Source organism: Trichomycterus rosablanca, chromosome 19 (assembly GCF_030014385.1).
Source record: "Trichomycterus rosablanca isolate fTriRos1 chromosome 19, fTriRos1.hap1, whole genome shotgun sequence".
Lineage (NCBI taxonomy): Eukaryota > Metazoa > Chordata > Actinopteri > Siluriformes > Trichomycteridae > Trichomycterus > Trichomycterus rosablanca.
In genome coordinates, this window is record NC_086006.1 from 8,052,501 (window position 1) to 8,182,810 (window position 130,310).

Here is a 130,310-nt window from a genome sequence, read left to right on the forward strand (position 1 = left end):
TCAGAACGTCAAAAATTGCTTATCCTATCTGATCTACGTATAATAAATATTTCACGCATAAGTGTAAATGCGTCTCTTTATATATTTTTTTTATTTCTGCGCAGTTCTTATTGGCTGTAATCCACCCATTCAGCTTGGCATCAGTAGAAGGAATCAGTCAGTCATAATAAGAGCTGCTTATTGTCGAAATTTAAAACCCGAAAACACTTTTAATATCGCGGAGAGCGAGCGAGACACACACACACACACACACACACAGAGAGAGAGAGAGAGAGAGACGTAACCGAGCTACAGAGAGAACATACAGAAAACGAGCACAATTAACTAAGAAATAAACTTGTTTAATTATGTTAAATCTGATTATTTCATGGTGCGTATGTTTTAAAGCAGAAATAAACACAGGCACATCTCTGCACAAAAGAGGATTGTTCTGAAACGTAATGCGATGCAACCACAGTATGTCTCTTCCCTGTAGTTTTTCTCTTCTTTTAAAATAAATCTTTTTTTCTCATTTAAGTGTTGTTTGAATTAGGCCTACATTTAAGGCAAGGTAGCAAAATGTTCATGATTGTTCATCATTGATATTAATATCGGGGCTGACTTATAGTTTACCCAGTAGCGCTTCCCGAGGAACGAAGAGTCATTTTTTTGAACGGCTCTTTAAAAGGAATCGAGCCAAAAGATCCGGCTCCCTTCAAGGAGCCATAATTCCCATCACTACAACCAATCAGTGAGCTCCAACCTCCCATGCGCGAATGTCTTAAAGTCTCAGTTTTCAAGGTAAACCTGAAGCAGAAATTTGGCGCTTCACATTTACCATCACCATTTTTAAATACCGTCAACATTTTTAGATACCGCGGTATACCGTAATACCGTCATACCGCCCAACCCTAGCACCCACCCATTTCTAACAGGTGCATGAAATAAGTGTACAAATATGTGCAGTACATTTTGTTAAGATGAAATCATTTACTGTGACAGTGAATCAGACATTGACCTTTTACAGCACAGTACATGTATTAAAGTTCAGCTTTGATAGAGCCAGAGACATTATTAACACAAAAAATGTGCATTATAATACACGATTTATTCCTTTTTTTTTTTTATAAACAAAGTGACTCAGTGTAAAATAAGTACCATTAACATTAAGTACCAAACCAAAATCCTTTGCACTTGTTCACATTCTAAACAAATGAAGAGTAAAAAAATGCAACAGAAATAAAAAGACTGGAAAGCTTTGACATTTACCTCTGTGTTTCCTGTACAGCTACTGTAAACATCTATAGCAGCGCTACATTCAAATATACACTTTTATAATGTGTGTCTAGATGAGTCACAATCTTTTTTTTAAATGTTCACAAGGACAGCTTTCAGCCTTCAATCTAGAAGAACAACTTCATGCAGCTTGGAAATGTAATTAACTGTAATCATTGTGACATTTCAAAATGTTTTTTTCTTTTAAGTATCTGTATGAGCTCTTTAAGGACTATGGTATAGCATTAAAATGGTACAGATAATATTTTACTGCTCACTGCTGAGACTGAATCAAAGAGCTACAGTAAGGATGAAAAGTCTACACACGCCTGTTTAATTGGCAGGTTTTTTGTGACGTAAAAAACTGGAGCAATATAAATAATTTCAGATTTATTTCCACCTATTTCTCCACCTGTGTGTGCAAATCAATTGAAAATAATAATATGATTGCATCTCAATCATAACGTATGTTAAATAGTAGTCAATACACACCAACCATCAATTAAAGTGACCCTGATTAACCCCATATAAAGTTCACCTCTTCTAGCAGTCCTGACATTTACTTAGTTGTAAAGGTACAAAAAAAATCCCAAGGCATTACAGATACACCCAGAAACACAGTGAAGACATCATCAAAATAAATAAAAAGATAAAAAGAAAACTGGTCCCGGAGGCTGCCAAGAGGCCTGGAGCAACATTAAAGGAGCTGCAGGAATTTCTTGCAAGTACTGGTTGTGTACTACACATGACAAAAATCTCCTGTATAGTTCATATATCTGGGCTGTGGGGTAGGGTGGCAAGAAAAACATCCAAGCATGGGTACAGTTTGCATAAAAAACTATATCATGTCTGCCAAAAGAATGTGGAAAGTGTGTTCTGGTCTGATGAGACCAAGGTGGAATTTTTTGGCCATAATTCCAATAGGTATGTCTGTTGTAAAAGCAATACTGTGTATCATATGCACTGTGAAGTTTGGTGGTGGCAGTATTATGCTTGGGTCTGTTTTTCTATTGCTTGAACTGAGACTTTAGTCAAGGTGGATGGAATGATAAACCATTCCAAATATCAGTCATTTTTGGCAAAAAAAAAATGCAGGCCTTCACTAAAAAAAAAAGTCGAAGAGGAATTTCATCTTTCAGCATGATAATGACCCAAAGCATAGCTCCACATCAACAAAAAAATGGCTTCACTAGAAGAAGATTGAAGTTTTGGAATCCCATAAATGTCAGTTAGGTCACATTAAAGGTGGAAAAATGGGTGTTTTGGTGTTGTTGTTTTTTTACATCACAAAAACCTGGAATTGTAACGGGTGTGTAGACTTTTTATATCCATTGATTGAAGAAATTCAAAAACAAAGCTTATACTCCAGTCTGTTTCTAACTACAGAAACTATAGCTTATGTAAGCTACACTTCATGTTTTACCACACTTCACCCTGGTCAGTTTGCTTGGAATCACTGGGCCTTATGTCTTCCATTAATATGTCAACATATTGTCCAGTACTAAGAAAATCTATGGTTACTCATACATACTGTACTTCTAACAGTGATGCCAGGGTGCTACCCAGAGTCCAGAGAAATAACCAATATGGACAGATCAATCCTAATCTTGAAGAACTTGACACGTTTATGTTGCTGTGTGGCACCCACTCTACCAGCTTACATTTACATGTATTGCATTTGGTAGGTGCTTTCATCCAACTGTGGCAGAAAACAATGATCAGAGGCCTAACAGTGGCAATCTGATGGTGGTGGGTCTTCAACCAGCAACCTTCTGAATACTAGTCCAGTACCTTAGATACTGAGCTACCATTGCCATCTAAGCCACAGTGCTGCTCAATTTTATCATCTGACACATTGTGTAACATAGTAATACTGTTAGTGGTATACATATTTACCATACTATTAAGTAATAATAGCGTGTTGCACTTTGCTGCCCACTTTTGAACTGTTTGTCCTGGCAACCAGGGGTTGTGTAGGCTGTGGTCATTTATTGAAACAGAAATAGTCTGATGATGAGGGCAATTTAGCCATAGCGACCTTACAATTAAAACATAGCCCTATTTGTTAGGACTGAATTTATTTAAGGAACAGAATACAGTCCTACACGTACACACTTTTTGAACATACCAGCTCTTAATGGGTCAGCTTGGCAAAGCAGTTCTGTCAAAGATTTGCTTGTTTTTTAGTACGATTTACAGTAGTGAGTGGCTTAACCATCCTAAATCTGATGTAAATATTGAACTGATGTTGCTGAGGCTGTAGGTTTTGAACAGTAAGCTCAATTTTGATTAATCATACAGGAAAACCTGTATAAATTCTTCTCAATGGTAATCGCACATGCACCAAAGATATGCAAGATAGACATTAGTATTTCTTTAAGTAGTTAAGTAATTTAAATACAACCGGATGGCCTGAAGTGTCTATTCAATGTTTTGTTTTGATGAAGAGTCATTGAGTGTGTATAGATGCACAATAATATTCCTATATATTACACTATCCTCTTTGTCAGTGCATTAGCTGGCATCTTCTCTCCTGAAGCTGTGATGCTGGACTGCGAGGTTCGCAGCAGTTTTTGCTGACGATGGATGTCAGCACGCTCTGGTTTTGGTGGTTTGAGCCTCCTCTCATGTCTGTCTTGGGAGAGCGGAATGCCTCAAGCCGTGGCACGATGTCCCGAGGTGAGACTTGCCCTGTAAATGCACTACAGTGGCGCGAGGGAAGCGCGGGTGGTCGGGGGGCTGACCCAGGGCTGAACCAAGAAGCGCAAAAAGTTCTGCTGTCCTACTTTCCAAGATTTTGGTTTGGGCATGTTGACAGACATCAGAAGATCGCGACCTCCATCTTTCCTCGCTTATCTGCAGTTTCTCTGCAGCAGGTTACGGACCTTGTATTTTGGATTGTTATTATCTTCGGGCGTATTCCAAATCATCGCCCTTTAGTTTGTGGTTATTCAGCTACAGCCACATTATTCTACCTAGACTTGAGATTCAGCATTTTGGGTTCAATTTCTTTTTAACTAGGCTCTCTCTTTAACGAGGAGCGCTCTTCCACAGTACATGTAGTGAACCAAGTATCTCTGATAAGAAAATTTTGTTTTAATATCAGATAACAGCCAACGTTACTCATAATCCAAATATGATCTTAATCAGATCTAGATAATGCTGTCTACATGACACTGGAATAATCAGATTACTGTCAGAACCTGAGTATAATCAGATCGTTAGTACACATGTTAACGCACTCATTGCTTTAAACTGTAAGAGGAAGCTGCCAGAACATAAGCGTGGTCTCGTTAGACGATGAGGAGACAGAGGAAGAGCCAAGTCTGCGGAATCCTCTTCCTCCAGATATCACAGCCACTGACATCACCCTCTCTCTTCGTGATCCGTCCTTATTTGAGGGTCCTGGCCCCCTCACCCAAACCTCAGGGTCGTCACTTATTTCGTAGATGGATCCATCCTCCAGAGTGTGCTCCAGAGCGTCCTCTGAGAAACTGATCGTGTCCTCGGGTTGGGCGGTGAGAAGTTTGCCAGGCAGCTGGCAGGTGGAGCGAATGTGATACTGCAGCAGAACCCCTTTGGATTTGCCGTCCCTTTGAGACAATCCCTCTGCCTGCTGTTTTAAAGACTCCTGGGAGGAGTGGCTCCTGTCCTCCTCTCCGCTGCCCGAGTCTGTCCCATCCACCAGGGAGTTCCGCTTCAGCAGGTCAGGAGACAAAGTGCTAGACGTGGCCACTAGGAAGTCGACCGGGCCACTGTGTGCGTTGAGGGAGATCATGGCTTTACCTGCAACAGGTAACATGACGGATCTGTTGAGTTTGGTTTAAGACCAGATAAAGCTGGGGTAAAGATGTAGGTTCTTACCTGTTATTTTGGGGATTCCTTCTAGCTTAGGCACTGGCAGAGTGACGATGATGCCCTGAGCAGTGCCCACCCATAACAGGCCCCGGAAGATAAGCAGACTGGTGACCCATGCTGTCTTTTGACCTGAGAGAAAGAAAACGGTATCAGTGAGGAACAGGTTGTCATTGGATGTAAGGAATTGGCTAACTCATGCTTCCACTAAGAAGCTCTGGATCACTGCTCTACAATTACTGCTTTATCCTGGTCAGGGTTACAGTGGATTTGGAGCCTATCCTGGAAACACTGGGCGCAAGGTAGAAATACACCCCGCACAGAGTGTCCGTCCATCGTAAAGCATTCCCCATTCGGTAACTCACGAACCCATTCAAACATAAAGGGTTACCCGGCAAGATAGCAGGTTGCGCCACCTCAGTCCATTGGTTTGAATAGCCTGAGGCTAACTGTGTTAGCTTAGTAAGCTGAAACTATGGTGGCATAATCACTGTCTAAGTAATGCATCTGAATAACCTGCCTTATAAGTTCGATGTCTTATTAGAATCCTCTTTATTTAGGCAGCTGCCTAGGTAGGCAGTAGGCAGCTCACTATGTTTTCGAACAGATCCAGGGACAATGTAAAGTAGACAATTCACCATTGGCATGTTTTGGAAAGTGGGCTGGCACATAGAGAACTCCACATATGCCGTAACCGGAGTAGAACGATCAAACCCAAGACTCCGGGGCTATGTGCCCATTTAGTCAAACAACATGTGTGAGCTAGGCATCTTTCCTGTTCATCCCAGAGGTGTTTTCGTGCTCTAAAAGCCAAAACGGAGAGGATGAGAAGAAGCTTTTTCCCACAAGCTATTCGTGTCCTCAACGAAAACAGCATTTAGGACCATTTACACAATGTGCACAATCTAATTTATATGTGTACGTATGTGTATATATGTGGACATATGTATGTGTATATAAGTATATGCGTGTATACTGTTTTATGTGTATATGTATGTATATGTATAGATTAGTATTGTGTATTTATTATTTATCACATCTGTATAGCATTATGTAGCATCATGTTGCACAGTTTCTGCACTACTTGTCACTTTACACACTTGTTCACTTTAAACTGCCCTTTGTAATTATATTGTAATTCTTCTGATGTTCACTTTACTTTAAATTGCTCTTTTTAATTATATTGTTAATTTTTCTAATGTCTTAACTCTTACTTTTAAAAACTTTTTATATTTTGTTGTATAATATATTTTTTTAACTATTTTGTAATTTTGTCATTACTGTGGCGGAGCAGTCACTAAAGCATTTCACTGCCAGTTGTACTGTGTATGACCATGTATGTGACAAATAAACCTTGATTTGATTTGATTTGATTTTGTTTAGTGGGGTTGAGGTCAGGGCTCTGTTTATTCCACTGAAGTTCCTCCTCACTAAATTTGTTAAACCATTTTTTTTCTTTATGGCATCCTTCACCATCATTAGACATTGTTGCATTGAAGGAACCCTTACAGGGAGTTTTGTAAAACGCATTTAAGGAGAGGTACTGTGCATGGAGTCATTATAGAGCAGGGGTCATCAAACTACGGCCCGATGCTTTAATTTGACCGGCCCCTTTAACCACAGCAGCAATACATGTTGTCTGGCCCCTGTTCATCTTCGAACTCACAGTATTATAACGGGGAAAAAAATAACAGAGGAAACAAAAATTGGCCACCCGGAGTCTCAGTAGATTATACGGCAGCGATCCAACGGGTGGCGCTTCAAGCATGAGGGGAGTGATTGGCGCATCAATAGAGAGATGAGTGACCGCAGCCACTGAACTGTGTTGCAAAGCAGTTAAGTGGGATTTCATTAAAGCTAATGCTCTTAACTACAGGCAGTTTCAGGAATTCTTGTCTGAGCTGAAGATGTGCTTTACTGTGATCCGCTGGCTGAGTCGGGGAGAGTTTTGAAATGTTTTAACGACCTGCTCCCGGAGATCAACGCATTTATGCATCCAAAATCAAAACTCAAGCACATTGTTTAATTTTTATGCTTCTCATTCCATTGCTCCCCGATCTCAATAAAACATGCACTCAAAGTAACTACCGTTTTCGGGAGCATCTACTTCTGTGTGCAGACTTATTCGAATTGAAACACCTTAAATCTCCAACCAGATCCAGACTCACTGATCAACATTTATTAGCTATTATGACTGGCAGTAACAAATATGGAACCTGACGCTTACTGTCATCAGGCAAAAGCAGGCTCACAGTTCACACTGATTTTTTAAGGAAACACTGTATAAGGTAGGATAATGGATATTATTAAAATAAATAAAATTTCTGCATTATCATTATGAACTACAATTATACAAAGCACAGACAATACATCCAGTATACATAGTAAATAGCTTTTTTGGGTGTGTTTACTATTTCACCCGTGGTCCGGCCCCCCGAAACACTGAAGAACAGTAATCTGGCCCTTTGGTTAAAAAGTTTGAGGTTTTTAGTAATTGTTACAAGGTAAACTACAGCAGCAGGTGATACTTTTTAACCATATAGTACCAAAAGACCAGAAATTGGAGTTCACTTTCTTATGAAATTGAAATCTTATCCAATCTTATCATCTTCAATTTTCAAATGCAACCCCTCTGCTGGATGCACCAACCTCGTTCTGTCTAAGGAGAGCCTCAGATTCACATTGGCCGCTCATTATTAAATTATTAAAGGTTGTTAAAGGTTATTTTGTAATGAGACATTATTAAAATGGTTAGATAATCTGGTAAAATCTTACCAGTAACAGATAAGACAGAAAAGCTGAATTAAAAACTGAACGCCCACTATCTTTAATTCCTCAATGCGTTGATGACACTGCTTTAAAAACTGTCATGCTGGTGTCCTTGGTGTAAATTTTTAGTTTCCAAAGAGTTACACAAAGAGTTGGTAAAAGTAAAGATGATTTAAAACAGTGGGACACATGCTCCTGTTCCCTCCCCCCCTGCCCCTCCTCATCTTTCTGGCTTTCTTGAAATCAATAGGCTCAATGGAGCAACACACCTCGGACAGGATGCCAATACATGGTGGGGCCTAGGCCACCCCTCAGACATGGCCAATCATGTCTCCATGTAGATGCACAACTGACCAATACCCCTAGCGCAGTGGTCCCCAACCACCGGGCAGTGGACCGGTACGGGTCTGAGGGCCATTTATTACCAGGCAATTAGAGATCACTACAAAAACAGTTTTAACTGCTTCCATTTCCAACACACTTTGGGTATTATTGTCTTCTATCACCCCTAGGTGGGTGCAGCGTCTCCTTGCAGCTCATTTCCCATTATTTGTGACTAGTATTTGTAAATCCTCCTGCCCTCGTTGGTCCGTGAAATGATATCTCATAAGAAACCGGTCTGTGGTGCAAAACAGGTTTGGGATCGCTGCCCTAGCGTACCTTTCTGAGCTAGCGTTAAATTACAGGGTTACATTTCTGTATTTGTACTGCTTTTAATTATCTACAGGTACCTGGGTTTGTATATGTACTGCTTGATTTTTATTTTTTTTATTTGAATAGAGAGCATTGTACAGTAGAGCATTGTACAGTAACATCTCAGACTTGCCTGGACTCAGATATGCAGAACGTGTTGAGATGTTGATCTCCTGCAGAGCCTCTAAAGTCTCGGTGTGGAAGAGCCGAAGGGTGGAGCCCTCTGAAAACGCCATCCACACTCCTCCACCAGCACGAACCATGTGTGTCACGCTCACCTTGTCATCTGGGTGAGCCTGGAAGCTCTGTGAACAACAAAAAATCGTATATTACAGGATGCATTTAGGTACTCAGTATTAAGTGGGTCAAGTTTATCCATTAATAAGTCAAAACATTATGACCACTCACCCATGATGCTGTCATTTACATTTTTAGCATTTAGCAGACGCTTTTATCTTTCTTATTTTGTTCATTGAGATGGATTGTACTACGGTGCATCCTAGTGCCATCTCTTCCCAGGGTAACAGTGCCCACATGCTTGGATGTTCACATGATTTATGAGAAAAAGGGTTTCATCTGACCTGGTAAAATTCTATTTTATTTATGCATTTTCTCTTTTATCCCAATTCGCTGCTGGAGAACTCAGATGCGTGGCCAGTCCACAACCCCTTCTTATTCACCCACACCTTCAATGAATTTGCGTGTAGAGGGCCATGCCCTGATCTCCAGGCACCATGGGCTACTAACCAGGGTCCTTGAACAGCAAAGAACACCTAACCCACTTTTTCGGTCCGTTCTTTTTCCCAGGCAGGACTTAATGGCCAATTTTTTGTCTGCTGCAGGGATCGAGGAGTTCAAAATCCCAGCACTGTTGTGCTAGAGGATTATCCCACTGTGCCACCTGGGCACCCAGGCAATCTTTTTCTATTGTTCTGACATCTAGTACAGAAGCCTGTATGCCCATTGTAGACCCTTTCGATGGTTTGTTTGTTTATTAGGATTTTAACGTCGTGTTTTACACTCTGGTTACATTCATGACAGGAACGGTAGGTACTCATTACACAAGATTCATCAGTTCACAAGGTTATATCCAACACGGTCATGGACAATTTTGTATCTCCAATTCACCTCACTTGTACGTCTTTGGACTGTGGGAGGAAACCGGAGCTCCCGGAATAAACCCACGCAGACACGGTGAGAACATGCAAACTCCACACAGAAAGGACCCGGACCACCCCACCTGGGGATCGAACCCAGGACCTTCCCCTTTCGATGGTAACAAGAGTGAGCATGGGCTGCGACTACGCAGTCCAAACCCCAGAACTTTATCTTGCATTTTATTTGTTGTATATTAACAAAAGAAATTAAGCTGACCAGACAAAACATGAAATCTCTTGGGTAAAACTGTCTGCGGTGAAATAAAATCATAGTAAATGTTAGAAACACTGCATTTCTTTTATTTGCAATTTCCATACCGTCCCAACTTTCTTATTCAGGGTTGTAAAATAAATACCCAGACTGCTCATACATATATAATTACAATATATACTTGAGTTATAATTAAATTTTATTCCTAAAATGCTTGAAATCATAAAACATTTAAAACCCCTTCCATGTCTGGTTCATTATTCATCACTGGGTGACAACGTAAAGAGAGATACTCATCTTCAGCAGAGTTCAATTTCTAGCTTCTGGAACCAAATATACTCCTGCGATTAAGCGTCGGGAAGGGGGGAGGAGGGAGCTGCTTGCGGCGAATGCTGAGGAAGACTCAGCTGTCAGAAGTGATCAAAGGCTCGCATTTAAACATGCAGTCGGACTTGTACGAAAGTATACCTTTTATCTACAGCTTAGGATGCTCAGTTTTATTATAGCTCACCGGAAGAGAGGAGAACTATATACTATTATCTGCTTTAAAAAAAAATCTTTTTTAGGCCTGTTTTACCGCAGTGAAAGTGCTGCCTTTAAACTATACAGGCAGTCGACTCGCCTTGTTGTCAACCTGTCAACAAAAGGTCTTTGCTGCGGTAAGGGAAGTTCAGAAAAGGTGAGGATCTATGAATAATATTTTCATCGCAGAGACGATGGCATCCAAACAAAGTCAGATACAGCAGGTTTGGCCGTCTACAAACAGATTTCTGTTTAAAAAGGAAGTGAACCTCATTAACGTGTTAATGGTGTTTACCTGTGTGCTTAGATTACAGCCATCAATCACGGTGACTTGGTTTGCACAACTGGCCCAAACACTCTCGTCTATATTGAGGAGTTTAAACACTGGTGCGTTTCCGATCACCACCAGTCTGCTGGAGTCTGGATCCCACAGTGCATCTGAAAGACATTTTCCATACAGATAGTCATATAATAAAAGTTATATTTTTAACCATTTTATCAGCTCCTCTTACCATATAGAAGCATTTTGTAATTCTACAATTACTGACGGTAGTCCATCTGTTTCTGTGCATGCTTTGTTCATGCTGTTCTTCAATGGTCAGGACTCTCCCAGGACCACCACAGAGCAGGTATTATTTAGGTGGTGGATCATTCTTAACACTGCGGTGACACTGACATGGTGGTGGTGTGTTAGTGTGTGTTGTGCTGGTATGAGTGGATCAGACACAGCAATGCAGATTGAGATTTTAAACACCTCACTGTCACTGCTGGACTGAGAATAGTCCACCAACCAAAAACATCCAGCCAACAGTGCCCCGTGGGTAGCGTCCTGTGACCACTGATGAAAGGCTAGACCAACTCAAACAGCAGCAATAGATGAGCGATCATCTCTGACTTTACATCTACAAGGTGAACCAACTAGGTGGGAGTGTCTAATAGAGTAGACAGTGAGTGGACACGGTACTTAAAAACTCCAGCAGTGCTGCTGTGTCTGATTCACTCATACCAGCACAACACACACTAACACACCACCACCATGTCAGTGTCACCGCAGTGTTAAGAATGAGCACCTAAATAATACCTGCTCTGTGATGGTCCTGTGAGAGTCCTGACCATTAAAGAACAGGGTGAAAGCAGGCTAAAAAGATATGTAGAGAAATAGATGGGCTAACAATTAGCCCAGAAAAACTTGCAACATTATAAAACAACTTGAACCAGGTGCCAATTGATTGCAGTAAATCCTACATTAATCCTCTAACCTAGCATGGCACTTAACCCTCTATTGCTTGCATTGTATTCACTCACAATGAAACTCATGCACAATGTGGTGTGACGTATGTCAGCATTCTAAACTTCTAAACACGTCTGTTTACTTTTGTCTAGCGCCTGCTCCACATCGAGACATCTGATCTCCTCACCTGTTTCAGTACTTTCTATCAATTTTGTACACAGTGTTATAGTTGTAGTTTTAGTCATTCGTTTGTTCAGTTTTATTCTGAGAGTAAAAGCTCACTCAGTATAGCACCAGCACTAACAAATGAACTTCAATCATGTTTTTTTTATATCCAGTGCTTGGATGAGTTGCCAGGAATTAAATTTAGCGATGTTCACATCTAGCAACAGCGTGCAGTAAAGCTCCAACGTCTAAAATCCATCCATCCATCCATCCATCCATCTACCTACCTATCTCTCATCTACAGTATCCATCCATCCATCTATGTCTCATCTACAGTATCCATCCATCCATCCATCTATGTCTCATCTACAGTATCCATCCATCCATCCATCCATCTCTCATCTACAGTATCCATCCATCCATCCATCTATGTCTCATCTACAGTATCCATCCATCCATCTCTCATCTACAGTATCCATCCGTCCATCACATCTACAGTATCCATCCATCCATCCATCTATGTCTCATCTACAGTATCCATCCATCCATCCATCCATCCATCTCATATACAGTATCCATCCATCCATCTCATCTACAGTATCCATCCATCCATCTCATCTACAGTATCCATCCATCCATCCATCCATCCATCACATCTACAGTATCCATCCATTCATCTCATCTACAGTATCCATCCATCCATCCATCCATCACATCTACAGTATCCATCCATTCATCTCATCTACAGTATCCATCTATCCATCCATCCATCTCATCTACAGTATTCATCCATCCATTCATCCATCCATCTCTCATCTACAGTATCCATCCATCCATCTCATCTACAGTATCCATCCATCCATCTAGCACATCTACAGTATTCATCCATCCATCCATCCATCACATCTACAGTATTCATCCATCCATCCATCCATCCATCTATCTACCACATCTACAGTATCCATCCAACCATCTATCACATCTACAGTATCCATCCATCCATCCATCCATCCCATCTACAGTATCCATCCATCCATCCATCTATCACATCTACAGTATCCATCCATCACATCTACAGTATCCATCCATCCATCCATCACATCTACAGTATTCATCCATCCATCCATCCCATCTACAGTATCCATCCATCTATCTATCACATCTACAGTATCCATCCATCCATCCATCACATCTACAGTATCCATCCATCCATCCATTCATCTCATCTACAGTATCCATCCATCCATCCATCCATCCATCTCATCTACAGTATCCATCCATCTCATCTACAGTATCCATCCATCTCATCTACAGTATCCATCCATCTCATCTACAGTATCCATCCATCTCATCTACAGTATCCATCCATCCATCCATCCATCCATCCATCCATCATCCATCCATCCATCTCATCTACAGTATCCATCCATCCATCTATCTATCTGTCTGTCTGTCTGTCTAGCTATCTCATCTATCCATCCATCCATCCATTCATTCATCTATAAGGTAACACAAGGTCATTAATTGATAACAGGTGGCAAATCTCATAATCTCATATCATAATTGATAATAAACATTGTTTACCACATAGTTTTAGAGTTTTTATTAAAAATATTAACCTCTCAAATCTCACTGTGCCTTTTTCCATCTTCCTGTAGCCAACTTGGGCTAGCTAGCATGATTGGCTAACGTCGCTAAGTGAATAGAAACAACACTTGAACAATTGAACAACTTAAACACTATATACAACAACAAATGCTATGAAATACACTGAAATAACACTAAATATAAATAACACTGTGTACAAAATTGATAGAAAGTACTGAAACAGGTGAGGAGATGAGATGTTTAGATGGGTAGCAGGTAGAAGTTTGGAAAGCTGATATACTTCACGCTACATTGTGCAAGAGATAAGGAAAGGATTTTTAAATCAATACATTTTAATTTAAATGTAAAATTTAGAGCAGCTGGAGAAATTGCACAACAACATGACACCAAGTACAATGTCACCAATTTTTATAAAGCCTTAAGTCACAGTTTGACATTACTAATTGTATTACTTATTTTAAAGATGAACTTCATTTTTTAGGTTTAACACATTAAAATCATAATTAAAATAATAATGAATTTAATGTGGCATTCTAAAAAAACCTGCTCTTGCAAACAGTCCAGCCTGCTAGAGCTGCAGCAAGGGCTGTTAGTACTGTTATTGTGGATCCGACTAAGAGCCACATCAGCTCAGCCATAAAGTTGTGCATGGTTGATACGTATAGGTCATAATTAGGCACGTAAAATGTTTAAACTTTCTGTCCTTACTACAGAGTTTCAAACTTGCTTCATAAAGCAACATCAGCACAAGAACACAAGAGGTGCTGTGAGGTACTTGATTTAATGTGAATACCTGCAGGTATGTTTTAAATTTAAAGAGAGGAGGGTGTTTCAGCAGTAACAGATGAGCCAGCAAATTCATTTTCATTAAGATTGTGGTTTTTTTTTTTTTAGCACTGCCCTTACAGAACGGAATATTAAACTCTGCACACAGACGATGAGTCAAGGACAGTAAACTGGACACATTTTCACAAATGCAAACTGGCATGCTGCCCAAAATCATGATTAATTTAATGAAAATCATTCATTTATTTTTATTAATCATTAAATTCCGGTCAGAGTGGGTTCAAAGCTACCTGTAAACAAAAGACACAGGGCAGGAATACAATCTGAAACACAGTGCCAATGCATTGTGGGTTTTTTGTTTGTTTGTTTGTTTATGCATGTTCTCCCCTTTTTCTACCTTTTTAGCATGTCCAATTGACCGATTGCATCATGCTTCCTCTCCACCAATGCTGATCCCTGCTCTGAATGAGGAGAATAAAGCTAACCCACGCCCCCTCCGACACGTGGGCAGCATGCCGTATAAATTTTATCACCTGCACTCGTCAGCTCAGCGTTGTGTACGGAGAGACACACCCTACGAGCACTCTTCTCATCTCTGTGCAGGCGCCATCAATCAGCCAGCAGAGGTCGTAATTGCAAACCCAGGCAACACAAACAATGCATCAAAACAAATGAAATATACTTAATTAATAAACATGGTGGCAATCTGGTCCCACAAGATGTGGTTTACAAGATGCAACGTAAAACCTCCACAAGGGGGCGTTGGTGTACAACTTTATTTAGTTTTTATGTGCTTGTTAAAATTTGTTTACTCACTCACTCACTGTCTTGACCACTTATCCAATCAGGGTCGCCGTGGGGGGGGGGGGGGGTTGTTTGCTGGAGCCTATCCCAGCTTTTCAATGGGCGCAAGGCACACAGTAACACCCTGTACGGGGCGCCAGTCCATCGCAGGGCAGACACAAATACATATACACACCCATTCACCTATAGTGTTTCAGTGTTTCCAGTTCCACACAGAAAGAACCCGCTCCGCCCCACCTGCGGATCGAACCCAGGACCTTCTTGCTGTGAGGCGAGAAAAACCCTGTACTAGTACCTTGTACCACCAACATTTAAATCTCGAGCTCTTAAGGTCGAATCTCTGTGGCTGGCATGTCAATATGACTTTCTGTGATTGACTTTCAGGTTAAAAGAGACAATCTGTGACTGTGTGTGTATCTGATGGGACATGGGATGCAGCCTTGGATGAAGTTACAATCTGGGAATTGGTTACAAGTACACTGGAAAGAAAAAAAAAATTACAATAATCTTAAAAATATGACCTTACCTCCAGTTTTTCGGCTGTAAACTGCAACTTTGCCATTAGACAGTCCAGCAAAAAGAAAGCTAGTTGTGTGTGTTAGGCACAGAACAGGACAAGCCTCTGGGTTTTGGAAGGTCTGGAGGCACTGGACAGCAGTGTCCACACTGCCGTAAACGAGGATGCTGTAATTAAACACACACACATATCAAAACACAGATTTTTATTTTTAAATTAATTCATTAAACTGATATTTCAGTGATTCAGATATTTAATCAGGCTGGACTCACTTTCCATTTTGTAACCCCACACAAATGGTGCTGCCGATTTTAGCAGGCCTCTCAGACGCCTCACCCTCGCCATCCTCGACACTTGGGTCAGTCACGTATTCGAGGCTCAGAGCTGGGGAGGCCAACGAGAAACTCTTCACTGCGCGTGGAGTGGGTCTGTTCAGGGAGAAGATCTCCACGTGCCCATAGGACTCGTCTCCTCCACTGGCCACCTGTGTAGACCAGAGCAAAGGGTAAGTATTCACCCTACCTGAGCTACTACTGCTCTAGTGGTAAAACCCCTCGGTTATGTCAACTCTGATACAATTACATGGTTAATTTTACCAGTTACCCAGGTTACAAGTCTGGGCAAAAAATGGGTGACCACATGTCCTCTTTTTTCCCCCAAACATTCAAAATTCAAGATTAAGTTTATTGTAATTTCACTGTACACCAAGGTGCATAAAAAATGAAATTACAAGCGTTGGGTTCATCCTAAAAACACTGCAGATTTAAAATAGAGAGCATATACACCGATCAGCCATAACATTAAAACCACCTTCTTGTTTCTACACTCATTTTATCAGCTTCACTTACCATATAGAAGCACTTTGTAGTTCTACAATCACTGACTACAGTCCATCTGTTTCTCTACATACTGTTTTAGCCTGCTTTCACCCTGTTCTTTAATGGTCTTTTCTCAGCACTGCAGTGACACTGACATGGTTGTGGTGTGTTAGTGTGTGTTGTGCTGGTATGAGTGGATCAGACACAGCAGCGCTGCTGGAGTTTTTAAATACCGTGTCTACTCACTGTCCACTCTATTAGACACTCCTACCTAGTTGGTCCACTTTGTAGATGTAAAGTCAGAGACGATCGCTCATCTATTGCTGCTGTTTGTGTTGGTCATCTTCTAGACCTTCATCAGTGGTCACAGGACGCTGCCCACAGGGCGCTGTTGGCTGGATATTTTTGGTTGGTGGACTATTCTTAGTCCAGCAGTGACAGTGAGGTGTTTAAAAACTCCATCAGCGTTGCTGTGTCTAATCCACTCATACCAGCACAACACACTGTCACTGCAGTGCTAAGAATGAACCACCACCAAAATAATACCTGCTCTGTAGTGGTCTTGGGAGAGTCCTGACCATTGAAGAACAGCATGAAAGGGGGATAACAAAGCATGCAGAAAAACAGATGGACTACAGTCAGTAATTGTAGAACTACAAAGTGCTTCTATATGGTAAGTGGAGCTGATAAAATGGACAGTGAGTGTAGAAACAAGGAGGTGGTTTTAATGTTATGGCTGATCATTTACATGCAAAAAATGACTGGTGACGTTTCTGAATCTTCAATTAACTTGGGATTTAAAAGCCAGTGACACATTTTTGCTTATAATAACCCCAATCTTTCATGGGTCTCCACACTTCATTTTTCTTTTTTCTATATGACATTTCGACTGACGAAGTGAATCATGAAAATGGCTAATTGTCTGATATCGACTGCATCACAGATGTGCAAGTTTTTTTTTTTTAAATAGCACAGATCATTTTCTAAATGAAAATCACGCCTGAAGGACTTTCATTGTTCAGTACATGCCGGTACACGTTCTTCAGCAGCTGTGCCGCACTGCAGCAGTGTGAGAGGATTTGTGTTAATGAATACAGAACGGTGTGAAGAAGTCATGCTCACCCAAAGATAGCCCTGAGGCAACGAGGTGCTGGCAGCAGAGAAACCCAGCAGAGCGCACTGGACCGGGTTATGAAGGGCCGTCTGGAGCTGCGGAGGAAGTTCAGAGTTACATCATTACGCTCACAGCAAGGCTGGTCGATAACAGGGCTGCACGGCGGGAAGCGCAGCCCACCTGTTGGGTATCGAGACATACAATCCTGTATTTTGGATTTAAACTGAATAGTTTAAACAGGTGTGACTGGAATAACTAAATACTTTTGGCCATAGCGTGTATCTACAACCCTGAATCAGAAAAAGTTGGGACGGTATGGAAAATGCAAATAATAAAAAAACATTTACTTTGACTTTATTTGATTGCAGATAGGATGTTTTATCTGCTCAACTTCATTTAATTTATTAATAAACATCCATTCCTGCATTTCAGGCCTGCAACACATTCCAAAAAAAGTTGGGACAGTAAAGCATTTACCACTTTGTAATGTTGCCATTCCTTTTCACCACACTTAAAAGACGTTTTGGCACCGAGGATACCAAGTGATTTAGTGTTTAAGCTTTAATTTTGTCCCATTCTTCCTGCAAACACGTTTTAAGATGTGCAACAGTATGGGGTCTCTCCACACGTTCTCTATTGGGGACAGGTCAGGACTGCAGGCAGGCCAGTCCAGTACCTGTACCCTCTTCTTCCGCAGTCATGCCTTGTATGTGTGCAGCATGTGGTTTTGAATCGTCTTGTTGAAAAATGCATGAATGTCCCTGGAAAAGATGACGTCATAAAGGCAGCACATGTTCGATCTAAGATCTCAATGTACTTTTCTGCATTAATGCTGCCACCACAGAAGTGTAAATGACCTCTGCCAAGGGCACTGACACAAACCCATACCATGACAGACCCTGGCTTTTGGACTTGTAGCTGATAACAGTCTTTGGTCCGTTTCGTCTTTGGTCTGGAGCACACGGCATCCTGAAATGCTGATTCATCTGACCACAATACACGTTTCCACTGTGTGATGGTCCATCCTAGATGCCTCAGAGCCCAGAGAAGTCAACACCAGTACAATGTTTTCAAACATTTCAGTAATTTTCTTACACATTTGTTGACAAACTGGAGATCCTCTGTTCATCTTTACTTATCAAAAGCTCAGCCTTTCCTGGATGCTGCTTTTGTACCAAACCATGATTACAATCACCTGTTGACATCACCTGTTTGAAATCACATCATTTCTTAGTTTTTCACCTCATTACTAGCCCTAAATTGCCCCCATCCCAACTTTTCCTGGAATGTGTTGCAGGCCTAAAATGCAGGAATGAAGATTTATTAATAAATGAAATGAAGTTGAGCAGATAAAAAGTCAAAGTAAATGTAATGAACACTGCATTTTTTTTTTATTTGCATTTTCCATACTGTCCCAACTTTTTCTGATTTAGGGTTGTAAAAATCATCTTTATTTTTTTAAGTAACGAACAAAAACTCAGCAAAAATGTTCACAGTACAGGTTAACAGTTCAGATACACTTGTAACGGACATGGCCAAAAGAATGTGGACACTTCCACAACCACGAGCTGTTGAACTTATAATTTCAGAATCATATACTGTATATTAACATCCACTGTATGGCCCAAGTATTAGGAGCTGGTTGAATACCAAAATATAGTGACCTCTATGTGATCTTTTTAGCCATAACAACAGTATGTCAATGGGAATTTGTGCCCATTTGTATGGCTGGGCACTGCTGGTGGTCAAGAAAGTCTTAAGTTTTAGTTGAAGTTCCAGTTCATTCCAAAGCTGTTCAGTGTGGTTGAGGTCAGGGCTCTGTGCAGACCACTGGTGTTTTTTTAAGCTTTGTGCACAGGGGCACAGTCATGTCAGAACAGGAATTGGAAGTATATAATTTATTTTATACAGTATAATTGATTTATAAAATCAATATTTAGAAAGGGTGTCCCAATACTTTTGTCCATATAGCATAGATACAGTAACAGTCCCAATCTCAGAAAGAAGCTGTTTTTATTCAAGCAAATGGGGCAAATTAATATTAATGCCTATTGTTTTGGAATAGAATGTCTTACAAGCTTATGATCAGATGTCCACATAGATTTGACCATACAGCATAACACGACAGCATTTGCACAGCTGGAATTTGTCATGTGATCTGGCTATGTAGTAGATTATATGGTCGATTTTATTCAGTTTAAAAGTGAGCTAACATCTCGAGGTCAGAAACTAACCACGCATAAGTTTTGTAGTTGCATGAGATGTACACACTGATACACACACCGATCTCCTGCTGAGTATCTTCCGACGTGTCTTTATCATCTAGGAATACCTATAAAGTTCAAGCCTGTTCTTATTCCCCTCTTTATGAAAACGCCTGGCAGGATGATTTATTATGTGCATTTATTAACTCAGAATTATTTAAATGCGTCTCGGTTGCAGACAATTCGACTTTCTGTCTGAATGCCATGAATTGCATGTTTCTTTCGTGACTCGCTTTACTTTTCCAACCACAAAAGTTAGCAAGGAGGGTTTAGAAGATTAAATTACCTGTCAACGAGAAGCATCCGCCACCCCAGGCCATATTTCTAACCTATTTTAGGTTTCTACCTTACTGCTGGCTTTCATCCTAATTGCTTTCTATGGAAGTGGGCGTAAAGGTTATGTTACAAAAGCAGAGTACAGAGACATTTAACTTTCAAGTTTTCATTACATCGTTCTCACATCCACCTGTTGAGGAGCCAAGCCCAAATAAACTTTAATTTCCTCTCATTTCTATATACACCGATAATGCATAACATTAAAACCACCTCCTTGTTTCTACACTCATTGTCCATTTTATCAGCTCCACTTACCATATAGAAGCACTTTGTAGCTCTACAAGTACTGACTGTAGTCCATCTGTTTCTCTGCATGCTTTGTTAGCCTCCTTTCATGCTGTTCTTCAATGGTCAGGACCCCCAGAGGACCACTACAGAGTAGGTATTATTTAGGTGGTGGATCATTCTCAGCACTGCAGTGACACTGACATGGTGGTGGTGTGTTAGTGTGTGTTGTGCCGGTTTTTAAACACCTCACTGTCACTGCTGGACTGAGAATAGTCCACCAACCTAAAATATACAGCCAACAGCGCCCCGTGGGCAGCATCCTGTGACCACTGATGAAGGTCTAGAAGATGACCAACTCAAACAGCAGCAATAGATGAGCGATCGTCTCTGACTTTACATCTACAAAGTGGCCCAATTAGGTAGGAGTGTCTAATTGAGTGGACAGTGAGTGGACACAGTATTTAAAAACTCCAGCAGCGCTGCTGTGTCTGATCCACTCATACCAACACAACACACACTAACACACCACCACCATGTCAGTGTCACTGCAGTACTGAGAATGATCCACCACCTAAATAATACCTGCTCTGTAGTGGTCCTGTGGGGGTCCTGACCACTGAAGAACAGGGTAAAAGGGGGCTAAAAAGTATGCAGAGAAAAAGATAGACTACAGTCAGTAATTGTAGAACTACAAAGTGCCCCTATATGGTCGGTGGAGCTGATAAAATTGACAGTGAGTGTAGAAACAAGGAGGTGGTCATAATGTTATGCCTAATCAGTGTATATATACAGTATATATATATATATATTAGGGCTGTCGAAGTTAACGCGATAATAACGCATTAACGCAATCTCAATTTAACGCGATTAAAAAAAATAGTGCCATTAACGCAAGTTCTATTTGACCCTGCGAGTCATCCGTAGTTCATGTTGAGCAGACCTGGGCATTGTACGGCCCGCGGGCCACATCCGGCTTCGCGAGACATCCCCAACCGGCCCGCATGAGATTCGTGGCAATTAAAAATTTGATGTGAATAAATGTACATCACACATGCAATATAACGTGACTGTTTTGACGGGAGCGCTGTGTCTTTAAATATCCGCAAGTTTGGATTGACGTGTGTGAGAGTGTATCAGCTTCACTGTAATGCAAACACAACTGAGTGTGACTGACGGTCGAGTTTTTAACAAGACGTGAACTTCTGAAGTATTTATTTACTGAAGTCAGGTGTAAAGCTGTTTAACGATCACAATTTAGGCTCTAACTCGCTGTTATGGTACTAAACAGAGAAATACAAGAACATGAACGATGCAGAGCGTCACACCTGAAGCTTCTCTAACTAAACTGCACAAGCATCAAGAACTTTTTATAAAGTTTAACACATCCAGAACTGAAGCAGTCAGGACCAGCTTTGTGATTTTAATAAGAATATCCAACAATAACAAAGGACTGAAAAACAAATGAGGTAATTAGACTCAAAACAAAATAGTGTAAAGTTTAAAAACCTGCACATTTTGTTCACATTTGTTTTTGTTTTTTTGCATTTGTTTGTTTAAATAGTGAAATAATGTTGATGTTTTACTCTGCCTACTTCTAATTTTCTAATTGTAACATCTAAACATTAACAGCTTATTAGAACTGTACAATTTACTGCTTTTCATAAAGAGTGGGCAGTTGTAGCCTAGTGATTAAGGTACTGGACTAGTAACCAGAAGGTCGCTGGTTCAAGCCCCGCCACTGCCAGGTTGCTGCTGTTGGGCCCTTAAGCAAGTCCCTTAACCCTCAATTGCTCAGACTGTAAACTGTAACTGTAATGTAAATTGCTGTGGATAAAGCCGTCTGCTAAATGCTGAAAATGTAATGTAAATGTAAATAAAGAGATAAAATTAATATTGAGCAGAATTAAGTTCACCTTATTGGTCCGGCCCTCCACAACAGTCCCAGTTTCTTATGTGGCCCCTTTGGAAAATTCAATTGCCCACCCCTGTATTACTGCCTAGTATGTGAGTGAATAAAACTCCCTTACAGTTTTCTCTTGTCCCAGCAGTTTTTAACATAAGTACATTTAGCATAAAATGTGTTCACCATTTTAATGGTAAAATTTCACTTTAAAATCCTTGTTTTCTTCTTTTAAAAAAAAATGCGATTAATCGCGATTAACTATAGGAAATTCTGAGATTAATCGCGATTAAAATTTTTAATCGTTTGACAGCCCTAATATATATATATTTCTCTGATTTCCCCCCCAACTTTCTCCCCTAATCTAGTCGTATCCAATTACCCTGATTGCGTTACGCTTCACCTCTACCAATACAACCCACAACTGCTGACTGAGGAGATTCACAACTGACACACGCCCCCTCCAACACGTGAGCAGTACCGCCTGCCTCTTTTCACCTGCACGAGGCGAGTTCATATGCGAATCAGCCTTGTGCACGGACAGCCACACCCTGATCAGCATTATTCCCCAACTCTGCGCAGGTGCCATCGGTCAGCCAGCAGAGGTCGTAATTGCACCAGTTATGAGGAACCCTGGTCCGGCTTTCCCATCCCCGAACAACAGCCAATCATTGTTCATGTGGCCACCCAGCCCAGCCGGATGACAGAGCTGAGACTCGATACAATGTATTAGAAATCCCAGCTCTGGTGTGCTAGCGTATTTTACCGCTGCGCCACCTGAGCGGCCATCATTTATATTTCTGTGCATTATTCCCCAATATTCCTCTGAGCCTAGTTGTATCCAGATACCAGATCACATTGTCTTATTGTGCAGGCACCATCAATTGCAGCAGTTATGAGGAATCCCCTTCAACAGTCACACCCAGATTCAAACTTGCGAGTTCGAAATGTCAGCTCTGGTGTGCTAGCGAGCACCCCTCATCCTTTCCTTTCTAATCAGTCCAGTACACTCTGAACACATGATGCAGATTTGCACTCATTTCATTCAATTTAATTCTTCTTCACTCACTCTCTCAACCAGGGATACATACTGCAAAAGATTCCAGCATCACATGGTGCTTGTGTCTGTAAATCCCCACAGTGAGCCTCATCATTTCTATTTTTTGTGAAGGATTTTTTTTAGTCTAGACGCCTTCATCGTCTCTATTTTATTCTATCTCTATTCTTAGCGCGTGCTCCATGTTTCCACGCTGAGCTGCCAGACATGGGGAAAAAAAGATGTGAAGGAGTTTGACCGAGGTGAAATAAGAAGCAAATTGAAGGCTGCTACACAAAACGGACTGCTGAGGCATACAAATTCGTTTCATTGTGCAGATGATGTAGCCAAAAGTATGTGGACATTCCAAATTACTGAGCGTATACTGGTGTATAAAATCAAATAACTATCAAATAATCTTCCATTTTGAAGCAACAATTTAAGTGAGGTCCATTAAAAGTCTGGTGGCCTGTACAGAGCTCAGACTTTAACCTCATTAAATAAATATGGGGTGAATTGAAATGTCAACTGAGAGTATAGACTTTTCATCCAACATCAATGCCTAACCATACGAATGCTCTTTGAACTAACCGGACACAAAGTCCAACGAAGTCCTCTCCAAATTATTGTGTCCTACTTAGGGATGTAACGATGCACCACAAGACAGTTAAAAATCGATTCACATGTGTAACGATTCAAATCGGTTTACATGTATAATGAATCAATATTCACTTTAAACAGCAGAGGGCACTGGCGCTAGTCACCTCGCCTGGTTTACGTCACTACAGGGTTGCCAGGTTCGGAATTTTCCAGCCAAATTTATTTATGTGAGGATACTTTTATTTGTATTGTTCATTTATTTATTTAATGTGAGATTAAATGTAGGTTTTAAAATTTCATTTCAGTTTTATTTTTACACAAACAGGGAAATGTGCAGCATTGTTTTGCATAGTTTGTACCTACCTCAAAAATAAAAGGGTATTCATTATTTAGATAAATAAAATATTATTACAAATAGTTTTTTTTATTTTATAAAGAGAAATAATAAAATGAAACTTTGTCATAATTTGTCTTCAATTTCATTTTGTTTTGAACCCAGTATCGTGAATCACATCGCATCGTGGGTAGAGTGTATCATTACATCCCTAGTCCTACTGCATGTTGTAATGAAACTAACAAAAGGGCTGGTACTAATCTAATCTGATTTTTGCATCAGAAATGCTGTTCCAAAATGGTTTCTGCTGCAAGTACTGACTGAGTTTAGGCTGGGTGGCTTTTCTAACTACGACAATACATACCCAGTTCCAAAAAAGTTGGGACAGCAGGCAATAAATAAAATGAACCCAAAGCCTGATATGTTCTAAACGTTCAACAGACAATTCTTCACGTTCAGGTACTTAAAGCTCAGCGATTAGCTAAACGGCACCGGCACTATAATCCTTATTTAAAAACCAACTATCCGGAGAATGCTTTCTGCTTCCGTAATGACTTTAAAATGCAAATTGTTCCATTGAAAACCGGATTAAGGAAAACAAAGAGCTTCATGCTGGGTCTAACCTTCAGATCTTGTGCTTTTGGAGAGAATACAGGCCCACGGCACGCCAATAACGGGCACCAGAATGGAGGCTTTGTCTTCTCGTCATCCTCTGCACATATCCAGCCGGGCACGTTCTCTTCCCCTATACAAAAAAAAACAGATGCACAGTCGGTGGGCGCAGCACATTTAACGGGACTTTTAATAATAGAAAAGGCAAATCTGTGGTTAGAATGCAAAAAAGGATTTTACAGCAATTTATAAATACAAACGGTTTGTGAACTCTTTAGCTGTACATGGATTTAGCATTAATTTTTCATACAGTCTAATTAATTATTCACATTATTCATTCAGCATAAACTAATAGCATACCAATTACTGATGTTTTATGGACATAATGAACGAACTGATAAATCATTAATGGTCCAGACAAGAAATGAATGTGACCTCATGTATTAATGTATTTTGTGTATCTGCTGATCAAATTTGTAATTTCGTTTAACTTCTGGCAAGTCTAAATACTGAACACCAAAAACACATTTTGGCAGTATTGTTCTTGCAGTGGTGGGTGCTGTCCAGGCCCTAAAGCAGCAAAGCAGCCTCAAAGTATGAAGCTTCCTCCACCATGCTTTACAGTTGTAATATGGTTTCGACAATAATATTGTGCAAGCAACACACCATTGCAGATTACTGCCTCAGCTATTTACAAAACATCAACAGTGGTACCTTGACACTCAGCGTCAATTGGTTCTAAGACTGGTGTTGAGTTTAAAAGGCGTTGAGTTTACAGGTATTTTTTTCCCATAAGGATGTATGCAAAATCTGTTAATGCATTCCATGGTCCCGTGGACTTGCATATATTTTAGGCTTATGTAAAACGATGCGGTTGCTTTTGACACTTATACACAAGGGCAAGCCATAGCCTAGTGGTTAAGGTACTGGACTAGTAATCAGAAGGTCGCTGGTTCAAACCCCACCACTGCCAGGTTGCTGCTGTTGGGCTCTTGAGCAAGGCCCTTAACCCTTAATTGCTCAGACTGTATACTGTAACTGTAAGTCGCTTTGGATAAAGGCGTCTGCTAAATGCTGAAAATGTAAAATGTAAATACACTGAAAATAACACATATAATATAAACACAAATACAATTTCTCAGAACCTCGAGCTGTAACACAAGTTTAAAAGTGAAACAGTGAGGAAATCCAGCTAAACACAGATACATGTGGACGGTTATTCTACACAAATGCAGATTCGTCTCATATTCGCACTTTGATGACGTTTTACCGCACCGCTCAAGCAGAGCGCTGAACAAAACGACTGTTCACTGTTAATTTGAAATAAAATAAATACATTTTTTAAAAACAAACTGAACACGTTGAGTTTAATGGAAACATTGAGTTTAAGGGGACAAATTTCTCAACAAAGGGCGTTGTGTTTCAAAGATTTTGAGTTGAGGCGACGTTGAGTTACAAGGTACCACTGTAGCAGAATGTATTTGTCTATGTACTTAATGGAAATCAGAGTAATGACTGCTTTGTTTTAAAACTGTATCTATGATACTGTGAGATTACTTACGTTGGGCGATTTTTGTAAGATGCAATCGATTGACCCATGAGATTTTACTGATGGGACTGGGAGTGTTAAAAACCACTGTAAAACTGACTGGTCGACCAGACCTGTCACATAAAAACACAGGAATAGAAATAAGCACACATACATGCATTCACAATTACAATTCATTCAACGATTCAACAGAACAAGTCATCAAGTAAAATGTCAGATTATATAAAAGGCTGCAGGGACAACATGGTTTTTTATCAGCTGCGCCAGAATGTGCCACAATAGTGGACCACAGGCCAGAGGTAAAGAACTCCTGATGCATAAAAACACAGAACTGTTGGGTATTACAAACTAGGCACTGCTTAAACTACTAGATGACTATTGGTAACTAGCAAATTATAATCATCATATCAGGTTCTACTGACTCAGTTCGGTTGTTTATTGCCTGTATGAACATGAAAAATCAACAGCAGCTGCAGTTTTTGCCACTAAATGTTAAAACAATGCTTATGTGCAATAATAACTAGTTAATATACAGTAGAATGATCAGGCATAACATTAAAACCACATCCTTGTTTCTACACTCGCTGTCCATTTTATTAGCTCCACTAACCATATAGAAGCACTTTGTAGTTCTACAATTACTGACCGTAGTCCGTCCGTTTCTCTGCATGCTTTGTTAGCTTCCTTTATGCTGTTCTTCAATAGTCAGGACTCTCCTAGGACCACTACAGAGCAGGTATTATTTGGGTGGTGGATCATTCTCAGCACTGCAGCGACACTGACACGGTGGTGGTGTGTTAGTGTGTGTTGTGCTGGTATGAGTAGATACGACACAGCAGTGCTGCTGGAGTTTTTAAACACATCACTGTCACTGGAATGAGAATAGTCCACCAACCAAAAATATCCACCCAACGGCGTCCCGTGGCGGGCAGCGTCCTGTGACCACTGATGAAGGTTCAGAAGATGACCAACTCAAACAGCAGCCATAGATGAGCGATCGTCTCTGACTTTACATCTACAAGGTGGACCAACTAGGTAGGAGTGTCTAGTAGAGTGAACAGTGAGTGGACACGGTATAGAAACTCCAGCAGCGCTGCTGTGTCTGATCCACTCATACCAGCACAACACACACTAACACACCTCAAACATGTCAGTGTCACATCAGTGCTGAGAATGATCCACCACCCAAATAATACCTGCTCTGTGGTGGTCCTGTGGGGGTCCTGACCATTGAAGAACAGGGTGAAAGCAGGCTAAAACAGTATGTAGAGAAACAGATGGACTACAGTCAGTAATTGTAGAACTAGAAAGTGCTTCTAAAATGAACAGTAAGTGTAGAGACAGGGAGGTGGTTTTAATGTTATGGCTGATCAGTATGTATATATATATATATATATATATATATATATATATATATATATATATATATATATATATATATATATAAATAAATAACACTAATATTCTTAATATTATTCTTATTAGGAGTTTTATTATTATGATTGTTAGTAGTGCTACTATACATGTATTAAATTAAGCCTCTGTTTTAAATATAAAAATGCTTCTTCTTTACTGTGGCAATTAATCTGAAAAAAAAACAAAACACTACCCAGGAGATTTTACACTTTTTAAAATCCTAGGTTTGAGTAAAGGAACACATTAATTATTGAACAGGATGAATGTGTTTCCTGCAGCAAATCTGCCCACGTTTATAGGCAAAAAGCCAACAGCTTCTTTTCACCACTCACTTGTCAGGCTTGCCGGGCACCATGAGCCGGAGACGACACTTGTTGGCACACTGGATTTCATCCTCTTTAATGCGAATGAGCCTCTGTAGAGCCAGGCACCAGTCCTGCCCCACCGTGGTGTTAAGATTCTGCACGCACACACACACACATACACAATCAGAAATGCACATTTCTGGCAAGACTGGGTTATTACTAAATGCTTTGATACTAAATCTGTCAATGCACTGTGAGTTATACCTGATAGGAACCCTGTAGTGTGCCCACCAGAAGCGTTATGTCCTCTACCACCGACAGGTCATGCTGCAGCTCCTGTAGTTCCTGGTACAGTTTAGGTGGACCCAGAAACAGCTTGCCTAAAACAAACATTCACATTATTATTCACTTTATATCCGCACTCTGCTTAAATTTTCAGCCTATGCTTTTATGTAGTCACTATTACAGAGCTCCATGACTAAGCCCCTCCTAAATTCACAGGAAAATGTGCTTAATATCATGGACCTTGTTTTTTTTTTTTTTTGTAATCACAAGATACAATAATACATTGAATAATAGAATAAATAGAAGCTACAATACACCGCACAACCTACCTTAACATATTGCTAGTGTAACCAAGTGTCTTTACAGTTTGCTGAGTTTATAAAGTAAGAAATAAACTGTACATAGACAAATTATCGGGAGCATAATACTTTACTGGCTTGTACTTGAGGCGCAGCACAGAGATGATCACATGTGTAGAGAGGCACACTTTTCCATTGATTATGGAATCCCCAAAGGGACAAAATGCACTCAATATATAAACACACACATCAAACATTGTCAGCACACTACACCACAGAAATCTGTTACACTAACTTAATTGCCGTATATTGCCTCATATTTCATACGCTACATGAATAAAAAATTTTTAATGGGTAAATTTTTACGCCCGTGAATTGGCAAGGGCCTTATCTATTACTATCCTAAAATATTTTTTTGATGAAAGCATGCCCTGGGGTACTTTATTTTGCATCAGTAAGGTAGCTTACCAATGATTACACTGTTTGTTTGACGACAACATTCACATTTTCTTTATCCATTTACGCCAGTTTAATTTTGTGGAATAGTTAGTAGGATGTTCTAAACAATTTTCATATCCAATGCTGATCCAGAATTAACAAGCCCACAGAGACTGAGCAGATGTTGCTTACGTAACACACAAGAGTGAAATACTCAGTATTAGACTAATGTCTCCCAGCAATTTAAATCCTTCTTTCTCTTTCGTTACAGCAGCTACAAACAATCAAATATTTCTAAAAAGTCTCTTTTCATGTTGAGAAATACAACCCCAAATCAGAAAAAGTTGGGACAGTATGGAAAATGCAAATAAAATAATAATGCAGTGTTTCTTACATTAATTTTGATTGCAGACAGTTTGAACCAAAGATATTTCATGTCTTATCTGTTCAACTTCATATCATTTATTAATAAACCTCCATTCCTGCATTTTAGGTCTGCAACACATTCCAAAAAAAGTTGGGACGGGGGCAATTTAGGGCTAGTAATGAGGTGAAAGAACTAAATAATGATGTGATTCCAAACAGGTGATTGTAATCATGGTTTGGTTCAAAAGCAGCATCCAAGAAAGGCCTCAAAGTACCTCAAAGTAAGATTTGCATATTTGTCCCACTACTGTGCATAATATCATTAAATAATTCAAAGAATCAGGAGGCATTTCAGTGCGTAAAGGCCAAGGGTGCAAGCTTAAGCTGAACGCCTGTGATCTTCGATCCCTCAGACGCCACTGCATCAAGAACCTCCACTCAACAATAGCTGATATAACCACATGGGCAAGAGATTACTTTGGTGCCTAAACGTCTTTTAAGTGTGGTGAAAAGGAATGGCAACATTACAAAGTGGTAAATGCTTTACTGACAAAGAAGATACACTTCAAGTGTTTAAAGAAATGTAAAGTATACATTTAAAAACACTTGTCCAGACTGCCATCAACATTTTAAAAAAATGCACACACAAGAAATTTCAGCATTAAATATGTTTTCTGATATGAAATTCAGATCATTTACACCTGACTTTCATGCCAAATGTTTTAGCTAAAACATACTGCTGTGCAAATAAATCATGCCGAACTGTCCAACCCCTGCCTCAGGCTAGAGAGAAAAATCTCAGCTCCTAATACATATTTGCACAATTTTAGCATTAAGTTGACACAACTCATGCAAGATTTCAAGGTTTGTGTTTAGTGATTTACATTTACTGGTTAATTTGCACTATGAGGCGTTCCTAGCAATCCTACGGCAATTCAGTTAGCAATCTCAGTGAAGTGTAATGCCAAGTTCACACTACACGACTTTCCAAGTCGTCAGGTCGCTGTACAGTTCTCACTATACAACTGGATCTCTTGTAATCGGGAGTCTTTCAAGTCGGTGTGTATTTCACACTACACGACTGATCGGCGATAGGGGGTTTCACATTACACCATCTATCACCAACTGGAATCGCAGGCGAGTTTCTCTGGTCTCCCAAACTATGTTTTGTCACGAAAATGAACGCGAGAAGTGATGATACCATGTCCAAAAATACATGTTAACAAGTAGCGAGCAATCAAAGTTTGTGTGCTGATGTGCAGCTTAAAAACAAATAGGAAAAATAAATGAATCTGAGTGGATTTGGCTACGCGAACAGCATGGATTGTTCTATAGTGAGTTGGAGGTTAATAAATATTTTTTGCAATGCAACGTTAATGTTATGTTTTGTAGAGAACGATAAGGTCAGAAATACTGTAAAACTTTTTAGGTGTACATTCAACCATTAAGGTAGTTGTGCTGTGTATTGTAGCTTCCATTTATTCTATCATTTAATTCATGCGTGTAATTTGATTTTCCCATCAGTTTAGTAGGGCCCTAGTTATAAGCGTTTTTCTGTGAACTCGTTCTGACCTTGCGAGTTGGTGGAGCTGAGACGTCTGGTCTTGACTGGTTGGCAGACACTGTTGTTGTTCTGTGGGGTCTCCTGACCCACTTCCACTACTTGCACCTGTTGCAGAGGAGCGGTCCATATCACCGTGTACTTTGGACCAGTAGGAACCAGGCTGCTGATATCTGGATGCCCCCTTAATATAGAAACAAAAAAGCACAATTTAAAAACCATGGTACAACAAACCCTAATCACAAAATCTCTAGATTGTTTTTCCTCGTAATCAACTGGATTCTTGGAATTATAGTAGACAGAATCATTTCCCCCAGATTCTCATGACATTGTTTCCTGTGCTTGATCCACACCAAGATTAGATTTGTGGAAAAATCACACGCTGTGGAATCACAGATATTGATTTTCATGCTGGTTAGCAGGAATACCTTGTTTCATTGATGATGCTTTCAATACCTCTTTCAACATATCTAGACCAACATTTAATACAAGACAAGAAGGATATAGCCATTTAAAACAACAAAAGTGAAGGATACAAACAACACCCATTACATTATTGTGCTATTGTAACAGTATATTAGCATCTCTGTTAAGGTTTTTCTGTTTTCAGATTGCAGTTACATGCATAACGTGGATTGTTACTGAAATTGCACATACTGTCTTAATGTAAGTACCACTCAGACATTTACATACATGTTTAATTTGCCTATGAGCAGCATTACAGGTGAATGTTTGGCTAATGTTCTGCTCTGTCATGTTCGGCTAGTGTTTAATATCAGAAAATGGCTATTTAATGTTTAATTTTTTTAATGTGTTGTATTATATTCAACTGCTTGCAAGAAAATGCCAGATAAACCAAGACCTATAACAGTCTGTGACTTAAGAGGTAATATAGTAAGAAAAAGTAGCAAGGATGTATCCAGACAAAAATGGTGTGTGGAATATAGTTAGGCTACCTTGTTTAATATATAGATAGATTAGATGGATGGACAGATGGATGGACGGATGGATGGATGGATAGATAGATAGATGTGGGTCGCTTGAAAAGAAGTTTGAAGAACCCTGATTTAAAGTTGCTCAGTTTTTAATAGTAGTTATTATTAAACGTGACTTACTTAAGATTAATGTTTGCACAGACTAGCATGTCGTTAAGGAGAAAGACCTTGCGTTCCTTTGATTTGATAACCTGGCCCTTCTCACCGTACACCGTCTCAACCAGAGTTTCACACAGAATCAGGTTCTTCTGATCTGAGTTCAGCTGCTGTGGACACAATCAGTTCAAACTTTTGTTAACATTTAAGTCATACAGCATTTTCTATACCACAACATTCAAGCACAGCAGATAATTTGATCTATCTATCTACCTATCTACGTAGATCATCCATCCATCCATTTACCCATCCATCCATTTACCCATCCATCCATCTACCTATCCATCCATCCATCCATCCATCCATCCATCCATCCATCCATCCATCCATCCATCATCTCCACTTCTTCCTTATTTGTACTGAATAACACATTGTTCTTTCCCAGCAGAGAACACAAATCTTGGTATACGACCTTGCTGAGGGCGCGATCGCTGTTGCTTCGTGCCAGTTGCTGGATCTCAGAGATCTGCTCCGCTAGCCGCTTCTGCTCGTTCAGCTTCTCGGCTAACGTCTCCAGTTCAGTCAAAGCCAGCTGCAGTGGGAGCCTGTCACAATGTCCCGGCGGAGTGTTCTTCAGCATGTCCTAAACAAACACACATGCAGAGTTTTATTCATTCAATCATTCATTGTCTGCTTGTACCACTGCTGTTGTTATTTAGGGTAGCGGTGGGTTCTATTCACTGGGCGAAAGTCAGAGGGCAATCACAGGGCAAACACACCGACATACACACTCATACATAGGGTAATTTTGTATCTCCAATTAACCTGACTGCATGTTTTTGGACTGTGGGAGTAAACCGGAGCACCTGGAGGAAACCCACACAGACACAGAGAGAACATGCACAAAGAAAAATATTCCATTAATTTATGTTTTTTATAATGGTGATTTTTCACAGGGTTGAGATCTAATAGCTAACAAGGCTAAAGTATATGATTTACTTTACTGCTGTAATTAACAGGGCAAATTAGCATCCACTCATGCCATATGTATGAAGCATTTGTCAATATAAAAGTGACATTTATTAGCGTGGGAATGTTCCGTGATACTGATGAGGTGAGCAATAAATTCATACTGATTTGTACTGGCAGTGATCTGTTCCTGTTAGTGGACCAACCAAGGCAGAAAAACGCCTCTCACGGCATAGCAGAGCCACCCGGCCTTTAGAGCTGCCTTCACCATAGGGGTCAAGCACATGGTGCACTGCTAGTGCAGTTCTCTTGGTGTACTCAATACACACACTTGCCCACTTGTTGATAATATGGTAAAAATGACTTGTGACCGTTTTCTTTATTTGTGTAATAATTCTGGAGCTGAATATAACTGGTAATAATAAATTAAAGCATATTAAAATAAACAGTTTTAGTCAAATTAAAAGTGTGTTAGAAGCAACCAATTAGTGAGGAAAAGCACTCCTTGGCTGCTTCCCCTGCTCAGGGAATTTGGAAGAAGAACGCCCACGATAGCCATCTGTAGGGTCGCTCCAACATGATGTGATTTAAAGGGCGCCCTCAAATCGGTGTTCGGGGGGAGTGGAAGTGTTACAATTCCAAACTTCTGTGCTGAGTTTAGTTTTAAATAAAAATATATCGTCAACTTAACAACATTTTTTCCCTTTACATCTAGGTCAACTTTAATAACAAAACAAACCTTTATTACATTAAATAAAGGGCTCTGAGGGGCTAAAATCGAGGGGCCTGGAGGTTGTTGTGTGAAAAATAGATTGTGGCTAGCACAACACAACAAACATTATGTTTTGCTTTGGTATTTTATGACTACAAAGGAGTTATATATCTATATATACAGACATAACTAATTGAGGAGATTTTCATTCATTAATTTATTCATTCATTCACTTTCCCTAACTTTATCCTGGTCAGGATTGCGGTGGGTCTGACACTACCCGGAAACAATGGGCACAAGGCAGAAATACATGAACAAGAACCCTGAACCCATTACCAATGCACCATCTAACTATCTAACTTAATAGATCTAACTTAGTTGTGCCACCTGAGCGCCCAAATTAGTGCTATGAAACAAATGTCAATATAGACGTTAATATATGAACAAAAGTATTGGAACACCTATTCTAATTTTTTAGTTGATGTATTTTAGCCAGAACAGTTTAGTGCAATAAATTAATTATCTTAATTATACTTTGCAGCAACAGTTTAGAGAAGACCCTTTCTGTTCCATCATGACTGTGGCCCTGTGCACAAAGCAAGCTCTATAAAGCCATGAAGAAAAGCTTGGTGTAAAGAAACTCCAGAGCCTGCACAGAGCCCTGACCTCAGCCCAACCGAACAGCTCTGGGATGCACTAGAACATCAATTGAGACTTTGTTGGCGTGGAGTAAATGTGTGGCGTGGCTTTGTTGTTTAGTGGAGTAAATGTGCACAGATTCCAGCAGACATACTTCAGGTCTTGTGGGAAACCTGGCTGTTGTTACAACTGAAAAGATCACATAGTGGTCACTCTATTTAATACAAACCTCATGGTCAGGTGTCCAAATACTTTTGTCTTTATAGTGAACATCAAATGTATTGTTGCAAATCTCAAAAAAATGCAAATTAATTATTTCAGTAAATGTATACCATTACTATTTGATTTGCCATTGCCATGCCACATAGCAGCTATATAAGCTGCAGGATTACACACCCTCCTTTTTTTTTTTTTTTTACAGTTATGGTGCAGTCAGCAAAAGTCACGAGGTTTGATGAGAGAATTTGCTTATGCTTAACCCTGAATTTTGCATGGACAGACAGAGCAGATTAAAGTGAATATGATGAAAAGATGATTAGATAATGTCCAGTATGCTGAGAAGTATAAAAGACAGTCAGAAGGTACACTGGTAACTGCAGCCACCCAATCAGTTGGCACTGTGCAGATTATTCAGTATGTGTGTAACATTGTGTTTTCCCTTTCTCAATTCTGCTTCCTCTATGCCACATCTACATCTCTCTGTTCCACTAAAGTCTAAAGCGTTGGTTCTTAATTTTTATATCAGCTGGGTGTCATTATTGGTCAGTGCATTCATGTACAGTAATAATAGACCTACAGTATAGAAGTCTGGGCCAAAAGTGTTTACAAAGTCATGACCTTAAAGACCATCTAGGGAAGAAACCACTGATCTTGTTTTCTTTTAATCTTCTATTTCTATGGGAATATACAACCAGCTTTTTTGTATGACATTTGTAATAAGTGTAATCAAACTAACCCTTTAATATGGACAAAGAGACAACCCCCACAGCACCACTACAGAGCAGGTATTATTTAGGTGGTGGATCATTCTCAGCACTGCAGTGACACTGACATGGTGGTGGTGTGTTAGTGTGTGTTGTGCTGGCAGTGTCCACTCACAGTCCACTTGATTAGACACTCCTACCTAGTTGGTCCACTTTGTAGATGTAAAGTCGCTCATCTATTGCTGCTGTTTGAGTTGGTCATCTTCTAGATCTTCATCAGTGGTCACAGGACGCTGTCCATGGGGCGCTGTTGGCTGGATATTTTGGTTGGTGGACTAATCTCAGTCCAACATTGACAGTAAGGTGTTTAAAAACTCCATCAGCGCTGCTGTGTCTTATCCACTCATACCAGCACAACACACACTAACACACCACCACCATGTCAGTGTTACTGCAGTGCTGAGAATCATCCACCACCCAAATAATACCTGCTCTGTAGTGGTCCTACAGGTGTAGGCAGTTGTAGCCTAGCAGTTAGGGTACTGGGCTAGTAATCTAGAGGTTGCTGGTTCAAGCCCCACCACTGCCAGGTTTCCACTGTTGGGCCCCTAAACGAGGCCCTTAACCCTCAATTGCTTAGATAATATACTGTCACAGTACTGTAAGTTACTTTGGATAAAAGCGTCTGCTAAATGCCTAAAATGTAAATGTAAATGGTCATGGGAGAGTACTGACCATTGAAGAACAGCATGAAAGGGGGCTAACAAAGCATGCAGAGAAACAGATGGACTACAGTCAGTATTTGTAGAACTACAAAGTGCTTCTATATGGTAAGTGGAGTTGATAAAATGACAGTGAGTGTAGAAACAAGGAGGTGGTTTTAATGTTATGGCTGATCGGTGTATGTCCACACTTCTAATGTTTTTTTTTTTTATTTCTCATAGTCTTATTCTCACCATGTGTACTAATGTCCTGGTGCAACCTGCACATCAGATTAACACTTGCCTTTCATTATAAATTTTCTGAAGTTAAAAAATAGCCCACATTACATACCCATCAAAAAAGAAGTAGGAGCAGAAGTATGAGCACTAACCTGCAGGAGGAGTATAAACTGTGGGAAACGTTGGATTGGTTTTACCATCAGCCCATAAAGAGTGATCCTGTCTGTACTGGCAGCCTGCCTCTTCTAAAATGCAAACACAAAAACAACACATCAATCATTTGGCTTGTGTATATTTTTTCTGATTTAATACAGTCCAAAAATGATTGGACCTTAGAAAGTAGGACAAATCAAGCAGCTGTTAGCAGATACTCGATTACTTAGGGATATATAGATGTTAAAAAAATCACCTTGAGAAATTCCAGGAATGCTGGTTTAGACATGCAGGCTTTTTTGATGAGCGCCATGGCATTGGTGAAGTTGTTGACGTATTCGCTGTATACGTCTAGCACCATCGACTTTGAAAACTGCAAAAGATGAAGAAGAGATTTATAACATCTGCATACACATAAAGACACTCAAAATATGCTGGGGGGTGCGGCGACACTGTTTTGTCAGCAAAATGTGAACTGGAGCTGCATAGCATACAGTTTTCATTTATTCATTGTCTGTTTTACCATCATTTTATCCTGGTCAGGGTTGTTGTGGGTCTGATTTATTGGGCAAAAGACAGGAAACACCCAGACACCCCAGAGTTTATTACAGGTCAAATACACTCACACACATTTATATTTAATACACACACAGTTCCAAATAGTCTGACTGGATGTATTGGACTGTGTGAGGAAACCAGAGCACCTGGAGGAAACCCACATGGACATGGAGAACATGCAAACTTCACACTCCCTGACTACCTGGCCAGGGAATCAAACCCAGGCCCTTCCTGCGCTACACACTGCTTTACTGTTCTGTACTCTAATTACATTTTACATTTACATTACAGTTTTATCCAAAGTTTATCCACACTGTCTAAGCAATCAAGGGTTAAGGGCCTTGCTTAAGGGCCCAACAGTGACAACCTGGCAGTAGTGAGGCTTGAACCAGCGATTTCGATTACTAGTCCAGTACCTTAACCGCTAGGCTACAACTGCACAACTCATCTGCTCAAAACTCACTCACTCAGTCACTTTTTTAACTGCTTATTCAATCAGGGTCGCAGGGAAGGGGGGGTGCTGGAGCCTATCCCAGGTTTTCAATGGGCGCAAGGCACACAGTAACACCCTGGACGGGGTGCCAGTCCGTTTCAGGGCAGACACACATACACACACACCCATTCACCTATAGGGCAATTCAGTGTCCCCAATTAACCTGACTGCATGTTTTTGGACTGTGGGAGTAAACCGGAGCTCCCGGAGGAAACCCACGCAGACACGGGGAGAACATGCAAACTCCACACAGAAAGAACCTGCATTAGCAACCTGAGAACTTAACAATCTAAACCCTGAGTGGACAGACTTGTTTAATGACACTTGACACTCACAGAGGCTGCAAAGAGGTCCCCGATGGTCTCTGTTTGGTCCCACTCAGCCACACGTGAGGCCAGGGCGATCCGGAACATGACATGGCACTGTAGGATCTCCTTTACACGATAGAATATGGGCTGGATCTTTCTCGTGCTCAGGATACGCGGTTCAGCTTCCAGTAAAGGCTGCTGGTAATCCTGAGAAGAAATCATAATATACGATTATGATGGGCACCACTGAACACCTGGTGCATATTTTATTACAATAATAATGATAATAATAAAGTGTAAAACAAGTGCATCTACCTGCAGGATCCTTTTAAGAGAGTCCAAGTAGCTTATCTCACTCTGGATAATAGATCCAAGAATATGACGCCTTACAGTCTGAAAAAAAATTGCTACAATAAGAACACAAACTGTACACGTTCAATATGGTTTGGCACAGAAGCTTAGACACAAACACATACACATACACACCTGGTGGCTGCTGAGGCCCTCTGGCATGGGACCAAGCTGAGGTGGTGGGTGCTTCACTTCACAAACATTCACATCCAGGTAACCAAACTCATCTCCTGTGTCATCTGCATCAAAATACATTTTAATTCAATAATGAATCTCTACCATTAATCTCCTTTCTGTCCAATTCTACTAACTGTTCATTTTATTTTACCAACAGAGTCTCTCCATCACACACCAGCTACCATCAGCTTCTTTTTTTGTCTCTTCTTTATTTCCTGTTTTTTCTTCCAATTTAGTCGTTTCCTGTTCCGTTGCAAATTTTGAACTGCAAAACCACAGACTAGCACACACCCCCCTTTAATAAGTGTGAAGTCACTATTAAGCAGAATTAAAACATCCACCAAGGCAGATTCTTACAAAGAGCTCTGACATATACAGTATGAAGGATAACACTGTGCACACTGTATTCCTTTACCAGTCAGAAGGAGTCACTGGTGCAGTGCTGTTGCAGCAGTATCTGGTTATCCCTGTTTTATAGATGACCTATTGTGTCTATTAAGCATCTATTACAAAATTGAAGATAACACAGTAACACATGAAACAATTGTAAGAATGAAATGAATGAATATCAAACTGAGCAATGAAGCTCAGATGTTATACCTAAGGGACTACCTAATTCACAGCCGTGAAAATTATGTCACTGAGCCTGTAATATTCAAATTGCAGTGAACTTCAAAATTTAAGGTGTGTGTTTAGCGATTTAACATTTTTAATTCGTGTAGCATTCAAGTGCCTCGTGTTTACTGGTTAATTTGCAGTATGAGGTTAGCAATCGCTTAGTCAAAATGTCAAAGATGTCGAAGTCTAAAGCAGCTAAAAACACGACTCTGTGGACACGACTCTGTTGGGAGGGTTGTGCGTCAAAACACAGGCAGGTATTTTTGTCATTGAGACAGAGCATGACGTGTTGCACCGTTGCTGGATGTTCTAGATTTACATTCAACTATTAAAGTAGGCTGTGCTGTGTATTGAAGTTACACCACAAACTGTGACATCAGCAGTCCATGACTATCTTTTAAGTCCACTTTACAGCAAAGCTTCTCATATGGTACCCAGTCAATGAAAAATCTGTTCACTTTTTTTTTAGCATATAATATCCAAAATAATCAAAATAATTGTAATGATCATTTAATTACACGTGATGGACTGGCTAATACGACCTGCCCATAGTGTTTCCTGTATTTTGCCCAATTAATCAGACCCACAGAATGAATGAATAAATGAATGAATAAATTTAGTTACATTCAGTAGGCAATGCTGTTGGTCAGGACAACACAGCTGGAGGGGGAAAACTGCCTTAATTAATTACATAAGCTCATGGGCACCAGAGATTGTCTAGTGTAGCTTTAATTAATAAAAGATGAGACATGCCGTCTCTATTAATAATTATTTAACTTACGTTTGGAGTATTTTAATCAAATAATTAATTCATACCACTAACTGATTAAAATGCTTAATATAAGTAAAACATGCCTGTTTATCTAGAAAATGCATGGGCAGTCGTAGCCTAGTGGTTAAAATCACTGGACTAGTAATTGAAAGGTCACAGGTTGCCACTGTTGGGTTCTTGAGCAAGGCCACTAACCCTCAATTGCTTAGACTGTATATTATCACAGTACTGTAAGTCGCTTTGGATTAAGACGTCTGCTAAATGGTGAGAATGTAAATGTAAATCACACAAAAATATGAATTAGAATTTTATCAACAATGCTGTATATCATAGAATATGAAATATCAAATTAATGCTGCAATATTTAAATAATACTTGTAGCTACAAACTGTCCAACATTTAATGTTATTTCATGGCTAAAGTTCAAGTAAAAATAGAAAACAGACAAATGCCCAAGCAACTTCCACTTTCCTGCTCTATTACTGAATCATCAAAAAAGCACAAAAATCTGCAAACCTGTGCTTTCTTTTTTATTCAGATAGGACACTTTCCGCATCATGGCTATTTTAGTCTTTTCCAGTCCATCTTTAGTGCCAATCCGGGCAGCTTTCATGAGTCGTTGAACCTGTAAGAGAGGAAATGTACATCTGCACTTCAGAGGAGAAGCATAAAAAAGTTTGATCCTTTATAAAGAACAGCGTGTACAGCCGCCGGGGCAAAGTCACTCTGTAGGTCCCTCATGTTTGATTCGGTTTGTGCTTGGGGCATTTCTACGGTTTCATTTTCACTGGGAAGTAAACTTAAAAAAGAAACCTGATCATTGTGCAAGAGGAAAGATGACTGAGCCTGATTCCCTTTTTCACTGATTTTATTTAACCAATACAGTTGCAACCTATTGCAATTATTGGATTTTTTAATTACACATGGCTGAGAGAGGTAATAGAAAAACCTTTAGATTTATTAACCGCTAGCAGCAATAGTTGCTGATCAACTTGCAAAACTTGCCCTTGGATTCTATTTATTCTATTTGTACTTTGTGCTCTTGGTGTAATCTTTGCAGGATGCTGACTTTTACAGAGTACAGCAACAGTACTAATTAGATTACAGGGTATTTCATATAGTCAACACTAAAGAGGAGACTTTTGCTCTTGGATTCTCACTCACTTTCTTAAGCGCTTATCCAATCAGAGTTGCCGGGGGGTGTTAATTGGGGTCTCCAATTAACCTGACTGCATGTTTTTGGACTGTGGGAGGAAACCGGAGCTCCTGGAGGAAACCCGCTCAGACACGGGGAGAACATGCAAACTCCACACAGAAAGGACCCGGACCGCCCGTCTGGAGATCAATCCCAGACTGTGCTACCCACCGAGCCACCGTGCCATCCGCTTATTATGTTAATTTCATGTTAATTTAGTAACATTCTAAATATATTTACATTTACGGCATTTAGCAGCATACAGTTTGAGCAATTGATGGTTAAATGCCTTGCTCAAGGGCCCAACAGCAGCAACCTGGCAGTGGTGGGGCTTAAACCAGCAACCTTATGATTACTAGTCAAGTACCTTAATTTCAATGTGTATAATGGCACAGTCATACCATACTGTTTCCACAAAGCTGGAGGCATGTAATTTTTTTTATAGAATTAATTTTATACACCTGTTAGCAGTGGGTGTGCACATACTTTTAGCCATATAGTGTAATTACAAACAGTTCAACCACACCTGCATTACAGACTTAAATAAATGCAACAATAAACAATTCCCTGAAAAAAAAGCATACCTTGATGTCATAGGCCTGTTTGAACTGGCTGACGTCCCGAGCCCCTAACCGCATGGCCAGTTCGCGCTTGGTCCGGGCACAACGCTCCTTTAGCCGCCGAACATCAGGGGAAAGCTAGTCATTGCCATTGCCATTGCCACATGCCCAATAGGGTTGGTGATTGCAATCAACATGTAGACAGAGACGAAGGTACGACACAGAGGAGGGCAAATGAGGAAACTGAGATCATTCAAGTGAAAGCAAGACATGCAGACAATCACATGCTTAAGATCAATCAATCAAAGTGTGATCAATTAAATACAGTATTAGCAACATTAGGTGGTGATTTTTTTTTATTCCATTGTCATCTCATTAAGATACAAATTACACACAGAAGCAACAGAGTATGAATCAGTTCTGGATCCACTGACTGGGTTAGTAAGGGGTTTCTGTGCCTGTTTTCAGTCAAGATCATGCATGACAAAGAATCTGTGAAGAAAACGCTAATCTGCAATGCTGACACAGGAGCAAAGGAAAGACTATAACGAACAACAGCAGGAGAGGAACAGGGGAAACTCAGGAAGGAAGAACTGAAAGAGGTTGCTGAGTGGGAAAAAATCCACTGATACAGTACAATAACACCCCTTCCTCATTTAAAAATTATAATAGAACCACACACTTCCAAGTGATGTGTGCAGACCATGTAGTAATACACCTTAAGTCCTGGAATCTGTTGGACAGCAGGGCTATATTGCCCTCTTGTGTCCAAGATCAGAAATGATCAGAATGTAGTGTTAAACGAGGCTGTATTAAGAGCTAATAAGGAGGTAATACTTTTGTGTGGGTGGCATATGGTATAGGGTTTTCCAAACCACAGGTGTGCCCCCATACTTTAGGATTAACCAATAACACCTAATCAAAGAGCAAATCCAGCACAACTTCAGATTCATCTACAATGTCCAAATCATATCTTTTTACCCCATACTTTTTTGCCCCATCTAGTCATTTCCAATTCCAACTCCACTGCTGCTTGCACTGCCTCTGTTCTGGCCAAGGAGCGACAGACTCACTCACCCTTTCCCAGGAGACACCAAATCAACAGCCACTTCTTATCACCTGCCAGCCTTGGGTTCCCTTACTCAGCGGCACCCTCAATGGGGGGCGGGGGTTATGGGGGATTTTGCCACTGCCAGCCTTATAAGATTGCTGCCCCCCCTTCCCCTCGGAGAATTGATTCGCATATGCATAATATGCTTATTTCTCTTATTTCATTAGGTGCTGTCCATTTCAGTCAATGATGTATATTTTTACAACAGTTCATGTAAAAATAAAAATGCAGGCCGCCACCCGCCATCGCTGTATCACATTCCGAACACCATGCTGCACGGTGTACTGTGCAGGTGAGTTTGCCTCACAGAAAGCATCAGCTAATCGTGGTCTCGTTTCTCTGGTGCAGGATTGTTGTTGTACAGTAAAATGTTATTTGTACCGTATTAGTCTATACACCTCAGATAATTAGTTATCAGCTAATCTGTATACTCCAATAATAGACTTCCTGAAATAGAGTTATGACTTTTCGTTTTGGTGGGCCACCCCAAGATTTTCAGTGGATCCATCTGGCCACCCCTATGAAAAATTTCTGGGGGCGCCACTGCCCTCACTGAGCCATATTATGTTTGGAGAGCCACGTTATTCTCTATGTGACTCCCCCACCCACTCCTACAGACCCCCGGACCAGTCCAGAAGATCGAGTATTGCGGCGGAAGCAGGAAGAGACCCTGTCCAACATTCCCTCCCATCCACTGACCTCTGCACTTTTGTGGTGGGCAAATCAAATATGTGTCCATTCCCGAAGACCCAACATAGGCTACAAGCAGCTTAAAATAGATCTTCATGACATCGCTAACTCTATCTATTTCCCCGGCTGCTCCAGTTAGGGGTCGCCGGGGGATCGTGATCCGCATTATTGATTTGGTACAGTTTTTACGCCTTATTTACAGTGTATCACAAAAGTGAGTACACCCCTCACATTTCTGCAAATATTTCATTATATCTTTTCATGGGACAACACTATAGACATGAAACTTGGATATAACTTAGAGTAGTCAGTGTACAACTTGTATAGCAGTGTAGATTTACTGTCTTCTGAAAATAACTCAACACACAGCCATTAATGTCTAAATGGCTGGCAACATAAGTGAGTACACCCCACAGTGAACATGTCCAAATTGTGCCCAAAGTGTCAATATTTTGTGTGACCACCATTATTATCCAGCACTGCCTTAACCCTCCTGGGCATGGAATTCACCAGAGCTGCACAGGTTGCTACTGGAATCCTCTTCCACTCCTCCATGATGACATCACGGAGCTGGTGGATGTTAGACACCTTGAACTCCTCCACCTTCCACTTGAGGATGCGCCACAGGTGCTCAATTGGGTTTAGTCCATCACCTTTACCTTCAGCTTCCTCAGCAAGGCAGTTGTCATCTTGGAGGTTGTGTTTGGGGTCGTTATCTTGTTGGAAAACTGCCATGAGGCCCAGTTTTCGAAGGGAGGGGATCATGCTCTGTTTCAGAATGTCACAGTACATGTTGAAATTCATGTTTCCCTCAATGAACTGCAGCTCCCCAGTGCCAGCAACACTCATGCAGCCCAAGACCATGATGCTACCACCACCATGCTTGACTGTAGGCAAGATACAGTTGTCTTGGTACTTCTCACCAGGGCGCCGCCACACATGCTGGACACCATCTGAGCCAAACAAGTTTATCTTGGTCTCGTCAGACCACAGGGCATTCCAGTAATCCATGTTCTTGGACTGCTTGTTTTCAGCAAACTGTTTGCTGGCTTTCTTGTGCGTCAGCTTCCTTCTGGGATGACGACCATTCAGACTGAGTTGATGCAGTGTGCGGCGTATGGTCTGAGCACTGACAGGCTGACCTCCCACGTCTTCAACCTCTGCAGCAATGCTGGCAGCACTCATGTGTCTATTTTTTAAAGCCAACCTCTGGATATGACGCCGAACACGCGGACTCAACTTCTTTGGTCGACCCTGGCGAAGCCTGTTCCGAGTGGAACCTGTCCTGGAAAATTGCTGTATGACCTTGGCCACCATGCTGTAGCTCAGTTTCAGGGTGTTAGCAATCTTCTTATAGCCCAGGCCATCTTTGTGGAGAGCAACAATTCTATTTCTCACATCCTCAGAGAGTTCTTTGCCATGAGGTGCCATGTTGAATATCCAGTGGCCAGTATGAGAGAATTGTACCCAAAACACCAAATTTAACAGCCCTGCTCCCCATTTACACCTGGGACCTTGACACATGACACCAGGGAGGGACTACGACACATTTGGGCACAATTTGGACATGTTCACTGTGGGGTGTACTCACTTATGTTGCCAGCTATTTAGACATTAATGGCTGTGTGTTGAGTTATTTTCAGAAGACAGTAAATCTACACTGCTATACAAGTTGTACACTGACTACTCTAAGTTATATCCAAGTTTCATGTCTATAGTGTTGTCCCATGAAAATATATAATGAAATATTTGCAAAAATTTGAGGGGTGTACTCACTTTTGTGATACACTGTATCCGGGCTTGTGACCGGCACTACAATGCACTGGTTTATGCATCCTAGCGGTTAGGTACCTATAGGACAATTAGCCTGGCTGAATGTTTTAGGACCCGGACCGGCCCACCTGGGAATCGAACCCAGGACCGTCTTGCTGGGCTCACTGAGGCCCTCTTAGCCCCCTGGTTGAGAACCACTGTTCAAGTGTATTATATTAATATTAAAAAGTCTGAAAAAGACACTCTAAGCAGCACCCCCATCAGCAAGTCATTGACATGTCACCATCCCTAAAATGCCCCAGAGTAACAAAGACATCAGCCATTAGAATGTTTCTCATGCATGTTCTTACCTTGCTGCGGGTCGACTGCTTGGTCTCGGTGTCAGAGTGCTCGTCATAACTCTCGAACTCACTGGAGCTCCACCCGTTATCATGCATCCCTGCCGAGTCGTCGGTCCTGTGCACATCCTCGTAGATTGTTTCATTATCTGCATGCAAAACAGGAAATACAGCTATGAAACGGCTCTTCTGACGCAGGGCGGTTCTTAGGCCAGGCATAGCCAGTGCTTTAAATACCATAGTGCATGATCAGCGACTTTCCTTCCTGGACAGACAGAGACCTGCAGTTTGGGGATTTAGCAAGGTCTAGAAAGCATGTTTACATGCATACCGCAGGTCTCTGTCTGTCCAGGAATTAACACAAAGTATCCAAACACTTTACTGTTGTGAACATTTCAATATACTGTACTTGGAACTCAGGAAAAGGATCATCTCTGACAGGAAACAGTGCAACAAACAGACCTCTAGCTCAGAATTTCCAGTCTTAATCGAGCCAACATAAACAATCCTCTTGGTACTAAAACGTATTTATTTAGTCTCTCTTACTCATACATCGAACATCCAAATAAAAAAGGATTTGGATGTTGCCAGATGTTAAAAACTGCTGATGATCTATTATTTTTTACAGAATTACATTTTGTAAGCTGCCGTTCTGTGCATAGAAACACCTTGATGATGAGGTGTTCATGCTGACAGAAGGGCTATGTTGACTTAAACAAACACTCTTTAGCAATAATGAGCATAAAAGTGCGTTTTGACTTCATCCTTATGAGTAATTATGTTTAGATTGATGGGTAAAAAGGACAAATTTAAATATCTAATAGGTATAAAATCCAATAAACCCAAGAAAGTGTAAAAATTCAGGTCTGAATACTTTTTGAATCCAGTGTTTATGGTAGGTGAAGCTCATAAAATGCCCAATGATTGTACAGACATAATAGCTAAACCTAACTGTTATACACTGACCAGGCATAACATTATGACCACTGACAGGTGAAGTGAATAACACTGATTATCTCTTCATATGGGAAGAAGGCAAGCCGACGGAAGCAGAGTGATGCTTTGGGCAATATTCTCCTGGGAAACCTTGGGTCCTGCCATCCATCTGGATGTTACTTTGACACGTACCACCTACCTAAGCGTTGATACAGACCATATACACCCTTTCATGGAAACGGTATTCCCTGATGGCTGTGGCCTCTTTCAGCAGGATAACGCACCCTGCCACAAAGCAAAAATGCTTCAGGAATGGTTTGAGGAGCACAACAATGAGTTTGAGGTGTTGACTTGGCCTCCAAATTCCCCAGATCTCAATCCAACCGAGCATCTGTGGGATGTGCCGGACAAACAAGTCCGATCCATGGAGGCCCCACCTCGCAACTTACAGAAGTTAAAGGATCTGCTGCTAACATCTTGGTGCCATATAACACAGCACACCTTCCGGGGTCTAGTGGAGTCCATGCCTCGAAGGGGTCAGAGCTGTTTTGGCAGCAAAAAAGGGGCCGACACAATATTAGGAAGGTGGTCATGATGTTATGCCTGATCAGTGTATATTTGGCATGACACAATTTCATCATTTGTTTTCTTTAAAACACACGATAACTCAGTCCTTGATTGATATAAGTAGTCTTATATCGTAGAGCATCAATTAAGGTTTGTATTTCAGGTAATATTAATTAAGATAAGGGCAGCTGTAGCCTAGTGATTAGGGTACTGGTCCAGTTATCAGAAGGTTGCCAGATCAAGCCTCACCACTGCCAGGTTGCCACTGCCCTTGAGCAAGGCCCTTAACCCTCAGTTGCTTGATTGTATACTGTCTCAACTGTAAGTCGCTTTGGATAAAAGTACAGTGTATCACAAAAGTGAGTACACCCCTCACATTTCTGCAAATATTTCATTATATCTTTTCATGGGACAACACTATAGACATGAAACTTGGATATAACTTAAGAGTAGTCAGTGTACAACTTGTATAGCAGTGTAGATTTACTGTCTTCTGAAAATAACTCAACACAGCCATTAATGTCTAAATGGCTGGCAACATAAGTGAGTACACCCCACAGTGAACATGTCCAAATTGTGCCCAAATGTGTCGTTGTCCCGCCCTGGTGTCATGTGTCAAGGTCCCAGGTGTAAATGGGGAGCAGGGCTGTTAAATTTGGTGTTTTGGGTACAATTCTCTCATACTGGCCACTGGATATTCAACATGGCACCTCATGGCAAAGAACTCTCTGAGGATGTGAGAAATAGAATTGTTGCTCTCCACAAAGATGGCCTGGGCTATAAGATGATTGCTAACACCCTGAAACTGAGCTACAGCATGGTGGCCAAGGTCATACAGCGGTTTTCCAGGACAGGTTCCACTCGGAACAGGCTTCGCCAGGGTCGACCAAAGAAGTTGAGTCCACGTGTTCGGCGTCATATCCAGAGGTTGGCTTTAAAAAATAGACACATGAGTGCTGCCAGCATTGCTGCAGAGGTTGAAGACGTGGGAGGTCAGCCTGTCAGTGCTCAGACCATACGCCGCACACTGCATCAACTCGGTCTGCATGGTCGTCATCCCAGAAGGAAGCTGACGCACAAGAAAGCCCGCAAACAGTTTGCTGAAAACAAGCAGTCCAAGAACATGGATTACGGGAATGCCCTGTGGTCTGACGAGACCAAGATAAACTTGTTTGGCTCAGATGGTGTCCAGCATGTGTGGCGGCGCCCTGGTGAGAAGTACCAAGACAACTGTATCTTGCCTACAGTCAAGCATGGTGGTGGTAGCATCATGGTCTTGGGCTGCATGAGTGTGGCACTGGGGAGCTGTGGTTCATTGAGGGAAACATGAATTCCAACATGTACTGTGACATTCTGAAACAGAGCATGATCCCCTCCCTTCGAAAACTGGGCCTCATGGCAGTTTTCCAACAGGATAACGACCCCAAACACAACCTCCAAGATGACAACTGCCTTGCTGAGGAAGCTGAAGGTAAAGGTGATGGACTAAACCCAATTGAGCACCTGTGGCGCATCCTCAAGTGGAAGGTGGAGGAGTTCAAGGTGTCTAACATCCACCAGCTCCGTGATGTCATCATGGAGGAGTGGAAGAGGATTCCAGTAGCAACCTGTGCAGCTCTGGTGAATTCCATGCCCAGGAGGGTTAAGGCAGTGCTGGATAATAATGGTGGTCACACAAAATATTGACACTTTGGGCACAATTTGGACACTGTGGGGTGTACTCACTTATGTTGCCAGCCATTTAGACATTAATGGCTGTGTGTTGAGTTATTTTCAGAAGACAGTAAATCTACACTGCTATACAAGTTGTACACTGACTACTCTATAGAAATAAAACTTGGATATAACTTAGTGTTGTCCCATGAAAAGATATAATAAAATATTTGCAGAAATGTGAGGGGTGTACTCACTTTTGTGATACACTATCTGCTAAACGCCGTAAATGTAGGCTAATATTACAAGGGTTCTTCAAAAAGCACTTTTTAAACTCTATTAAGAAATTCCACAAAACTAAATCCATCATTATCCAACTAGTCTACATGGTCACCTTCTAATGCATTTTTCCAGCATTGTACCAACTTTTTAATGCCATCAGCAAAAAATTTTTTTTGGTTGAGCATGTAGCCACCGCTGCTTTCACCTTATCACATGAAAATCTTTGTCCCCCTAAAGCTTCTTTGAGTGGTCCAAAAAAGTGAAAATCGGTGGCACTAAACCCGAACTGTAAGCTCTCTCGCTCATGTCCAACAAAAATATAAAAGTGAGAAACTTTTTGCAGATATTAGTATTTAATGTAATATGAGTAATCGAGGCAAAAAGAAGTCTATAGAAATATGTGAAACAAGTTTATTTGAAAGTACAGACACTGAGATGATGTTGCCTGACTGTGTAAACATTTCATGTGGGATATATTTGGAATGGTGTGTAGGAAGTTTGAAGCTGGGCCCTGACCTTCACCAGGAGAGAGAATGTTCTCACAAGGAACGTCATCGTAAATCACTTCAGAATCAGAAGGAGGAGTTTGGTTCATTTCTGATAAGGATGAAGGTGGGTCAGTCTCAGTTTCAGATAAAAGCTTTCCTGTAAAAGGAGAGACAGTCGAATTAGTACATGGTCTTAAATCAGAGCAGGTCTTCATTTTTAATTAGCATCCGTTTGGTGTACAGGTGGTTGACATAATAAAAATGGGGTTTAATAGTAAAGTACATAAATCACAGCTACAAACACACATTTTAAATTTTAAAAGTGTACACACACACACACACACACACAGGTATCAGCTATAAATGAGCTTAAACTAAGCAACATAAGGCATCTAACAGGGTTTCAACAAGGCCAAACACCTAAAGTCTAAGATTTAAGTGAAACTTTAAGCTATGTGTTACGCGGGGCTAAGGCTGAGACAAAGAGGGCAGACACAATCGCAGAGATGTAAACTGAAGCAAGATTTATTAGAAACAAAAGACAAACAAGAACAAACAACGCCAAACCAAACTAAACAAAACACAGCTGACTAAGGCTAAACCTACTAACTAAGGCTAAACGGGAAAACTAAGGCTAAACAAACACACACAACATGGCTAGGAGCAAGAGCTAAACAATCAAGGCCAGAAACATGACTATGAACAAGAACTAGTAACAGGACTATGAACAAGAACTAGGAACATGACTATGAACAAGAGCTAGGAACATGACTATGAACAAGAACTAGGAACATGACTATGAACAAGAGCTAGGAACATGACTATGAACTAGAGCATTAACAGAGCTTACATATACCAACAGAGAGCTGTTAAGAAGTCCAACAAAGCCAAAATAGTTCCTCAAGTGTATTTTCCTGCTGTCCTCTTTAATAGAGGGCAGCTGGAGCTAATTAGTCCAGCGGAACCAATCAGATGAGCTGGGGCAGAGAGTGTGCTCATGGAGAGGGGGTGTGGCACATCAGAGCACACAGAGGCTTAGTGTTACAATAAGAAGGGTTGTTCTGGTCTGATAAGTCAAGTTTTATCATATTTATCATATACACTTTGGTTTGAAGGAAGCCAGAATATGTTTTCAACCCACAATGTTGGTGGCCAGTTCAGTACAGTGAAGGATCAATAGTGGTATGGGCAACAATGAGTCAACTAATTCCTATTGGAATGACAATGCCCCCATTCACACTGCCAAATTCCCTTTATCTTCTATTTAAACGGCTGTTAAAGATATTAAACCTTTATGGGAAGTTCTGGGGTGGAGACTATAAAATAATGGGCCCTTTCTGTGGCACAGTACTCTTTGGTACAGCACTTTTTTTTAAATTAGGGCTTGTTTCCATTGTCATGTGAGCCATAGTTTATTTAAGTACCAGTGCCAAATTTGGTTACCTTTCTTAACCTGGGACCCATCGTCAGACTAGACACTGGGAGGTATGGAGGGAATGAGAAACCACTGATTTGTCAAAACAATCGTCACAGAATCATCACTGTACTGAGACAATACAAGCGGCATATTTAAAGCCCAGTTGCAATAGATTTTATTAAAGCAGTGCCATGGAAAAACAAAAAATGCTACTGCAGCCATGATTGTGTTTTTGCTCTCTGTGTCTCGTGGAGAATAGATAGATTACTTTATTAATCCCATAGGGAAAGTCAGTAATACTGTCACATCCTCATCTTTAACGAACTCCAACTACTTCTTATAGGTACCCATAAATGGTGCAAATGGAACCATCAGGTATAGCATTGGATAGCTCTGAATTTGGAAAATGAAGTCACATCCTCCCTCATCCATCAAAGAACTGATAGATTTTTGTCTTAAAGAATAGTCCAACAAACCATTCAGGACTTTGGATCCCAGCATTCCAGGAGGTAAATCAGACAGTAGCCCACACTCCAATCATGTACTGTTATCCATTTCTGAAATCTGGCCCAGTTCTTGTAGCTCTCAATCTTTAATGAACTCCAACTACTTTGATAGGTACCCATGTGCAAATGGAGCCTAATATTAACACTTTAACCTATTGGGTAGGGCACGGATAGTTCTGGATTAGGATACATAATGTATCATGCAGTGAAAAGGGAGTCACATCCTCCCTCATCCATACATCAAAGAACTGATGGATATTCGTCATAAAGAATAGTCCAACAAACCATTCAGGACTTTGGATCCCAGCATTCCAGGATGTAAAGCAAACACTGGCTCACACTGTCAGTTTCTAAAATTTTGTCCACCTCTTGCAGCTCTCAATGGACAGTCTGTGCTTTTGTTTTAACATTCCAGGATGTTAAGTCAGATAAAGAGTGTGTGGTCCAAACCACTGAACAATATTGATTTCATAGTTAAAAGCAGTAGCTATTAAACTGACCGAGGTATTCATTAAACCAACATGACATTGTATGTATCGATCTCAGTGTGAGAAGAAGCTGCAAAGCTGCTTATTGCTAAAAGCTTCTTCAGTGTCAGCGGCAAATTGAATCAATTGGCATCAACACAAGCTGCACTTTCATCTTTAGAGAGGGTGGCAGGAGACCACTGTTCTGTGTAATTGAATAGGTTAAACCAGCCCTATTTATATGGATATAAGTATATTCACAAGGTGTGGCGCAGCGGGATTCGAGTCTCAGCTCTGCTACTGGTCGGTTGGGCGCCCCTAGCAGGCACAATTGGCAGTGCCTGCAGCAGACAACATTGACCAATAGTCTGCTGTGTGGGAAAAGACTGAACTATAAAGTGGGTGCGGTCTTCGGCGCTGTGTAAGGACTCTGCTTTGTAGCCTGAGGTGCCTGTACAGAAGGGGAGGAAAGCGGAAATCAGTGTGTGACTCTCTGTGCCCGAGACTGGCCTTATATACAAATCTACCAAGGTATGGTCAAATAGAAGGGGGTCAGTGTACTGAGTACAGAAGCGTGTGTGAGGCGAATATACCGTCCACAGCAACGGAAGACTAATTGGCTACACTAAATTAGGAGAAAAAGGGAGAAAATGCATTAATAAAATAGATAAGCATATTTACAAGGTATGGCCAAACGAGCACTAACACAAGCTAATCAATATTATAGTTTTTACACCCCCAAATTAATAATCTAAACTCAGATTACAGGTGTCAGCAGATGGAATTATGGTCTGACCATTTGGTACTCTTAAAACTCAAGGATCATTCCAGAAACACTAAACAAAGGCTTCAAAACCACTGCATCAGCATAGTTGTGTTAAGCACCGAAGATACTTAGGTTAACATCTGCTTCTGCTGCAAAAGAGTAAGGAAGCGTTGCAATTAAAAATACACCTAGGGCAGTGGTTCTCAACTACTGGCAACAGTGGACACATACATGCATAAACGTATGGAAATCATAGGCCCAAAGAACTGCAAGTGGCACATGGCCCACAGGTTGAGAACCCCTGACCTAGATCTGTGGCTACAATAGTGAAACACAGGAAGCACATTTCCTAGTTTTGGAAGACATGTACCTTTGTGTAGTCGCAGTGTGAGCTCTGAAACCACACTGACCCATTCCTGTGAGAGAGCTGTTGCATGAACTGAACACACACACACTTCACTCAGAACACTGCTTCATATTAGGAGCGGGTAATATGATGAAAATTTAGCATTTAGCAGGGGCGACACGGTGGCTTGGTGGGTAGCACTGTCACCTCACAGCAAGAAGGTCCTGGGTTCGATCCCCAGGCAGGGCGGTCCGGGTCCTATCTGTGCAGAGTTTGGATGTTCTCCCCATGTCTGCATGGGTTTTCTCCGGGAGCTCCGGTTTCCTCCCACAGTCCAAAAACATGCAGTCAGGTTAATTGGAGACACTGAATTGCCCTCTAGGTGATTGGGTGTGTGTATGTGTGTGCGTGTGTGTGTATGTGTGTCTGCCCTGCAATGGACTGGCGCCCCGTCCAGGATGTTACTGTGTGCCTTGCGGCCATTGAAAAGCTGGGATTGGCTCCAGCACCCGCCTGCGACACACCCTTCACCGGCTGTTTCTTATCACCTGCCTCTTACTGACTCTCACAGAGGGTTACACTGTGCCTTCCATTTATCCATTTAAGGTCTTAAGTGACATCTATTGGAGCAAAGGTAATTGATTACCTTTAATATAAACATATAAATGTATTATTATTATATTACTATATAGTAGTGCTCGGGTGGTGCAGTCGGGTGGTGAGTCTATTACACTAGCCCTTTACTGCAGGGTTCGTAACTCAGTTGTACTGTTAACCGGCTGGGTGTCTACACAGACAGCTATGTCTGAGGGAGGGATGGCCGAAATCATGCAATGGATTGGTGCCCTGTCCAGGGTTTCCCTTTCCATTAAAACAGACCCACAGCGACCAGGATAAAGTGGTTAATAAAAATGAAATGAAATTATTATTTTGCAGTTTAAGAATTCTATCATCATATTGCCCAACCCTAATTTGACAGAGCTGTTATGTATTAAGCTCAATCAATAGCTTAATACTAAATGCAGCCCTAATTAAATTAATTTTTTAAGGATAATACGAGGGTTCTTCAAAACGTTTCTGCACTTTTTTAAACTCTATTTATTAAGAATTTTAAAAACAAATGAACAAATAATTTTTCCCAGCGTTGTACCAACTATTTGATGCCATCAGCAAAAAATGTTTATGGTTGAGCCCATAGCTACTGATGTACTGCTGCTTTCACATCATCATCACATGAAAATCTTCTTCCCCTTAAAGCTTTTTGAGCATCCAAAAAGGTGGAAATTAGATGGCACTAAATCCAGACTATAAGCTCTCTCTCAGTGACTCAGACACAACCCATTACTACTCCCTCCCACCCTCACTGTTTCCAATGGAAATATACAATTGAGGAAACTTTTTGAAGATCCCTTGTATATAGTTGAACGTAAAGGTACATACACTTATGAGATATTAGAGTTTTGGGATAAGTTTTTCAGTGACTTAAAAATTGACCCCATTTATCTAAGACGAGCAAATTTAATTGCTGTGTTTATGAAATTGTCAGGGTTTAAAAACTGAATTTTGGGGGTTTCTGAGACCTCAAGCACCCAAGTTCAAATCCCAGATGGTATTATCGACATGGCTGGGTGTCCCAACCAGCACAATTGGCAATTATTAGATTGGGAAAAAATACAAGTGTATGTAAACTTTGACTTCAACCTTATTATTTATTTAGGATTATTTATGAGTTACATGCATAATTTGTCAGATCAGGTATCAATCAACACACAGTAAATTCTCAGTGCCAGTTTTCCCCATTTTACTGACACTGACATTGAAGGTAGATGAAAAAAAAAACAATCGACTGGTGCAAAAAAAAAATTAGGAAGCATATTGTTTTATTTAATGATGTGAAATCATTTAGTGCCATTTATGCAACAAAATGCAATCAGAAGGGGGAGTAACTTTTTAAAGTACTGAACATCTGAGCAAACAAGAAAAAATCGGACTGGATTTTCAGTAAGCAAAAACATGTATAAACACAAGTTTAAACATTCTGAAGAAATTCGATCTCTGTATTATGAATAGTGATGCTGAAGTTGAATGGTTTTGGAATGAGCTCATGCAGCATCTGGTTTTGATTAGTTTAGGATATTCGTTTTGATTTGAATCTGCTGGATCATTTAAGTGGATTTGATTTCGGACTTCAGTGACAAAACCACAGACCTGTTTTACCAGACATGTGCATCTGAGAACCTTTCTTTCTGACAGGTGTATAGTAGCATTCAGGTAAACCTGGAGATTAAAGACACAGAGCTGAACACAGACTGAAAGGATTTGAAGGTGCTGGATCATTCAGGTGGATTTGATTTTGGATTTTTTTTGTGACAGAACCACAGACCTGTTTTACCAGACATGTGCATGTCAGCACCTTTCTTTCTGACCGGCGTATAGTAGCATTCAGGTAAACCTGGAGGTCAAAGACACAGAGCTGAACACAGACTGGAAGAGGGTGATAGATATATTTCCCTTTAAATACTCAGAAAATAAAGCAAGATTGTTAGTTGTAAAACAGGAAATAGCAATACCTTCATGTGTGGGTGTGTTTTTCTTCCATGTCGCTTGAGTAACTTCAAATTCAGCAGATTCCAAATTCCTGAAATATTTCAAACAATGGTCATTAATTAAAAAAAGTAACACTACTGAGTTTTTCCAAACTGATCTGTTTTAACATGGCACAGCTAACTAAATTATCCAATCTGACTGGTCAGAAGATTTTATCTTTACCACTTGGTCATGTTACATCTTGGTCATGGTCATAGTGGATTTGGTTTCCCAGAATCACTTGGCGGGATGCAGTTCCCAGGACAGGACGGCAATCCATTTAGTGGCCTTGGCCATCTTTCTCGATAAGACTTTCATATCTGTATGTAGACACCTGACCGACTGGGAGATTTGAACCACTAAGAGATTTAAAACCTAAATTCCAGTGGTAGTGGGCGAGAGCAGTTTACTGCATCACCACCCACACTTTTGATGTTATTTCTATTATTTAAAAATAAGGACTTTGACAAATACAAATAGTTTACAGGTCAATGACAAAAAGATCTTTAAAAGAGTTTGAGTTGGCTACAATATGAATAATAAAATATACACTCATGGGTCACTTTATTAGAAACATTGTGCTTATGACATTGTGTTTATTTCATGAGGTGTGACATTCACTGATGCTGGTCCGTGTAATAACTACAGTATTATCAGCTGCATGTTCATGCTTTTCATTTCTTGTTTATCGCAAAGGTGCTCTATTAGATCCAGATCAGGTGACTAGGTGACTAGTCAGGCTGGTTTTTGAAATGGCATTGAATTAGCCATTATAAGATGGGAAAATTGGCCATAGAGGGATGCACAAGGTCAGCAAAAGCCATCAGAGAGTCAATGTCATTCAAATATTGTGGTGTATTATGGGGTGCCAGAAAGACATTCTGCACACAATTTTACCAATGAACTGACTGAACTGTTGACACAAGTAAGGACAGGGTCATAGATTTTTGCAGAAATTGGGACTCTTTGGACCAGGTAACATTTTTTTCCCCAAAATTTAACCCTCCAGTGCCGACTGTAGTCTTGGACTTATATTTTTGGATGAGTGTGATGCGCATTCACTTACTTAGGGACGGGAGGGGTTTGATAGTATGTAAAGACAGAAAAGTTTCGATGGATATGGGTTCGGTGAACAAACGATATAAGGACAGGTTGGGAAGCACAAGAACAGGTTAGGGACCAGGTTGCTATACATAAGTATGGTATAGGGACAAAATAAAGGCACACATTATAATCTTTTGTCAGCTACGGGAACTAAAAGTAGGAACACAGCTGATAGTGAAAAGTCAATAATAAACCTTTATGAGTTATAATATATAAATTATGGCTGTAGCAGTAGCTATCTTTGCAGTCACATGACATAAGCCATAAATCAAGACATTTACCCAGCTGTAAATCAAGACACTTACCCATCAGGAGACTGCCTGGTTACCATGTCTAAATTAAAAAAAATAAAACACAACATGATATTTGAATGTTTATTCTCCTGCAGACATCTCACAATGACATCCAAAACACAATGGTTAAATAATGGAATCACTTACCTGGTATTGTTATATGTGGATTTTGAGGAACGCTTGGGCACTCCTGACCAGCAGAGGTCCCCACATTCGTTTTCTGCTTCTGACTAACATGATTCACTGCTTGACTATAAAGTGCTTCTGAGTCTGTGGGAATCTCCTGAAGTTCCTTCTCAGGACGACTTGTAGACTTTTTTACTTCACCAGAGTTTGTGGGTGTTTTGTTTTCTTCATCGCTATCATCAAACTGAAACTCCTCCCCCTGATCCTCTTCATCATCTTCTTCCTTTTGATCCTGTTGGTGGGCCTGAGCCCCTCCAGTGGGCATCGACTCTAATAGCAAGACATCAAGATTAGATAGCGTGATTAAACTGGGATTGGACTAATGGCAGGGATTAAACCCATCTGCATAGAGCTGAGCTCTATTAGCTGTATTTATTACAGAACCAAAAGCTTGATTTTATAAATAATAACATCATTCTCATCATCATTATAGCATTAAAAATAACAATAATAATAATAGCAGCAACATGGTTAGTGACAACCTGGGTTCCATATTCATACCATATTCTTTGTAGCCCCTTTTTGTTAGGAGCCAGAGACTGCCACGACAAGGACTGTCTATTGTGTTTCTTTTTTTTAATGCACTTTAATCCCTTTTTGTCCCAATTTAGCGTAGCCAATCTGCTGCTGGAGACCCGACTGCATCCTAGGAGGGTGTATATTCACCCACTACAGCTGGGATCCAGGTTTCTAATCCCCAGTGGTGCTATCAGCCAGTCAGGCATCTACAAACAGATATGAGCGGCTATGTCTGAGGGGTAATGGCCGAGACCCCATGATGGATTGGCGTCCTGCCTGGGGTGTGGTACTGCATTGCGCCCAGTGATTCAGAGGAAGCTGGACCTACCATGACCCCTACCATGACAAGTGAAATAAAAGTAAAATGAAGTTATTACGGAAGCATACTGGTACAGTGGGTGGTGCACAGAAACAGGTCCTGAAACCCTGAGTTTGATCCTTGGTTGCTGTCTGTATGTATTATTCTCCAGGTGACAAAGAACCCACCTCCATGACCAAGATGAAAGGGGTTGTGAAAATGAATTAAGTAGTAATTTTAATAAGTAAATAATAATAATAATATTCAATTTAACACTTGGCCAGTGATAGCTCAGTGGTTAAGGTACTGGACTAGTAAACAGAAAGTTGCCGGTTCAAGCCCCGCCACCACCGAGTTGCCACTGTTGGGTCCCTGAGCAAGACCCTTAACCCTCAATTACTCATCGTGTTCCGCTCATTGTGTAAGTCGCTTTGGATAAAAGCGTCTGCTAAATGCTGAAAATGTAAATGTAAATGTAACACTTTGTCTTTAGTTTAGTGTGTCTTTATCACTAATAGAAATACAATAGAAATATAATAAATACAATAATAAAATAATAATAATAAAATGTAACACTTTGTCTTTAGATCAGTGTGTCCATCACTAATAGAAATAAAATAAATATAACAATAATAATAATAATAATAATAAATGTAACACTTTGTCTGTAGTTCGGTGTGTCTTCATCACTAATAGAAATACAATAAATATAACAATAATAATAATAATAATAATAAATGTAACACTTTGTCTGTAGTTCGGTGTGTCTTCATCACTAATAGAAATACAATAGAAATATAATCAATACAATATAATAATAATAAATGTAACACTTTGTCTTTGGTTCAGTGTGTCCAGCACTAATAGAAATACAACAGAAATATAATAAATACAATAATATAATAATAAATGTAACACTTTGTCTGTAGTTCGGTGTGTCTTCATCACTAATAGAAATACAATAGAAATATAATCAATACAATAATATAATAATAATAATAAATGTAACACTTTGTCTTTAGATCAGTGTGTCCATCACTAATAGAAATAAAATAAATATAACAATAATAATAATAATAATAATAATAATAAATGTAACACTTTGTCTGTAGTTCGGTGTGTCCATCACTAATAGAAATACAATAGAAATATAATCAATACAATAATATAATAATAATAATAAATGTAACACTTTGTCTTTAGTTCGGTGTGTCCATCACTAATAGAAATACAATAGAAATATAATCAATACAATAATATAATAATAATAATAAATGTAACACTTTGTCTTTAGTTCGGTGTGTTCATCACTAACAGAAATACATTTCAGAAAACATTTAGACTGGGTAACAGAAAAACAACAAGCTCTATAATTTCACATCTGGAAAACAGACACTTCACTGAATGCGCAATTGACCTTGTAACAAACCATTACAAGGTAAACACATCCCATCTCGGAACAAATAGCAAATAGCTGTCCTTAATAACTACTGGCAGAGACCTGTGGACATTCCAGCTCAGAATAAGCACTGGCTTTCTTCCCAACAAATGTCATCCTTCCAAACCCAGGGATAATTATTACCTACAGCCTTTAAAATACACACACATACACACACTATACCACCCGACTGACATAAAAACATACGTCATTTACAGAGAAAAAGGTGTGTAAAGGGAAGCGCTCTGTCAGAGACGCAGTGTTGTGTTAACGCTACATAAGCCACATCGTGACTCACTTAGAAGTGCTGGGTGGAACAACTGAACAAGTTGTAAAACGTTCAGACTTTTTTCCTCCCAAGGGTTGGGAAATAAACTACAGCCCAGTCAGTAAACTCTAAACCCTGAATTCAGGTCAGACTACGATGATTAGAATTCTTGTGACCTGAATTTTTTGGAGCATGACTAATGATTTCTAATTTGTTGTGTGCAATTAAATGCAATAGGTGTAATCACAGAGCATCTTGTAGGTGATGACTAGTGAACGACAACACCTGACTAAATGGTGTAAAAAAAAACAGCATTGAAATACTGTCTTCATTCATTTATTCATATTCATGAGTACTTGTTGCCCTGATACGGATTCACACCCTGTCCAGGGCGGGGATACGAACACTCACACTCACACCAAGGGTAATTAGATCAACCATTCCACCTACTGTATGTTCTCAGAGGTAGGCAGACACCAGGAAGACATGTAAAACTCAAGAAGACAAGGATCAAACCCAGGTCATGACACAATATGGTTTTTTTTATAGCAAGAGTGGAGATTAAGAGTGGATGTTATTAAAAAAAAGACACTACATGTCCAAAAGTATACAGACACCCCTCATAATTACTGAGATCAAGTGGTTCAGCCAAACCCACTGCTGACAGGTGTAAAAAAAAACATGTGTATTTATATAAAATATATACACTGATCACCCATAACATTAAAACCACCTCCTTGCTGTCCATTTTATCAGCTCCACTTACCATATAGAAGCACTTTGTAGTTCTACAATTACTGACTGTAGTCCATCTGTTTCTCTGCATGCTTTGTTAACCCCCTTTCATGCTGTTCTGATGGTCAGGACTCTCCCAGGACCACTACAGAGCAGGTATTATTTGGGTGGTGGGTAAAGACATGGTGGTGGTGTGTTAGTGTGTGTTGTGCTGGTATGAGTGGATCATAATTGTAGTTCTACAATTACTGACTGCAGTCCATCTGTTTCTCTCTCTCCTTTTTTTAGCCTGCTTTTACCCTGTTCTTCAATGGTCAGGACCACCACAGAGCAGGTATTATTTGGGTGATGGATCATTCTCAGCCCTGCAGTGACACTGACATGGTGATGGTGTGTTAGTGTGTGTTGTGCTGGTATGAGTGGATCAGACACAGCAGTGCTGCTGAAGTTTTTAAACACCTCACTGTCACTGCTGGACTGAGAATAGTCCACCAACCAAAAATATCCAGCCAGCGTCCTGTGACCACTGATGAAGGTCTAAAAGATGACCAACTCAAACAGCAGCAATAGATGAGCGACCATCTCTGACTTTACATCTACAAGGTGGACCAACTAGGTAGGAGTGTCTAACAGAGTGGACAGTGAGTGGACACGGTATTTAAAAACTCCAGCAGCATTGCTGTGTCTGATCCACTCATACCAGCACAACACACACTAACACATCACCACCATGTCATTGTCACTGCAGTGCAGAGAATCATCCACCACCTAAGTAATACCTGCTCTGTAGTGGTCCTGTGGGGGTCCTGACCATTGAAAAACAGGGTGAAAGCAGGCTAAAACAGTATGTAGAGAAACAGATGGACTACAGTCAGTAATTGTAGAACTACAAAGTGCTTCTATATGGTAAGTGGAGCTGATAAAATGGACAGTAAGTGTAGAAACAAGGAGGTGGTTTTAATGTTATGGCTGATAAGTGTATATTTTGCATTACCCATGTAAAAATACCCCACAGTGTATACACATTAAGGCAAACATGCAATAAAAAAATCTCTTACAGACACGGTTAGTAAAATATTCTAACATTTCCAGAACCGCCTGTGTGTTTCTATTTTAAATGTGTCACCATCACAGATCATTTACCTTCTGTCCTGTCCTCCCCAGTGTCACTCCAGCAAAAATAAAACAAACTCCTTGAATTTACCAACTCGACTTTTGGAAAATGCAAAAATCTGAGTGACTGGGTCATGCTCGCTGTCTCCATGATTGCCCGCTGGATGTCTGTCAGAGCCAGGTGTCACATGACACACTGGCAGGATTTGTTTGTTACAGCATATGGTCAGCTGGCCTTAGAACACCACTGTGCTCTTTCTTACTTCAACAAGCTGCCTGGAGATTAAAATGGTCAGACTTCATAGCTCGAGCCAAATAGGAAAAAAAACTGACTGGCTGGACCACGTGGCACTACGGACCAAGTTTTTATACAGGACACTATAATTACACTGTAGCAACACTATATGGTCAAAAGTATGTGTACAGCCATCCTAATGATTAAGTCTTTCAGCAACACCCATGACTAACAGTTGTAGAAAATCAATTATATAAAACACAGACCTTTTGGCAACTGTTTGGGGAAGACTTTGTTCTGGCATATACATTGATCAGCCATAACATTAAAACCACCTCCTTGTTTCTACACTCACTGTCCATTTTATCAGCTCCACTTACCATATAGAAGCACTTTGTAGTTCTACAATTACTGACTGTAGTCCATCTGTTTCTCTGCTGTTCTTCAATGGTCAGGACCCCCACAGGACCACTACAGAGCAGGTATTATTTAGGTGGTGGATCATTCTCAGCACTGCAGTGACACTGACATGGTGGTGGTGTGTTGGTGTGTGTCGTGCTGGTATGAGTGGATCAGACACAGCAGTGCTGCTGGAGTTTTTAAATACCGTGTCCACTCACTGTCCACTGTATTAGACACTCCTACCTAGTTGGTCCACCTTGTAGATGTAAAGTCAGAGACGATCGCTCATCTATTGCAGCTGTTTGAGTTGGTCATCTTCTAGACCTTCATCAGTGGTCACAGGACGCTGCCCACGGGGTGCCGTTGGATGGATATTTTTGGTTGGTGGACTATTCTCAGTCCAGCAGTGACAGTGAGGTGTTTAAAAACTCCATCTGCATTTCTGTGTCTTATCCACTCATACCAGCACAACACACACTAACACACCACCACCATGTCAGTGTCACTGCAGTGCTGAGAATGATCCACCACCTAAATAATACCTGCTCTGTAGTGGTACTGTGAGGGTCCTGACCATCAGAGAACAGCATGAAAGGGGGCTAACAAAGCATGCAGAGAAACAGATGGACTACAGTCAGTAATTGTGGAACTACAAAGTGCTTCTATATGGTCAATGGAGCTGATAACATGGACAGTGAGTGTAGAAAAAAGGAGGTGGTTTTAATGTTATGGCTGATCGATATATATAACACTCGATATATAAAAAAGAAGGCGTCCGCTATATACTCTCCTCGAATGCAATCAGGGATCCCCAGCAGCAGAAGACAAATTACTATACTAAATCTGGAAAAAAGGGGTGAAAATGCTTAAAAACTAATAAAAAGTATTTTATTTACCTGTAGGCTGTGGGGTGAGGGTCTCTGGGGATGCCATGGTTTCTGTTTGTAGTCACATGGGCCTTCCTGTAAACAAGAGGAGTTTTGTATAAGCAACACACATTGTAGATTATTACCGGATCAATGTTTTTCAGTTGCTCATCTGTCAGCCCCACAAATGGTGCTTACTGTGTAGTTGTATTAAAAAGTTTGTGAACCCGTTCATAATGTGTTTACCTAATGTAAAGATTGGTAGGGGGTGTGGATTATGAAATCATGCCCACCTGCTGTGCCATTATGGGTCATCAGGAGGCAGAGATGAATGATTTTTAATTTATCTTTCTCTCTGTACAAGGTGTAACATAAAGCCTCCACAAGAAAGCTTTTGTGTACAAGTATTTAATTATTATTATGTTTCTCTGTAACACATTTTTTTGGGGCTTTTGAAAAACTGTTTAGTTGCTCATCTGTCAGCCCCAAAAATGGCACTTACTGTGAATGAAAACGTTTGTGAACCCGTTCATAATGTGTTCACCTAATGTGAAGATAGGTAAAGGGTGCGAATTATGAAATCAGGCTCACCTGCTGTGCCATTATGGGTCGTCAGGAGGCAGAGATGAATGACTTATTATTGCTTTATTTGTCAGGCCAAACGCCGGCCTTAAGGTCTGGTTCTTGGACCTGCAAACGTGTGTCTTGGTTTTGCACTTCTGTTTTTTTATTCTTTTATTAATTCCTGTTATTATGGCCCCGCTTTTTGTTTGTGGATTTTTAGCTACAGCTGTTGCGTCAGTGACCAGGCGTGACCCACCCAGTACAACTTGTTTCAGTCTGAACTATAAATGATTAATCATGTGTTGAACAAAGACAGGAAATATAGAATTGTTTCATGAAAAGTTTAGACATGTGTTATTAGTAATACTGAAATTATTCTTGCTTTACATTTGATGAGTAAGTAATGTAATTAACTGCAAAGGGTTTACTCTTTTTTAACAGAAAACCCAGCTGAACTTCAATAATGAACTTAATGCCAGTTTAATCTTCCCATGCTGTGTGAAGAAAGTGGTAAAACGAGAAGTGGAATGTGTACAGCAGATAAAGCCACGTGACAATTGCACTCTGACTGACTATCATCGCACTAAGAATATGTTAAATTCCTCCGTGCTGCATAGCAAATCCAGGCCTGCCCCTAACTGATCTGGTTTTTCCTTATTCACTGGGCAAAGCACAAAGAATGACTCAAAATAGGCTAGTTTATCCTTAAGGAATGAACAGAGCCTGAATACCAGTAACACGGCACAATGCAAGCATTTCCAGTAGTTACAGTTTAATACTAATAAAGAACAGTAGTAAATAACAATTTCATTGACCCTGAATTCACTGGAAACTTAAGTCATGTAATTAATGAAACACCCTGAGGCTCACTTCCAACCCAGCAGCATCTGCAGGTCAAATTACATTCATAATTTAACCATAGAAAAGAGCCAAGAGAAGGACAAAGACACAAAGAAGAGGGCTGAGGCTAGCAAATAAACAAGAACACAAATGAACAAACCTGATACTTAGCATTAGCATACGTAGAAATAGTCTTACTTAAAGTTACTGGATAAAATATTAATATTATAAATATTAATGAGACAGACCGTAATGCTTAACATGATGCTTTTATTTTATTATTATTATTTTTTTAAAATTATTTTCTCCCCCTTTTAGCACGTCCAATTATCCAATTTGCATCGTGCTTCCTCTCTGCCCATGCCGAACTCTGCCCTAACCGAGGAGATCGAAGCTAACCCACATCCGAAACATGAGCAGCAGCCGCCTGCATTTTTTCACCTACACATTGACGAGTGTTGCGCCACCTAGCGTTGCATGCGGAGTGACACACCCTAAAAGCACTCCTTCCTCATCTCTTGTGCAGGCGCCTCTAATCAGCCGGCAGAGGTCATAACTGCACCATTCTGACAGAGAGAAACACACTTCCGGCCCCTTGTCCCGCCCCCCAACTGAACAACCGGCTAATCGTTGTTCACGTAGCCACTCAGCCTCGAGCCAGTAAGGCAGAGCTGAATTCGATACCATGTATCCGGAATCTAGCTCTGGTTGCAGCGTGTGTTTTTACCGCTGCGCCACCTGAGCGGCACATGATGCTTTTATAACTGTTGGTAAAATGTAATGTAAAATGTTGTTTCTGACACTCATACACTGAAAATAACACAAATATAATATAAACACACTAAAATAAAAAGATGATTCTTACAATTTCTCAGAACCCCGAGCTGTAACACAAGTTTAAAAGTGAAACAGTGAAGAAAATCCAGCTAAACATGGGTGAGTCTGATGGCTATTCAACACAAATGCATCTTCGTCTCATATGCACACTTTGATGACGTGTCACCGCACCGCTCAAGCTGAGCGCTAAACAAAGTGACTGTTCATTGTTAATTTGAAATTAAATAAATCCAATTAAATAAATACAAACTAAACACGTTGAGTTTAAGGGAATCGTTGAGTTTCAGGATACGAATTTCTTGACAAAGGGCATTGAGTTTCAAAGATTTTGAGTTTCGAGGACGTTGAGTTACAAGGTACCACTGTAGGTCGGTAGGTAGATAGATAGATCATATAATAATAATAATAATAGACGAACAAATACGTAAAAAATATGTAAAAATGTGCAAATACGTATGTAAATGTGCAAATACATTGATACAAAGTGCAGATGCAAATGATAAATAAATAATAAGTCCAGTGTGTAGTCCAAAATTTTAATAGTCTTAGTGTAACCGAAACAATGACCAATCAAATCTTTACAATTTAGCCCCATATCTGACCTACACAAAAAAATAGAAACTGTATTGTAGTTTGAGTGTCGCACAGAATCTGTGTCCTAGTGAGCTTGCTTCAAACCTCACCTCACTAGAGTTTGGCAAGTTATCCTATGCCCGTATGGGTTTTCTGTTGTTACTATGGTTTCTTCCCAGCTCCCAAAAACATGCAGAAGGAAGGTTGGCTGCTTTCAGCAAGTAAGTAAATGTATATAGTGCACCGTAATAAATTGGTGCCCTGTACTTCTGCTTTATGTAAATCTGATCAAGCTGAAGTGGTTACTAAAGAGGAGAAAATTAATGTTGTCTTTTGCTGTTATTGTGAAACTCTAGAGTAACTAGTCTGTAATATAGTTTAAAAGCTTTCCAGTGGGGTAATCCAGAATGATGGATACATAGCTTGGAGTTAAAGTGTCTAGAGACTAGGGAATCATTTATGTTTTGACCTACCTTGAGGGTAGCAACAAACTCTAGCATGCAAAATACCTAAAGAAATACCTTCAGAAACACTGTCTGTATTTGCAGTGCATGCCAAAGAACAAATTATTTACACCATTCTTGTCCAGCTAGATATTTTATAAAAGTAATTGAAACATCTGGTTTACAGTTTTAATCTTATAGCTCTCTACTCATTTAAAGAAATGGAAGGCTGGACTTAAAATAACTGCCATTTCAAAGATGATTTCTAAGTGCCATGTCTCTTTTTAGATCGTCTCTGGTACAGGATCAGATCTGTTACACCACTTAGTTAATCCACCAATCTATTTTATGCTTGGGATGTGAACACACATGGCACTGCTATATTGATTTTGCTTTCAGTTCTGTCGTACTTGTTCTGTGTTGTTTAAATTCACACACAGCAGAGACCCAGGTCTACAGCAGATGGAATGTGTCTCTTTATAGGTTTTGTTGACTCTCCAAACATGGAAGGTATTTCAGCTTGTAATAATATAATGTTCAATCCTTGTCTTGTCATTTACATTTTCAGCATTTAGCAGACGCTTTTATCCAAAGCGACTTACACAGTGAGTGGAACACAATGAGCAATTGAGGGTTAAGGGCCTTGCTCAGGGACCCAACAGTGGCAACTTGGTGGTGGCGGGGCTTGAACCGGCAACCTTCTGTTTACTAGTCCAGTACCTTAACCACTGAGCTATCACTGGCCCTTGTCAGACAAATTACTTTATTCCACAAGTTCTCAGCCTTTGTGCTATGATCAAAACTGGCTTTTTTTCTGTCATGTTTTGCAGTAGAATGTAATGTTTAAATAGATGGATGGATGGATGGATGGATGGATCAGAGTGTAGGGCCAGCCATTGTACAGTGCCGCTGGAGCCAAGAGGGTTAAGGGCCTTGCTCAAGAGCCCAACAGTGGTTGAATGGCAGAGCCCAAAGCCCAAAGCTCTACCCACTAGGCTACCACCTACAAGGTTACGATGTTTCAGCTTAGTTTCAGTGCTGTGAAAATATATTTGCCCTCTTTCTAATTTCTTTTTTTGCATATTTGTAACACATATATGATTCAGATAATCAAACTTCTTTTAATAGTAAACAAAAAATAACCCAAGTAAAAAATCATTGGTGATGGCCAGGCCAACCATATGTGAAATGTATTCTTAGCTACTTAATCAACCAGTTAACCACATTCTATTGAAAACTGGGTTCAATTACACTAGCCACGCCCAGGCATGATTACTGCCCCACCTGTCAAATCTAACCATCACTTAATCGGAACCTGTCTGGCAATGTGAAGCAGGCTAAAAAAGCAGTGATCCAAAGAACACAAGCAATTCCAGCTGTGGATGGCTCAAAAGAAATAAAATTGGGGTTTTTGAGTGGCCAAGTCAAAAACTTGGTTTGGCTTGGCTTGATGGATGGCTTGATGGATGGCTTGATGGATGGATGGATGGATGGAATGGATGGATGGATGGATGGATGGATGGATGGATGGCTTGATGGATGGCTTGATGGATGGCTTGATGGATGGCTTGATGGATGGCTGGATGGATGGATGGATGGATGGATGGATGGATGGATGGATGGATGGATAGATAGATAGATAGATAGATAGATAGATAGATAGATAGATAGATAGATAGATAGATAGATAGATAGATAGATAGATAGCTTTATATCAACATGGGCTTTGAGGCTGCAGTGCAAAAAGAAGACCCTGCTTTAAAATCTTAACTTAAATCTTGGGCAACGTTGGCCTCAATGACAAAGATGAAGCAATTCAAAGTTTTCTGGGTAAATGAAGTAAGGTTTAGGGATTAGGGTTGTCCGCAAATCTGGTAATATTGCTGCTAGCTGGACGAACATAAAACTAAAGCACATACATTTTCCAAGCGTTCCATGTCCCCACAAAATACATACACCATCATTTTCAGTTTTTTTAGAACCTCCGAAATAGACCAGTCCAGCTCTTCAATTATCATTTACAGCTCAGAGAAAATAAAAAGGCAGCAGTTGATTCTGCCCAGAGTCACGTGTCAGCTGTGAGAGGCAAAGCCGTAACAAGAGTCGGAGTGTTTCAAACGGCCATCGCCATAGAGACATGGACTGAGCGTAGCATAAATAACCCTATGAAGGCCTCGGCCACGGACACAACGGCGAAACATCTGCACCTCCCCACATTAATTCAACATAAACCCCTCCTTTTTACATTTTCCTTAATACTCTTTGCTTGCTTGGGTAACGTTGGCCAAATTATTTACAGTGCGATATCTGTTCCTCCTGATAAAAAGCGGCTATAAATATATATATATAAATAAACAAAGCAAGAAAAATATCTTTAAACAGCTGTGATACTGAATCTTTTATTTACTGTATTTACTGTATTTATTTTAGTCCTTGTTAGAACACATCCACTATTTAATTCTAATTTATTGCAGAGCAGCTTCCACCCATTGAGGTATTAAAAGAATAGTGGTGACTGGTAAGCATTGTTGGTTTATTATTTGATTTAATACATTTTTAAAACATGTTTGATCATCATTAAATCATTGTGGATGATTAAGTGTAGATTAGTGGATAAAATGGCATTTAGAACCATTTAAAATCAAATCCACAACACAAAGTATGTAAAAGAAAAAAAGTCAAGAAAACAGAACACTTTCTAAATCCACATGTCATCACAGTCTTGAGATTTTCTAATATGTTCGTCTGTGACTGACTAAATAAAATGCATATTTTTGCCAACACACACACACACACACACACACAAATGTTAATAGGGAGTGTTTTAAATATATGACCAGATTGGGTGGGTCAAAAACTAGATGACGATTTTACAAATATCATTAAATTGGTGACATTAACGCTTCTATAATACAGAAGAATATAATAGAATATAATTAAAGAAGAATATAATTAAACTTTGTAGTATATCCTCAAAATGTTTACTTAGTCATTATGATTAATTGACTTTTCCCTGCCCTTATACAGTATAGGACCGAGCATTAGTCAAGCATTACATAAAGAAAATCGGGTGACACGCCGGTGGCTAATGAGTAGCACTGTCGCCTCACAGCAAGAAGGTCCTCAGTTCGATCCCCAGGTGGGGCGGTCGGGGTCCTTTCTGTGTGGAGTTTGCATGTTCTCCCTGTGTCCGTGGGTTTTCTCCGGATGCTCCGGTTTCCTCCCACAGTCCAAAGACATGCAAGTGAGGTGAATTGGAGATACTAAATTGTCCAGGACTGTGTTCGATATAACCTTGTGAACTGATGAATCTTGTGTAATGGGTAACTACCGTTCCTGTCATGAATGTAACCCAAACCGTCACCTTATGCTTGAAATAAAATTGTCAGACTGGTCAGATTTAATCCAAAAACATCGAAAACAGGTCTGCCATGAATTAGAAGAGATGCTGGAACACAAAGGTTACTGTACATAGTCAGGCAAGCTTTACATCCAAGCAAAAAATTAAGACCCTGCTTCAAAATCAGCACCTTAAAGCTTGAGTAAAGTTGGATTTAATGATAAAGACTAAGCCTTTAGAAGTTTTCTGTTTAAATGATTTGACCACAATACCTAGATGTATGATGGTGGTGCTACATGTTCATTACAATAGTAATTGAATAGTAAACATCTGTGCCTGCATGGAGCATCTCTACAAAAAGTTAAGCTGTTTAAACACATTTCCAAGAGGATCGGTGGAAACCAACATGACATAGGTCGTGAAACGTTTAACTTTTTTTTTTTTAAAGTTGCAAAAATGTGCAAATCACATCGACCTATTATTTATTTAGTCTTTTTTAATGCAATGATATAGTAATTTTTTTAAAGGGTTTTTGGTAAAGGTTGTTTGTGTTATTCTGTCCAGCGTCAAAAGTGTAAAAGCTATATTCTATATTCAAGAGGCTGAGCTTCTGTTTATCTACAAATCCTGATTTTGTGCACTTAAAGCCTTGTATAACTGACATTTGGCAACACTTTACTTGAACCCTCGGTCATAACATTGACATAAGAATGTCATAAACCAAAGCAAGATGTCATTGGCTGTCATGTCAGCTAAAGTCAGTTATAAGAACAGTTTCCACTGCCTGTTTTAATGAATTGTCGTACCAGTTTATGACCTACACAAAGCAGCTGTCATGACAATACATAATAACAAGCTTTACTCTTATGGACAGGCTTTAAGACATTTTTTGTATGTGAGTAGAAATTGGCGCCCATCCAGTCAAAAGACCCTTTGTGTGCTCAGGACAAGAAGGCCAAGCTTACAATCGGCATTCCAATTCATCCCAAAGTTGTTCATTGAGGTTGACATCAAGCATCACGGATCTGAGCTAGCCACTGTAGCTGTTCCACACCAAACTTGTCATAATGTATATAATGTATAAATGTCTTTATAAACCTTGCTTTGTACACAGGAGCACAATAATGGTGAATGAAAGAAAGGTCTTAAATATATCATTTATTGTATATAATTGATTTTTATACACTTGAAAGCAATGGAAGAGGCTAAAGACCAGAACTGAAATACAACAAACCTGACCATAACTGATTTGTTCATTCAATTACAGGAATAACCTAAAAGACGGTGTAAACATTTCATTACAGACAGGACATTTTACACACTGTTAACACCAACATAAGGATGAAGACTGAATATGTTCCATTAATATTTTACAACAGTGATACTAGTGTTTTAATGAAACATGTTGGGTGTGGAAACTATGAGCACTGTAAAGAAGACTTTGTTCTAACCTTTTTAAGGTTTAATAGAAGTACACCTGCAATAAGGCAGTATACTCTTAAAAATGAGTTAGTTGTACATTAACAGTTTAGTGCTGCTGCTTTTTCTGACATCAGCTTGTTTGATTTTGAATCACAATGGTCAATGTACAGTTGAGGATGAGTTATTTCCCTCTATCATATTTAAATCCACAAACATTTCGTGCCATTTTGCTGAAATATGAATGTATTGTTTATAGCAGTGACATTGTCTGTCTTTTACATGCTCCTCACCATCTGTATGCTGAAACCCCTGTATGGATCCACAGGCTTTGTTGCTCTGTGATAATCATTTCACTGAATGAAATGATCCATAAAAATGAATTCTTACCTCTGTTCCAAAGTGAAACTCACAAGCCACAAATGTTTGTCCCTTGTCTTCCAACTCCCTCTGTAATTCTAGCTGCTAAAAAAGCTCCATTGTCAGATCAGCTCCCCCCTTGGTGCACTGCAGCTCTCATTCATCTTGAATATCCAGCCCTGGTCTTCACACAGTCACTGATGCCGAGCGGCTATGTCCACCATTGTCTGCTTTTCCACAAGACCACAAGTTGCGAGAACCTTTCCACCAGTGCTGTCACACTCCCTAACAGAAAAAAAGAGACTTTCCCTTCTATTATTTTCCTCTATCCCTCCCTTTGGCCTTCCTTTGCCTTACTCCCTCCCTCCCTCCATTCCACCTCCTGCAGCACACATCAATAGGCTCAGCCTCCCTCCAGAATGCAAATACTCCTAAACCATCACAAGCCAATAACATTTCAGCAGGCTCAGATTCTGACCAATCATGGTTCGAGTCTCAGTTTTTGCAGGAAGGCTGGTTTAGAGAGCTGTAGGGGGTAGGTGTGGGAAAACGCCTCGCTATGAGTAAAGAAAAAAAGAAAGAATTGGAGAGAAACAGATCTTTATGACGGTGTATTAGGGCCACTGTAAAAAATATTTTAAGTTCTGATTTCGAGAATAAAGTCGTATAAATTTCGATTTTGAGATTAAGGTCAAAATATTATGAGAATAAAGTTGAAATTATTTCGAGATTAAAGTCAAAATGATTACGAGAATAAAGTCGAAATATTATGACCAAAGAGTGTGCAGCCGTCGTAGGCTTGTCAGAAGCAAGGGTCTCAGTTTTTGTGTTATTGTGATTATCCATTAACCCACGATTATTTTTGGGTGGCTGTTTGTATTGTACACTTCCATCCACATGACATGAAGACTATACATGTCAATGCAATCATTTATAGTGATGCCATGCGGCTTTAGTTTATCGTATGAGTCCATAAGACTCGGTTGAAGTACTGCTGACGACGCAGACGCCGAGCGCTCCGTTGGCGCACATTCTTCCAAATAAACCCAGTTTATTGCAAAGCCATTTCATTGTCCGTATACTAATAACAAACTGGTGTTGATGTGCAGTAGATTGGGGATTTCTTTATTTGTGAAACCGATATGAAAGTATAACAAATCATGAACATCCCTTATTTTAACACAAGGAGGTTGCTATGGCCATAATATTTCAACTTTAATCTCGTAATTATTTTGACTTTAATCTTGTAATTATTTCGACTTTAATCTCGTAATATTTCGACTTTATTCTCATAATATTTTGACTTTAATCTCGAAATCGAAACTTATATGACTTTATTCTCAAAACTGAAACTTAAAAAAATATTTTTCTTTAAAGTGGCCCTAATACGATGTCTTTATGCTATAAAACATAATAGTCAACATCTTTTTTTAAAGTAACATCTAAAAGAGAAGAAAAAGCCAAGAAAAAATTACATTTCAATTAAACATTTTATAAAACTTTGTCTTCATTATTTACAGAGGATTACAGACAGAAGTCTTTTATATGTTTCAATAAATTTCAACATTGAGCAATAAGGCCTATTCAAAATTCTCTCAATTCTTTTAGTTCTGTCTGGTTACTAGGGAAGCAATGGTGCATAGCAATTTTAAGCTCAATGTTTTCCTTCATTATCACGCATTTCAGTGTTGCAATAACAGATTGGTTTTATGCTTTTGGATCATTGGGTTTTGCTGAGAGACAAACTTAACTCAAGCTTTCTGGCAGAGTAGAGCTAGTTTTCAACCAAAATATTTCTTTACCATATAACAATTTTCCATTTCCATCCTTATCTGACTGCTAGTCCCTGCTGTTGTAAAGCATTCACATGGATGATTACCTTCTCTCTTGTAGAAAATTTAACATTCAAATTAAAGTACAATGTCAAACAGCACCACATGGGAATAATGAGCCAGGTGAAAAATCTCATTTTATGTCAATTTTTAATCAGAATTACTTGAAATCTTACTTGTAATTGACTTATATATTAAATATAATGCATGTGATGCATTTTCTGTTTTAAAAGACATAACATTCAAAACAGAAATGTCATTACCAAAGTCAATGCCAAGCTGCTGGTAGATTTTGGTTACTGATCCAAACATGTATAGTTTAGTATGTATTATTAAAAGATCGATCGCAATTGATTTACAACATGATGGGGTGTGTTTTTAAAAATAAATCTAACCCATTGTATCCATACGGCCACAGATCGCTGGTGTACCAATGGTTGTGTTTTGGTGTTGTACCATTTCTGTTGGAGTCGACTCCAGGTTTTGGTAACAGGAATGGACGTTTAGGTAACAGCTGTAGCCTAGTGGTTAAGGTACTGGACCAGTGATCAGAGGGTCGCTGGTTCAAGCCCCACCACTGCCAGGTTGCTGCTGTTGGTCCACAGGATCCACCGCAGCCTGGACCAGGACACAAGGATAATGAAAATGAACGAATGAATAAATCCACCTTCTACACCTGAACACAACAGAGTACAATAGGTGGCAGTAATGGTCGAATAGAAAAGCTGTCAGTAAACCCAAAGCAAAGAAGAAGCAACTAGCGCAATAATAATAATAATAATAACGTTTATTTTAGATTAGTATGGCCAGGGGAAAAGATCTAAGTGATTTTGATAGAGGATTCATTATTGGTTTACGGATGGCAGGAGCTTCAGTCACAAAGATTGCTCAGCTGACTTGTGTTTCAGTAGGAACAGTGACTAAACTGACCACTGCGTTCAGATCTGATGGAAAGACGTCAGTGAACAGGGTTGGACATTGTGGTCGAAAGCGCACATTTAATGAGAAAGACAGGCAAGAATTAGTGCAGTATATAAGAGAGAACAGAACAGCTACTGTACATGAGGTGACTGAGAATTTCAATGCAGGACGTGATCAGACTGTCTCATCAAGAACAGTCCGCCGACAGCTACAGAGAGAGGGACATTATTATGGTAGGCTTACTGCCTTACTAAGACCCTGTGTGTGTATTTTAATAGTTTATACAGGGGCAGGGGGGGCAGGTGCACTGGGGCCCTTGCCGGAGGGGGGGGGGGGGGGGGGGCATGGACTCAACCACCCACATAAACATTTGTTTAGGGGGCCCAATTTTTTTTTTTGCACATGAGCTCCTAGTTACACCACTGGGTTTATACATTTGGGATTAACTTTATATATATATAACATTTGTTTAGGGGGCCCAACAAATTTTTTGCACTGGGGCCCATGAGCTCCCAGTTACACCACTGGGTTTATACATTTGGGTTTAACTTTTTTAAAGTATGTATGGCTTAACATTTTTGTTGCTGCAAGTTTGCTGTAAACCACCTGGTTCTGAAGACCTGGGTTCTGGAATTGGAATCTTTATTTATTTATTAGGATTGTAACCTCATGTTTTACACACTGTGGTTACATTCATGACAGTTCATGACATGACATAGATACACAAGATTCATCTTAAACACAGTCATGGACAATTTTGTATCTCCAATTCACCTCACTTGCATGTCTTTGGACTGTAGGAGGAATACTGGAGCTCCCGGAGGAAACCCACACAGACACGGAGAGAACATACTAACTCCACACAGAAAGGACCCAGGTGACAGTGCTACCCACTGAGCCCCCGTGCCGCCCGGAATTGGAATAACGCGTAGGTTTCTATTAGGTACTTTTATTTCCTCTACCCTCTAAAACCTGCATGGGGTCGACAGCTCCAAAATGTAAATGTGATGGATTGGATTGGTGCACTGTTCAGGTTGTATTCCCGTCTTGCACAGCCTGTGATTCCTGGTGGCAACAGACCCACCAAGAAGACCCTGACCATATATATATATATATATACATATACAGTGTATCACAAAAGTGAGTACACCCCTCACATTTCTGCAGATATTTAAGTATATCTTTTCATGGGACAACACTGACAAAATGACACTTTGACACAATGAAAAGTAGTCTGTGTGCAGCTTATATAACAGTGTAAATTTATTCTTCCCTCAAAATAACTCAATATACAGCCATTAATGTCTAAACCACCGGCAACAAAAGTGAGTACACCCCTTAGTGAAAGTTCCTGAAGTGTCAATATTTTGTGTGGCCACCATTATTTCCCAGAACTGCCTTAACTCTCCTGGGCATGGAGTTTACCAGAGCTTCACAGGTTGCCACTGGAATGCTTTTCCACTCCTCCATGACGACATCACGGAGCTGGCGGATATTCGAGACTTCGCGCTCCTCCACCTTCCGCTTGAGGATGCCCCAAAGATGTTCTATTGGGTTTAGGTCTGGAGACATGCTTGGCCAGTCCATCACCTTTACCCTCAGCCTCTTCAATAAAGCAGTGGTCATCTTAGAGGTGTGTTTGGGGTCATTATCATGCTGGAACACTGCCCTGCGACCCAGTTTCCGGAGGGAGGGGATCATGCTCTGCTTCAGTATTTCACAGTACATATTGGAGTTCATGTGTCCCTCAATGAAATGTAACTCCCCAACACCTGCTGCACTCATGCAGCCCCAGACCATGGCATTCCCACCACCATGCTTGACTGTAGGCATGTAGGCACACTTATCTTTGTACTCCTCACCTGATTGCCGCCACACATGCTTGAGACCATCTGAACCAAACAAATTAATCTTGGTCTCATCAGACCATAGGACATGGTTCCAGTAATCCATGTCCTTTGTTGACATGTCTTCAGCAAACTGTTTGCGGGCTTTCTTGTGTAGAGACTTCAGAAGAGGCTTCCTTCTGGGGTGACAGCCATGCAGACCAATTTGATGTAGTGTGCGGCGTATGGTCTGAGCACTGACAGGCTGACCCCCCACCTTTTCAAACTCTGCAGCAATGCTGACAGCACTCCTGCGCCTGTCTTTCAAAGACAGCAGTTGGATGTGACGCTGAGCACGTGCACTCAGCTTCTTTGGACGACCAACGCGAGGTCTGTTCTGAGTGGACCCTGCTCTTTTAAAACGCTGGATAATCTTGGCCACTGTGCTGCAGCTCAGTTTCAGGGTGTTGGCAATCTTCTTGTAGCCTTGGCCATCTTCATGTAGCGCAACAATTCGTCTTTTAAGATCCTCAGAGAGTTCTTTGCCATGAGGTGCCATGTTGAAACTTTCAGTGACCAGTATGAGAGAGTGTGAGAGCTGTACTACTAAATTGAACACACCTGCTCCCTATGCACACCTGAGACCTAATAACACTAACAAATCACATTACATTTTGGAGGGAAAATGATAAGCAGTGCTCAATTTGGACATTTAGGGGTGTAGTCTCTTAGGGGTGTACTCACTTTTGTTGCCGGTGGTTTAGACATTAATGGCTGTATATTGAGTTATTTTGAGGGAAGAATAAATTTACACTGTTATATAAGCTGCACACAGACTACTTTTCATTGTGTCAAAAAGTCATTTTGTCAGTGTTGTCCCATGAAAAGATATACTTAAATATCTGCAGAAATGTGAGGGGTGTACTCACTTTTGTGATACACTGTATATATATATATGAAATTTGTTGAAGGGGCCCCAAATTTTTTTTTTGCACTGGGGCCCGTGAGCTCCTAGTTACGCCACTGTATCAGATACCACAGCACACCTTCAGGGGACTAGTGGAGTCTATGCCTCGACGGGTCAGGGCTGTTTTGGCAGCAAAAGGGGGACCAAGACAATATTAGGACGGTGGTCATGACGTCACGCCTAATCGGTGTAGGTACTTACCAGGGACAACGCTACCCACGAATTGCTGTTCTAAGTGGGAATCGACTCTTTTCAAGTGACTCTTTTCGGAGTCGACTCCAAGCCCGGCTTCAGTTTAAATTTCCATGTGTTTATAAGAAAGTTCCCAGGCTGTATACAAGCATGCAAGTTATATAGTCAGCCACACGGTTGTTGTTTATCAAAGATAAGAAGAGCATCACATTCACCAGATCGTTTTATTTAATCACCAGGTAAACTCACCTTAAGATTTTCCTAAAGAAGAAGAAAAGTTTAACTGATGGAAAAGTTTGCACACGAAGTTTACTTTTTAAAACCTGAGCAGATACAGAGATCTGTGTTTATCAGTCTGTGTCTGTTGTTAAACCATTTAACACCGAGGAATCACCGAGCTTAAAGCCACGTGGTTTGATGGCGGAGACTCGGTTGATTCTTTTGTTCCAAATCAATCAAAAAAACAGCCAGCGAGACATGAGCGGAGCCGCAAAATCAGGAAATCTGCACTTCTGATATTATTATAAAAAAAAAAATATATATATATATATATTAAGGCAGATTGTAGCGGCTTTGAGGAATATTTTCACTCCTAACTTATATAGCTTGTTTTGAATTGAAGGAAAGTTTGCACAGGTATGTGTTCATGTTATATTTGATGTTTGGAAATAGATGCTTTGTTGGATGCAAATGCGTTGCTGATTGCTAACGCGGCTAACTTCTTTTTTGCATAATTAATAATTATATATTAAATAAGGTTTTAAATTTGAGTATGCTGAATTACATTATTAACTAGTCATGTACTTGTATAACTGTTGTTTTAAGGTGAAGCGTTCAAAAAGGCTTCATTTGGTATTGTTAATTGTTTAGTTAGCGCGCTGCTAGCGGCGCTAGTTTGCTAACCAGCCGCATAACAAAGAAACAAACGCAGCTTAGCTGCGTTTGTTTCTTTGTTATGCGACTGGTTAGCAAACTAGCGCACTTCTAATCTCTAATTAGTAAACAAACAGTTTAAAAGAATACTTCTCAAACTTTAAAACTTGCCAACTTTTCTGTTTTCTTCGAACACACACGACGGCTAACGCAGGTTCACCGTGTTCCGCACAGTTTGTGTTTATTTAACTTTACACCAGTGTCCTCACTTCACACATTCACTCACTCATTCGGGAAATACATTTTCCATACCCTTATTTATATCCTAATTTATTTCATTTTGATTAAAATACAATATACTAACAATTGCCTGATGTCCTAATCCTAAATGGAATACTAAATATTAACAGTGATCCGCACAGAGCCTGATTCCCAAGTTAGTCACATCAATTTAGTCCATTATTTTCTTCCCTATTTGCTCCAGTTTTTGGTTTAAGTGGTATAACATTCACAACATTCGGTTTGTAGTGATATTTATCTGTTTTTTTCTTCTGTTATCAAGAATAAAAGTAATACATAATTGAAATATAAATGTAAACTGCATGGAGAACACAGGCGATTGGAGCATGTTGGGTGTCTTCAGGTTTATTAGATATAATATGTCAAGATTAAACAATGTTGGGAATAATTAAATTACTACTTATATATTTACTTGGGCTAAATGTATAACTTATGTGGATTACATTTTGTATTCAGTGCAATAAATGTTTAAATTTAGTTACATTTACATGAAACATTTACAATTACAAATGTACATTGTGTATTTTGTGGTGTAGAAACCTAGCTGGTGAATCTTCTTGACCACATAAATAGGGCTAGTTTGACTGCACATGGTCTCTTGCTAAGGACTGGAAGAAAACCCAATCTATAACCATTGGCTGAGTGAAAGTTTTGTCTGGTCAGATGAAATCCAAAAGTATCCGGCTGCTGAAACATGGGTGACACTGTCCACAATAAAGCTGATTTAACATCAGCAAGGGTTTAGAGACTGTTCTGACAAAAAAAAGGTAATCAAGAGCTTATTTTGCATGTCGGCCTTAAGGTCTATGTCGATGCAAATTATGCTTGACTGTGGACGGTCTCCCATGTTTCAGTAGCTGCTGATTGATTGGACGAGCTTTGTTTGGTGGTTCTTGGATTACGTCTAACCATACCATGATCCCTTACAAGTAAATATGAGTTGTAGTTCTTTTCCCCTTCATTTAACTGCTTTATCCTTGCTGCACAGGGCGGGAATACCCTTCAAAGTGCACCAATCCACCCCCCCCACAGACATAGCCAATCATGTCTGCAAAGATGCTTGGTCGGCTGATAGCACTGCCAAGATTCAAACTTGGGTCTTAATGGTGGTGGGCTAGTGTAGTAGTAATTGGATGCTGTTGACTGTAAAGCCTTGGAGTACCTACTTTTCTCCCAGCATTGCCATTGAGTTGTTTAAACAAAAATCCCAACAACACTGCTGCACCTGCTACACATATACCAGGACAACACACCACCATGTTATTACGATTTTAGTATCATTCTAGTGCCAAGTATGAGCCGCCACTACCCAAATAATATCTAGAATACGGGCGGCACGAAGACTAAGTGGGTAGCACTGTTGCCTCACAGCAAGAAGGTCCTGGATTCGATCCCCAGGTGGGGCGGTCCGGGTCCTTTCTGTGTGGAGTTTGCATTTGCATGTTCTCCCCGTGTCTGTGTGGGTTTTTTCCAGGTGCTCTGGTTTCCTCCCACAATCCAAAGACATGCAAGTGAAGTGAATTGGAGATACTAAATTGTCCATGACTGTGTTTGATATAACCTTGTGAACTGATGAATCTTGTGTAATGAGTAACTACCGTTTCTGTCATGAATGTAACCAAAGAGTGTAAAACATGATGTTAAAATCCTAATAAACAAACACACACCCACAATACTTATGGTAAATGTTGCATTTAATAGATCTTGACTCTACTATGCCACGCAAGAAGGTGACCGATGTTTCCGGGAACGGTGGAGTGAAGAGAAAGAGAGCAAGTGGTAAGAAGAAAGACAGGGAGTTCAGCAGCGACGATGAGTTCGATGACTTTGAGCAAGAGAACACAAAGAAGCCAGGCAAGCAAGCCACCAAACCCGGCCTCCAGCCCGTCACTGTGTCTGATGACGTGAAGGAGAAGATTGTAAGATCTTACTGCACACTATGGATTTTTGTGTAGTCAAATTATTTCTAGCTCTAAGCATTGTTTACATGGACCCTTCTTTTGCAGAAACTTGAGGTACCCAATGTAAAAGGTCAGCTGCTCATTTTTGGTGCTACTAACTGGGATCTGATTGGGCGAAAAGAAGTGCCGAAACAGCAAGGTACCAGTTCAGTTTTTATTTGGCTGACTAAAGTTTGTGTTTATGTAGCATGGCCTACATTTACAGTACGGAATGTGTGTGTATAGCTGCTTACAGAAACCTAGGACAGAATCTATGGGGTCCTCACCGATATGGCTGTCTGAATGATGTAGTCGTCAGCAGTGTGGTATCCGGGCCCTGTGCTGCCCACAGCCTACTTATTACAACAGAGGGCAAACTCTGGAGCTGGGGTGAGTATCATTACTAAAAAAATGTTATGGGAAGAACATGACTAAATGTTTTGGTTAATTAATAGACATTTTCTTGTTTCAGATTTGAATGACTTGAATCTTACGTTTTAGCTTTTTGTTTGTTTTGTTTTTATTAATGTTTTTTTCCCCTTTACTTTCTGTTGCTGCCCAGGTCGCAATGAGAGAGGACAACTTGGCCATGGAGACACCAAACGCTTAGATGCCCCAAAGCTTGTAGAGGGTTTGGGTGATGAGGTGATAGTGGCTGCTGCCTGTGGTCGGAACCACACCCTTGCCTTAACTGGTATGCAGTTTACACAACGTGGTACAGTACGTCCCTGGTGGAGTATCATTTATCTAATGATTTTTTTTTTCTGCTGCAGAAAATGGTACTGTCTACTCTTTCGGAGAGAACAAACTCGGGCAGCTTGGTCAAGGCAATCAGACAGATGCAGTTCTTAGTCCAGCCACAGTAAGACTCACTTCACTTTTGATTCCTGAGCCCAAGTTTGCTTTGAATTCACAAGTTTGTATTGCGCAACTCCAAATCTAGACGGATAAAGTTAAGCACTGTTTGATAATGCTCTCTGCTCTGACACATTTCCTGAACTATGTAATGAACCGTTGGATTCACTTGGGTGTGTTTGAGCCTGCAGAGTTGCTTATGGCAAAACATTTGTTTTTTAAGAGGTTAAGGTTTCCACCCAGGGGAGCAGTTTTTGGTTTCCAAGAGCAACAAACAATTCCTTTTATGTGTTATTAAATGCTTAGGTTTAGATTTGTTTTAAAAGTGATGTTTTTATAGCCTTTATTAGACTTTTCAATACAAGTTGCTGTTAAAAACACAATACATTCACAGTTCTGTTTCAGACTTGTACAATTACAGACTTATTTTACTATTTGTTTAATGATTCTCCCCACTCTGTAAGTGTTCTTTAACTGCCAAATTAATTGTCAAATATTTGGTTGAGCAATGACCAAAACAGCTCAATTTGGGATCAGGACCCCAGATGTGGTTGAGAGTATAAAATTCTTGCCATTCTTTTACACTGGTCAAGTCAAAGTTCAAGCTAATGAAAACTATTTTGCCCACAGGTCGCATATAACGGACAGCCAATAGTTAAAGTAGCTTGTGGTGCTGAGTTCAGCATGGTGGTGGACTGTAAGGGTAACATTTACTCCTTTGGGTGTCCAGAATACGGCCAGCTAGGTAAAGTACTGTCATCCTAAAAGAGGTGTAATTGTTAAATATTGTTCTATTCTGGATTTTTGAATGTATTTTTTTTATATTTTTACCAGGGCATAATTCTGATGGGAAGTTCATAGCAAGGGCTCAACGTATTGAGTTTGATTGTGAGCTTATTCCTCGTCGAGTTGCTATTTTTATTGAGAAAACCAAGGATGGCCAGGTGCTTCCTGTACCCAATGTCGTGGCACGGGATGTTGTCTGTGGTGGCAATCACACAGTGAGTAGCCACAACACACTGTCAACTCTTTAGTTAGAGAGTTAGAGTTTATTTTAATGCTTGTTTCTAGTGTTCAAATGTTTAAACATCCATATGCTTTAATTCAAATGTTTTAAATACCCATTTTCTTATAACACCAATAATGCCATAAATGACACAATCACATATAAAGTGGTGTAAAACGAAAATAAATAAATAATTGACTGGTTGGGTGGGTATTTAACTACTACAAGCACTAGTGGTGTAGTATTTCTTCAGTAGCCTAGCTCTTCTGCTGATGCATGCCTGCATATCTGCATATCTTGAACTGTTTTCGGCTGGTCGATGCTGCCTGCACAGAAGTAATTATGGAGATCAGTGTGTGACTCTGTACACTATACTGATCCCTGTGTGAAGCCGGGCAGGTGACACTACACGTGTCGTGGGGGAGTGTTCTGTACGGCCCTTCTCAGACAGGACAGTGGTCTGGAGCAGTGAAGGAGAAACAGCTGGTTAATTGGATTGACTAGATTGGGAGAAAATGCCTTAATAGAATAATTCTGTAATTCCTTTATAGGGCTGAAAATGTATTACAACCACTGGGAAATTTACTCTAGGGCCAACTTTTTAAATTGTGAGTGAGTAGCAATGTATGTTGGTTATGCAATATATACTGAGCATTGTTTTGTTTATGAATAGCTGGTGCTGGACTCACAGAAGCGTGTTTTCTCCTGGGGTTTCGGAGGCTATGGGCGTCTAGGCCATACAGAACAAAAGGATGAGATGGTCCCTCGCTTGGTCAAGCTCTTCGATTTCCCCGGACGTGGTGCCGCCCAGATATACTGTGGATACCAGTGTTCCTTTGCTGTCAATGAAATGGGTAAGAAGACTCTTTCAAAATGACCTAAGTACTGATAACTTGTCTACTGAAATGGTACCCTCTCAGGTAAAACCATTGTAAGAATTTTGGGGTCTCTTTTTCAGGTGGTCTATTTTTCTGGGGTGCGACAAATACATCTCGTGAGTCGACCATGTACCCAAAATCTGTGCAGGACCTGTGTGGCTGGAAGATTCGCAGTCTGGCCTGCGGGTAAGAACTTGGCTTCTTTGATTGTGCGCTTAATACACAAATGATAACTGCTACTGTTCTGCATTGTATAAACTTGTATTGACGTTTCATTATGTTTTCTCAGAAAGAGCAGTATTATCATAGCTGCTGATGAGAGCACTGTAAGCTGGGGACCTTCACCTACATTTGGAGAGCTGGTATTTATTGGTTTAAATTTATTATGTGACATAGATCCACACGTTTACTATAGTACACTTCTGAATTATGCCTTGCGTGTGTTTTGTAGGGATATGGAGACAACAAACCCAAGTCATCCACTACCGCTCAGGAAGTGAAAACTTTGGATGGAGTGTATTCAGAACATGTAAGGAAATATTGTAACGCACGTCTTTGTTCATACTGTGTTGTTCCTGTGCTGCAAGTTATTGGTCTCACAAGCTGTGCACTGATGACATGAAAAGGTGCTTATTACCACTAGCATTGAGCCTTTTTGTTTTCTTACTCGAGGCGTATGAGCTAATGAATGGTTTTGCGTCAACTTAAAATGATAGGCCAGTGGTTACGGTACTGGACTAGTAATCATAAGGTTGCCGGTTCAAGCCCCACCATCACAAAGGTGACACTGTTGGGCCCCTGAGCAAGGCCCTTAACCCTCAATCGCTCATTGTATTCAGTGACTTGCGATAATGCGTCTGTAATCAATAGCACACTGCTTTCTGGTGTTGACCCAAATTGCACTTTATGGATTTTATCCCAGAATCAGGGTGGGACTAACACGGAGATCTTTTACGCCAAGTGTGTCTGGTTGCATTTAGCCTTGCACGCAATTTCACAGTTCTGCCACGAGGTGACGCCAGAGGTTCAGAATTTGTCCATCAAGGCTTATAAACGTGCGTTATGAATTTTAGCCCCCCCCGCCCCCCCCCCCCGCCCCCCTTGTGGCTGAGCTCTTTTTTGCGAATATTTTGCCCTCAGGACCAAAACGTGGTTGATCATGACCAATCACAAATGCATTCAGTTTTATAACCATTAGTTATATTTCTACTTCTGAAAAAATACCACTGTTTTCCATTTTGTTTTGAGGTTGTTTGTTTATGGTTGTGCATGGTTTACAGAGTGACCCTTCTAGGACCCACATCCTAGAAGATCCCTGATGCTAGTGTACTTTAAAAACGCTTATGTAGTGTTCTGCCAGGCCAATTGGATATTATGTAAATATAGACATCCTGGGGTGAAGTGAAATTGCATGTAATTTTACTATTTTCTGGGTTCTGGCTTTTCAGTATTTAAAATTATTTAAATTTAGTATTCAAACCTTGATTTCGCAAATGATGTTATTGTGGAACCACACTTATTCGTTATTAAACACACAATCCTCTGTAAATGTGTTATAGGTGACGATGGGCTACGCACACTCGCTGGTTATTGCCCGTCAGGAAACCGATCAGGAGAAGGAGAAACTAAAGAAGCTGCCAGAGTACAACCCACGCACACTGTGATTCTATCAGGTCAATCGTGTTCTTCAGAGGCTTCTGTTGCCCACTCAGAGCCTTTTGCCTACTATGTCATCAGTGTTCAGTTTGGTTGGGATGAGTTTTTTTTTTTTTTAGGACCACAGATTAAAAGTCGCAAGTAAAGTGATAAACTGATATAAATTTGGACTGCAGTATGAAACGGAATTTACCGGTTTTATTACTCCACATGTTCAGCTAAGAGGGAACATCATATGGCTCTCTCCAAGCACTTACACTTCATCAGACTTTTACTTCACATTCCTAAAGGACATTCTGTGTTTTGTTATACTGTTTTTTTTTTTTTTCCCCCCATGTTTTTGTTATCCTTGAGGTTGGCTGGAAAAAAAACGCTGCCTCTGGTCTCTCAAATCTGGTGCTAAATCATTTCAGGCAGAAGGCTTTGGCTGGTTCACTATCACTGAGAAGACAAACACTCCATGCTTGTGCCTTTAAGTGATGTAATTCAGGCTGTGGTGCTTTGTTGTCCCAAAGATAATGTCTGTCTGTGTAATCTGGGACCATAGCTGTACGTGTTTGTTTTCAGTGAACGAGGTCACGTCATACCATGTTTTATAAATTGTGCCATCTTTGACTTGTGCTTAATTGTTGGTCATTTCTATTTCTGTTATTGAAGTGACCTGCCTGTAAGTCATTGTTTGAAAGTCATTGTTTGAATTGTCTGTGTGCAGGATGTTGGGAGGTTAAGCTATGTTCTGTTTTACAGATTTGTGTAATGCTTGAAACATTGGGCAATTTTTCAATTTTCATTTTAAATAAAGGTTTGTTAATGTTGGTATGGAGTTTATAGTAACTATGACTGGAATAGACGTGCAGAAGACAAATGTACCTGTTGTGCTACCATGCTGCTAAATTATAATCTTTAAAGTTTTTACATTTACAATATACAGCTGAAGTCAAAAGTTGATGGGAATTTAAGGTTCTGCAACTGTTTGGATTAAAAAACACACCCATAAACAGTTGTGCCTTTGAGTACTTGGGAGTAAGTAGAAATAGGCATGCAGCTTATCCAAATTAGGTTATTAATGTGATGTAAAACATTAAATTTTGTGTATGTTTAACTAGTAAATGACTACAGTTGGTCACATTTTGCTCCCCATTAAAATTTCATACAATTTTTTTTTAAAATACCAGACCTGAACTGACCTTACATTAAAACTTGTCCAAATGATCAGATGCAAAAAAGGACCACAAAAAAACAGGTCTGTCATTAATTAATTAAGAGCGTCAGAAACACGGATAATGGCATGTGCTGAAATGAAAGTCTCCCATGATACAAAACTGGCAAAATTGTATAAGGTTGTATAAGAAGGTCTGGCTAACAACTGAAATTTCAATATATACTGATGTGTACTGTGGGGTTTAGGGCAAGGCCAAGTTCCAATGCAGCAAACTTGTCATACCGAGTCTCGGTGGACTTCTCTTTCTGCACAAGGGCACAGTCAGGCTGGAACAGGTCGAACCTTTGCTGAAATATTATAATATATTACACATTTTTGACTTGGTTACAGACATACTTATCGCATGAAGACAAGGGTTCCAGGTTTAATCCACACCTTTGGTTACTATCTGTGTGAAATGTTCTAGGAGCATCGTGGTGGCACAGCGAGAAATAACTGGTTTGATTGCCTGTCTGGGAAGCCAGGGTCCTTTATGTGTGGAGTTTGCATGTTCTGCTTGTGTCTGTCAGTTTTCTCCAACAATCAGGCCAATTGAAGCTACTAAAAACCTCCACAAGTGTGTGTGTGTCTGCCCTGTGATAGACTTTCTCCCAGCAAATCAGATCCACCACAACTATGACCAGGAAAAGTGGAACTATAATAGACAGTTAATGAAATGTACCCCTGTATCTTATTTTCCTTGTAGGCACCCAGTGTTCCTGCTGTATGTTTCAGATTTACTGTCACCCTAAGTAAAGAGATCTGAATCTAGGTACTATAAGGGGAAACCCAAGAATGTGTTTCAGAATGTGGATGGACACTCAGTCAGAAACGTTACTTTGAAATTGGACTTGGTGTAGAATATTGTATACATATTATATATTTAAATTGTATATTTTTAAAAACAGCAATAGCTCTTTATCGATGTAGAAAAAAGTGAACTCTAACTAAAATTTAGATCGTGATTTCAATAAAAACATTTTTCCAATTTGGATGTAAAAATTTCACTTATTTGCAGAAAAGAAGTTTGTTTGTTTATTGGGATTTTAACGTCATGTTTTACACTTTGGTTACATTCATGACAGTATCGGTAGTTACTCATTACACAAGGTTCATCAGTTCACAAGGTTATATCAAACACGGTCATAGACAAATTAGTATCTCCAATTTACCTCACTTGCATGTCTTTGGACTGTGGGAGAAAACCATAGCACCCGGAGGAAACCAACACAGACACGGGGAGAACATGCAAACTCCACACAGAAAGGACCCGGACCGCCCCACCTGGGGATCGAACGCAGTACCTTCTTGCTGTGAGGTGACAGTGCTACCCACTTAGCCACGTTGCCACCCGCAGAAAAGAAAAGGGGGTGTATTTCAGTCTCTACCTCATACATGCAGTAAAAAACCTTCAGATCTATCCTGTGGTCACTTACCACATTAGTGTCATTTCAGTGCTGAAAATATTCCATCACCCAAATCTAGTCAGTGGGGGTTCCTTTTGATAGATGTGTCTGCATGGCATAACAGATGGGCTTGTAAGTAATTCTATACCAACATGGTACATATAAGTGCGTGTAGCTTATAAAATTACATATATGTACTAGATAGAGGTACATAGTGCTCAATGAGGGTTCATTTGATAATGGCCAAAAACCACAAGAATTAAAGACAGCATGTAGAAATGATCATTTTAAATTGGTTTATTTAAACATACAAAACGAAACAGTTTAATCCTCGTCCTCTTCATCCTCCTCATCCTGGTTGATCTGGAAGTAGCGAAGTTCATAACTCTCCTTAGTGTTGGCCACAACACGCAGCCAGTCTCGAAGGTTGTTTTTCTTCAAATACTTCTTGGTCAGATATTTCAGGTATCTATAAACAAGCAAAACACAAACATGTAAGTCACATGACTCCACGATATATTAGCATAATTATGTCAGAAAATAGATTCAAATTCCAAACCTTTTAGAGAAGGGGACCTCAGAAGAAACTGTGATCTTGCTCTTGCTCCTCTCAATAGATACAACTCCACCACCGAGGTTTCCTGCTTTGCCGTTTACTTTGATGCGTTCCTGAAGAAACTGCTCCTGTGAGAATGCATACAAGAACCATTAGAAAGGTATTTATTAAATAGATACATGACACTCAACGTTTATCTAGTAATGGACCTGTGCAGTTATAAGTGGATTTTATCTTACTTTGTAAAACACCCTTTTTGCTTTTCCACAACTGTACAGTTTAAAAACACTGCACAAAGTGATGTCGGTGATGTGAGAATGTTTTTCGTTGTTAATCTTCATTCAGTTATACACACCATGGTATTCTGTACACGCAAACGTGCATAAAATTGAACAAACTGTGATGCACTGCGTATTCTGACACCTTTCTATCAGAACCAGCATTAACTTCTTCAGCAGTTTGAGCTACAGTAGCTCGTCTATTGGATCAGACCACGCGGGCCAGCCTTTGCTCCCCACGTGCATCAATGAGCGATGGCCGCCCATGACCCTGGAGCCGGTTTACCACTCTTTCTTCCTTAGACACTGACCACTGATACAGACCGGGAACACCCCACAAGAGCTGCAGTTTTGGAGATGCTCTGACCCAGTCGTCTAGCCATCCTTACGCTTGCCCGTTTTGTCTGCTTTTAACACATCAACTTTGAGGATAAAATGTTTATTTGCTGCCTAATATATCCCACCCACTAACAGGTGCTGTGATGAAGAGATAATCAGTGTTATTCACTTCACCCATCAGTGGTCATTATGTTACGCATGGTCGGTGTGTATATATATATATATATATATATATATATATATATAGGTATATAGGCAGTCGTAGCCTAGCAGTCAAGTCAAGTCAACTTTATTTATATAGCGCTTTTTACAATAGACATTGTCTCAAAGCAACTTTACAAAATAGATACAACAGATACAAAAACCCCTGTTAGGCAAACCGAGGGCAACAGTGGCAAGAAAAAACTCCCTTAAAATTACAGGAAGAAACCTTGAGAGGAACCAGACTCAGCAGGGCCCAAGGTACTGGACTAGTAATCAAAAGGTCACTGGTTCAAGCCCCACCACTGCCAGGTTGCCACTGGTGGGCCCTTAACCTTCAATTGCTTAGACAATATATACTGTCACTGTACTGTAAGTCGCTTCGTATAAAAGTGTCTGCTAAATGCACAAAATGTAAATTGAATGCCAATATCTTACAAAGTTGGCAGCATCCATGATGCCATCTTCCACAGGGTGAGTACAGTCTAGAGCGAACTTCAGCACTTGCTTCTTTTTCTTGCCACCTTTGGTCGTCACCGGCTGCTTTTTCTAAAAATAAATAAATAAATAACCAGTAAGCATGAACAAAAAGCATATATTAATAAAGCAATACAAGTCCAGGTCCTGTTATATATAGATATAACATATAGATATAGATATAACAATAATTAAACTCAGAGTGCCAGTTACACATGTTCTGTTAAAAAAAATGTTAATGCAAAAGGTATTTATGCTTGAACACACTGACAGAGCTCTTAGCCAGTTAGCATTAGCGGTTAGCTTAGCTTTATTAACTTCGGGCCAGTAAAATAAGACCAAATATAACCAAAACTAGCAGAGGGGAAACCCGTGTGTAAGCGTATAATATGGTAGAGTGATTTTATACGTTGCCGTTTTCACAAATACGACTACATACATTGTAGAGGAAATGTGTTAATTAAAAGCCATTTTGAAGCATATGAGCACTTACGAGCGGCGCCATGGCAGAAGCTTCAGCGAAAGGGAGAACGTCAAGCGCGCACGCGCGATCAGAGACTACTTAATCAAGCGCAGATGTAATCGATACATCAATATATCAGAGTTTGACTAGTAAAAAACTAAAAACTAATTTTAAAAATTAGTTTGTTTTTATTAAGACATTTATCTGTGTACTATTATTACTACTGTTACTACTAACGCTCAAGTAAATTAATGAATAAATAACCATTCTAAAACAATTATAATAATTATTATTAATTATTCATATAAAAAAGCATAAGTAGTATATATATATATATATATATATATATATATATATATATATATATATATATATATATATATATATATATATTGTTTATGCATTTTGTCCCCCTTTTTCTCCCTTTTTTTAGTGCATCCAATTGCGTCATGCTTCCTCTCCACCAATGCCGATCCCTGCTCTGATTGACAAGAACGAAGCTAACCCACGCCCCCTCCGACACGTGGGCAGCTGCCGTATGCATCTTATCACCTACACTTTGACTACTGCAGTGCAGCTCAGCGTTGTGTGAGACACACACCCTGAGACCACTCTTTTCTCATCTCTGTGCAGGCACCATCAATCATCCAGCAGAGGTCATAATTGCACCAGTCATGAGAGACCCCATCCGTCTTAGTTCCGCCAATATCTGAACAACAGGCCAGTCGTTGTTCATGTGGCTGCTCAGCCTAGCCGGCAGGCAGAGCTGCGATTGGATACGATGTATTCGAGATCCCAGCTCTGGTTCCAGCGTGTGTTTTTACCACTTTTTACCGTTTTACGAATAGGTGTGAGGGAGTAAATAAATGGATGGGGAACTGCCCCCTGTTTAAAGGTGTTACTGCCTTACACCCACAGGACTATATGGCACAGGACTCAATGGGACCAAGACCAGAATAAAGCTAATTACTGTCTGTGAAGAATTTGGCATGTCGTTCCTATGTCTCCATGAATTCTCCTATGTTATTCCTGCTTCCTCCCCTGTTCCAAATACAAAAATATTAGGTGGACTGGGTACTTTAAATTGTTCCTTGTTTTAGAGTGATTGAATGTGTGTATCCCTAAAAAGGGTTAATATCCTGTCCAGGGTGTATTTCTGCCCTCACACACAATGCTTGGCAGTTTATTTTTAGACTTTTTATACATATATTTTATTTCTTTTTTTATTTCTTATTCTGGTCAGGGGTGCAGTGATACACCAGGCAGTCAGGAATTCCATAGATAGGGTGCCAATCCATTGCAGGGCTTTGAAGATTTTGGAACTTAAACAGTCATACCCCCTATTAACCTAGTCTATCACATTCCCTTAATGTGTTTGTATGTATTTAAACTGTCTAAAATCAATTTTAAGTACAGGTTACTTTGTTTATAACTATCTTCATTAAATAAATGTCACTGGATTTATTGAGTTTGGTTATAAGTTTATATTATTACACTTGACACAAGGACAAAGTTTCTGTTATGTAGTTTAGGTTGGGCATTTGGTCACTAACTGCCCCCTTTATCAGCTGCTGTGTTGCCGTGATATGTGAATCCCTGTTTTTACTGACGTCAAGGCCAACCCCCTGTCTCCTCTGTTTGTGCAGCTCACAATCACTCTACATGGCTTTCATTCCACTCACAGACCACAGCTAGGACACCAGCAAGGTGAATGGACGTCTGTGTTTTGTGTATGTTGAGTTTAGTTTTATTCCTGATCTAAAGCTGTACAGCATTATTTTTCTGTAACTTATAACATTATCGACTGTGTGTTTTGTATAACAACCTGTGTTTTGTATATTAGTTTATTATTAGGCTTACTAAGTCAAAACTCACTAGTATGTGATTTTAAATTGTTAATTACATCTCTAACAAAGCTGAGAACACTTCCCTGCATTTACAGATGTCTGGAGGAATCTTCTCCCCCTTGGATAACCTTTTTGACCCAGACAGTGCAAACTGCCACCCACTGGTGTGCCACTTGTGCCATGAACAATATGAGCATCCATGTCTACTGGATTGTTATCACACTTTCTGCGCCAGCTGTCTACGTGGTAGATCTGTGGATAGCCGCCTCACATGCCCTCTCTGTGGGTAAGAACCAGTTTCTGAAACTTTTAACACAATTTGATTGAAGTTATGAAAAATGTGATGGGGAAACAAGGGGTAAACAAGAAATAATGACAAAAATATATACAAAATTGGGCTGGCCTTGCAAACACAACTGTGCAGGTAGGTTGCTACTTGATATCATGTGTTATAGCTACAAAAGAGTTCCAACAACTAGAACATTCCTAAGAAACATCAGACCACTTCCAGTTTTAAACAGGGAAAATAACTACCTAATTATATGACCTAGTACTAACAAAAATCAAAAGACAACCCAAAACTGGCATAACTTAACATATATAACAAATATTTGAACTTCAACTGTAGATTAGAAGTTGATGTTGAATCACTCATAATTATTGGAACAATATACTTACATGAATTGTTTAGCATTAATGAACAAACTAGATCATATGTGTATAATGTGTTTATCATATGTTTGTTATATTATAGCATTTTTTCACAAGTCACATGGGAGATCCATCATGATATGGGCAGCCAGCTTGTGAAAATCAGTAGTTACAGTGATTGTTTTGCATGGTAATAAAATATAGCCAATACATTTAATGGCATTTGATGACATTTCCATGATTCAAAATTTTACCCTCTCTATATTGCTAAAATTATTGAGCAGTTTGATAAACTTAAATAAGAAAACAAATACCTTTTATACCTTTTTCAATTAGTAGATTTAAATAGACTCTAGAATTCCTTCTTGAATAGTGGTCCAGTGTCCCACTACAAACCATTACGGGCTTGTACTCTGGAATTCCAATAAGCTTTTTAATATAAAAAAAAAGCTGTAAGTTGTAATAATAGATAAGCTAAATGTAGTTGTAATGTATCATTAAAATGGCTGGTGTCATGTTAATCAATGGCATTTGTGGATTTACTTTCCCAATGCCGAGGCATTGTAGAGGCAGGTGAAAGACAAATTACCTGAGCCAGATCAACAGCTGCATAATAAAACCTACTCTTGTTTTAGCCAGGATAGAAATAAACATTTCATACTTAGGCACTTTGAACTCAGTGTCCTTATCTTGTGCTGTGTGATTAGAGACAGTCACAGCTTCTCTGAGCAGTTCTTTCTCTTGGTGTGGAAGACCAAGACAACAGCTATCTTCTATTTATTATTTATGGACATCACAGAATTGGAAATGCATTCAAAAGGGGAAAACATCTCACTTAAATTAACATATCTATGTAAGTATGAACCTAGAACCTGACGGACGGAAGTACAGTTATGCCGGGTATTTGTAGATGATAGGTTGTTAGCTGGAGAAGGTCGGCTGAATTACAATAAAATACTTTAATAACATTTCTAGCAGTATTATCAGTATTATAGTGGTATGCAAAATTCTAGGCACCTCTCGTCTTTTCAATTTGCTTTTTTGGAAATGTTGATGAATGGCTACTTTATTTTTGATTAATTAAGCTACATTAATACCAAGATACAACCTCTTTAGCAGCTTGTAAATGCTTTATGTAGCCAGTCTTTCTGTTTTTGTTTCAGAAATTTTCACCAACTCCTTTTTGCAGAACACTTTAGGTTCTGAGATACTCTAGGGTCTTGCATGGACATCATGTTTACAATCTGACCACAAAAAAACATAAAAACCATTCCGCCCTACATAATCTCTCCAGAGCCTTTAGATTCTCTAGGTCAGATGACTGGAATGGCCATTGCAGAGCCTTAAATATGTGGTCATTGAAATATTTTGTGTTGATTATAAAATGTGCTATGGATCAACTGAATGCCTGCTCCTATGTCCTCCAGGCTCTTGAGCCTTTGCTGGGAGACAGAGCAAAGCTCCGTGTAGCGGCACATATTGATGTGGCATTCTGAAGGGCCTGGACTACCTTTGTAACCTGAATGCTCATTCAGGTGCAAGTACCACTTCATGTGACCCGTAGTGACAAAGACACTAGAAAGACAATTTTTTGCACCAATAAGAATCGCTTATGCTTCCTAACTGGACCTAACTGGACCTAATTGTGAAGATTAAGTGTTACCTTAATTTTTTGAGCAGTGTATTTAATATAATATTATCTGTTGGCTAATTATAAAATATAACATTCTTATTATTCTGTTTTTGGACATGTTATATGTATGTAGTTTTTAATAATTGTTCATATACACTAAATGTATAAAAGTTAGTGAACACCTCAACAACATTTGGTGCAATAACAGTTTCTATTCTACACATGGATTTACTTCCATTCACCCCAAAGTGCATTAGCGAGGTCAGACACAATTGTTATCACATAAAATCTGATGCGTAGTTGGCATTTATCCAAAAGTTTATCCTAAAGTTGCTGGATTGTGTTAAGCCCAATGTTAAGTGTAGGCTAGTGGGGATTTCCACACCATCTAACAAATCATTTTTATTTTACCTTGCATTGTGCATTGGGGCATGATCATACCCTAACCCTAACCCTAGCCCTAACCCTAACCCTCATCCAGAAATTACAATGATTTGAAAGTCAGACTGCCAGATAGTGAATCGTGATTCTTGTTTTTATTGCGTGAGTCCAGTGGTGTGCTTTACAATATATGCCTGCTTTAGGGCAATGTGATTTTGGAGCTGCTCTGTCAATAAATCCCAGTCCATTAAGCTTCTAATGAAAATCATTTGGAAGGACTTACCTCTTTACTTCATTATGACAGCATGTCCAAATGACCAAGAAAAATACAAATGACCAGGGCAGAAAATAGATGAACTGACTTGTGGGTAAGGTGGCCATTTATGAAAGTGCCACTGAGCTCTGTGACCTTTTTCACTGCCAGTGTTTGTAAACGGAGATGTCATGACTGCATGCTTGATATTATGCATCTGTTCAGAATGGCTGGGGATTAAACAGACAATACTTGTGCACTCGGGCACCTCAGGACCAGTCTGTTCTGCAGTTTGTATCTATTTATTGTTTGTATCTCTATGCATAAATGCTTTTTTAATCTAGGATTTTTAAACTGTGGTATTTCTATTCATGTTACTATGAAGGTGAAAAAGGGGGTGGTAGATTCTGTTTATAGCAGATGATTAAACAAAGTAGAACAGAAAAGTCTGAAGTCACGTGTTCTTTCTCTTTTTAGACATCAGTCTATAGTGAAAGGGATAAACGCTCTGCCTTCAGAGGACCGTCTGCTGAAGTTTTTGGTGGATAATTCTGCTGACTGTGAGGAAGCGGTGCAGTGTGCCAACTGTGACTGGGAGTGCAAGAAACAGGTCTTACACCATCATACAAGTACTGATTTGATATAGAATGAGCTACAGTAAACTGGCACTTACAGTGTATCACAAAAGTGAGTACACCCCTCACATTTCTGCAGATATTTAAGTATATCTTTTCATGGGACAACACTGACAAAATGACACTTTGACACAATGAAAAGTAGTCTGTGTGCAGCTTATATAACAGTGTAAATTTATTCTTCCCTCAAAATAACTCAATATACAGCCATTAATGTCTAAACCACCGGCAACAAAAGTGAGTACACCCCTAAGAGACTACACCCCTAAATGTCCAAATTGAGCACTGCTTGTCATTTTCCCTCCAAAATGTCATGTGATTTGTTAGTGTTACTAGGTCTCAGGTGTGCATAGGGAGCAGGTGTGTTCAATTTAGTAGTACAGCTCTCACACTCTCTCATACTGGTCACTGAAAGTTCCAACATGGCACCTCATGGCAAAGAACTCTCTGAGGATCTTAAAAGACGAATTGTTGCGCTACATGAAGATGGCCAAGGCTACAAGAAGATTGCCAACACCCTGAAACTGAGCTGCAGCACAGTGGCCAAGATCATCCAGCGTTTTAAAAGAGCAGGGTCCACTCAGAACAGACCTCGCGTTGGTCGTCCAAAGAAGCTGAGTGCACGTGCTCAGCGTCACATCCAAGTGCTGTCTTTGAAAGATAGGCGCAGGAGTGCTGTCAGCATTGCTGCACAGATTGAAAAGGTGGGGGGTCAGCCTGTCAGTGCTCAGACCATACGCCGCACACTACATCAAATTTGTCTGCATGGCTGTCACCCCAGAAGGAAGCTTCTTCTGAAGTCTCTACACAAGAAAGCCCGCAAACAGTTTGCTGAAGACATGTCAACAAAGGACATGGATTACTGGAACCATGTCCTATGGTCTGATGAGACCAAGATTAATTTGTTTGGTTCAGATGGTCTCAAGCATGTGTGGCGGCAATCAGGTGAGGAGTACAAAGATAAGTGTGTCATGCCTACAGTCAAGCATGGTGGTGGGAATGCCATGGTCTGGGGCTGCATGAGTGCAGCAGGTGTTGGGGAGTTACATTTCATTGAGGGACACATGAACTCCAATATGTACTGTGAAATACTGAAGCAGAGCATGATCCCCTCCCTCCGGAAACTGGGTCGCAGGGCAGTGTTCCAGCATGATAATGACTCCGAACACACCTCTAAGACGACCACTGCTTTATTGAAGAGGCTGAGGGTAAAGGTGATGGACTGGCCAAGCATGTCTCCAGACCTAAACCCAATAGAACATCTTTGGGGCATCCTCAAGCGGAAGGTGGAGGAGCGCAAAGTCTCGAATATCCGCCAGCTCCGTGATGTCGTCATGGAGGAGTGGAAAAGCATTCCAGTGGCAACCTGTGAAGCTCTGGTAAACTCCATGCCCAGGAGAGTTAAGGCAGTTCTGGGAAATAATGGTGGCCACACAAAATATTGACACTTCAGGAACTTTTACTAAGGGGTGTACTCACTTTTGTTGCCGGTGGTTTAGACATTAATGGCTGTATATTGAGTTATTTTGAGGGAAGAATAAATTTACACTGTTATATAAGCTGCACACAGACTACTTTTCATTGTGTCAAAGTGTCATTTTGTCAGTGTTGTCCCATGAAAAGATATACTTAAATATCTGCAGAAATGTGAGGGGTGTACTCACTTTTGTGATACACTGTATGTTATGACCTGATTTAAAAATTACAAATGTAAAGTTATACCCCTGTGGGTTAAGAATGTTTTCATTGTTCCCTGTACTGGGGAATTAATGAAACATTATTGAAGATCACTTGTATCTCAATATTATAATTAACATTTTTTTACACTTTCTATAAAAATGCATGTCAACTAAGCTTTAGTCTAAAGCAAAGTGAGCAGAGTCAAATTGTTGGTGATGATGTGAAGTTTACAAGTAATGACTACATCTAAGTTGGCCCGCAGTGCCTAACTTAGATGTAGTCAAATCAGTTTGAGGGATCTATCTCCAAAATAACTCTAAATCAAGGTCACAATGCTGTCATTAACAACAGGAGTGTTAAATAATAACTTAAAAAGTACCTTTACTGAAAACAATCTCATGCCCACTGTTGGGTAATGCTGTGATGTTGTGGGGCTATTTTTCCTCCTAAGGCCCTGGGAACCCATTAGGTTACAAGGCATCATGGATTCTATGCAATACCAGGACATTTTGAATCAAAATCTGTCTGCCTCTGCCAAGCAACTAAAATAAGTCATCATAAGATCTTCTAGCAGAACAGTAATCTCAAACATATATTTAGATAAGGATGGAACGTCTATATTTCTTATATATACATATACACCTGTACAGTGCAATGGAATCCTTTTTCCGCATATCCCAGCGGAGGTCAGCCATTCTACATCACCCCTGGAGCTGAAAGGGTCATGGGTCTTATACAAGAGCTGCATGGCAGAGCCAGGATTTGAATCCACAACCTTCCAATTGATAACCCAGCCACTACCCACTAAGCTACCACTGTTCTAACAGTTTACTGAACTATTAGGAAGAGTACACAAGAGAGGACCTAGGATCCTGGACAACCTGGAGAGATTCTGTAAAGAGGAAATTGTCTTATATGTCCTGCTCTGTATTCTCGACCTTATAAGATGTTATAGGAGACTAAGTGCTGTTTTATTGTCAAAAGGGGTTGTATAGTGTATTAAATGCAGGGGTAATACTTAATAATTTAATAACTGTGGCCCATGTGGTTGTGTAAAAAATATTTTTTATTGGGTTTTCTTTTCTTGGAATAACTTTACTTCAGTGAAAGGGTGGGTTATAACTCTTATGTTAAAAATATTTGTGTAACACTCATCCTAACTAAGGGTGTTAATTAGTTGTTTGTTTACCATTAAAAATGCATGCTTTTTAAATCTAAAGTGGATATACTGTATGCACAAAAAGTGTATTATATGACATAAAAGGCCTTAAATACTTGATGTATCCCCTGTATGTTTTTAAAAAATAAATGATCACCTACTTACGAACTCTTAACTGTCATTAGACTTCTATTAGAGTTTTGAGTCAGTTTTTCCTGTTATTATAGAAATTGTTGAAATTATTTTCAGTATTAATTGCCCATACAGCATCACTGATCCAATCAAAACATCTATTTGCTTTAAATTATTGGCAGGATGTGGATGCAATGTATTATTGCAACACTTGCAACCAGCCCCTGTGCAGAGACTGCAGAGAAGCCACCCACAAGGCCAAGATGTTCTCATTTCATGAAATCGTCTCCCTGGCCAAACGCACCAAAGAAGCCCATAAAAAGTGTGGTGAGTATGGTTTTTAGATCCTGTTGTTTGACTAATCAGCAATATGCACCATGTCTATTGGTTTTTTAGATTATCAGTTATCAGTCCTGTACAGAGATGTTGTGACCATTCAGAAGAGCCCCATACACAGAAGGGTTTGATGCACTGTATGTTCTGACACGTTCACCTCATCATCAGAACTGGCCAGTTTATTTTCCTAAATGATAGCCTTCATGCCCTTCAATGAGTCTTGGTTGTCCAACAACTTGTTGGCAGTTTGTGGCTTGTCCTTTTTGTGTCACCACAGCTGCCTGTGAGCACCTTTTGCTGTTTCAAAGATGCTTTAACTCAGTTTTCTGACCAAAACAATTTGACCCTTATCAAAGTCACTAAAATCTATAGGCCTGTCCATGTGCTGCATTAAATATATATACTAAAAGTACAATCTACCCAACATTTAATACATCCCTTACCATGACATAGACAACTGTTATGACATAGGCATTGCCTGTCACATTTTTGGGGGTGGTCATAATGTTTTGACTTATACGAACCTGATAAGCCACATTTATCGTACCAATAAGATGTTTTCCTATATAGCTGTTTGCATTGTAGAAATTTTAAGGTGTGCACACTACTGACCTTGACTTTGCCTCTATACCGTAGGGCTCCATGAGGAACTTTACATCATGTTCTCTACAGAAAAGAAGTCTATGCTTTGCATCAACTGTTTCAGAGACATGCCAGTGTGAGTGCAGCGCTTCTCAGTTACAGAAATTGTATAAATATAAGTGAACTATAATGCAGTTAATTGTTTGGTTGTGTCTCTTACAGGGAGAGCCGAGCGCACTGCATTGATATTGAGACAGCCTATATGCAAGGCTGTGAAAAACTGGACCAAGCCGTTTTAGTAAAGTGCCACTAATTCTTACCTCTGAAACACATAGTTTCATAAGATCTTAACAAAACACAGATTACAAACACGTCCGTTCTTCTTTCAGGCTGTTAAGGAGCTTCAGACATCAGCACGGGAATCCATTATTCTGCTAAAGGCTATGATTGGAGAAGTCTGGGCTAATGTGGATGAGGAAGAGAGTGCCATCTGTACCCTTTTTAACAGCATGCAGGTAGGGTGGAATTAAAGTATAAATGCCAGTGAAGGACATCACATATTAGCATAAGATAATGTTATTGTGGATGTATCCAATGTTATTTTCCTTACAGAATCAGGTTTATATGATTGTAAACCTTTCATTTGACCATATCAGTTTACTTTGATTGTCAAAAAATGACATAAAGGGAGGAATGTGAAAGAAAAATGTTAATTTACACTAGAAGTATTAATACATAATTAATTACTACTTAGGAAAAGTAGATATGCTTAGGGTCTGATCGGGGGCAGTGTTGTGGGGGGTTGAGTTCATGTCGTGGGCCCCAGTGCACATGCCCCTGCTGCCCCCCCGGTAGTTACGCCATCGTTGCCAGTAGTCATATTCCAAGAATACTGCTACAATAGAATGGTACTGGATATGTACGCAGTGTACACACCACTTATTTACCACTTATTTACACTTATTTACAGAGCCAGGTAGAACTTCACACAAGTTTGGAATTAGGACCAGCTGCATTGCTGCCTTCTATGAAAGAACTACAAGTCAAAATTAAATGAATGTGCTGGGATGATTATGGATTTCAAGTGCATAATAAAGCAAATATATAACAGGGTTTTCTAAATACGTACTGTATATAGAAAACCCTGTTAAATCATTAAATGCATACATACATATACATTCATACATTTAGGCTTAATAAATACCAATTTATGAAGGTGTATTTTGTGACTGTTATTGTGCATTTGTGTCTTTTAGGAGAAACTAGCAGAAAGAAAGAGGGTTCTACTCAAGGCAGCTCAAAGGTTCATGTTTTATAATATAATATAATACTATTTTGCAAGGACCGTGTCTATGAGGTTTTTTTAAAGCACAATAAATAAAAACGTCTTAAATAAATCCATAGCTGAAAATAGCCACAATCTTCGAGCCACTAGTCCTTGATCCTCTACCCAGAACAAGGCTATTTTCTGTACTAGCACCCAAGTGGTGGAACGAACTTCCTCGTACACCCGAGTCTCTCACTGTCTTCAGAAGACGACTTAAGACCCACCCTTTTTACTAAGCACTTAGCCTGATCAATAACATGCACTTACTAACCTTCTATAGCATCTTATTTAAAAATAGACTTCAGCATATTTATATCCTTACACTGTTGTCTACTTTAACTAGAGTAAGAAAATGTTTACTGTGGAAGCACTTCTGTAAGTCGCTCTGGATACACTGCAAACAACTGTTTTTGGTAGAGTCTCCTTCAATTCAATAACGGTTCCTTTAATTCTTAACAGACACGCTTAGTGATGAAGATTTATTTTCAGGTTATGCCACAACATTTACATTTTTGACATTTAGCAGATGCTTTTATCCAAAGCGACTTACAGTACTGTGACAGTACATTGTCTAAGCAATTGAGGGTTAAGGGTCAATGGCAACCTGGCAGTGGTGGGGCTGGAACCAGCAACCTTTTGATTACTTGTGCAGCACTCTAACCACTAGGCTACAACTTCCCATTTTAATTAGGGTTAAGGCATGCATTCTTTACACATATTGTCTTTGCTAGAAAACCACTGTGTCCTTTGACTAAATATACAATAATTCACATGGACACACTCTAACAGTATAAATTTATGATCCACAAGTGTCCACATACTTTTGGTCGTATAGCACACTTTTATAAACTTGTTTGGTAACGACATTACAAGTCAGAACCCTTGGGTGGGTCGTGAGCTAAAAAAAATATGTCACATAAACACGAAATGAGCTTCAACATATACGCCCCCTTGTGGAGGCTTTACATTACATCTTGTAAACCGCAGTGGGACCAGATTGCCACCATTTCATTAATTAAATATATTGTTTAAGTATTTGTTTATAGTGAAACAAATCAAATTACCAATATTATACTGTTTAAGAATTTTCAGTACAAATAGTGCAACAATATCCAATAACCCATAAGAATATAGTGCTGCAAAAATAATATTTGTGATGTTTTTCTATTTGCAGTCAGCACGAGGAAAAGGAACGAGCTTTTAAAGAACAGCTGTCACATCTGTCTGCACTGCTGCCGACTCTCCAGGTTAAAAATGTTTCTTGGTGTCTATCTGAAGACTATTTTTGAAGGAAGTGTCGAAATGATTTTTCTTCCTTTTGCAGGTTCATCTGGTCACATGTTCTGCTTTTCTTAGTTCGGCAAATAAATTTGAGTTTTTAGACATGGGTTATGTAAGTACCTTTTTTAATTGACGGCATTGCTAACAAAACAAGCATATGAAATAAAAATTTTTTTTGTCATTAGCAACTGATGGAGAGGCTAAAGAAGATTGTAAAGTTGCCTCACAGACTAAGACCCACCCAGAGCAGTAAGGTAAATCTAAGCTGGACCTAAACCCTGTGCCAACCATTTCATTCTGTGTTACAGCTTGTCTCTTTCCTCACAGATAAACACAGAGTATCGGTCTGAATTCGCTCGCTGTCTGGACCCCCTGTTACTTCTGGGTCACAGAAGATCCGTGTCCACAGCAGGAAGCGTATCAGGACTATCCCTGAGCAACAGTGGTGTACTGTTAGTATCAGCTACTATGTACAGCTTGTACATTTTCCAACCAGTTTTTGCCTGCAACATCTATAGTATTTACAGCTGAATGTTTTACACACTGTCTACATTCATGACAGGACAGGTAGTCACTGGTTACACAAGATTCATCAGTTCAGGTTTAATGTCAAACACAGTCATGGACAAACGTAATCCCAGAACCACCAAAACATGATTGCTAAGAATTGGACGCTGCATAAAGTTCAACTATTTACAGCAGGGGTGCCCAATACGTTGATCGTGTTCTACCAGTCGATCGCACAGTGCACGCTGGTAGTTCGCACCTCATTCAAAGAGGTCAACGTGATTGACATGAAATGTGGCCACTGTTTCTTTCATTTGCAGTTTGTTATCATAGCTACGCCCCAGCATACCTAAAGCACTGCGAATCTAGAAAGTTTTCATTAATCAGTAGCAGGTTTGAGCCATTTGTGCATTTTTTGGCTGTTTCAATCATACGTGGAAGAAGCTGACTAAGAATATTTATATCTCATGTTACATACAGAAAGTCAAGTGCCTCTGCTGGACAATTTTGGAACTTGCTGGATGAGGAAAAATATCCAAACATAAGAAAAGTGCCACATATTTGACAGCATTTTTGGATCACCCTACTTGTGTGAATCAGCCTTTTCCCACATGAAAATAATTAAGTCTAAATATCGGTCCACGCTTACTGATGAACACTTGGAAGACTGCTTGAGAATTGGCATCGGCAGCTTCTGTCCAGACTACATAAACCTGACTGACACCATTCAGTGCAAATCATCAGAATACAGTTAGGGTGATTTTTCAGTTACTTGCCCTGTAATGCTGAATATCAACATAGGCAACTGAAGTGCATTTTAAAAAGCTACAAAACTCATGAGGCTAACTTTTTAAGAAAAAAGATTGCAATGACCTGTTGTCTGAAATAGTAGATCTCAAGCCATGAAAGAGTGGGCACCCCTGATCTACAGTCAAGCAAGATTTAGATAGACAAGGGTGCCATGCAAAGAAAAAGTGCTCTTGCCTTTTCTATGTCTGTGCGATCACCTACAAATATAGAGCTTTATTGCACTGCATTTTTTTTTGACTTCTCAGTGTTTCAGCAGCTTGTTGGCCATGACATAAACTTATAGGACATTATAATTCTTCAATATTTATTATTAATTTCCTACACCAAATTGTTAATGTACATTTCTTGATATGTATTTTTGAAATGGTTTTAGAACCTACAATAAACTAGTAACAGGATTTGTCTTTGGATTAACATGTGCTCGAAGTATTTAGTCATAGAACAGGCTGGCATGACCCACAGTACATAAGTATTGCATTATTATTTTGTCTGTATTTTTACATTCTAATTATTAAAGCACTTGGAGAAATATGTACACATATACAGAACATTCCAGTTCCTTTTACTATTCCTAAGATTTTGTGGTGTATAATGCTGAACTATTCTTTTATATAAACATAAAACAGGCTCTATAACCCAAACATTAGCATTTAATTTCCAAACAGCCGTATATTCTTCCCCTCTTGTAGGCTGCCATCGGTGCCCTGTCACTCTCCAACAGCTAGTAATATGGCTCTGGGTTTGTCGGTGGTGCGAAAGCCCACCTCTCACCGCTACATCAGCACCAAGGTCCTGCTGGCAGAAGGTGAAGACAGTGCCTTCATGGAGCACTGCCGAAATTATGAGAACAGCTACAAGGTGAGATTCTGATTGAATTATTGACTTCTTTATACATTCCTTACTCAACACTATAAAGATGTAATAAAGGCAGAACAAGTACTTCATTCTGAATGGGTTTGCTGGCCACAGGGCAAGTATACAACCTGGGTAATGCAGGACCTACAAATACCAGGATGCAATCTGGAGTAGTCAATCCACCTTCTACATTTTTTTTCCAAAAGCTGGAAGGAAATGAGAGTACTTGAAGGAAACCAATGTGGACAAGTTACAAAGACCATGACTTGTAAAGTTCCTTATAGACAGTGACTAAAGACTAGGTTTGAACCCAGGTCCTCAAAACTCATGTTGCTGTATGACACCCACACAACCAGCTTTATTTAATCCAATATAACTTTTTATGCATTTTCCTCTCAATATAGTTGTATCCAACTATCCAGTTGTATTAATCCCTACTGCTGTAGACCTCCATTCCTGACCAAGGAGGGCTGTGACTAACACATGCCCCTCAGACACATGTGCAGTTGCTGACCGCTTCTTTTCACCTGCACTAGTTGTGTTCATACGGAGATCTGTATTACACACAGAGAGCCACACACACATCCCCATTATCCCAGGTCTCTGTGCTATTGATCAGCCTGCAAAGGTCATAATTGAGGCACTCGTGGCATTCACACCCTCTGACAAGTCATGTCCTTATAGGCGCCTGGCCTGCCGGTATCAGAGCTGAGATTCACAAGTTCCAGATGTCAGATCTGGTGTGCTAGCATGTTTTAACACTTCACCACCTGTGTGCCTACTTTTTGCCCAAGGTGCCAACATAAGTAGTGAAGAAATATAGAAAGTACAGCATGTTCCTAGAGCCAAGCTGGGTGTCTTGCATTCACCTTAGAACTTTGTGATCTGGGGTGCTCAGGTTGAGCAGCGGTAAAACATGCTAGCACACCTTGACATCACAAACTCGTCGGTCCGAATCTCAGCTCTGCTACCAGCAGGCTGAGTGTCTACAGTAACAAAGATTGGCTTGTTGTTCAAGGGGGGTGTTGAAGGAGATTCCTCATAACTGATGCAATTACGACCTCTGCTGGCTGATTGATGGTGCCTGCACAGAGACGATGGATAATGTGATCAGGGTGTTTCTCTCTGTACACAAAGCTGATCCACAAATGAACTCGCCTCATGCAGGTGAAAAGATGCAGTCGGCTACTACACACGTATCCAGTTACCCGATTGCATTACGCTTCCTCTCTACTGATGTTGACCTCCACTCTGACTGAGGAGAGCCGTAACTAACACACGGGGCGTGTGTTAGTTACGGCTCTCCTCAGTCAGAGTGGAGGTCAACATCAGTAGAGAGGAAGCGTAATGCAATCAGGTAACTGGATACGACTAGATGGGCAAAAAAATTGGGATCTGCAATTAACTTGATCATTTATTGACTTGATCTTTAATCAGTTTGGAATCCATACCGTCATCGTACTGTTGCCTATGTAGCTGTCATCTCTGCTCAGAGTCTGCAAGTGGACATCCAGAAGCTTAAGGACCATGTGCAGGAGATCCATCGAGACCTGACTAAACACCATTCTCTCATCAAGACCGACACCATGAGTGAGATCTTGGACAGATCCGTGCATTTGGACAAAGAGATCTCTTCAAAATACAGCTCTGTTGACACAATGAGGGCTATGTTTGAAGAGGTAAGTGTCAGCAGTGCTCTAGGGAAGAACTTTGATGTGAAACCTAAAAACTGATTTTTTTCCCCATGCTTTTAATCTTAGATCTGGGAGGAGACATACCAAAGGGTGGCAAACGAGCAAGAGATTTATGACGGTGAATGAATATACCAGATAAGATCTATTTCCCAGCATCTGACTGATGGTTTTACATGGTTTTTATTATTTCTAGCACAACTTTATGACCTAGTTCAGTTAAAGCAAGAGAATTCCTACCTGACCACCATTGCTCGGCAAATTGGTCCCTACATCCGCTCCATAGCAAAGGTGAAAGAACGCCTAGAGCCCAGGTCAGTCTTTCTGACACTGTATTCATTCCCACTTTGGTCTCCTTTAGATAAGCTATGATGTATATTTTATTGTTCTATTTAACCAGACTCAAAGAGCCAAAAGAGATTAAAGATGATCGGACAGAGACAATGCTGAAAATTTATGAGGACAGCAGCAGAACAGCAGAAAGCCAGCACAGGTGATATAACAGATATAATTCACTTATTTGTTCCCTAATGTTGTTGTGGGAGGGTCACACATTGTATAACAATGTATATATCTGCTATACTTATATACTCTATGTATTATCATTCATTGCCCATTCAATTAGCCACTTTTAGTCACCTTTCATCAATCTGTAATTATATACTAGTCTGTACAATCAGCATTATTTGTTTAATATTCTTAACTTCTAAAAAGTTAAGTCTCCTCATTTCACTATGTAAATAATCTATCTTGCACTTTTGGTTAGATGCTACTGCATTTCATTGGCTCTGTTTGTGTACTCTGCACAATGACAATCAAGTTGAATCTAATCTAATCAGTACTATAGTCTGTAAGCTAATTTAGGCATATATAATTATTAATAAAACACCGGAATTGTTTTTATTTAGTTATTACATAACTAAAGCCTCAGTGTGAGGGCAATACTTATGGCACTCCATGTAGGGACCAACTTATTTTCCATACATAGTCAGTGCCTTGTGTGAGGACATGACTCTTTCTGTATAACTGTAGTAATATTATATTACATATATATTTGGAGTACAAATGTGACAGGACTATAATGCTGATAGCAGTAGGGATTGAGGCATACAACATACATGACAAGTCCCTGTTTTTCCTGATAGATTTGGTTAGTTTGTCACCAACTGGTTAATGCTGGAGTTTGGTGTTTTACATTCATGCAAAACAGAAACCAAAAGCCATGCAATATAAGCTTGACTTTTCCCTTAACATCACATTTTAACATCAGCTCTATATGTCCCTCTATATGTATGGATGTGTTCATGCCAGTGAATTGATCCAACACTCTCAGATATTAAATTTTGTTTAATCATATTTGTATTAATATAAAACATAAAAAGGAACTGACAAGGTTCTATGATTGCTTGTCTGTTTTTTGTTGATTTCTGAGTTTATGTGACTAAAATTTGGCAACCCTGTTCATACCAGCATGAAAGACAAAAAAAAAATCAGAAAGAATACTTATATTGTTAATTTTTAAAAATAAATAAATAATTAAATGAATAATATCCACAGTTAATTTAAAAACAGGGTATTGAATTTCCTCTTGAAATTTTAATTGAATTTCTGGACTTATTCAGTAAAGAAAATCTCAAATGTCTTTAACAAATGGCATGAATTATATCAAAACTGTCCACACTGTTCATTTGTTCTGACACTACTGATCTACTCTGAAGTAAATTAAATTGTTAAATAATTTGTTCCTAAATTGTTGACTAACTTATCTATTTGTTTCTGAGGTTTAGGGCATGTTTTCAACGTTAGGCATTTTTACCATATTACACTGTCTGCGATACACTGCAGAACTGGTGAGTTCTAATCAAATTTATTTGCAAAAGATAACAGTCTTTATTCGACACATCTGTGTGTTTTTAATACAAACTAAAACTTATAAAAAATAAAAAAAGTCTAAGGGCAGTTGTGGGGGTAGCCAACAAATATACAGACATATTCAGATTAAATTACTTATATATAAAGATCTAAATCTGTTGTCTGATAAGTGCTACTACATACACAGGAACATATTTGTGGTTATAAAGGCCATGAAACATTATGGGAAATTATATAAACTAGAATTAATTGCATGTACTTAGTTAATTACTGTATTGCTCCAGTGGTAAAAGCTATGAAATAAGTAATATTAAGGTTTATATGTTTTTCCCCCCAACAGCACTGAACTAACATGCGCCCGTGAAGACTATCGTACACCAATCACCCTTTCTGAAGAGTCCAGTGCCAAAAACAAAGAGCTGTACAGGCTGAGCAAGCAGAAATGCACAACTGACCCAGTCCACTGTGTCCCCGTGAAATCACAGCTCAGCTGAGTGAACGCCTTGTGTATTTAAAGTTCTGGGAATGATCACACAAAGAAAAGGCACTAATATGAACAAAATGTGTTTCATTCTAATGTATTTTAGAGCTGTGCTATTTTTTTAATGCTGAATTAGAACAGATTCTTATAAAAGATAGTCTGTAGATACGCTGTATTTGACATTTTAGTGATGCAGCAATCTACTCTACGAGGGATCTTCAAAAAGTTTCTGCACTTTTACATTTACGCTGAAAATGGTAAGGGGGGGAGGAGTATTAATTGGTCATGTCTGAGACACTGAGAGACGCTTATAGTCCGGATTTAGCACCATCTGATTTCCACCTATTTTGGACCTCTCAGAGAGGCTTCAAGGGGAAGATGATTTTCATGTAATGATGTGAAAGCAGCAGTGCATCAGTGGCTATTCTTAATAAATTCTTAATAAAATTAAAAATAGTGTGGAAACTTTTTGAAGAACACTTGTAAGTCTTAGTGTGTTCAACAAAGCACTACCAGGACGGCTGTCTTGTTGAGGGGGAAAAAAGCTGGTTGGGGACTTCTTGCTGCTCCAACAGTGACTTGTACTTGCTGGTAAGGCACAGACTCAAGTGGTAAAGAAATACAGAAAGAACAGTATCTTCCTCGATATACACTATATTGCCAAAAGTATTCACTCACCCATCTGAATCATTGAATTCAGGTGTTCCAATCACTTCCATGGCCACAGGTGTATAAAACCAAGCACCTAGGCATGCAGACTGCTTCTACAAACATTTGTAAAAGAATGGGTCGCTCTCAGGATCTTAGTGAATTCCATTGTGGTACCATGATAGGATGCCACCTGTGCAACAAGTCCAGTTGTGAAATTCCCTTGCTACTAAATATTCCACAGTCAACTGTCAGTGGTATTTGGTATTAAAACAAAGTGGACGCGATTGTGAATGACAGCAACTCGGGGGTCAGCGGCTGCTGAGGTGCCTAGTGCACAGAGGTCACCAACTTTCTGTAGAGTCAATCGCTACAGACCTTCAAACTTCATGTGGTCTTCATGTAAAGCACGCCGCCACTAGACTCTAGAGCAGTGGAGACGTGTTCTCTGGAGTGACGAATCACGCTTCTCCGTCTGGCAATCCGATGGATGCGTCTGGGTTTGGCGGTTGCCAGGAGAACGATACTTGTCTGACTGCATTGTGCCAAGTGTAAAGTTCGGTGGAGGGGGGATTATGGTGTGGGGTTGTTTTTCAGGAGTTGGGCTCGGCCCCTTAGTTCCAGTGAAAGGAACTCTTAATGCTTCAGCATACCAAGAGATTTTGGACAAGTTAATGCTCCCAACTTTGTGGGAACAGTTTGGGGACGGCCCCTTCCTGTTCCAACATGACTGCGCACCAGTGAGTGCAAGTCCTGACCTCAACCCGACAGAACACCTTTGGGATGAATTAGAGCGGAGACCTTCTCGTCCAACATCAGTGTCTGACCTCACAGATGCACTTCTGGAAGAAGACAAACCTTGTAGAAAGCCTTCCCAGAACAGTTGAAGCTGTTATAGCTGCAAAGTGTGGGCCGACATCATATTAAACCCTATGGATTAAGAATGGGACGTCACTCAAGTTCATATGCGTGTGAAGGCAGACAAGCAAATACTTTTGGCAATACAGTGTATGTTAGGGTTGTCTGTATGGAAATCCCAGTGATTGAAAAGAAGAAGTTGGTGGCTTTACACAGTTGAGGATAATTGCACAACTCTGGGCCTTTATTAGCCAACCTGGGTGTTGTGCATGAAGCATGAAGCAGCAAAATTACAATAGGACTAAACTGGAAGGAAAAGCAAGTGGACACGACATTTCTGTTCAATGTTTATTGGAGTTTTGTGGTAGTTTTGATAGTGATGTACAGGAAACTTTCGTTAACTTTTTATATTATACCTTATATAATGCAACAGTGCTCTCTTTCTGTACATGAAGCAAGTGTATAAAATGTGATATATCTGTACGTTTGACTATAGAAATTCTTGCAGTGTGTATTCGGTGAAAAAGTGCAGCTTAATTAAAGCTAGACCAGAGTGGAGATTATTCACCCATACCCATTTAGTACCCTCTGAATGCCAGTACAAAATCATACATCTGAGGTGTTTCAGTTAGTGATATAGTGAAATGCTCAGAATGGTTGGTGTAAGTTATTGACAATGACAGGGTGAAAACAGAAGCAGAATGTGACCATAAAGTATGTGGACACCTTAGTGGGTTAAATTATTTGATATACACTGATCAGCCATAACATTAAAACCACCTCTTTGTTTCTACACTCACTGTCCATTTTATCAGCTGCACTTACTATATAGAAGCACTTTGTAGTTCTACAATTACTGACTGTAGTCCATCTGTTTCTCTGCATAACTTTTAGTCTGCTTTCACCCTGTTCTTCAAAGGTCAGGACCCCCACTGCTGCTGTTTGAGTTGGTCATCTTCGAGACATTCAACGGTGATCACAGGACGCTGCCCATGGGGCACTGTTGGTTGGATATTTTTGGTTGGTGGACTTTTCTCAGTCCAGCAGTGACAGTGAGGTGTTTAAAAACTCCATTAGCATTGCTGTGTCTTATCCACTCATATCAGAACAACACACACTAACACACCTCCACCATGTCAGTGTCACTGCAGGGCTGAGAATGACCCACCACCTAAATAATACCTGCTATGTACCTGCTATGGTCCTGGGAGATACCTGACCATTGAAGAAGAGGGTGAAAGGGGGCTAACAAAGCATGAAGATAAATAGATGGATTACAGTCAGTAATTGTAGAACTACAAAGTGCTTCTATATTGTAAGTGGAGCTGATAAAATGGACAATGAGTGTAGAAACAAGGAGGTGGTTTTAATGTTATGGCTGATCAGTGTATTCTCATTGTTAGCAGATGCATAACATTTTCCAGCAATGCAACATCGACAAACAAACAGAAAAAGAATGGGTCATACCAAAAAGTGCAGTGAATTTTAACGTGGCACCATCATAGAATGGCACATTTCTAATTGCCAATACTCTGAATAGGAAGCGTCTAGGAGCAACAACAGCTCAGCCACCGAGCTGTGGGTCACAAAGGCCCCGAAACCATGACACACAGAGTGCATAGAAGATGCATAGAAACCACCTGTTCTTGGTTGCGACTGCCTGTGGAAGCAACATCAGCACCAAAACGTCAGCAGTGGCTGAAATGGTAGAGCAGTGGAAACATGTTCTCTGAAACTCACTTCCCCATTCTAGTAAATGAATTAGAATTTTTGGTCATTCTGTAGTTTCCTGCTTTAGCATAACAGTGCACCCTTCCGAAAAGTCTGTAAACAAACTGTTTGACAGGTTTGATGTGGAAGAACTTGACTGTTCTGTATTCAATCCAGCAACCCTGGGATTCATTTCAAGACATTGAGAGTCAGACGTTCCAGAGATGTAAAAGCTAGAAAAGCAGCAAATGATAAATAATAAGGGTGTCCACATACTTTTGGTCATTTAGTGTACATGGAATGGACAGAATGAATACGGTTTCATATCCATGTGTGGTGTTGTAATAAGAAGGACATCCTCAACAGATGTTGGAAATACATCTGCTGGAATTGGCTACTTTATTACAGAATCCTGGTTAAATCAACCCACCAGGCCGGTATCTTGAGCGAAGCATCTCCCAAGAGCGATCATATTTATTACAGATTGTCAGATTTCAGCATCTAAAACTTTGAATGCCTAAAACCGATTGAACAGTGTTTATAGAAACCAATATGAAAAAGCATTTATAAACTTTATACCATGTAAAACCCACCCGGAAATGTCACAAATATGAGAAAACCTTCATCCTCTATCCACAAATGGACAAACGTGAATCACTAGAATACTGTACTGCTGATTACACTCCAAAATATTAACAATATTTCTATTCTTATCTCATTTATTTTTATCTAGGCTGAGAAATCCCATATGCCAAAGAGCTGAACAGTGACTGCGCACTTTCAGTAGCCGTAGTTCCTAAAGTACACCGATCAAACATAACATTATGACCACCCCTTGTTTCTACACTCACTGTCCATTTTATCAGCTCCACTTAGCATTTAGGAGCATTTTGTAGTTCTACAATTACTGACTGTAGTCCATCTGTTTCTCTACATATCCCCTACAGAGCAGGTATTATTTAGGTGGTGGATCATTCTTAGCACTGCAGTGACACTGACATGGTGGTGGTGTGTTAGTGTGTGTTGTGCTGGTATGAGTGGATCAGACCCGTAGGCAGCGTCCTGTGACCACTGATGAAGGTCTAGAAGATGACCAACTCAAACAGCAGCAATAGATGAGCGATCATCTCTGACTTTAAATCTACAAGGTGGACCAACTAGGTAGGCATGTCTAATAGATGGACAGTGAGTGGACATGGTATTTAAAAAAACTCCACAACACACACTAACACACCACCACCATGTCAGTGTCACTGCAGTGCTGAGAATGATCCACCACCTAAATAATACCTGCTCTGTGGGGGTCCTGGGAGAATCCTGACCATTGAAGAACATGGTGAAAGGGGGCTAACAAAGCATGCAGAGAAACGGATGGACTACAGTCAGTAATTGTAGAACTACAAAGTGCTTCTATACGGTGGAGCTGATAAAATGGATAAAATGGACAGTGAGTGTAGAAACCAGGAGGTCGTTTTAATGTTATGGCTGATCAGTGTACATTTTGATAATTTGTACAGACACTTTAGAACATTCATTAATAAAACCCCTATTTAATACACTTTTGGGAAGGCCCAACTCTTTCTAACCGTTCGGTGAATTTTTGGTACACGTTGGCAAATTTTAAATACTTTACAGTACACCTTAAACGCTAACACTGAACAATCTCACTAGTTCAGATTCCCTTAAAGTCGAAACCATGTTCTAATACAGGTAAAACAAAAACAGAATCATGACACATAAATGATTGTGGAATTTATATAAAATAACCAATAAATGGATGGATATGTTAAACAGACATATCACGAACTGGAACAAGACTAGTAAGAACATGTGAATGTAAAAATATGTAATGATGATGAAGCAAATGTGTGTAAATGAAGGGACAATGTAGGAAGTATGTATGGGAGTCACGGGGGTAGCAGTGTGTACGTTTTCTGTGTAGAGGTAGAGTATCCACCCCGCTCAAAGCGCAACCCGTGTGTCTCAGAGCAGATCAGCAGGTCAGTTTCTTGCCTGTGTCCACACTTGCCTTGGCGTTAATGCAAGCCATGAGGTAACCAGGTACCCAGCTCGCTCACAGTGCCAGTCTGAGGTGTACAGGAGTGCACTTCTAGACATTTCCAAGTTTCCCCCTTCAGTTCATCTGTCCCAGTCTTACGAGTTTACCCTAATACCTGAGATGAAGGGCAAACCGGTGGGCACTTTCTTCTTGTACTCGATGTAATCCTCTCCGAAGAAATGGATCAGGAAGATCTCCTCTTCCTCGACTCGCTCCCGAAAGAACCGCCAACTGGCCAGTGTGTAAGCCAAAAGGCATAATGGGTTGCACAGCAGTATCTACAGAGAAAGAGAACAGATGCTTTAAAGCAAGTAAATTCTATATACAGTGTAGAGAATAACCTGATAATTGCGAGAAATGAGATTTTGCTAATAGCTTGTCAGGTAACATTTATTTATTTATTAGGGTTTTAACATCATGTTTTACACACTTTGGTTACATTCATGACAGAACAGTTAGTTACTGGTCACACAAGATTAATCAGTTCACAAGTTGAATGTCAAACACAGTCATGGACAATTTTGTATCTCCAATTAACCTCACTTGCACGTCTTTGGACTGTGGGAGAAAACATCATCAAAGTGTGCATATGAGACGAATCTGTGTTTGTGTGGAATAACCATCAAATTCACTCTACATGTATATGTGTTTAGCTGGATTTTCCTTACTGTTTCACTTTTGAACTTGTGTTACAGCTCGGGGTTCTGAGAATTTGTAAAAATCAGCTTGTTTATATTATATTTGTGTTATTTTCAATGTGTCAAAAACAACACCATTATTTTACATAAGCCTAAAATATATGCAAGTCCACGGGACCATGGAACGCATTAATAGGCTTTCCATACATCCTTATGGGGAAAAAATACCTTGAAACTCAACGCCTTTTAAACTCAAAACAACTCCCAGAACCAACTGACGTTGAGTTTCAAGGTACCACTGTGATTAAAAACACTGTAGAAAACTGAAATGATTAAAACTGTTATTAAAATTTGACAACATTCTGATAATCTAATTATGCTTAAATCAGACGGTGGCCTTAATATAGTTTAAAGTGTCTTAGTGCTTAAGAAGGGCCTAAATCTAATCAGATTATCAGTATGCATGTGAGAGCAGCCAGTAAATGCAGCTTATATACTGAACATCACAAAATTGTTTTAAATCATAATTACTATAATTAACTAAATGAAACAGTAGTAAAAAGAACAATTCAGCAGCCAGAAGCCAAATGAAACAGAAAAGCCTACCTGAGTACCGACACTCCAGTAGAACCAGCCCACATAGGAGGGGTGTCTAAAGAACGAGTACACGCCACTGGTGACCAGCACGTGGGTATGTGCTTTCTCATTCTGCACTATATGGTTAAAGTTGGATCCTGCTGTCAGCATGGCGGACTTGCGCAAACCGTCGCCACAAAATACCACCAATAACCCCACGACACAGATCCAGTTCAGATGCTTTAGTTCTGCCAAAAGATACAATACACAGGATGAATGCAAAGTAAATGGTTGGTGTTTGCAATAAAAGTTCTCAAATTTTTTAGCTGGCACAAAAAATACAAACCCTTTAAACAGAAAAGCTGGGACACCTTTTTTTAAATGCAAGAAAAAACTGATAAAAGTACAAAAAACATTTTCAGTGTCACAAATGTAATTGTATTTTGTAAATATAAAAACAGAATGTGACTCTTGCAATACACTCAAAAAATCAGGACACAGGCAAAATAAGACTAAGATTACACACATAAATACATTACACAAACACAGACTATACCAACAAACGTATTGGGACACGACTGTTTCATTCAGTCCCATTGGCACAGATATAGATAGATATAGAAAGCTAGATATAGATAAAGGTACTTCATTTGTACTAGTTAAGATTAAGGCTACCTGGCCTGGGGCGAGTAATGTGATTTATTTAATATGCATTTTTTTTTTTACTATGATCAATCGTGTTAATCCAGTCTCTACATTGGCATCAGAAATATTTCTGACTAATTTTTCTTTTAGATTTAAACAAAACGTTCTTCAAAAAAGTATTTACTCCCCAGAACTAATTTTAATTATTTTATACTTTCAGATTGCAGTGTTTAATTATATTTAGCCTCCCTAAAAAGAAAAGTTGAGACCAAATAATGTAAAGAAAAAAAGAATAATTAGGTTAAATCCTAAAATTGTACATTCTTAGATAAAGGAGAGTCAAAAGGTATGGACACTAGTCAATCTCATGAGCTTATGTAGACTGAGAGCTCATTAACTAATTATAGCTGTAAATGAACTACATGAACAAACCTGGAACGAGCAGCTTTTCCACAATGAACTCCATCCAGGAGGAGATGGCTGCTACTGTGTATTCAACACTGTGGTTGAGCAGAAAAGAGTCTAGAGACAGACTGCGAGGGTTGATGATGGCAGTGACAAGATACTCGGAGTAGTGGAAGAATGACAGTGAACACATGTACCTACAGAAACAGTTTACCACCATTTAGTGACAGTGACATCACCACAATGAACAATACAACAATATGCCTATTTTGGGCAAAACTCAGTTCTGAATAGGAGCAGGGTCTGGAGCATACTTAGAAAGAGTAGGTGCAAAATTGGTATACACTCTGGAAAGCACTACACACTTCTCTTTTGATGTACTCGCACACTAGGGGCTATTTAGAGTAGCAAATTTACTTGTTTTTGTGAGGTAGGAGAAAAAGAAAAAAAAAAAGAGTACTAAAGGAAAACTAGCAGACACAGGTAGGGCTGGACGATTTTGCAAAAAAAAAAAAAATCTCGATTATTTTAAAATTATACCCGATTGTCGATTACGATTTTTTTTTGTTCTTGTATAATGCAATTAAAATAAGACTCAAATTTCTTTTTTTGCATTGTAATTAAAGGCTGCAGAAGTGCAAAAATAGTAACAGCACCATAATTATCCTTTTAAGGGACTCAAACTTTATAACAATAACGATATCACAATAATTAACAATAATTAAAACAAAATAGATCTAAATTATCTATATCCTTATCTATCTATGTCTAAGAATAGCTCACAAACAACGTTTATTTTAAATAATGTTCAGCAGAACCTCCTTACATTAGGAAAAAAACTACAAAAAGTTCTTTACAGGTTTCTTAAAAGGAACACGAGCCTGTACTGTGCTGTTTCCACCACTGAGTGAGTCTGTATCAGTATCTATATTGGGGGTATCTAAATGTGTCATTTTAGTCCCATAAAACTTTCAAACTGTATTAACCACTATTATGCGTCATAGAATGATTCGATTCTATTGAACGGCCCTTTAAGCCAAAATAAAGGAACCGATTCGCGCATTTGGTAGTCGTTACATACAGTGTATCACAAAAGTGAGTACACCCCTCACATTTCTGCAAATATTTCATTATATCTTTTCATGGGACAACACTATAGACATGAAACTTGGATATAACTTAGAGTAGTCAGTGTACAGCTTGTATAGCAGTGTAGATTTACTGTCTTCTGAAAATAACTCAACACACAGCCATTAATGTCTAAATAGCTGGCAACATAAGTGAGTACACCCCACAGTGAACATGTCCAAATTGTGCCCAAATGTGTCGTTGTCCCTCCCTGGTGTCGTGTGTCAAGGTCCCAGGTGTAAATGGGGAGCAGGGCTGTTAAATTTGGTGTTTTGGGTACAATTCTCTCATACTGGCCACTGGATATTCAACATGGCACCTCATGGCAAAGAACTCTCTGAGGATGTGAGAAATAGAATTGTTGCTCTCCACAAAGATGGCCTGGGCTATAAGAAGATTGCTAACACCCTGAAACTGAGCTACAGCATGGTGGCCAAGGTCATACAGCGGTTTTCCAGGACAGGTTCCACTCGGAACAGGCTTCGCCAGGGTCGACCAAAGAAGTTGAGTCCACGTGTTCAGCGTCATATCCAGAGGTTGGCTTTAAAAAATAGACACATGAGTGCTGCCAGCATTGCTGCAGAGGTTGAAGACGTGGGAGGTCAGCCTGTCAGTGCTCAGACCATACGCCGCACACTGCATCAACTCGGTCTGCATGGTCGTCATCCCAGAAGGAAGCTGACGCACAAGAAAGCCCGCAAACAGTTTGCTGAAGACAAGCAGTCCAAGAACATGGATTACTGGAATGCCCTGTGGTCTGACGAGACCAAGATAAACTTGTTTGGCTCAGATGGTGTCCAGCATGTGTGGCGGCGCCCTGGTGAGAAGTACCAAGACAACTGTATCTTGCCTACAGTCAAGCATGGTGGTGGTAGCATCATGGTCTTAGGCTGCATGAGTGTTGCTGGCACTGGGGAGCTGCAGATCATTGAGGGAAACATGAATTCCAACATGTACTGTGACATTCTGAAACAGAGCATGATCCCCTCCCTTCGAAAACTGGGCCTCATGGCAGTTTTCCAACAGGATAACGACCCCAAACACAACCTCCAAGATGACAACTGCCTTGCTGAGGAAGCTGAAGGTAAAGGTGATGGACTAAACCCAATTGAGCACCTGTGGCACATCCTCAAGTGGAAGATGGAGGAGTTCAAGGTGTCTAACATCCACCAGCTCCGTGATGTCATCATGGAGGAGTGGAAGAGAATTCCAGTAGCAACCTGTGCAGCTCTGGTGAATTCCATGCCCAGGAGGGTTAAGGCAGTGCTGGATAATAATGGTGGTCACACAAAATATTGACACTTTGGGCACAATTTGGACATGTTCACTGTGGGGTGTACTCACTTATGTTGCCAGCCATTTAGACATTAATGGCTGTGTGTTGAGTTATTTTCAGAAGACAGTAAATCTACACTGCTATACAAGTTGTACACTGACTACTCTAAGTTATATCCAAGTTTTATTTCTATAGTGTTGTCCCATGAAAATATATAATAAAATATTTGCAGAAATGTGAGGGGTGTACTCACTTTTGTGATACACTGTACATACGGCTCTTTAAAAGGAAGCGAGACAAAAGATCCGACTGCCTATCGCAAAATTCACTGCAGCAGTTTCCCAGACGTGATTTTTTTACTCAGTAACGGATGTGATTTAAAATGTAGCGAATTACAATTCTTAGTACAAAACATACTTAAGTAAAAGTAAAATTACAGGCTGTAAAATCTACTTTAAAAAGTACAAGTACACAAAAAAAACGACTCAATTACAGTAACGCGAGTAAATGTAATTTGTTACTTTCCAGCCAATCCTGATCGCGCTCATCGGCTCCGTATTTTGATTGTTCAGCGGTGTTTGATTCAGTGAATCTTAATGAAACTCTTCTGTTTGTGTCTCGTTTTGCCGATCGTGTTTGCGCTCCTTATTACTGAATCTAACCGTTACCGTGTATAATCCTTGTTGTCTTCCGTTTACTGTTTTGGTTTTCGCTGGTTTTGGACTCTGTTTTCGCACTTTTTATATTAAACTTTCCCTGATTTATATTCCGCGGGCGTCTGGTCAGTTTCTGCTTCGTGACATGTTGGTATTTTAATTAAAATATAAAGTATGTCAACAATCGCGATTGTCACATTCTAACATCGGGTGAAAACGTTCATGCGAATTAACCGAATTAATCGTGAAAATCGCCCAGCCCTAGAAACACGACAAACACTGTTTGTAGGCAGAACTTAAACCTCAAGCTGTACACCATCTACACTACATGCTGTGCAAACTTGCCGCACAGGCTTCTAAATATGATCATTTATGATTGAAAACTTCAACGTCTTGTAACATTACCAGCCAAAGTGTGTCCATGTTGAATCGGCAAAACTTATGATCAAGCCACATCCGAAGGTAAATCCTAAAAAGCAAGCTCTCACAGCAACCTGACAGAGACAAAGACAAGATCATTGGAATTAAGTTTAACAAGGGCAAATTAAGTGCTAGAACCTTAAATATGGTTGAATTATATTATCTTAGTAAAACTTAACAGTGAGGTTCTGTTCTGTCAGTGATTTACCATAATCTATACTATATTAATGGCCTTAGTTACTGAATAGGGTACATTTGACACATTTAACGTCATGTTTTACACAAGATTCATCAGTTCACAGGTTTCATTAAAAAGACAATGTAAAAACGAAAGGCAAAAACAAACTGAAACTCTTGCCTCACAGCAAGAAGGTCCTGGGTTCGATCCCCAGGCGGGGCGGTCCGGGTCCTCTCCAAAGATCCAAAGATGTGCAAGTGAAGTGAATTGGAGATACTAAATTGTCCATGACTGTGTTTGATATAACCTTATGAACTGATGAATCTTGTGTAATGAATAACTACCATTTATGTCATGAATGTAACCAAAGAGTGTAAAACATGACGTTAAAATACAAACAAACAATTGAGGGTTAAGGGCCTTGCTCAAGGGCCCAGCCTTGGCAACCTGGCAGTGGCAGTGGTGAGGCTCGAACCAGCAACCTCATGATTACAAGTCCAGTACCTTAACCACTTAGCTACAACTACCCTAGTAGTTAAAATTTGGTTAAAATGAATAACTGTAATGCTGGCAATCTGTTAGCAAAGCTCAAGCTAGTTCATATTTTGTATGGCCATGTATGGGTATGTCTGTATGTCTGTCTGTATGTCTGTCTGTATGTCTGTCTGTATGTCTGTCTGTATGTCTGTCTGTCTGTATCTGTATGTCTGTATGTACAGTGTATCACAAAAGTGAGTACACCCCTCACATTTCTGCAAATATTTTATTATATCTTTTCATGGGACAACACTATAGAAATAAAACTTGGATATAACTTAGAGTAGTCAGTGTACAACTTGTATAGCAGAGTAGATTTACTGTCTTCTGAAAATAACTCAACACACAGCCATTAATGTCTAAATGGCTGGCAACATAAGTGAGTACACCCCACAGTGAACATGTCCAAATTGTGCCCAAAGTGTCAATATTTTGTGTGACCACCATTATTATCCAGCACTGCCTTAACCCTCCTGGGCATGGAATTCACCAGAGCTGCACAGGTTGCTACTGGAATCCTCTTCCACTCCTCCATGATGACATCACGGAGCTGGTGGATGTTAGACACCTTGAACTCCTCCACCTTCCACTTGAGGATGTGCCACAGGTGCTCAATTGGGTTTAGTCAATCACCTTTACCTTCAGCTTCCTCAGCAAGGCAGTTGTCATCTTGGAGGTTGTGTTTGGGGTCATTATCCTGTTGGAAAACTGCCATGAGGCCCAGTTTTCGAAGGGAGGGGATCATGCTCTGTTTCAGAATGTCACAGTACATGTTGGAATTCATGTTTCCCTCAATGAACTGCAGCTCCCCAGAGCCAGCAACACTCATGCAGCCCAAGACCATGATGCTACCGCCACCATGCTTGACTGTAGGCAAGATACAGTTGTCTTGGTACTTCTCACCAGGGCGCCACCACACATGCTGGACACCATCTGAGCCAAACAAGTTTATCTTGGTCTCGTCAGACCACAGGGCATTCCAGTAATCCATGTTCTTGGACTGCTTGTCTTTAGCAAACTGTTTGCGGGCTTTCTTGTGCGTCAGCTTCCTTCTGGGATGACGACCATGCAGACCGAGTTGATGCAGTGTGCGGCGTATGGTCTGAGCACTGACAGGCTGACCTCCCACGTCTTCAACCTCTGCAGCAATGCTGGCAGCACTCATGTGTCTATTTTTTAAAGCCAACCTCTGGATATGACGCCGAACACGTGGACTCAACTTCTTCGGACGACCCTGGCGAAGCCTGTTCCGAGTGGAACCTGTCCTGGAAAACCGCTGTATGACCTTGGCCACCATGCTGTAGCTCAGTTTCAGGGTGTTAGCAATCTTCTTATAGCCCAGGCCATCTTTGTGGAGAGCAACAATTCTATTTCTCACATCCTCGGAGAGTTCTTTGCCATGAGGTGCCATGTTGAATATCCAGTGGCCAGTATGAGAGAATTGTACCCAAAACACCAAATTTAACAACCCTGCTCCCCATTTACACCTGGGACCTTGACACATGACACCAGGGAGGGACAACGACACATTTGGGCACAATTTGGACATGTTCACTGTGGGGTGTACTCACTTATGTTGCCAGCTATTTAGACATTAATGGCTGTGTGTTGAGTTATTTTCAGAAGACAGTAAATCTACACTGCTATACAAGTTGTACACTGACTACTCTAAATTATATCCAAGTTTCATGTCTATAGTGTTGTCCCATGAAAAGATATAATGAAATATTTGCAGAAATGTGAGGGGTGTACTCACTTTTGTGATACACTGTATGTATGTATGTCTGTATGTATGTTTTGAAAGTATCGCGATATGAAACAACATTTCAGCCCTGTCACAATCCAACTCCTCCTCAGCTCTCACCATTTAATCCTATTAAAGTGGATTATTCCCAATTTAACACGCTGCTGCAGGAACAGCTTAGGTTTGTCAGCTAAATATAATAAAACATGAGCTAAATAATGCTATTTCCTCAGAAAAAATCATATATTTGGAATAGAACATTATCACCCGTTTAATGTGTGTGTGAATAAAATGACCCAGATCTAAATGATCAGTTCTCACTCACCTGATACAGAGGTCCCTTATATATGACCAGCAGAAATCCGTTGATAACTGTAATATACACCGCAATGGCTATTTTTCCGTTGACCCCGGTAAGATAATCGAATACCCAGTCTTTATGCGAGCCGAATTTAACAATAAGAGGTATAATAATCACAGCGAGTCCTGAGAGAAAGCTTTTAACACTGATCCTCCCTTCCAGCACCAACTTACTGCCTGCCATGTTGAAAACAGCCAGCTCTCGGAGCAACATCGCGCGAGACTTCACTCTCAACCCGCTTAGAGGGTGGGACTGTCGGAATACGGGTGGAATAAAAAATAGTCATAATATTTCGATAAAAGTCGTAATACTTCATAAATGCAGTTTCATACACTAACAAACTTATGCTTATGTGCCAGGACATTTCCTTATTTGTGAAACCGATCTAAAAGTTCTCAACTTCCCTCATTTTATCATTATTGCTATCCAGGGCTCTCAAGTTTTCAAGTTTGCTTGGAGTGAGGTTGGGGGGGTGAGGTTGTTAGTTTTCTAACAGTGTTAAAGTACGTCTTGCCTTCACATTTTTACAGAATTTTAACAAATTAATGTACGATATAAAAAATGCCTTAAAAGTGTTGAAGTTGGTCTATTATTCATAAATGTACAACAGTGAATGTGATATTTGGATAATATTAAGAGAAGGTTGACAATATAAGTCTCATCTGAATTAAATATGTCACTTTTAGTTATTCCAAATAGAATAAATTTAGTTTTCAATTTAAAGTTATAGTTAATTTTTCTATTAATACAATTATTTAAATCAGTCCAATAAATTGAGCAAAATGAACGATCCCAAAATAAGTGAGTAAGGGATTCTTCATATTTGTGACAAAATGAACATTCAGTATTTATATCTTTTTTAAATTTAGCAATAGTTTTATTGATAGGGTAACATTTGTGCAGAATCCTTAGAGTTACTTCCCTTACCTTATTTGTGATTAAAAAATTATTTGGTAAAAGCCGTGTTATTTTCCAATCTATATCATAATATAAGTTATTCCAAAAGAATACTGCAGCTGGTTTATATATTATATTCCTTTGAACAATGTTCCTAATACATACTGTAGGTTAGGTTCTCTTCCACCTCCAGCACAGAGCAGAGGTTAGGTCCGCTGCGCATTCATGGAACGCGTGCTTGCAGCTGAAACCTATTTCGGACCTCACCCAGCAACAAGAAATTCTATTTTCTGATTGGCTGAGAAATTATATTTTTCTGATTGGCCGATAGGTCGCTAATTCAAGACAGCTGTATGAGTGCAGAGTAGTCTGCCTTTGACTCGTGTGTAGGATAAGTTATAGTCATTTCTGTGCGGCGAAGTTAATCATTTCTCAGTGAGAAATACCATGTGTGGCGTGTGAGCTTGTTGAAATGCGTGTGTCTCACTCTCAATGCGTGAGACTTGAGAGCCCTGTTGCTATCTTTATGCGGCACACCTTTTGTCCATAATATTTAGACTTTATTATTAAAGTACTTTGGCTTTGTTCCTAAAATAATAACACTTCATTCGGGGGTGGCTTGGTGGGTAGCACTGTCGCCTCACAGCAATAAACAGGGTTGCCAACTTTCAGAACTGAAAATAAGGAACACCCTGGGCTGGCGGAAGGCATAGGATGGGGGGGTGGTATGGCGGGTGTTTACCTGAGCGGAAGCAGGGGGTAGGTGGTTAGGGTTGCAATGCCCACTCCAGCCCCCCCATAACGGCCCTTCTTGTGTTACTTTAGTTTCGCTCTAAGCCGGATTCGAACCTATGGCAGAAAACTATGCGCGATGCGCTCTACCCACTGCGCTACTCAAACTGCGGAGTGGTAAACAGGTTGTTACGCTGATATGCCTGCGCACACATGGCGTTACTAACACTAAAAGTGAATACTACTTAAAATAATAAACCACACACTTTCTAATTCCCACGGTAGCAGCAGTTTCCTTCTGTTTCATACATATCGCCCTGTCTCAGTCTAATCTGCAGCATCTGTCTCCCATTGATAAAAATACGGAACAAAGCGCGTCCCGTATCAGGTCAATACGGAACACGACGTTTAGTTTCCAAATAAGGAACGATTCCATATTTTACGGAAACCCTAGCAATAAAGGTCCTGGGTTTGATTCCCAGGTGGAGCGGTCCGGGTCCTTTCTTTGTGGAGTTGCGTGCTCTCCTAGTGTTTGCTTGGGTTTCCTATGGGTGCTCTGGTTTTCTCCCACAGTCCAAAGACATGCAGTCAGGCTATTTGGAAATACTTGTGATGGACTGGTGACCTGTTCATCATGTTTCCTGCCTTTCGCCTAGTGAATTGTACCCACAGCAGTGGGTGGCACAGCCGTAAAGCACACTAGCCCACCAGTGCTAAAATTTTGTCAAATCTCTTCTCTTCTAATGACAGTCCAGGACCCTATGACTGGCTGGTCCAAGGGAAGGAGGTTGTAGGGTTCCTCATAACTGCTGCAGTTATGACATCTGCCGCCTGATCGATAGCACCTGGACAGGGACAGGGGATAATGGATATCTGTGTGCACAAGTGAAAAGAAAAGATTGGCTACTGCACACATGTCAGAGGGGGCATGTGTTAGTTACAGCCATTCTTGGTAAGGAGTGACTTGCACTAGTTGTTTCATTCTGGGTTTTTTTAATAATCGTTCAGATTACTCTAATTATGGAATATTGACTTTTGTTAAAGCTATCTACTTCAATAGAAACTGATCTACATGATGTGGATTAATAGTAGGACAGTCGGGTAGTGATAATAGTTAATAGATTGGCTGCACTTGAAATGTTTCTCTTTAGACGTTAGTTATATGGTATAGCACTTTGTTGAAGGACATTTCATGTTCCAGCATGACTGGTGAGAAGTGTGGATATACTGTCTTGGACAGAGCCCTGACCTTTATCCCTCTTTTCACATTTGGGATGGATTGAAATGTTGATTGCAAGCAAGATGTTCTCGTCCGTTATTAGTGCCTGCAAATAAATGCTATTGATTAAATGGACATAAATCCATAAAGACACAATCTGACGTTTAACCCGTGGAAGCCATGCCCATGTTTTTGGAAAGAGATGTCCAACAAAATATAAAACATTAGAGGTGTATGCTTTTTGTCTAACCTTGACTGGTCTAATTTCAGCCATTAGATGGCAGTACAGATTGATGCTAACATTGGTAAAGCCTGAGCTCTTGGGGAAAAGGAAACTTTGGTCAGGAGGAAACTTTGGTCATATCTAAAAAGAGCTCCTACTAATCCTTTCCATTGAGTAACGTCCCCACAGATGATGTGAATCCCAGTCAGAGTCTACTGGGGTTCAAATCACCAAGTCATTGTCACAATATACTTCCACATACAGTACATATGACATATATTTAAAAAGAAACATTCTCTCTTGGGCGTATAGTGTATTTATGTAAGGTGTTGCTTATCATAGCTGAAGCTTATCATTCATCCTGATTCATATGTGATTTGTTCCAATCCTTCTCTAGAAAATCATTTAACTTGTTAAATTAGATCAATTAAATTCTAACCAATTTAAAAAAGCCTGCACAAAACTAGAAAAATATAAATTAATAAAAGATCAGAAGAATGTGGACACCTGACCATGAGCTTTGACAGCCTTCACTCTTTTAGAAAGCCTGTCCGCCCATTCAGTTAAAAGACAGTTTGTTGCCGCTCAGGTGGCGCAGCGGTAAAGTACGCTAGTGCACCAGAGTTGGGGTTCTGAATGCATCGCATCGAATCTCGACTCTACCTTTCCGACTGGGTTGGGTGGCAGCATGAACAACGATTGACTGTTGTTCAGGGTTAGAGGGTAGAGAGTCGGATCATAGGTCCTCATAACTGGTACAACTGCGGCCCCTGCTGGCTGACTGATGGCGCCTGCACAGGGCTGAGGAATAATGCTGATGGGGGTGTGACCCACCGTACACAGCGTCCATTAATGTATGAACTTGACTCGTGCAGGTAAAAAATGCAGTCTGTACTGATTGCGTATGAGGGGGCGCAAGTCAGTTGAGAGGCGTCCTCAGTCAGCGGTGAAGGGTCAAACCAGTATAGAGGACGCAATCAGGGTAATTGGACATGACTAAAATAGGGGGAGAAAAATTGGGGGAAAAAAGTGGGGAAAAATAGATAATAATAGAAAAAAAAGACAGTTTGTAGGGTAATGCACGTTAGACAAGAAGGTCTGGTCTGGTCTGGTCTTGCAATCAGTGTTGCGATTCATCATAATTGTGTTCAATGGAATTGAAGTTAGAACTCTAACTAACTGGCCTGGAGTGCCTCCACACCAAACACTTCTTTATACCTAGAAAGGGCCTTCGTCAAACAGTTGCTACAATTTTGAGGCATATAATGATTTTTTTATAAATAATTTTGTCCACCTGTTATCATTTGGTGTGACACACCAACAACACTTGAACGCCATGATAAATTTAAATGTCACAATAGGCAAGGAAATACAATGAACACATTTTTATTTAAAACATTCATGCAAAGTAATCATATACACATATACATATATTTCCCCAGGCTGAATAATATAAAATACTGAAACACAATTACAATTTAGGCTTTTGCTTTAACCGCATACCAGTTGTTCCTTTGTTTAAAGGAATGTGGGTTTCATTTAAGTCATATGCTTAACATTGACATGCTCCATATCTGTTTAGCAGCTATTCTCTTTGTATAGAAAGCATTCTGCTGCATATTGACAGAGGCTACCGTCCATTTGAGGACAAAATTAAAGCCCATCAGAGCTGTAATAAGTAATTTGTCTTTACAAAAGACTTTACAGAAGGCTTAGCAAGAAACACTTTGCCACTTTAGAGCAAAAAAAAAAAACATCAAAACGTATAAAAATATTCTTTTAAACATTTCAAATATCCACAGTCCACATGTAGTCCATTTCAGTTCACAGAGCGTGTCACTGCTGCTAACACAGAGGAAGCACATCTTCTGCTTGAGAAGGGAACAGGCGGAGCGTTTCTCTGGAGTACTTGGAGTAACCATCGTGGAAAATCAGAGGTTTTTTGGGGGTAAAAAATGAGACTGTTCTATCCCAGAGGTCTGCATGAGAGATGCCACTGTGCAGCTGGGATTTCAGTATGGTGCTGAGATTCTCTACACCATCAGTGCATTTTCTCTCCAAGGCCATGAGCTTGCATCTGAAAAATTAGAGCACATTACTGTGAGTACCGAGTAGTATCTGGTTTACAAAGATTGTGAAGCCTTTGAGATTGAAACAGATTTCTGCATCTTTATTTTAGCCACAATCATAAAGAAACAAATTCTAATACCAAGCAAACAGCTGTAATTGTAACTTTTTTTATTTGCATTTTTATTGCACACATTGATTAATCATTTCTAGTCTAGGCTGGAAAACATATTTAAACTTTAAGGACTCAATCTGGGTCTTCCAATTACTAAAATGCAATTTAAGGTTTGGGTTGTAAATATGCACAAAGGCACATACAGTAAAAGTGTCCTCTTTTTAAACCTAATTTATGTGAAAAAAAACAACCCCCCCCAAAAAAATAAAATAAATAAAACAACGGTTCATGAAGCTAAAATGAATGTATTAAAATTACAATGATCAAAAGCAGTCTATATATTAGATTATTATTATGCTTTTAAACATACCTTTTCTGCAGATCCTTCATGGTGGATGGTTGGGCTGGTGTCGTCTAAGAGCGAGTGAGTGCCGTAGTGATGTGAGCTGAATCAGACCTTTGCCTGCTGTTTAGCCAACATTTATACCCAAACCTTGTGCATTTTAATAAGATGCAAGTTCCCACACTTTTAACCAATCCATGAGCTGATATGAGAAAATGGTGGGAGATGGTATCGCTGGGATAATTGGCGCACAATAGCTGAGAATTAATAAGCAGGTGGGAGGGGGCACTATTCATGCACCGTGTCAGTCAAGTTTTTGTCATTGTTAGTGAGACAACACAATTTATAGTGTCCTTAGATAGTGAAAATGCTGTGGGGAAAATGTTGGAAAGATCTCAAACATCTGCCCACACGTTCTGAGCTTAGGCATACACGTATATACAATTTCTTTCATATATATTTGTATGCAATATAAAAAACTATATATAACTATTTATATTCTATAAAGAAGAATATACATTTTAACGGTCCTAAGCATTTGTTTAAAATGTTTAAATCCCAAAAGATATATGTAACTCTGCTTTAATGATAATTTAGTGCATTAATTTAATACTGCATCATATATAAAAACAGACTAAACTGTATATCACTGCTAAATGTTTATCTTGCTCTTACACACTTCTTATTAGCACGGGTTGATGTTAGGTGATATCTAAGGCTCAGAGGTCTCTGGGTAACTAAAATTACCCCTCCAGATGGTAAGCCTGAAGACCTTGAATGAGTAGGAGTTGCTCCTCTGACTTTGTCTAATGGGCCACGTTCCTTTTGTGCTTAGGCACAATGGGGTTAATCCAAAAGTGTGGGAAGCCTCGTTGCACCGTCGCTCCCACGTCCTTACTGCTGAAACAGGAGCATGTGAACTAGAGCCAGACAGAAGGCTAGACAGCTGTGTGTTTATGTTAGGCCGTTGGGTTTTCCTACACAGTGATGTTTGAAGTGTAAGCACCAAGAGAGAGTATGTATGCATTATCTAATCATTTATTTATTTAGGTTCATTCTAATCTTTAGCATGATCAGGCTTGCATTTGCCCTAAGACTATTCTGGAAACAAGTGCTAACAATCATAACACTTGTTGGGCATTTTGAACATGGGTCCCTGGAGCTGTGGAGGGCAACACTACCTGCTGTAGTATTGTGTTGCTTATAATTAAAAATTTAAAGAAGGATGCATCAAACCTATCAAACTCGTTCAGAAAACACTAGGCATAAGGTGGGAATATACCTTGGGGCATACCACATGCCAATATTATCAATTGATAAGGTGTCTGGCACAAGCAGTAAACTCTCGTTGTAACATATTTATTAAATGTATGTTATGTATTATACTGTATATTATATGTATATTATATATTATTATATGTGTTTACGAGATTATTGCTTGTGTCAGGCACTCTATCTAGCAGACCCTTTTAAATTTACAAAGGATCAACAATTTCCCACATTCACAGAGCACTAAGTGACTCTTTGCCCTTTAAAGCCACCATTCAACGCTGCCCAGAAAGGGGTTAATTGGTGTCTAAGAAATACACTCTTTATTAGGCATGTGGTCGGTCCTCTCTTCTTTAGTGCCACCCAAACTCCCCATTGGCTGCAGACTGTGAGAACCTTCAGCAAACCCAAAACTCACCCATTCATATGGAGATTAGGGAGTATAAATAGGGGAGAGAGTGAGAGATCACTGCACAGCTCAAAGCTCTTCCTTACAGAGAGCCAACAGAAGACACACAGCCATGGCTCCTACAATCACTGCATCAGTGATCTACTCCAACCACGAGCTACCACTTACACATAAGGTAAATATACTAAAGCACGACATTCTGTAAATTTGTTTCTCAGTTTATTATTATGATCATTTGAATGTTAAAGCTTGATTACTAATGAAAATATCTCTTGTTTTTAGCTGAGAAAGCCAATAGTGGAGAAGCTGCATAGAGAACGCATCAACACCTGCATTGAAAGGCTCAAGTCTCTGCTGAATCAAGAATTTCTAAAGCAGCAGCCTGATTCCAGACAAGAGAAAGCTGACATCTTAGAGATGACTGTCTATTTCCTGAGACAGCAGAAGCAGAAGCAAAAGCAGTCCTATTTGAATTTGAACTGTTCTACAGCAGCCAATGAAGGCTACAAGACGTGTGTGCAGGAGACAATCGACTAACTATCTCAGTGTCCGGTCAACACTGAGTCCCAAAGATGACTGCTTAACCATTTCCTCACCAAGCAGCCTTCCATGGAGAGGAGCAGAAGTTTTGTTCCTCAGCTCAGCTCACTAACAGTTCAGAACAGCAGCAAGAAGGAGATGTCAGAGTCCAGTTCTCTTTGGAGACCCTGGTAGACCCTGGTTTCCTACATTTGTAGGACTTTTTACTCTTTGTGGTGCAAAATTTGGTGACTTGTACATCAAGTGAAAGCATGTGTAGATGTTTTCATTACTTAGCTTTCAGAAAGTATACCACCTTCTTACTAGGCAAGAAGACACAGAACCTATTTCAAATGTGTTTTAACATTTGAATATATTAATAAACCCCATATTGGGTGTACCTTCTCTGTGTTTGCACAGCAGTTAAATGATATCAAATAATGTATTTGATGTTTTGACAACTCCTGAACTAGTTCCTCTGCAGCGAAACGAATTTACGTCAAATGAACACTTTACCACTTGGAGACCAAGTTAATTATGCATACTGTGTAAATGTTTATGATGATGATTACAGTTTTGTGAATCATACATCCTTACTATGTTAAGGAAAAACTGTATTTTTCAGTGATTGTCCAAATTGAATTTGAAAAGAAAACCCACATTGGGTGGATGAATTTTCTGCATTTGCAGAATGATTTATTTTGCTTTGTTAAAAGAGCTCTTGCTAAGTCGTTAAACATCTGTTATGTTTTATATTAGAACATATATGTCAAGTAAAGACATTTTTTAATTTAAAAAATGTTCTTTTATGGAAATATATGTAGCTACATATGTGGTGCATGCTCTTGTGTATGTTACTTGTCATTTGCCTTCAATGAAGGTCATGGATGTTATCTTATTTTATCTGGAAATGCCTTCAATTCAGTGCATATGCCTTCAGTTAAGGTAATGTTATGTTATTTGTGTGGAGAAGATGCCAAAAAGTTCCTATAATAAATTGTCAAAGTACAATCAACATGCTGTCTATGAATGTGTTCCTTTATTTCATTCAGTTCCATCATATTGTTTTACAGTATTTTCACTTATTAGTCAGAATTTATCAGCTGTTACTCACACACCAGTGCATTATCTAAACTTTCACAACTT

The 130,310-nt window shown here is 39.9% G+C and overlaps 6 protein-coding genes across 11 annotated transcripts; 3 read left to right on the forward strand and 3 right to left on the reverse strand.

Annotated features, from left to right (window-relative positions):
• Window positions 1–325: 325 nt before the first annotated feature.
• On the reverse strand, window positions 326–71,547 carry arhgef10lb (Rho guanine nucleotide exchange factor (GEF) 10-like b). Of its 3 annotated transcripts, none has more exons than XM_063014852.1 (28): window positions 71,283–71,547; window positions 62,907–62,972; window positions 56,964–57,272; window positions 56,829–56,856; window positions 55,404–55,471; window positions 49,360–49,488; window positions 45,418–45,554; window positions 41,518–41,604; window positions 40,255–40,363; window positions 38,307–38,410; window positions 38,136–38,213; window positions 37,848–38,027; window positions 36,718–36,834; window positions 36,461–36,553; window positions 32,597–32,767; window positions 32,149–32,294; window positions 31,045–31,217; window positions 28,349–28,464; window positions 28,112–28,239; window positions 26,376–26,476; window positions 24,826–24,947; window positions 17,513–17,599; window positions 15,845–16,056; window positions 15,582–15,739; window positions 10,757–10,899; window positions 8,705–8,876; window positions 5,119–5,241; window positions 326–5,040 (listed from the first exon to the last, which is right to left on the reverse strand). In XM_063014852.1, the coding sequence occupies exons 2-28, from the start codon at window positions 62,941–62,943 to the stop codon at window positions 4,505–4,507; spliced, it is 3,864 nt and encodes a 1,287-aa protein (XP_062870922.1). In that variant the 5' UTR covers window positions 62,944–62,972; window positions 71,283–71,547; the 3' UTR covers window positions 326–4,504. The 3 variants fall into 3 exon arrangements, with proteins under 3 accessions (XP_062870922.1, XP_062870921.1, XP_062870923.1); XM_063014851.1 differs by having other exon boundaries at window positions 41,518–41,631; XM_063014853.1 differs by lacking the exon at window positions 41,518–41,604.
• Window positions 71,548–77,162: 5,615 nt separating this feature from the next.
• rcc2 (regulator of chromosome condensation 2) lies at window positions 77,163–85,314 on the forward strand. 3 transcript variants are annotated; one of them, XM_063015061.1, is made up of 13 exons: window positions 77,163–77,229; window positions 79,865–80,082; window positions 80,170–80,263; window positions 80,350–80,493; window positions 80,666–80,797; window positions 80,877–80,965; window positions 81,589–81,703; window positions 81,793–81,959; window positions 82,638–82,818; window positions 82,923–83,028; window positions 83,132–83,204; window positions 83,294–83,371; window positions 84,402–85,314. In XM_063015061.1, exons 2-13 carry the CDS (start codon window positions 79,879–79,881, stop codon window positions 84,504–84,506), a joined length of 1,488 nt encoding a protein of 495 aa, XP_062871131.1. In that variant the 5' UTR covers window positions 77,163–77,229; window positions 79,865–79,878; the 3' UTR covers window positions 84,507–85,314. The 3 variants fall into 3 exon arrangements, with proteins under 3 accessions (XP_062871131.1, XP_062871130.1, XP_062871129.1); XM_063015060.1 differs by lacking the exon at window positions 77,163–77,229 and adding an exon at window positions 77,468–77,626; XM_063015059.1 differs by lacking the exon at window positions 77,163–77,229 and having other exon boundaries at window positions 79,647–80,082.
• Window positions 85,315–87,387: 2,073 nt separating this feature from the next.
• On the reverse strand, window positions 87,388–89,518 carry LOC134333197 (large ribosomal subunit protein eL22-like). The gene is made up of 4 exons (XM_063015062.1): window positions 89,450–89,518; window positions 88,918–89,028; window positions 87,665–87,789; window positions 87,388–87,574 (listed from the first exon to the last, which is right to left on the reverse strand). Exons 1-4 carry the CDS (start codon window positions 89,459–89,461, stop codon window positions 87,430–87,432), a joined length of 393 nt encoding a protein of 130 aa, XP_062871132.1. The 5' UTR covers window positions 89,462–89,518; the 3' UTR covers window positions 87,388–87,429.
• A 1,583-nt stretch (window positions 89,519–91,101) lies between these two features.
• rnf207b (ring finger protein 207b) lies at window positions 91,102–109,601 on the forward strand. Of its 2 annotated transcripts, none has more exons than XM_063015926.1 (18): window positions 91,102–91,126; window positions 91,362–91,552; window positions 94,662–94,794; window positions 97,973–98,117; window positions 98,763–98,844; window positions 98,931–99,006; window positions 99,098–99,223; window positions 99,965–100,011; window positions 101,210–101,282; window positions 101,360–101,428; window positions 101,502–101,570; window positions 101,644–101,768; window positions 103,323–103,491; window positions 104,982–105,167; window positions 105,249–105,300; window positions 105,376–105,493; window positions 105,580–105,672; window positions 107,392–109,601. In XM_063015926.1, the coding sequence occupies exons 2-18, from the start codon at window positions 91,362–91,364 to the stop codon at window positions 107,543–107,545; spliced, it is 1,908 nt and encodes a 635-aa protein (XP_062871996.1). In that variant the 5' UTR covers window positions 91,102–91,126; the 3' UTR covers window positions 107,546–109,601. The 2 variants fall into 2 exon arrangements, with proteins under 2 accessions (XP_062871996.1, XP_062871997.1); XM_063015927.1 differs by having other exon boundaries at window positions 91,113–91,149.
• Window positions 109,602–111,755: 2,154 nt separating this feature from the next.
• icmt (isoprenylcysteine carboxyl methyltransferase) lies at window positions 111,756–121,554 on the reverse strand. The gene is made up of 5 exons (XM_063015638.1): window positions 121,336–121,554; window positions 118,537–118,625; window positions 115,099–115,268; window positions 114,052–114,269; window positions 111,756–113,085 (listed from the first exon to the last, which is right to left on the reverse strand). Exons 1-5 carry the CDS (start codon window positions 121,552–121,554, stop codon window positions 112,903–112,905), a joined length of 879 nt encoding a protein of 292 aa, XP_062871708.1. The 3' UTR covers window positions 111,756–112,902.
• LOC134333859 (transcription factor HES-5-like) lies at window positions 121,553–129,359 on the forward strand. Its single transcript, XM_063016028.1, is given in 4 exon segments — window positions 121,553–121,617; window positions 128,594–128,714; window positions 128,716–128,820; window positions 128,928–129,359. Coding segments are annotated over 4 exon segments (723 nt in total).
• The last annotated feature ends 951 nt before the right edge of the window (window positions 129,360–130,310 follow it).

Coding starts and splice junctions, on each gene's coding strand:
- arhgef10lb (XM_063014851.1), bottom strand. CDS start 62,943: ATGGCATCCCCAGAGACCCTCACCCCACAGCCTACAG. Junction 17,600..24,825: donor CAAAAGCACAAGATCTGAAG/GTTAGACCCAGC, acceptor CTTCCTCCGCAG/CTCCAGACGGCCCTTCATAA. Junction 16,057..17,512: donor TGCCTCAGGGCTATCTTTGG/GTGAGCATGACT, acceptor TGGTCTACACAG/GTGGCCAGTGGAGGAGACGA.
- rcc2 (XM_063015059.1), top strand. CDS start 79,849: ATGTTGCATTTAATAGATCTTGACTCTACTATGCCACGCAAGAAGGTG. Junction 81,960..82,637: donor TCTGTGGTGGCAATCACACA/GTGAGTAGCCAC, acceptor GTTTATGAATAG/CTGGTGCTGGACTCACAGAA. Junction 83,205..83,293: donor CACCTACATTTGGAGAGCTG/GTATTTATTGGT, acceptor TGTGTTTTGTAG/GGATATGGAGACAACAAACC.
- LOC134333197 (XM_063015062.1), bottom strand. Junction 87,790..88,917: donor TCATGGATGCTGCCAACTTT/GTAAGATATTGG, acceptor GCATTCTCACAG/GAGCAGTTTCTTCAGGAACG. Junction 87,575..87,664: donor GAGGTCCCCTTCTCTAAAAG/GTTTGGAATTTG, acceptor GCTTGTTTATAG/ATACCTGAAATATCTGACCA.
- rnf207b (XM_063015926.1), top strand. CDS start 91,362: ATGTCTGGAGGAATCTTCTCCCCCTTGGATAACCTTTTTGACCCAGAC. Junction 101,283..101,359: donor CACTGCTGCCGACTCTCCAG/GTTAAAAATGTT, acceptor TTCCTTTTGCAG/GTTCATCTGGTCACATGTTC. Junction 105,168..105,248: donor TGAGGGCTATGTTTGAAGAG/GTAAGTGTCAGC, acceptor TTTTAATCTTAG/ATCTGGGAGGAGACATACCA.
- icmt (XM_063015638.1), bottom strand. CDS start 121,554: ATGGCAGGCAGTAAGTTGGTGCTGGAAGGGAGGATCAGTGTTAAAAGC. Junction 115,269..118,536: donor ACATGGACACACTTTGGCTG/GTAATGTTACAA, acceptor CTGTTTCTGTAG/GTACATGTGTTCACTGTCAT. Junction 114,270..115,098: donor GGAAAAGCTGCTCGTTCCAG/GTTTGTTCATGT, acceptor ATCTTTTGGCAG/AACTAAAGCATCTGAACTGG.